The sequence below is a fragment of the Acipenser ruthenus genome, chromosome 3, assembly GCF_902713425.1.
Source record: "Acipenser ruthenus chromosome 3, fAciRut3.2 maternal haplotype, whole genome shotgun sequence".
Lineage (NCBI taxonomy): Eukaryota > Metazoa > Chordata > Actinopteri > Acipenseriformes > Acipenseridae > Acipenser > Acipenser ruthenus.
Window position 1 is genome coordinate 79,217,631 of NC_081191.1, and position 102,628 is coordinate 79,320,258.

General features: G+C 37.0%; 2 protein-coding genes across 5 annotated transcripts; one reads left to right on the forward strand and one right to left on the reverse strand.

Annotated features, from left to right (window-relative positions):
• Positions 1–25,332: 25,332 nt before the first annotated feature.
• On the reverse strand, positions 25,333–36,806 carry LOC117435752 (ganglioside-induced differentiation-associated protein 1-like). 3 transcript variants are annotated; one of them, XM_059017258.1, is made up of 6 exons: positions 36,567–36,806; positions 31,386–31,578; positions 29,499–29,672; positions 28,946–29,040; positions 28,740–28,854; positions 25,333–26,321 (listed from the first exon to the last, which is right to left on the reverse strand). In XM_059017258.1, the coding sequence occupies exons 1-6, from the start codon at positions 36,804–36,806 to the stop codon at positions 25,969–25,971; spliced, it is 1,170 nt and encodes a 389-aa protein (XP_058873241.1). In that variant the 3' UTR covers positions 25,333–25,968. The 3 variants fall into 3 exon arrangements, with proteins under 3 accessions (XP_058873241.1, XP_033915056.1, XP_033915057.1); XM_034059165.3 differs by lacking the exon at positions 36,567–36,806 and adding an exon at positions 32,276–32,573; XM_034059166.3 differs by lacking the exon at positions 36,567–36,806 and adding an exon at positions 30,390–30,430 and having other exon boundaries at positions 31,386–31,522.
• Positions 36,807–36,832: 26 nt separating this feature from the next.
• LOC117435723 (junctophilin-1-like) lies at positions 36,833–82,454 on the forward strand. Of its 2 annotated transcripts, XM_034059097.3 has the most exons (6): positions 36,833–37,315; positions 40,398–41,157; positions 65,312–65,430; positions 78,140–78,807; positions 81,942–82,038; positions 82,252–82,454. In XM_034059097.3, exons 1-5 carry the CDS (start codon positions 36,937–36,939, stop codon positions 82,020–82,022), a joined length of 2,007 nt encoding a protein of 668 aa, XP_033914988.3. In that variant the 5' UTR covers positions 36,833–36,936; the 3' UTR covers positions 82,023–82,038; positions 82,252–82,454. The 2 variants fall into 2 exon arrangements, with proteins under 2 accessions (XP_033914988.3, XP_058873240.1); XM_059017257.1 differs by lacking the exons at positions 78,140–78,807; positions 81,942–82,038; positions 82,252–82,454 and adding an exon at positions 64,586–64,669 and having other exon boundaries at positions 65,312–65,404.
• Positions 82,455–102,628: the final 20,174 nt, after the last annotated feature.

Below are 102,628 nucleotides of genomic sequence, written 5' to 3' on the forward strand. Positions count from 1 at the left end.
CAGGAAGAATCGGCAAGTGCGTGCCAGAGTGGAGATGTGCTGGGAATAAGAGAGGGAAAGAAAAGTAGGTCAGATTTAGAGAGGTTGAGTTTGAGGTGATGCAAGTGCATCCAGGAGGAAATAGCAGATAGACAGGTAGAGATACGGGAGGAGATGGTGGAGTCAGAGGTGGGGAAGGAGAGGAAAATCTGAGCATCATCAGCATAGAATTGGTATGAGAAACCATAGGATGCAATGAGGGGACCCAGGGAGCAGGTGTAGAGAGAGCAGGAGAGGACCCAAGACTGACCCTTGGGGGACTCCTGTTAAGAGAGGGCGAGGTGTGGAGGTTGCTCCACTCCAGGTTACCTGGTAAGTGCGGTTGGAGAGGTAGGAGGAGAACCAGGCCAGAGCAGTGCCTGTTTGAACAACTGCATCAACACCTTCTCATGGGACAGCCATCACACCTCAATATACCGCCTTTCACACTGGCATCCTTTACACGTGTCATGCATTTGCAAGGTGCAAGTATGCAATGCTCCGGAAGCAGCAATGTTCACATGACGACTCTTTCAACTGTTTTTAACACTGGACTGGATTGGCATCCTGTGAAATCCAACCTCTCGCAAATTGTTTGGAAGACATGCTTGTTACGGACGCTTCCTTCCAAGCTTCTCTGGATTGAATTGTCGGCCCAAATGTTGATTAGAGCAAATGTTTCTTAATCGCTTCAGAACCCCCAACCCGGGTAGGAGCGCCAGTGTGAAAGGGGTTTACGGTACAGTGTTGATGTTTCCTCACACAGCATTGAAAAAAGGCATGCATTGGTTCAGCCAGCCTGTAAATTAACAACATTTACAGCCTCATTGAGCACCTTCAGCAGTCCAGGAGGACAGCTAAAGTTCATGATGTATTGAACAATGATTACAATAGCATTGTGTTAGTACCATTAATTCAAACCACAAGGCAATTGTCTTTTTCTTTTATAGCTCTGGCATCATCAGTTCACATTGCAATACAACGCTCCCAATCCCAACGCTCAAACAACCTACACACAACAAGGCTGCCAAAATAAGTATGTTATACTTACTTAAAATAAGTAAGTATAACATGATTGAGTAGGCATGTATCACCTAGGTTCCTCGGAGGGTTCCTCTCTTTTTTTTGATCTGCTGGGCTTGTTTCTGACAACTGAGTGTTCATTATTTTAATTCACAGTGTAAATGCACTAAATAAAATATCAGAAGTGTATCAATAAATAGCTTATTGATCATCCATCATTTAAATTTATTTTTGTAATAATTTCTTCCACCACCACTACATTGGTGATTAAAAGTGGGATGATATGATGGAAAGCCGTGGAAGATTAAGCAATAGGAAACACATGGAGTGACCGGCAGGAGCAGCGATCAACTGTGGCTCTGAGAATACCCAATCTCTGCAGAGGGCTTGTGCAAGCAGCTCCTGGCAGCAGCAGAGAGAGAGCGACAAAGAGGAAGCCCTGGTGAAGGACGAGGATTCCAGGGGGAAGCCAGGTCCCCAGGGGGGAAGCCAGGTCCCAGAGGGAAACCAGGTCCCCAGGGGGAAGCCATACCGGTGAAAGCAGTGAAACCTCCGCAGTTTCAATGGCTCCAGCAGTTGCAAAGCCTTTCAAGTACAGCCCCGCCTTGGAGTTAGAGCAGGAAACCTGCAGGACCTACGCGGGATCCTCCCCCAGGAGCAAGATGAACAAGCAACGTTGCAGTTCATGGAGGCTCGGGGAGCAGCGCAAGTACCTGCAGCTACAGACCTCAGACCCTGCTGGCTGCCTTGTGGTTACTCATGTCTACAGTAATGTCATTAACTATTAAATATAGCATTAAAAAAACATATTTGATTGAATCACTTTACATTAACAGTACTGTACATCAAAGTCACATTTGGAATAAAACATTTTCTTCCTAAAGTCATTTTACCTAAATAGGGAACAATATAACTAAGTAAGCAAAACAAAAAAATGGTGACAGTAAATATTATCATCATATTTTAAAATAACTAGGTACAATGTTATGTTATTCTATCTTATTTTTAAAGGTTTGGCCTTCAAAACCATAAATCTCATTACTGGCTAAAAAGATTCTAATGATGGTGTTCTGAAATGTACCCTGTTTCTACTGCCAGATACATTACTGGCCAAATACTGTGTTTATAGTATTGCCAACAAATCTCTGGCTTTTGTTTTAATTGGCCTGAATTACAAATTTCTGTATTTGTATTTGAGGAGAATTAGACTCTATGTTAGTAACTATGAATGATCCCTCAATATGTACAAGATTTGTAATGCATTCATAAGATATAACATTATAACAAATAATTACAAAACATATTACAAACATGCGATACATTTTGATAGTGCTTTCTCACAAATTGCTCCCCGATGTACCATTTTAACTGAATTACAGTTACAGTATAATTAATTTATTTATATCTTTTTTCTTACCAAAACAAAACCTAACTATCAAAATGATGCATTATCAGAAAAAATGTGTCAGAAAAATATGAATAATGAAAATTACAAACTAAACTTGATCAACTGTTGGAGCCCTAGGTTTCATTGGCTATGATAACAACTGTGCAACCTTTTACTTTTCAACCACCTGATCTACTTTTGCTTAGCAAAAGTTGTGGTTTCTATCATATTGCGGATTACAATACTGTGTAGAATTAATACAGTGCTATCCTGTTATAACGTGGATGTCGGTGTCCATAATTGGAGACATTATTTGTATTTTGCCTTATAACGACTATTAGCATTTTTTGGCCCGTAATGATTTACAATGGCCAAATTAAGATTGTAGCGTACCATGGAAAATGAAGGAAGGAGACACACACTGTTTGCAGGTACTCGAATCCATGGTTTATTGGGACAATTATTCCCGGACCCTGTCAGCCTGGGCCACACCAAAAACAACAAACAGTCTTGCACATTCACACAGGATCGTGTCTGACTCAGCTGTCAGCTATGTCCGCATTGATGTGGGCTTTCATGTCCCCGCCTACCCAGACGTCAATCAATCCCAGCTGAGGCAAGCTTACTGCTTCCCTGCTTCTCTCTCTCTCACACACACACACACACACACACAGGGTCCGTAGACCAGTCGTGTAACAATATAAATCCTGGGCCGTTACAATATATACAGTATAATAGAAACTGCTATTCAACCAGTTTAAAGTTTACACCACTCTTATTTAAATTGTATATTTTTTATAATAAATGTTGTAAACTGTAAATAAATAACAGTGAGTGTAACTGCAGAGACACGTGTGTTTCTAGCCACTGGCGAAAAACAACATTGAAATAGGTACGTGAATTACAGTTAATTTAATAGTTTAAATTGTTGATTGCTAAGGTAAACCAGACTGCACTTAAAATAGTAATTTAGATTTCCTTTCTGTGCTGGGCTGTATTGAATTCGGAGGCTGATTAGAAATGTATGTTAAGTATACGGCTCCAGGCCGACAGGATAGTGTAAATTGGCAATCAGTGTCTTAGAACGCCTGCCGAAATCCCTCCCAATGGCTACGAGAGGGCTCATTCCTACTCTGGCACCTAATGTCTGGATCCCCTGGACAAAGCCGGCTCACTCGTTCTCCACTCCCAGAATGAACACTGGTAAGTACCTGCTCCACATACCCTTACTAACTCCTCTCCCCTTACGCTGCTTGCTACAAACTTGAAAATCTCCTTTTTCAATTGTCGCTCACTGACTAACAAATCTCAGTGAACTTATGACCGATACCAATCTTGATCTTCTCTGTCTAGCTGAAACCTGGCACTCTGTAAACGACATGCACTCACTGCATCTAGCCACCCCAAAGGGCTATTCCCTCTTTGACAAACCTCACCTCATTGGCTGAGGCGGGGGCACTGCTGTTATTGCAAATTCTGTGCTCACTTTCTTTGCCTTACTTTGCCTGCCTTTTCTTCAACTGAGCATCTTGCCATCAAGCTCCCCTCTCCCATGTCCCTCACCCTTGCTGTTATCTACCGTCCACCTAAGAGCAAGTTTTCAGAATTTCTCTCCCTCATCTGCACTTCTACTCACAAAATCCTACTCCTAGGTGACTTCAACATTCATGTTGACTTGCCTTCCTCCCCCTTAGTGACCGACTTCAACATGCTTCTGGACTGTCTTGGACTCTCTCAATCTGTCAACGTCCCCACTCACACTCGAGGACATACCCTGGATCTACTCATCACCAGGGGCCTTGATATCTCCAATCTCTCCGTCTCAGATATCTCTCTCTCTGACCATTTCTTAATCACTGCTAATATTAATCTTCCTGCTCCTTCCTCCGCTACTGATACTGTTATCTCCTTCCGTCCCAAGAATCTGCTGAATCCTCTGAAACTCAGAATGTGTCTCTGCATCCCCTCTAACTGGTACTCTCCTGTTCTCAGTTGATGATGCAGTGACCCTCTACAACTCCACCCCTACTCATATCATCGACACTGTTGCCCCATGTACAACCAGAACCGTCAAGAAAGATCAAAACTGCCCATGGTACACCCTCGAACTTCGATTGCTTAAGTCTGCCTGCTGCAAGATTGAGTGCAAGTGGAGGTCGTCTGGACTAACGGTTCACAGAGAGACCTGGACCGACCATCTTGCAAGCTACAGGCATGCACTCACTGCGGCCAGGGTGAAGTACTACTCTGAAATCATAACTATGGGACACGGTAAACCCAATGTTCTCTTTAAGACCATTGACCAAATCCTACATCCAGCCACCGACAAATCCATCTCCCGTTCATCCTCCTCTCTTACCTGTTTGATTTCTCCTCTTTCTTTTGGAACAAAATTGTGCTTGTCCTCCTTGACCTAACAGCCGATTTTGACATGGCATTCTTCGTGACTTGACTGCCTTCAGAAGTATGCTGGAATCTCTGGAACCTTTCTCTCCTGGATGTCCTCTTACCTATCCGACCGCAATCTGTTTTCTATGCTGGACGCAGTGGCGTTGCAAACCCAGTCATTTGTGGTGTCCCACAAGGATCTGTTCTTGGGCCCCTTCTCTTCAATATCTACATGCTTCCCTTGAGTCACCTCATCCGCCAACACAGCCTCATATTTCACTCCTATGCTGACAACACCCAGCTCTACTTAAAACTCGACCATGGAAGTCCCTCTGCCATGGTTCGGCTCTCGGCTTGCATTCAAGACATCGAGGCCTGGATGTCTGCCAATTTTCTTCAGCTGAACACTAGCAAACACTGAACTCCTTCTAGTATGATCTAAAACTCAACTTAGAATCTAAATATAGCTGCCCTAAACCTCGGAAATTGTCTGCTGCTGCCTTCCCCCACAGTACGTACGTACAGAATTAAGGTGTACTTCTTGACAGCAACCTCCTCCGTGGTCAAATCTTCCATCTACCATCTTCGAAACATCTCCAAAGTCCGTCCCTACCTTTCCCTCCCGGATGTGGAGATACTTTGTCGTGCATTTGTCTCCTCTCGACTCGACTACTGCAACTCTCTATATGGTAGTCTCCAGGCACGCACCATAAACCGACTGCAGCTAGTTCAGAATGTCGCTGCCAGGATCCTTACCAGATGTAAAAAAAATATGATCACATCACCCCCCATCTTGCCCAGCTGCACTGGCTACCTGTAAAGTTCAGGATTATTTTCAAAACTCTCCTGCTCACCTACAATGCCCTTCATCACACAGGTCCCGAGTACCTCCTCAACCTGCTGACCCACTATGTCCCTGCCCGCAAGCTGAGGTCCTCCAAGTTTGGCCTGCTTGTTATCCCCAAGCAAATGTGCACCACACTTGGAGAACGCTTGTTTAGCTTCATGGATCCGACTCTTTGGAACTCTCTCCCAGCTTTGGTGCATGATGCTCCCACCGTCGCTCGCTTTAAATCAACCCTCAAGACCCAACTGTTCAGTCTTGCTTTCCATGATCTTTAAGCCTGATATCTGCTATAAGTGGCCGTGCTGCTGCTACTATTTCATGTATTATGCACTTTCCACTGTATTTAATGTATTATGCTTTTTATTTTTTACTGTATAGCATGTATTATGCATTTCTCTGTGTTTAAAGTATTATGGATTTTCTTATTGTTACTGCATCTTGTAAAGCGCTTTGTGATGGTGATCCACTATAAAAGGCACTATATAAAATAAAGATTGATTGATTGAACACAGAATCCAAGGACATTTATACACACTTGTATTGTTTCGTACTCGCACAGTGCAAGCATGGGAGCTTTATAAGTACTATATGTCCCAGTTTCAACTTAAATGGGTTTAAATATGGTAATGTAAAACAACAATAAAACCCAACGTTTGTGAGTCAAATTGCATTATGTGGGAAATGGGAGCCACGACCTTACTGTGTTATAACTGATTGAGCACTATAACCAGTCGAGTTATAACAGGGTAGCACTGTAGTATCTGCTAACTGAGAAACTAGTTCTCACGACTACCCCAATAGGGAAAACCAAAGTACTTAGGCTATTTAAGAGCAGCATGAATGGCAGCAGTGTGGAGTAGTGGTTAGGGCTCTGGACTCTTGACCGGAGGGTTGTGGGTTCAATCCCAGGTTGGGGACACTGCTGCTGTACCCTTGAGCAAGCAGTTTTTACATACAATTACCCAACTGTATAAATGGGTAATTGTATGTAAAAATAATGTGTAAAAAATAATGTAATTGTATGTAAATATAATGTGATATCTTGTAACAATTGTAAGTCGCCCTGGATAAGGGCGTCTGCTAAGAAATAAATAATAATAATAATAATAATGAATGCAGTTGACCAGAGATGCTTATAAAAAATTGAGGTCGGGTTCAGACAGGAGATGTGGCAAGTGTCTAGTGCAAGTGCTTCCACAACTGGATTGCATTTAGACTTTTTCCAACAATAGGTTGTTGTTGCTGTAGTAGGAGATCACACAAGTACAGCCTCCAAAAAGAAATACAGCCGTGCCTGGGATACACATTTTGTATTGCATCAGGTATCATTACTCCTGTTCACCCATTATCTAAAACATCTCTGGGTCTCAACTAGTACTTGCTGCTCTCACCACAGAATGGCGGCTAAGTGAAATTTAAGATTTATTAAAAAAAAAACAAAAAAAACTTTTCAGACAGAATAGGAGTAGGCCAGAAGAAGAATGCAATGTCTCTTCCTAAGGTGGTGTCAGATTTTCATCTTAACAGGATTTGATGATGCCAATTTCTTTTTTCTCCCTCGTAAGTCATAGAGAAATGTTACACAATATCATTTGGATATACAATAGCATTGTGTCATTATTTCTGTAGGACAAGGCTAATAGAATGTCATCCAAATAGTTTATTATTTATGCAAAAAGCAATATGGTATGACTGTGTCCTGTTTGAAAGCAGACAATCTCTTCAATAGATGTTGACATCTTGGAACATTAATACTATTTCCCAGGAGATCCAACAATACCTGCTGCAGATTCAGAACTAATTTTGCTTTCGTCAAAATACACCACAATTCAAATTATATGTGCCAGAGAAAGTGCAGTTTTAAAAACTTTGAATACGGGGTGTGGGGGGTTGTCGTGGGGATGTTACTGTTATAGCAAAACAAAGTCTATGTCTAATTGTGAGTAAAGTTTAATACCAGTTATTATTTTTATTAACCCTTTTGCTGCTAGGGCTTTTGGAATCCTCAGTGCTAGAGGTTTTTTTCCTGAATTTGGGACTGAATCATTTCAAAGTCAAATTTCTCACAAGTCTCTAAAAGAAAAAGGAAAACTATATATTGCTTTTTTTTCAGCACAATCTGAACTTTTCAGTGATGTTACAACATGCGTGGGCATATCTAGTCAACTGATTGAAATACTGCAGGTTAAATATAAAATAAAATGAAACCTCCAGAAGGCTTTTCTGCCTTCTGGAGGTACTACCACTCTGGAGCCCCAGAGGAGCATTCCATCTTGACAACTGGATGTTCAGCTAACCTTGCAAAACATATCCCTTTATCTTTGACGACAGGGATCTCTGTTTATCCCATTTTTATTCTGAGCAGCATTTACAGGCGCTGTTTCAAGGAAATTCAAGAGCAGTGTTATTTCTTGGGGAATAGGTCTATTTACTGGTGTATCTGATAGAGGAAGATGGCTGAGAGCATCAGCAATTGCTATAGTGGCACCTGGCTGGTAGACAAATGTGTACTCATAGGCAGACAACGTCAATGCCTAGCGCTGGATCCTTGCTGAAGCCACTGGAGGTATTGGCTTGTCTTCACTAAACAAGCCTGTTAGTGGTTTGTGATCATATACAATTGTGAAATGACGGCCATAGAGATATTGTTGAAACTTTTTGACACCAAATACTATAGCAAGGCCTTCTTTTTTGAGCTGAGAATATCCTTTTTCAGCTTTGGAAAGCGTCCCGTACACATAGCCAATAAGTCTATCAGAGCCATCTTCCGTCTGGTGGGAGAAGACAGCTGTCAATGGCAGTGGTTGTGTTTTTGTAATAACAGGTGAAGTGGTGCTAAAACTGTAGATAAATTGGGCAAGAAACGGCTATAATAGTTTATTATGCCAATAGTTTAAGTAGCTTGCTTAATGGCTTTTACTTTGTTTTCTACTGGGTGGAGTCCAGTAGCATCCATTTTGTGACCCAGGTACGTAACTTCATGTGCTTGAAAAACACATTTGTTCAGCTTGAGGTGAACTGCTGCTTCTGAGAACCTTTTCAACACCTCCTCAAGGTTCTATAGTGGTCTGATTCAGTCTTCCCAGCGGTCAGGACATCATCTAGGTATACCACCACATTTGGTATTCCTTGTAATAAATTTTCCATTGTATGCTGGAATATGGCACATGCAGAAGAGATGTCAAAAGGTAAGCGTGTGTACTCATAAAGCCCTTTATGTGTATTTATGGTTACATACTTCCATGAAGCTTCATCCAGTTCTAACTGTTGGTAGGCGTGACTCATGTCCAACTTTGTGTATGATTTCCTTCCAGCCAGTTTTGCATACAGGTCATTTAGTTTAGGAATGGGGTAGGTGTCCAATTTGGCTACTTTGTTAACAGTTAGTTTATAATCACCACAAACTCTTATCGTTTGGTCAGGCTTAATAACTGGAACTACAGGTGCAGCCCATTCGGAAAGTTGTAAAGGCTGAATTATTCCCTGTTCAGTTAGTCTACTTAATTCCACTTCCAATTTTTCCTTTAGCGAGTAGGGTACAGGTCTGGCCCTAAAGAATCTTGGTGTTGCATGGGGATCAGTGTGAATTTTTGCTTGCATTCCTTGTGATAGACAGGAGGGCAGAACTAGAATGAGTGATATACAGAATTAATTTTATGTAGAGTAGTAAATATATTTGACAGAGCTACCAAAGCTAAGAAATTAACTGTGACAGTGTTGGCAAATATAGAAGAAATAATATTATGGCACAAGTATTTCACACCAAAAATAAAATTAAAAAAAGATAAATGTATTAGAATTCTGAAAATAACTCAACACTCAAAAAAAGCTGTAAAAAATACAGAAATGTATTCAGATCTATTTGTTGAATAATCAATTATTTTTTCAAAAAGTAATTTGATTCCTTCAGTGTTATAGCAATCTCAATCCGCTCAACTCACACCACGACACAGAGTGATGAAAGATTAGCTACAGTTTCCAGACAGTAATTGAATTCCAGACAAAACAAAAAGGAGAAATCTTATAGGCCAGTTTTTATTGATGGAATGTTTGGTACACCATTCACATATGTCCAAAGACACTAAAACCTCCCACACACGTCCTAACATTTTGGAGGCTTGGTCACTCGCAGCTTGCAGTGTAATGCCATTGAAATACATTGTGTTCTGTCCAATATAGGGCACCCTGCAACAATCAATAGCAATTGATTAGTTCTAAAACAAACTTGAAAATAAGATAAGGTTTGCCAAAAATAGCTCTTCGGGTCTGCTAAATGTTATAGCCATCACAATTTTCTCAGATCAAAGCACAATCCTATAGAAATACAGACTTTAGTTGCTGACCTGACTTCCTGGATTTCAGACTGAACAACACAGAGAAATCCTATAGGCCAAAATTGGGCATCATGATGCATGATTTGATAGACATGACTGGTTCACCATTCACACATTTTGAGAGACTAAACCCTCCCACACATGTCCTACAATTGTGGAAGCCATTGGTCACTCACAGCCTGCAGGGCACTGACACATACTAGATCGCGTACGGTACAAAATAGGGCAGCCTGCAGCAATCAGTAGCAATTGTTTAGTTCTGAAAATAATTTGTTGAAAATAAGTTCAGGTTTGCCAAAATAGCTCCTTGGATACCTTAAATGTTGTAGCCATCACAAGTTGCTCAGATCAAAGCACAATACACAATATAATACAGACTTTAGTTTGTTGACTTGACTTCCTGGATTCCAGACTGAACAACACGGATAACTCCTATAGGCTGATTTAGACGTCAATCATCCACTGTTTAAATGACGTGACCAATACACCATTCACATATTTCTAGTGAGTAAACCCTCCCACACACTCCGTGAAATTTTTGAAGCAATCGGTTACTCACAGCCTGCGGGACAGTGCTATATATGGGAGGATGTACCACTGTACGTCCCCTAGCACTTTAGGAGTATATTTTTAGGACGTACGTTGTACGTCCCCTAGCACTGAAGGGGTTAATATTTACAGCTAATACAACTGGTTTAAGTCACATACAGCAATCAGCTTATAAAGACAATCAAGATATCTTTTTTTTTATATATATATAAAAGTTGTCCACTTATGGACAAACAAAACTTATATACAGTAAAAGGGAAGGCCTCAATATTACTCACTCGCATATGCCAAGTATGCCAGTTACAAGTTCAAGACTGACTAAAGTCCTTCTCCAAGCTCTCCCCTAAACCAACCACCCTCCAATGAACTGAGGAACAAACTCCTGCTTTCAAGGAACCTGACACGCCTATGATGGCCTATTGCAGGCATCACTCTCTGGGGATTGTCCTTCACCAAGATGTCAGACTTGTAGTCCAGGGCCTAAGACCAGATTTCAACTTTTTTTGTCCCCATGAGGAATAACATTTATCTCATGTTACTTTGATAGAAGAACCCCTGGGGATCAAAAGTACGTATTGGATCAGTGTTTTGTTTGAGCACGATATGGCCAATATATTCAGGGGTAAGACAATATAAACCACAACTCTGTGAATACCACTTGTCAGATTTTCAGGCGCTTATTTTGTTTCAACAAAAAAATGTTAAATATTAGTTAGGTCCCATCTTTTTGGTGAGATCCACCAGGGGGTTAACTATAATGGAGTACTCTGGGATAAAGCGGCAGTAATAGCCCGCTAACCCCAGTAGCGATCTCACCTGAGACTTGGTTTTCAGGATCACCGTCTCCACCAGAGCCTGGACTTTAGAGTCGGCCAATCGCCTCTCCCACTGCCCTAATGGTCTTATCGGAGACTGGCCGTACCGTTTTGGTTATGGCTATTTCAAAATGGGGCCAGTCTCGACTTAAAATAGCACACAGCAACCTTTTTGCGACAGCCACGATTACGCGGCTTGTCTGACGCCCAAACGTCACATCTAATTTAATAGTGGGATATGTCTTGGTTTCCCCATGGATACAAGAAATGACCACTGAGCCCATTGGCCGCCAAGACAGCCCCACCCAGACAGCTTCCTCAATTAAGGTTTGCCTTATTTTGGATATGTTCATTCATGCATTCACATGCTTCTGTGCTAGCTAAGCTTAAAGTCGTGTTTTGCACCTTCTAGCAGCAAGAGGTTAGAATTTACGCTGACAGAGAATCTTTACTCTGTATTGGGGTATTGGATGCATTACTTGTTAGAGCATCCACATTATAGATGACTGTATAGTTCTATTACTTTTCAAATACTTCATAAGAACATTTATGAATGAAAGGAGGGCATTTGGATCATCTAAGCTCATTTGGTTCGTAGTAGCTGATTGATCTCAGAAATTTGTCAAGTTGGGTCTTAAAGGATCCAAGTGTTTCTGCTTCAACAACACGACTAGGTATCCCATTCCAAACACTTGCAACTCTGTGTAAAGAAGTCTCTCCTTCCCTCTATCCTACTGTATGTCTATCGTCACTTAATTTAAAATGGTGTTCTCTGGTCCTGCTTTCTGTAAAGAGCTTAAAATAATGGTTTGAATAAGTATGCCAATTACTTTTAAGATTTTTCAGCCTTTCTTCATAGTCCTTTAAGTCTTGGGATTAGTTGGGTTGCTCTTCTTTGGACTCTGTCCAGGACCGTAATGTCCCTTTGGGGTTGTGATGATCAGAAATGGACACAGTATTCCAAGCGTGGTCTCACCAATACATTATACAACCTCATCATAACCTCATTGGATTGCCTTTTTGATTGCTTTCCCACATAGTGTGATTGCTGACAGCGATGAATCTATTACAATACCAAGGTCTTTCTCTTGGTGTGCCTGTTCAAGTTCTATCACCCCTACCCCGCCCTCATTTGGCATTTGGATCCAACATTTTTGTGACCAGCTTGTAACACTTGATTTCATTTGCTACATTTCTGCCCAGTTCCAAAATCTTTTTGGATTTCCTGGGTGGCTGTAAGTATGTCTGCCACTCCCCCTAACTTTGTGTCATCTGCAAAAACTCTAAAGGTTGTTAATTATCCCACGATCTAAGTCATTGATGTAGATAAGAAACATGAGTGATCCAATGACGTAGCCCTGTTTCACCCTACTGAGTGATCCAATGACGTAGCCCTGTTTCACCCTACTGAGTGATCCAATGACGTAGCCCTGTTTCACCCTACTGAGTGATCCAATGACGTAGCCCTGTTTCACCCTACTGAGTGATCCAATGACGTAGCCCTGTTTCACCCTACTGAGTGATCCAATGACGTAGCCCTGTTTCACCCTACTGAGTGATCCAATGACGTAGCCCTGTTTCACCCTACTGAGTGATCCAATGACGTAGCCCTGTTTCACCCTACTGAGTGATCCAATGACGTAGCCCTGTTTCACCCTACTGAGTGATCCAATGACGTAGCCCTGTTTCACCCTACTGAGTGATCCAATGACGTAGCCCTGTTTCACCCTACTGAGTGATCCAATGACGTAGCCCTGTTTCACCCTACTGAGTGATTCAATGACGTAGCCCTGTTTCACCCTACTGAGTGATCCAATGACGTAGCCCTGTTTCACCCTACTGAGTGATCCAATGACGTAGCCCTGTTTCACCCTACTGAGTGATCCAATGACGTAGCCCTGTTTCACCCTACTGAGTGATCCAATGACGTAGCCCTGTTTCACCCTACTGAGTGATCCAATGACGTAGCCCTGTTTCACCCTACTGAGTGATCCAATGACGTAGCCCTGTTTCACCCTACTGAGTGATCCAATGACGTAGCCCTGTTTCACCCTACTGAGTGATCCAATGACGTAGCCCTGTTTCACCCTACTGAGTGATCCAATGACGTAGCCCTGTTTCACCCTACTGAGTGATCCAATGACGTAGCCCTGTTTCACCCTACTGAGTGATCCAATGACGTAGCCCTGTTTCACCCTACTGAGTGATCCAATGACGTAGCCCTGTTTCACCCTACTGAGTGATCCAATGACGTAGCCCTGTTTCACCCTACTGAGTGATCCAATGACGTAGCCCTGTTTCACCCTACTGAGTGATCCAATGACGTAACCCTGTTTCACCCTACTGAGTACATTGCCCCAGTTAGAGGTTTCTTCTCTTACAAGTACTCTCTGCTTCCTGTGTTTTAACCAGTTTTGTATCTACTTGCATGTACTACCATGTTTTCTCATGGATTGCAGGATTAGCCTTTTGTGTGGCACTTTGACAAAGGCTTTTTGGAAGTCCAGGAATATGATGTCATAGGCGAGTTCATTCGTTTAGTTCAAACAATACACACAATACACTTGAATGCAAGTTGTGAGCAAGCATGACCTGAATAATTCACAGAGAGATGCACCGGATGGCTTTTCACCACGTATTGTTAACTATTCTTTAAAAAAAAACTTGATTGTTTTGGAAATGTCGTGTATTATCTGTTGTTTAAATTATAATAAACACGTACAAAGTGAGTAGAACCACAGCTTTTGAATCAAGACCAATATTAACTGAGCTCTGTGAAATGGGCCTATTAAATCCATTTTATTATTTTTAATACAACAACTTTTTGGAAATATTCCATTGTATTTGACACCCATACTCTTCGAACCAGGGTTCAACTAAAGCAGCTTTTTTGGTGTTAATACAGCAGCAGAGATATTTCATGGACTATAAACTAACAACTAATATTCACAAAAAGTGAATCCCAACTATTTGAATGTTTACATTACATGTTAGCTGGGTAGGGTTTTTCTATAACATAACATACAATGTCCGTAAACAGGGAAGTTCTCAAATGCATTTTTCTCTTCAGCTGACGTTTTTCCAGCAGATGTTAGTGATGGTCCATCAAAATACAAGAACAATGTGTTGAGCAGATCTGAAAAAGAAGGATCTTATAGAGCATTATCTGTGAAAGAAAATTCTACTTGCCACTAAAGTTAGGTTATTTTTTATTTTTCTATTTTACAGCCTTTTAATTTCCACAGTCTTTTTTCTAAACTGAAGTGATTTCATTATTTTAACCATCAATCTTGCTGTTTATTCCTGGTACAGCCATTCATTCTGTCCACCTTCAATACTTGCTAAACTAAGATCAATACTCATATATTGTTATGCATCATTGGAAATGTCTGTCTTTATATTTTCACCATTTCTAACATCAGTTGATGTCCCATCTCTTAAAAGGAACTTTTGTTTGTTTGTCTGTTGATTTGGTCATAAAGCAATTATTAACTGCACCCCCATATCAGTGCCCATTATACCAAGCTGCTATCCCATTTGTATGGTCCAATATGTACCTGCAAAACTTACTGTTTGTTACAACAGATAAAAAGGGCTCTGATTACAACTGGCCTTATTGTAACCGTATTAAAACATTATTTAAAACAAAATAAAATTGTGCCTCTTTTTCACTGATAAGCTCAACCAAAAGTTAAGAATAGTGAAGTAAAATAGAGATAAAAGAGACGGGATGTGGTGTGTTAAAAAAAAACAAAAAAAACTCACATGTAAATATGTGTTTATTTTGGTGATTTATTTTATGTAAGTAGCTTATTTATTTTGGGCCGTTACTTTTTTTTTCACCATATTCTACAATATAAATGCGCGTAATTATTCCACCAACTACATGAATAACAGTATTATCTTTATTTATTTAGCCTTTCATAACCATTAATTCCCATGTAAGAATGTGGATGAAATTGTGGGCCTTGACTGATGGGCCAATGAATGAATGAATTATTCAGTTTGGTTTCAATGATGCAGGTGTGTTTATAAAAGACTGCACCTAGCCCATGTGTTCAGTCCTGTAGAGACTGGGGCTTTGGAAGGAGAGCCAGTGGGTTGCTGACAATAGTTATAACTCACGATTATTTGTTTTGTTTTATTTTTATAAAATAAGAGAGCTTAATAGCATTGCTAACCATTTCTGTTACTAAAAGTATTAACATTGGCTTACCTACTCTACACTACTGATCATCCATATGAATCATTGACAACTACCTTTAGTAGGTACTCCTTGATAATACCCCATGGTCTGATGTCAATCATATAGGCCGAACAAATAGCCAAAAACATGTTTTGCTTCAGTTCTATCATGCAGTTAATCAATTAAATTACACCCACCCTGTCCAGACTGTAATTTCTACAATAATGCACAGAAAAGGAATTTCAGCAATAAACATATTTGAACTTGCTAAACATACTGCTTTAGTAAGAAAAAAAAAACAGTTGATTATGTACAGACGTGCTCAAATTTGTTGGTACCCCTCCACAAAAAACGAAGAATGCACAATTTTCTCTGAAATAACTTGAAACTGACAAAAGTAATTGGCATCCACCATTGTTTATTCCATATTTAATAGAAATCAAACTTTGCTTTTGATTTTTTATTCAACATAATATTGTATATAAGAAAACAAATGAAAATGGCATGGACAAAAATGATGGGACCGCTAACCTAATATTTTGTTGCACAACCTTTAGAGGCAATCACTGCAATCAAACGTTTTCTGTAGCTCTCAATGAGACTTCTGCACCTGTTAACAGGTAGTTTGGCCCACTCTTCCTGAGCAAACTGCTCCAGCTGTCTCAGGTTTGATGGGTGCCTTCTCCAGACTGCAAGTTTCAGCTCTTTCCATAGATGTTCGATAGGATTCAGATCAGGACTCATAGAAGGCCACTTCAGAATAGTCCAATGTTTTGTTCTTATCCATTCTTGGGTGCTTTTAGCTGTGTGTTTTGGGTCATTATCCTGTTGGAGGACCCATGACCTGCGTCTGAGACAGAGCTTTCTGACACTGGGCAGTACGTTTCGCTCCAGAATGCCTTGATAGTCTTGAGATTTCATTGTGCCCTGCACAGATTCAAGGCACCCTGTGCCAGGCGCAGCAAAGCAGCCCCAAAACATAACCGAGCCTCCTCCATGTTTCACTGTAGGTATGGTGTTCTTTTCTTTGAAAGCTTCATTTTTTCGTCTGTGAACATAGAGCTGATGTGACTTGCCAAAAAGCTCCAGTTTTGACTCATCTGTCCAAAGGACATTCTCCCAGAAGGATTGTGGCTTGTCAATATGCATTTTAGCAAATTCCAGTCTGGCTTTTTTATGTTTTCAAAAGTGGAGTCCTCCTGGGTCTTCTTCCATGGAGCCCACTTTCGCTCAAAAGGTGACGGATGGTGCGATCAGAAACTGACGTACCTTCACCTTGGAGTTCAGCTTGTATCTCTTTGGCAGTTATCCTTGGTTCTTTTTCTACCATTCGCACAATCCTTCTGTTCAATCTGGGGTCGATTTTCCTCTTGCGGCCGCGCCCAGGGAGGTTGGCTACAGTTCCATGGACCTTAAACTTCTTAATAATATTTGCAACTGTTGTCACAGGAACATCAAGCTGCTTGGAGATGGTCTTGTAGCCTTTACCTTTACCATGCTTGTCTATATTTTCTTTCTGATCTCCTCAGACAACTCTCTCCTTTGCTTTCTCTGGTCCATGTTCAGTGTGGTGCACACAATGATACCAAACAGCACAGTGACTACTTTTCTCCATTTAAATAGGCTGAATGACTGATTACAAGATTGGAGACATGTGTGATACTACTTAAAGAAACTAATTAGTTTGAAATATCACTATAATCCAATTATTTATTATCTTTTCTAAGGGGTACCAACAAATGTGTCCAGGCCATTTTAGAATATCTTTGTAGAATAAGCAATAATTCATCTCTTTTCACAGCTTCTTTGCTTTATTCTATGACATACCAAAGGCATGCAAGTATACATGATAAAATAGCTTTTAATGTCATCACTTTTCAGGAGGAATGAAGCATTATTTCAATGAGCTGTAAGGGTACCAACAAATATGAGCACGTCTGTATGTATCATTTACATCATTGAGTTGTCTTTTAACAATTTGCTTCATTGTTCATTTTTTTAAAGTTTCCTCTTCATACATTATTGACTTTGGTTCACCTCAGAGTTGTGGTTTTGTCAGTGTGTTTTGACAGACCTACCCTTTCTCCTTAATTCTGTTCCGTCCTGCTTTAGAATGTACTTTTTGGAAGAAGTATTGTACTGGATGGAAATATGCAGAAATAAATTGCAAACATACCTACTAAAAACGATCAGATTTCCATGCTGGAAAATTTTTACACTAACTGATCTCTGCTGTTATTGATTATGCACCTGCTGAATAAAAATAAATAAATAAATAAATAAATAAATAAATAAATAACAGTACTTTAGTTGGTTACAATCACATAAAGCTAGGCATAATTTCTCATGGAATAACAGGTTTTAGGGGCATGATCCAGTGACAAGAACATTCACTAGTAATGTTGACCCCCTTTAAATGCCTTGTTTAAAACCAACAAATACAAGAAAAATGGTTTAAAAAAATCTGGACTTTCTTTTTCTTCCCTGATGGCTGTCATTAGTAAATATTCACTTGACTACCCTTACCCAATGTCAACATAATACTCTTTTTTTCAAGCTTGTTAAGTTGTCACGAGAGAACACAAAACAATTAAGTACACTGTTGAAATAAAACTATTTTTCTAGCATACTGTATTAGTATTTCTAACTTGACAATTTGTCCAAGTTTAAATAACTGTCAGTATGCTAACTCTTATTAACTCTGCTTATAGGAATTATATACTTGAATTAATAATGGTCATTTTATAGTCAGGATATTAAGGCAAATGGAATTTGCAGTATCTTTGCTTAAAACAAGTCCTTCAATCTGTTCCTTTGTTTTTATTGCCGATGTCATCCCAGTTTAAACATTTGAGCAGCACATGTAGAAATGAACAATGGTAAAGGATTTCATCATAAAGGCCTCATTGCAAACTTGCTGGGGGGGGTTGTTATGGTAGTGTCAACCAAAGTGCCTAGGAGGAAAGTAGGCAAACACTACAACCAAATTCTTTCAACAATTAACAAATCCTGGAACTGCAGTTTGTCCTTTTTTGCTACAGGGAGAGCTTCAAGCACCAATATTATCTTAAACTTGCCTATAGTGACTTAACTGCCTCCACCCCCTCTTTTAAACCAAATCCCTATCACATTATTATTTTAAAATGATCCAACAGGCAAGTACTGTACAAGTTCTCTCATGTTATCAAACTCGTGTGGTTTAATATGAATATGCTGAAATACCTTATGATTTCACTTGCCATCAAATCTGAAAAGCCCCTCATGACTTTTCGGACATTGTGTTATATGATATTTTATGCCCACTCTATGTTATGTTTATTTCAGTCCTAGTGACTGTTTTGTATAAAAGAGTATCATTAAAATGTACATGATCCATGCCTAGTAGTTTGCAAGGAACAAGAACACATTCACCAGGTTACAGTTATGACTGCCATTTCCTTACATTTGAGCCACATTACTTCCATATTTATTCCCACAGGGTCTCTTTACATATCATACTGTATCCGTTCATCAATATGTCCACTCTTTGAACCTCTTTTTGTTTCCAATGCATAATTTGTTTTTTCTTCTTCAGGAGTAAAAGCAGGAAGTATGCCTGAAATATGTTTCCAAGACTGTGCTTGAACACAAAAGATGAAATTGTTGCACTTAAAAAAACCTCTACTGCCAGCATTACTTATGATGATAGCAATATCATATGTCATGCAGTATCCAGTGTGAACTTCTGGGAAAGAACAAACCCTGAAAGTAACATCAGCCTTGGATAGCATAGAAAGGTTTTCAGTCCACGGATGACTTGCTAAATAATACATGTCAACACTCTACACCAAGTAAGCACAATTTAATGGAAAAAAAAAATAATTGGACACGGTTTTGTCTGGGAAAATGCTTTTTTTATTATTTATTATGAATATACAGATGTGATATATAGCTTTCCAATTTGTATCTAGCATTTAACTAATGAACTTGTGCTAATTAAATATACAGCGCACACACAGATGTTTAAAGGTGTCATATAAATTCTGACGTTTTCTTTGCCCCATGTGGATTGGAGGTGGTAGCTCAGTAGCATTGTATACTATGAATCAGTTAGTTTTTACAACTAACAGTGACAATCTCATTTCAGTAATAATAAAGGCATTAATATCTGTGGAACTCAATAGCTACCACTGGTCTCTATATTATGTATTGGTTTTTTTTACCAAATAGTTTCAGTTTCACTCCAGAGAGCCAGTTGGACTTTGTAGCTCTGATTATCTTTGCACAGTTACAAAAATATACCCTTAAATCAGAGGTTCCCAAACTCTTAGTGCATTGCTACAACCCAATCCAAATGTAAAACTGATGTAGTGCTCAGCCAAAGAAAACAACCCATTCTAACTGATTATTAGATTGGCATTGGTTGACATGTTTACATGCAAATGAGATCATGAATGGCTTACTGTGAAATGCCTAATCAATCTATAACTATTGCTCGACCTTTAAATAAAACTGTGTTACACAAAGGTCAGGACAGCGCCTCCTAACAATGACCAACTAGCTGCCAGTTGCCCATTCATTTTTTTAATAGGAAGCAGACAGTTGGCCATTTGAATTTTCAATAGGATGGTAATTTGAAAAACCTGACTGGCAGTTTCCTATTGGAATTCTGAAATTACATTTAACATCCGTGATTGTAACATTAAGTCTTGCTCTTAACATTTACTTCTCAGGAAGGAAATGAGACATTGGCCCTATTCCCAAATGTTATTGTAGACTTATATAATAACAACTTAGAACAGTTTCATGAATGTAAAAACGTATTGTATTCATATAAACATACTTTGAAATGTGAGGTTCGCTCTAAAGTAATGTCTGCTGATTTGCTATACACACTGTCGGTGGCTCCTCCTCATTTTACAAAGTGGAACAGTAAGTGACATAGTACAGGGCGAGAGTGTATCTGAGCTGTGTGAGATTATTTTAAAATGATCTATTTATATATTTTATAAATAGTACTATTGTAAAGAAATCTTTGTTTTAGCTGATGTTTTCTGAACTACCTTGGTGATTTAAACCTGCAAAATTCTCCACAACCCCTTCAACGTCTTCATTTCTGCCATTATCAACCAGCTTCTTCCCCTACTGACTAACCTGTTTTGCTGCCAGTAACATGCTTTGACCTCCTAAGACACTGCTGAGACTGACCTGTGCACAAGGCAAGTAAACTGAGAACAAGTCCTTGTGTAGTACTAAATAACTGGGTCTTTACAGTCGCTCTAGACCGCGGGGGAGAATCCAAACACCGACAATGTTAAGAGCATTCAAATAAGGACTCTAACATCAAACATCAAACATCAAACCGTAAGGATGTGGAAGCAATTATTTTAATTTTACTTTGAATTAATCTGTGTTATTAATGATACTTGACAACAGTGAGTAAAGTCAATTAAGCTTACATTATTCAATGATTAGCATTCAAACATTATTAGTAATACAGAAATACAGTTTTTGCAATTATCCCTCTAGGTGCTGTATAATGGTCATGATGTTTAAAAACAGTTACAGAATAGGTGCCCAATATCATCCTGAACTGGAGGCCATTTTTTCAGGAACAGGAGTGAAGGATGTCATCTTGAATCTCCCGAATAGCCCAATAAATGTATCTAGGTTCAGAGTATTTATATGCTACAGTTCCAACTCTATCCCCACATGTACTTTCAGCCTTTGTTTTGTTCACGCTGCCATGTACACAACCGTGATAAGACCGGTTTTAGCCAGACCAGTGGCTTGTTATTGTGAACCTTCATACCGTTATTTCAAACATACAATGAACCCTTTGAAACAGTGCATGAGACTCTGTAGAGTATTTCTGTCTGTACAAATATGTAAAACCACAGGGAAGGCCCTAATTAATATTTTGAACAACATCACTACAGTCAACCTTTTTTTTTTTTTTAATCCGACCTCCCGTCACCCCTGATGGATAAATGAGTGACGGTTTTATGAAAGATCCACTAGATTACAGTGCTGAACCAAATAAATAAAAAATAAAAAATCAATGTCGGCTACTATTTACTTTTACTTTATCAAATGCAATATCAGCAATGATACAGTACTGTAACTTTTAACCTTGTTTAGTTACACATCTTTCAAATGGCTTTTCAACCAGTAAAACCTACATAATGAATTAAGAAACCAAAATATCAGTAGGCTACTTAAACCGCCCAGTAGTTACTGGCGTGCACATTCCCACCGCTTTGTTTGTTTTTGGGATGGATAAATGACAGTTAATAACAAGAATTAACTAAAGTCGAATGAAACCTGCTGAATAATATTAACATATTGAATTACATATATGCTTAACGAAAAACTGACAAATTAAAAAATGTGATATTTCGACATTTGACATGAAATACTGTACTACTATTATGGCTTCGGTAGACTTTTGCGATATCATTTTGTAGTTTATTTGATTACACAATGTTAAAAAAAAGATCAAAATTATATATATATATATATATATATATATATATATATATATATATATATATATATGTATATATTATGTCTCAATCCAAAATTCTAGGTGACGCTAGACTTTTGGCCATAGCTGTAGTATTTTATATTACTAGAATCAATCTATTACAACAGTGACCGACAGATTAACAAATGGATAAACGGGTGCTGACTATTCATATAAAGATCATATGAATAGACCCTGTAGCAGGGCAGAAGAACCCTGCATGTAAATATTGAGTAGGGCAGAGCCATGCTAGAAATGTGTATTGTATTGTTTTAGTTTAATGTGGTTTGGCAGGGGGCGATTTTTAGAGCTTGTCTCTGCCAGACTACTCCCCAAGAGAATGCATGGTCGGCAGCTAATGATACTGACACCGTGCATATTTAAGTGTCGTGTAGAATGTGGATTAATGTATTGCTGATTTGGAGATGGTGGCACATATAGAAACCTGTAGCTTTGGCTGAATGGGGTGGGTGTACGTACACACACACACGTACGTACGCACGCACACACACAAAACATTGAAAGGACCAGCACGATACTTGTGTGGTGTCGGGGTTTGTGTTAGAGACTTGTTTTGTGCAAACTTATTTTTGGCTTTGTGAGCTGTGTTTTTGTATATCCTTTTGATTTATTTTTGTATAATACATACGTGCAGCAACGCTTCAACCCCCAGTGCTTGTGTGAGTATCAACTTCCTGGTCTGGGGACGTCACCACCAAACCACCCTGTCACATGTTTTAAAATCAAATGTATTTCTTGCAAGACTGCACGTTTGAGAACTGGAAGACAGAATAGATGTATGAAATCATTGTGTTTGCTACAGCCTCTTTAATAAGAGGCATTGCCATTCACAAGGGGGTTGTAGGGACACATATATACAATTGGTCCCACAGGGCTTAATTCTTTCCCCAGCTGTTTTCTTTGGATATATTGCCTATGGGCAATATTACGCGTAGCTATGGGGTTAATTTTCATTGTTATGCTGATGATATACAGCTATATTTATCCCTGAAACAGGTAACTCAGATAAAACAGAAGTGATGATTCTGGGATCTCAGAAGCAACAAAGTAAAGTCTGATTTACTCCTTGGTGGCTTCTCTTATGAACTTGAAATGAGAAATTTGGGTGTGATCTTCGACCCAAATCTTTCTTTTGAGACACACATGTATTTTTATCATCTAAGAAATTTTGCCAAATTGAGAAGTATTCTTTCCCACTCAGATACTGAGCGATTGATGCATGCTTTTGTATCTTCTAGAATTGATTACTGTAATGCTCTGTTCTCTGGTGCTCACAGCCATGTTATATCTCAACTGCAACTTATACAAAATGCTGCAGCTAGACTTTTATCGAGATCATATTACTCCTGTGCTAGCATCTCTGCACTGGCTTCCGGAATGCCAGATTGCTTACTGTCCCAGAAAGTACAAAAAAAAAAAAACACAGGTGGTAAGAGCATTCAGTTATAGGGCCCCAAAACTCTGGAATTATCTGCCTAGCTCTGTAAGGGAAGCACCAAGTGTCACTGCTTTTAAAATAGTATTAAAAACATTTATAATGTAGCGTTTTTATGCTAAAATAATGTTCCTTTTATTCTTTGCCTTGTTTTACTGTTCTACAGGTTTCTATACGTGCCACCATCTCTTTATTGCTTTCTTTGCATTTTTTAAATTAATATTTGTCAATGTTTTATTCATGTGCTTTACGGTAATTTCTATAGTGAAAGGCTCTATATTAAAAATAAAGATTATTATTATTATTATTATTATTATTATTATTATTATTATTATTATTATTATTATTATTATTATTATTTGTAACAGTGATTGATACAATGTTGTCTTAAAAACTCTTTGGAAAACTCTGGTAGTCTGTCCCAATGCCACTGAAACACAGTTAGAAGATCACATGGCTTCAGTCTTCTTCTTTTCAATGTTATTTTCACTTTATCTTGCAAGATTGGTTTTCTCTTATAGAATTTAGTGATCAAGTGATACTGCTGTAAAGTATTATTTTGAAGCATTATATTAATCTAATCCCTTAGTCTTAAAGGGAGAGTGTATTATTAATAGTATTATAACCCACACCTAAACCCACAACCATGTTTAGTAAAGTTCACAAACTAAAAATGTAAATCAGGAAAAGAGAGTATTATATTGAAATTCAAATGAAAATTGTAGTTGTTTGCTGATAAAGGTGAGTAAACTTACTCAAAATGTACTTATCAGTTTCTTGGCTGGTTTAATTTACTCCACCCACCTAAATGAGCCTATACACGAATAACAATGAAAAACCTAATACAAATAAAACTAAGGCAAAATGTCACGTTTAATCACTGTAACAAGTGTGATAATCTGCAGTTACAAATTTGACAGCCAGATAATCTGTGACACTCATATTTTGTTTTTCAATCCAATTGTTTAAAATGTTTCCAGAAATTTTTAAAAAAAGATTTAGGGTAAAATGAAATTTTGGTGCTCAGTGTAAATTCTGTCATCCAGGAAGGAGAACTAGCCTAATGCTGACACCTAGCTGTAAAAACTGCAGATGTTCATCTAATGAGGCTTTATTTACTCATGATTTAACAGGGTCTGTTTGTTTGGAACAGTGAGTGTATTTCTTAATTAGAAGTTACAGGAGTTTGATCATGAGATTCAGATCTCTTAACTGACACGTTCTTTAAAGGTAGTGATATACGCTGTTATATATACAGTACATTTCAGAGCATTTCTAAAGATTAGAACAAGGTATCCTGATCTCTTCCAAACCATCACAATAAACTAAGCTGGAAATGGTTCACACATCTCTATTCAAAGTAACTCAACTATTGGTTATTTTCCCTTTCATGTACTGACTGTGTGTGTGTGTGTGTGTGTGTGTGTGTGTGTGTGTGTGTGTGTGTGTGTGTGTGTGTGTGTGTGTGTTTTATTTTATTTTTTTATCCAATATTTTTTAATAATATTATTTTTACTGTTTTTTTTTTTAATACACGAATTTACTGAATTTAGTATTTTTTCTGTTTCAAACTTTTAACTACAGATTAATTTAGCTGAACTTCTGATTTAACATTCTGTGTTTGTCTTTGTGGGGATATCTGACCCAGTATGCTTTGGTCTTCTCCATCCAATATAAAAAAACCTGCTTCCAACCTGCTTCCATTTTTTATTTATGCAAAATTCCCAGTGTGGCCTAGTATGGCATTCTATTAAGTATTTTCTAGTAGGTGATAGTGGGTAACATATTCGTACTGAGACCCAACAGCAAACAAAAATGTATATATTAAAGTCTGATGTTTTACTTTTATTAGGTTCAGTATCTGTAACTACGTTTTGTACGAATTTCCATATATTGACCACACAGAATCGTTTTTTCAACACAATATATATATATATATATATATAAACAGCTAAAGCAGTTCTTTTTGATTACATAATGTCTTTCAGTTCAGGCATGGTGGATACAAGAGGTACACATTCATTGCTTTACTAGAACATAGTATAACAAAGAAAATAAAAGTAAAGGGGTCTGACTTTCAATCTTTTATCTGTACTGCCACCTACCAGCAGATTCACTTCCTGTGCAGCAGATATTAGAAGGACCTCACCTAAAACTGCAATTTGCAACAGGTATGACTTTAGCTGAGGTTCTAACACCTGCTTCTCAAGGAGTGGCAGTGTGGTGGAAAATAAAGTGAAAATGTAAATGTCAGCAAAGACAGCATTAACATAAATTACACAAAAAGTAGACACCACTTATTAATTTGTGTAGCCTCTGAGTTACGTGCATTATGTATGTATGCTATACTAAACAGAATAAAAATAATGTGATTTTCTTTGTGCACTACCAGAAAACTGAGTGAGATTTGCACTGAACTGCAAAATTTTCACGAGATTTTTTTTTTTTTTTTTATGTATCTCAACTAGCAGTAATTAGCCTTTTTTTGAGGTACAAGAAAGCAAAGTAACTCATTCCTCCTAAAATACCCACCACTAAGGTGGTTCCCAGAAAAGAGGGGGCTCTCTTCTTAGCCACGCGGAAAGCTGTTGGTAAAACCGCAGATATGAGGATATTGTTTACATTCCCCAATACCCTCCTGAAGGTCTTTCTTTTTAGGACCCGTTCATAGTATGTTTCCACATTTTGTCGGTCTCCGTTTCCCCAGTATCTTCTTGACAGACCCAGGAACTTCATTCGGTGCAGCGTAACCGCTAGCGACACGTCGGCGACGCTGAAGAACTGACCACAGAGCCACGGCTGGTTCCCCTCCTCTTCACAGGAAAGAAAGACAATAAGATATGACATGAATAATCAAATAAAAAAAGCCATAATTGTTCATATCTGGGTCACACTTTACTTTTGGAGGCACAATTATTTTATTTATTTTTTTGGTTTACTGTTAACTAGTTTACTGACACATTTTGTGTTTATAGGTAATATATGTAGGGCTTCTAGTTTTTGTTTTTTATTTTCCATCTCTCTCCATCCCTTTAAACCTTAATTAATAGTTGTTAAGCCTTAACTGAATATCAGATTGTTTAAATTAGCGACACGCTACTCTAAATTACTTAATTGGACCAATAATTGGTCCAATTAAGTAATTTAGGGCAAAGCTGGAACAAAAGCCAGGAGGGACACCGGCCCTCCAGGACCGGAATTGCCCACCCCTGTTTTAGACAGACTGAATACATCCATTTAGAACTGGCATTAGCTTTAAATTGCACAACATTACCTTATAAATGAATTCAGGAATCTAATTCTGTTTAAGTGTGTAATACGGTTGATATTTTACATTTTTAAACAGGTTATGAATTGTACTCACACTCGCTTCTGCCCTCATTCCCTGCCCCTCCATCAGGGGTGATATAACAGTATTTCCTCACTGGGAAACACTTTCCGTGAAAATGAGGTAGCTGCCATTAACTTGAAAGTCTGTAGAATTTGTTTACCCAGATGAAGGTAATTGAAAAAGCTTCACCATAAAAAGTAGTACATAATTTAAAACATCTGAAATGAATCCAATCCTATATTACTTTTACTAAGATAAGTCTTGAGACCCGGGTTGGACATAACATTTGAAATACCTATAATATGGAATCTTCCGAAAATTAGATGTCCTTCACAAGAATGCAAAACCTACATCTCTGTAATTTAAGTCAGTTATAGTCAAGATAGGCATGACAGCTGATCTGACTGACTCTGGCGTCAGTAATTACTGAGGAATGATCACGCATCCCTCCTGAACAACTTAAACACCTTGAAAACTCATTGCCAACTGATACCCTACACTGACCATGTTACACCAAATAACATTTATAAATAAATAAATAAATAAATAAAATAAAATAAAATAAAATAAAATAATAATTAAAGTACTGTTCCCATCAGGGACTCTTGTGCCAGTAAAATGTCAGTGTGTGTACACTGCAGAAGCGCAGGGTATGGAATGATGAGGATATGATTTTAAGTGTATAGCATGTCAGCACAATAAACAAGCATGTTGCTGCTGACTTGCCACTGTACCTAACAGAGTTTTCAACCTACAAGTGCCCATTGATCCCAGATCATAAAATGCAGATCATGTCACCCTATATACACCCTACATTATGTGCTTGGCTTCTGTTATGGCATTTGACAACAAGACACCAATATTTAAATATACCACAATTAGAAATACACATGCTGATGTCCTGGGCTGTAATCTACTGATAGTGTCAACAGTTTATTCATTACTATCTTTAGGAGAAATAGCTAAATGCTGACACCTAGCTGTAAAACTGTAGATGTTCATCTAATGAGGCTTTATTTACTCAAAGGGATCAGTGACAATACTGCTAGTGCTAATATGTGAAAATTGATTTTTAAACTTTATAAGCAGGGGTTACGCAGTTTTGATGAACCATAAAGAAAAAAAATATATAATTGTTTTAAAAATGAACTCTATATACATAACATGTACAATAAAAAAAATACTTTCCTATTCCATGAATTGAATGAAAAAAGTGTATCGATGCCCCCTTGTAAATGAGGCCTTGTCTCAATGGGTAAATCTCCTGGTTAAATAAATATATATTTGGATCTACGAGTAGAAAAGTTACACATTTTTTTTGGTGAGGACATTACGTGTATAAGATCCAGTACCAAGCCAGTTTCCTCTTTTACACCCAGGAACTAGAGAAAGGATGTCAGCGAGCTACCAGCCTGAGGAGGACACAGGATAGCTCTGCAGGTGTCCGCATAAGCTCACTAGGTGTCTGGCCAGAAGGGTCCACTGTAGCAGGATGAGGAGAAACAATCCCTGTAGGTTTTGCGTCCCTAACCCGCAGGAGCGCCATAGCCAATATGACGCTCCCTCCCGAATCCCCAGTGAAGACCATCGACTTTGCACAGCGAGGATGTGAACCTGCGCTCTCCTGAGATCTGGTTCCTCTTTGTTTGTAAATAATTAACCACTGCTTATAAAAATTATTTATAAATGCTTACTGTGTAGTTTATCACCTTAAGAAAGTGTAGAAAAGTGGGATACAGCATTGTGAAGCAGAGTTTGATGATGATAACCAAACTCTATATTCACTCCTTTTATTGCATGATCATATCATTCTACATGTTATATGTATGTATTTAACCATAAAAAGTATTTACATTTTTTTTCTATGCATACTGTACAGTTTTTGTTTCCACTTCCCTACCTGGTGTTTCTTCATTCCTTCTCTGAAGCTCCGTCTCTACCTGGTCAAGAACTTTTTCCAGCTCATCAAGAATTTTCTTCAAGTACTTCATATTGTCATGGTCCAGCAATTTTGACTAAAGATAAAACAGATACAGTACATTTAAATAGCCAATACAGACAGCTCAAACATTCCTTAATGAAAAGATAGCTATGATATTGCCTCACTTTTAGGCGTCTCTGTTTTGCCACATATGCTTCCTGCAGCTCTGGGTGTTTCTGGGCAAGCTTCTTGAGTTCAGATTCAGTATTTCCTATCTGACCTAGTAATGGTAAGAAAGAGAAGACAATCGGTCAAAAATAACACTTGAAGTTCTCTCTCCTAGAGAATGCAACAGTATTATCAAATTTCAACAACTCACTCCATTACAAACAATTCATCTTTCTAGATATTTTTTTGATCAAGTTTTATGTTTTTTTTTTCATTCTACCTTTTTTTAAAAAAAATTTAAACAATATAACTCAACATGAATACAATACAAGAGGATAAAATACAAGGAACTACAGCAATCTCTGAGAAAGCAATCAGTCGTATTTGGTAAATGTGCTTTTTCCCTGTTCTGATGTTTTAGTTGATTAATATGCACAAAATCAATCCCCTACTCCATGCTACCCACATACAGCAAACCTGCAAGTTCAGTATTTAATGCCAGCTTGATTTTTCTAAATGATTATGTTACTTGTTGATACTTGACAATATTATTCAGTACTAGTTACTTACTGCGAATTCTTGTTGTTGCATATGCAGGTATCTGAGAATCAACTGTTATCTCTGGGTGTAAAATACAACCATGGGTATAGGCATCCATTGGCAGAGAGTCCAACAGCTCTCGATAATGCTGGACTCTAGGATAATACATACTTCCTTCCTCTGGTATCAGCTTGGGTGTATTTTCTGGTGACAAAAAAATAAAATAATAATAATAATTGAACCTATTTTTTTAAAAAAAATTGGGATTTTCTTTTTTTTCTTAGAAAATGTAACAAGTCTTTATTCTCTAAAGTCTCTGATTGACAAAAGCAGAAATTCTGATGAAGCAACAGAACTACTGTGAAGGGAGTTGAAGACAGGTTTATTACAGTAATGCCTTGGCAGTTCCAAACCTTTGCTTACTGATATAAAACTAATGTATAGGTGTCTGTCGTTGTGCTGGTGGTTTACCAGGGGAGTTTTAAGTGCAATATGTATTGCAAAATGATGTGGTGATGAAGGACCATGAGGGTGGTGGTTTATAGGGGAGCACTGTAAAATCTCCCTTAAAGAAGTGCAAAGGAACAGTTTATTCCTCTTCTAAAATGTGCCTTTCCGTTTTCTTCAAAACAGGACTGACCCCAGGGGTTATGACTGCAGTGCTGAGGGTTTGGTAGGTTGGCACCGGGTGCAGGTTGCTTTTCTTTCCCTAATTTAAGGGACTCAGCTAGATAATAAGGACGGCTGGCTGGACATAAAAGTGGATAAGCTTAGCTGAAAGCCATCGCAATGCAGTCTTTCCAATAAATAATGTTATTGGTTGATTTATAAGCCAGCCTCCTCATGGAGTTATTACAAGATCCGATTGGCTACATTACTGTAAGTTAAGACTTTCTATTTTAATCACTTTTCATTTCTTACCTTCTATACTGTCTCCATTTCTGGACATGCTGAACGTAAAACTTAAGACAATGTAAAAAGAAAAAAAAAAGAAAATTATAAATGAAAAAGGAAACATTGCACAAATATCTTCCATAACAAAATGAAATGACAAAACCTACAGCATTATGGAATAAATTCAATGAGTATGTAAACAGATTTAATTCAATTGTATTTTTCTTTTAACTAAACAGCACACTGAAAAATATTAAAGTACAAAAAGTTTTTAATTTTAAATATTTTTAACCAGTAATTACATTTTTCCACTCCCCACACTGTTACACTACAAACTAAGTATTTATGTGGGACTAAATAAGATTGTTAATACTTGTGAAAGAGAAACAGAAACAAAAATAGTTTTTACCGAAAATAAAACTTTACAGCCAACCAAAGAAAAATGTAGATGTAAAATGTAAATATGGACTATTAGAAAACATTGAGTGCGAACAGCCAATCAGCTTCCAGATCTAGCGGGCTTCCATTTTGCATAGAACGGAAGTGCTTAAATTTTAAATCAATGCGCATAAATAACGGCATTTTCCCTTAACATTCTAATCTACAACTAATCTGATAACATAAAAAGCTACTTAAACATACTTTCTGACGCTGGTCTAGAGACAAGCAAAATCATGTCTGTGACAGGACACCGTAATGAAGGCTCAATTCGCAGCTACTGGACAGCAAATCAACAGGAAAGACATGATTGGTCCACAATTCTGTCATCAGCTGGATCCAAACAACACCCTCCCTCAAAACCAGCCAGTCAACCTTGACTTTCGTTAGCGCTCGGGACGCATAACTGCAGTCGAGGTCATCTACCACACGGTAGAGCCCGCATCGACGGGCTCTATCGCTTAAATATAAGGCTGAACAATAAAACAGAATGTGTGTGTGCAAGCTACAATTCACTAATATTAGCTTGCATATAAGTAACTGCAATTATCTGGACATGCTGTGTTGTTCTGTTAAGAAGTTTACCATCTACAAATGACAGTTCCAAGTGGTCAATGATCTGAGTGGCATCACAGATTACAGTATCTCCATGGATTAGCACAGGCACTTCTCCAGCGGGGTTTAATCGCATGAACCAGGGCTCATTGTGTTCACTGAGAGGCAGGCTTACATCATACTCCTCACACTTCAGACCTTTTTCTGCAATGGCCAGGCGGACCTATAATGATAATATGAATACATTACTTTCATATTAATAATAATACAAAATAATACAGAAAATGTATGCAACATGCATTACACAAAAATGTGACATGCGTAAGGATTTACCAGGGCCTAGCAGGGATCATAATTAATGAGTGTGAAGGGCAGGGTTAACATATAACATTATTTGGAACACATAAACCATCACATTGCATACACTAATATTTAATGGCATGTAAAAGATGCTATCTGTGTCAATTAGAATTTCCCTATCACAACAATTATAATTACGCTAGTGACATACAGTTACATAACATAAAACACCAGTTCGGATACCAGACCCTTGTTTAATTGCTTCTATACCAGAGACGCCCAAAACGACACATTTGCGCGAAGAACCATTTTGTAGGCAGATGTTAAACTTTTCCAAACAGTTCCTTTTGCCAATACTACAGGATTCGAAAACATAGAAGTACCTGCTCTACCGTCTTCAAAAAACAACAAAAACAACATTTAGGATAATGAAACGATTAACACAATAGGTACGTATACAGGCTGTATCCATATTACGCATTCGCTTTTTGTTGTTGTTGTTTGTTTCTTGTAACGGAAAATATGTCCAAGGACACGATTATGAATCAATTTCATTGAACGATTCTTGAGAGCTGTCCACTGTCGTCCAGGTACTGAAAATTCTAACTGAGGAACCTCACCTTCTGAGAACTGAAGGACTGGGTCCAGTGATAAAGAATTAGTTTGTCGTCCTTTTTTGGTGTAACTTCGATCAATGGACATTCTTCGTCTTGCTTTTCTGAAATGGGTTCCATATCTGTTGTTTTATCTTCATCCTGCGACACCTTGCTGCTTAAGGACGCCATTTTCCTTGTCAGCTTTCTATGAGAGGGGCCAAGTGCATCTGTGTATTTGTAGTTTCTCTGTTCATTTTAAAGGCGTAGCGTCCAGTGTTTGTGTAAAAGAAACTGCACTACCCACAGTTACCTGCAACCCCGTAGTTTAGTAACAAGAAAATACCGGCAGTGGTTTGGGGTTACTATATGATTCCATGTTCACTGGGACAGTTTGGACCAGTTCAGGCTTTTCAATTCGTATCGCAATGCATCCTGGTACCTCTTACCTGTCTCTTTTCTTGAGAGAAGCAGGACTACATTTACCGAATGCATTTGGGCTTCAGTTAAAAAGCCTGAGCTGGCCCAAACTGTCCCAGAGAACAAGGAGTCATATGGAAACCATATGTATGATTCAAAGGATGTATAGTAATGGTTATTTTGCTGACTGATGAAAGACAGTGGCTATTGGGTTCATTATTTAGCTTATCAGTAATACAACGCATTTATTAGCAGGTTACTTTAAAACCACTGCATACATGTGGTTTGTTTCCAGCATAACACTTGAAACGCTTGAGTACTTGAGATATCGAAAATGGATGTATTATTATATTCATAACATAATTTGTATTGAACAGTTTAAAAATGTGTAAATAAACAGCAAAATAAATAAATACATAAATAAATACGTTTTTTAACTGTAAATTGGAAACCATGGAATCCATGCAGCTTTGTGCTAATATCCAGATGGAGATCTAGTCCAGTGGTTTATGCACTATGTACATGCCCCACGAAATAGCAAAGTTGCGCCCTTTTCTATGCTTTTCTTACTATTGCCTTTTTAAGATGTTGATTACCCCTCATGAGAAAGCTAATAATAAGCAAGTCTTGTTTGTACATGTTGGTACACATTTTAGCCAGCAGATGTCACTCTTCCATCGCTTGTTCTGTCTATTATAAACCCAACACCAATGTCTGTTTACTGCACTGCAGACTTGTGTTCGTTGGGATTTAACAGTACCTGGTTTGCAAATGGATGCATCACAAATTGATAATGAGGCGCGCCCCCAGAAATCTTGAACGTGGTACGCACAACTGAACCACAGAAATGGAACCAGCAATGCCATATTACCTTGAAGTCACGAGTAATCCTGATTAGGATAACTTGTTAATTATCTAAGAAAATGTCCTGGAAATACTCATTGTGTTGAAGAAAGGCTGGTATATATTAGCAACTAAAAGGTAAAATAGAAAAAAAAAAAACAAGAAACATTTTTGAAAAAGAAAATTAAAGGATGTAACAAAAATGCAAACATAAATTAGTCTACAGTATAATGAATTATCAAAATTGGAGTTGTTGGTTCAAAACAATCAAACTTTGATCAAATAACAGTTAATAGAGGCTATTTAACTTTATAAACACAATAATTTACAACCATAATAAACAATAATAGGCATATATTAAAGTTGAACATTCGTGGTGACAGACGTTTTAATTGGCTTGAGTCTGGTTTAATTAAGTAACTAGTTAGATCATTAAACTTGACTGCTGTTACTCTATTTAACACCAGTGTAGAATATCTTATTTAATAGACACGGGGTTATAGTGCATGTGTTTTTATAGTGTCGTGACAAGATTATTGGACTGAACTAGGCTAGGAAACGCCGGGAAAAGGGAATACATTAAATGTTTAAAGCTGTGGTTATTCCAAGAGCGCTGGACCAAAATGACTACCTAACGCAATAGATTGGGGCTTTATGGTTCCACTGCACGAAACATATTGGAGAAATACTTGTTTCTTCAAAGCCTTAAGGCTAAAGTCATAAAATAGCACGTATTCTAAAGACTACACTGACAATAGCTGGTGTATCATATTGCATTTATTAGGCAGAGATCTGTGAACAGTACTAGTACACTGTTTCTTAATATGGTATAGGTTACTTGGGTTTAAAGTTTTGATTTGACGTTACAACTTATCGATTACGTAAGTGTTTCTTCTATATTAAACTTCGAATGTGTTCCCTGTGTGTATGATTTGTATCTCACGGGAGTACTCCGCTCCACAGATCCATGACCATATTTATTCCTGTTTCTATTCTCGGAACTGTGTGACGCTCTTACTAGTCTCCTCTTGCGCAGCATAGTTCGTTTGTCTTTCAGCACGTACACAACTGACTGCAGTCTCTAAACCGTTTTAGAAGGCATGCTGCAAATTACCAACAAACCACTTAGTTATTTTGCAGCGTTTACGAACCACGTCTTACTGCATTAGTTGTAGCGTCAAACAACAATATAGAGGCGAATAGGGAGTAATAACTTTTTTAGATGCAAAATGCAAGTGAGGGTTCGCTGTAGCAAATTCGAATAACCTGCCATTTCTTATTTCTTATTCTTTTAATCCTATAATAACTAAACAGTAGTAGGAAAATGTAATTACTGGTAAAAAAAATAAATAAATAATACAAATAATAAAACCCTGATGATGCACACACGTTATTCTAATTATCACTCAAAACGTTTAATTTGATATCATCTGCTGAATTCTGAATTTGAAAGTTTAAAACATAACACCTATATGTAATACTTTTTTGGGGGGGAATAGGGCTTAGGTAGGTGGTGGACTCATAGTTGAATAGAGACAGAAACCTGTCACTTAAGTTGGTAACTTGCTATAGCATTTTATTTCTACCCAGTTTTTGCAGTACAGTATTTCTTTCAGTAGCTCAGTTGAAAATCAAAGAACTAGTGCATTTGGAGTGCAGGATGTTGTCACTAGAGAGTGATTCAAATCCTGTTTGCAATTAAATGTCATTTTTACTGGTGGCTTGCATGGAGCTCTACATTGGCCTTTGCACTCGTTAGACAGAAAACCCTATGGGGATATTCAAAACATTCACACCAGATATACCAGCTGCCTCTACTATCTCTACTCACAACTACACTTTTAACATGAATTACCTTGCTAGCTCTAAAGGTATTTCCATCATTATAGTGGGCCAAATGCATAATGCAACGAATGATCTTTGGTATCTTTTCCCTTTACAGAGAAGCAGTGTGAAAATGTAGGACTATGTGATAAATAGTTGTATACAATGTATAATGGAAGTAAATTTGTACAGTCAGTGAGATGTCTGTTTCTTTCTGGCCGTGTATTTATGTTGTATATATACACTATGCTTAACATACATATAGTTTTCTAATAATAATAATAATAATAATAATAATAATAATAATAATAATAATAAAGCACCCAGTAAATACAGAATGGTTTTCCATCAAACCTCCTGGGCTGAAGGATGGCTGCACGGCGGTCATGTTTACACTGCAACCAGAAAGCCTCTCAGGTATTGTAAGGTGCAGCTTGACTGGCTGAGATGGAAGAGGTAGTGGGTTGCGAAATAATTTTAACAGTGGAATTCGAGGAAGACATCTGACTAGTTACAGCAGGAAAGTGACGTGTGTTTGGTATAGTCTTCTCGACCTACAGGGTTAAGCTTTGTTATGTGATTTATTACAGTACAAAAGAAATATTATCCACTTGTGTAGCATGTATGTAGGTAATACAAACTATGTACAGTATCAGTTATGTTTCAGGTCTGAATTTGATGCTGAGATCCCAGTAAGAGTGATTATACAGTAGATGTGTGTAACAATGCCATCAGTACTTACCAGATTACATGTGGATCAGAATGCAATCTAATAAAAAACTATGTAATATTCAACAACGTAAAATAAAAACATTTCCGTTGTAGTATACTGTGTAGACAATTACTGAATTACTCTGTATGTAACCCTTTAGGCCACTAAAAACACGTGTAAATGTAGCAGTCAATTGCACTATTGTCTTTCTATTTTTTAAATTGCTGCGAGTATGTACTTTTTAAAAATGTTGGCTCTTAGTCTATGGATGGCTGGTTTGGTGGGTCAGTAAATTGACATGTCATGGGAACACGCATTCATTAGTGAAGCATGTCTGGGTAAACACTGCCGCCAACTTCCAACTCTGATCACAAAGTACTCAGCCCAGCACCGCAGCTTTCAGCACCCGTCCGAAGTTGTCAAAGCGAGAGCCCTTGACCCACCGCAGCTGTGGAAACTCGCTGTAGTTCATAATAATTTTAAAATTATTTTTGAAACGTGACCAGGTCAATCCCATACCTTTTTTTCTCGTGAAGTATTAGGGCTGGGCGGTGCTTTTGGTCTGACGTCAGGAATTGGACGAGTCTCTGCTGGTCTCCTCTCCCTCCCTCTCTGTGTGTGCAGTGAGTGAGAGAGGAAGTCACTAAACAAACAGTAGCAACAGCAGAGGCAGCGTGCCTGCTCCAATAAATGTCCATACCCTCTGTTCCCATTCACACACACACACCTACATAGACATTCACACATAACGCTACACATTCAGATCTCCAATTCTCTGGCTTCACGATTCTTCAGTTCATCATATCCTTGGTCCTGAACACAGTGGCAGTAGGCAAAAATACAACATCGCGCATCTGCTGGTTTTTATATTATTTCTCCCCTCTTCTGAATGACGGGCGGACGGTTTGACTTCGACGATGGCGGAACATACTGCGGCGGCTGGGAAGATGGGAAAGCCCATGGGCACGGCATCTGCACCGGCCCCAAGGGCCAGGGCGAGTACGCCGGGTCATGGTCGCACGGCTTTGAGATAGTAGGCGTGTACACCTGGCCCAGCGGGAATATGTACGAAGGATACTGGGCGCAGGGCAAAAGGCATGGGTTAGGCGTAGAGACGAAAGGAAGGTGGCTGTACCGGGGCGAGTGGAGTCACGGGTTTAAGGGTCGCTATGGGGTCCGGCAAAGCGTCAACACGCCGGCCAGGTACGAGGGGACTTGGAGTAATGGGCTACAGGACGGGTATGGCATTGAGACCTATGGAGATGGCGGTATGTAGACTGTTTAAATGTTTCTCGTTACAGCTGTAGTATATTCTTTACAACGCTCAGTTTGCACGTTTTGCAAATATTGGCTTGGTCAACGATGCTGAGCTACACATGTCTGATTTCTGAATGTATAGCATTGTCAGATTTAAAGAAAAAAAGTATTTTGGTTTGTGGACTTTATTTTGACACATCTAGGAGACCGCATATGTCCACTGTACTCAAAACACTGTGCCAATAAGTATGTTAAATCCAGTAAGCTACTGAGGCTACATAAGTTTCTGTTAATATTTACTAGCTGCTTAACACATCTCTGTCGAGTCATATAGCCTGGTCAAAACTTATCAAGCACTGCCCGTGTCTGTTTTGTTATAAGCAGGGACTGAAATTGTACATTATCGATTAATATGTATATGACTTCACATATGGGACCAGCACAGTTATTTTAATGAGCCTTTACCCTGGCACTGTACGTTATTGATATATGGCTTGGAATTGAACAGAGCTCTTCCATAGAGGTCATGGCTAATAATAGTCACATCTGCAACACTTTAGAACCAGCCATTTTTTTTTAACAAGTAGAAACCTTAAGTAAATAGTGATATGCACTTGTTTGTTTCACATGAGAACTCGAAAGCTTTTGGTAATTGTATTTTGGTACACTAGGCTACAGGAATAAGCACCCTAATCCAACTAAGTAAGGTTTTAGTAGTTTCAAATGTGTCATCGTAGGAAAGAAGTTCCAAGCCCCATAAGCAAGTTCATAACCCCTCAGCTCCAAGCTAGTGCCATTGAAAGCCCACATTGTTACTTTTTCCTCTAGATCAATCTTCAGAGAATGCAAAGTTGAAGAAATAGCCAGTTTGGATAGAACTATGTGGCACTTTAGCCTCACCAAAGTGGTCATAAGCAGTGCTTGAATGCATGAGAAATGCAACTTCAAAAATCCAAAATCACTATCACCTATCCAAGCATATCTTTGGGTGATTTTCTTGGGCCCTCCCATGCAAGTTATTACAGCCTAAACTTGGTTCAAATAGCAACAATTCAAATTTCAAGGGGGTTTAATGATCAGTGATGGGACTTGAAACCAAATGTTTTTCACAGAATTTGGAAGACTGGTACCTAAGGGTCTTACAGCAATACTTACATTTTAGGACCCACATCCCCTACAGGGTAAAGGTTTAGGCTGAAGTTTGAATAAAACTCGTCAGTTACCTCTCGTCTGGCAATTTGCCCTATTCAGTATGAGTAGAACAAGGTGCTACACATGATGGTAGCATCTAAATTGCACCCAGGGTGATTTTTCTGGTCAAGGTCCATTTCTCAATTTAGGTTGACCTTTGCAAGGTCATAGGACAAAGGGGACATTTAAAAAAAAAAATAATGGAAATCATTTCTGAACTCAGCGTGTCAGAAAACCCCCAGGTGAATTTTTCTAGGGAAATCTGAGACGGATGGGCAACAAAACGCCCCTTTTCTGATTGAGTTGGTGTGGAATGACCCATATGAATCCAGAAACACAACTTATCAATTGTGTGTTGCTAGTTTTATGAAATGTGCATACTGGTGTTCATCCAATACATTAATACAACTTTTATCTTTTTATATCGAAAATGCTTTTTTTTTTGTGGGTGGAATCATAAATGTATCTCTAGATCTGCCAGTCATGAGAATAACTGTTTACTGTATGCCTCCTGTGTTTTGGAAACCAGGTACAGTATATTGACGTCAGTTGTTTAAATAAAAGTAAATCCACAGTTTTCTCACAAGATGTTGTAACAGTAATTCACAAAATGCTGAAGGTAAAAAAAAAAAAAAGTCAATCGATAAAAGGAATTCTAAAGAAAACAATTAAATTCTGGTGTGTATTTAAACCATTAAACTTAAGTCTTATGCAAAATGATATAAACACATTAAAGTATTTAATTAAAGTATAGTTTAAAACAATGAAAATAAGTATAAAACATGTGTTTATAATCAGTTCTATAAGATTTATGTTTATTTAATTCATACACTATACAATTGGTTTTACAGTTTAGACACTGGTGCAAAATGTAATATGACCAAATGTGATTTGTTAAAGTTCAGTTGCAGTTTATATATATATATATATATATATATATATATATATATATATATATATATATATATATATATATATATATTTTTAACAATTACACTAATGAATAATAATGATGATGATGATGATGATGATACAATTCTATAGAAAAACACCATACTGGTATACATTACCCTGATGTGCATCAGATAGTGAGATTTAGGACTGTACAGAAATGCCAATTTGTAGCAAACATTTTATTTTTTTAACTATACACCATTTTAATGATATCAGCAAAAGAATGTCACATATGAGTATTTAGTATATGGGAATGCATATTTTTTTATAACTTTGAGGCACAAATCTGCTCAAATTGTTGCATATTTTCCCAGTAACATATGCTTAATTTGCATGTAATTTAAATTAAAAAAAGGATTTTGATTGAACGTGGAATGTTGTGTCTTTATTAGATCACATATATTGGTTATTATTCACACTCATCACTGTCATCTTACATGAACAAAGCCCTCTGTAGTCTTATCTTTTTAATTGTGCAGAGTGTTCAGTAGGTGATATTTGCATCATTATCTTTGCCAACACGGATACTAAATTAGCAGATGTATGTGAACACTGTGTGCCTCTACTTTTCCCATGTGACAGGTGTAACCAAAGTTGCTTGGAGAGACGTGGCAAGTTTATCATCAAGTATAGCCTGAATATTGAGTTACAGTTATGACTTTTGCTCATTGGTGTTTCTTTGCTAGGTCAAATTTTCCCCTCTGTATAGGATGAAATGAAGGTCTGAAACCAGACTGTGATTGGATGGATCCCAACTCACCTACTGCAGCAATGCTGGGATTACAACCATATCTGTTGCACAATTCACATAATACTGTTATCACCAGCAATATTTTACAAGACAACTCCACTGTAACATAATTGGACTTTGTAGGATATGTGCATGCTCAATATGGTGAATTGTAATTAAGTATCAATGAGTCTGATTTTCCTTTGTTGTTCTGAAAGGTACTTACCAGGGGCAGTGGACTGGAGGAATGAGACATGGGTATGGTGTTCGACAGAGTGTGCCTTATGGAATGGCTACGGTTATTCGTTCACCCCTTCGAACCTCCCTAACTTCACTTCGCAGCGAGCAGAGCAATGGCACAGTACTCCATGACATCACAGCAGACAGCCCCGCAGGAACTAGAGGTGGCTTTGTGCTCAACTTTCAGAGTGACAGCGAAGGAATGACCAGTAAGAAAAAGGGCCTGTTTAGAAGAGGGTCCTTTCTAGGCAATTTGAAGCTTCGAAAATCTGAATCTAGAACATCTATATCAAGCAAACGCAGCTCGGTACGGAGCGATGCAACAATGAGTCGCATTAGTTCCAGTGATGCCAACTCTACAATTAGCTTTGGGGATGGGGACTTACCTGATGATTATTTCCCGATGGAAGACCACGTTGATGCTACAACAACTGAAACATATAATGGAGAATGGAAGAATGACAAGCGGAGTGGGTTTGGCATTAGTGAGCGCTCAAATGGAATGAAGTATGAGGGAGAGTGGTTGAACAACAAGAGGCATGGATATGGGTGCACAATGTTTCCAGATGGTACAAAGGAAGAAGGAAAGTACAAAAACAATGTTTTAGTGCGTGGAATTAGGAAGCAACTTATACCCCTTAAAAATACGAAAACTAAAGAAAAAGCTGTTAGAGCTGTGGAAGGAGCACAACGGGCAGCGGCTATTGCTAGAACAAAAGTTGAAATAGCTGCTTCAAGGTAAGTAAAGTGTTAGCGCTGCATAGTTTCATTTATTGTGTCAATGTTAAATAATATACAGCCTGTATACTTTCCCACAAATTAGAAGAAAAAAATAAATTTGCCTGAAGGAAATACATTCAAGCTTTTGTAAGAAATAGACCATCTCAATGTAATACTAAATTACCATTTATTATGTTTAACAGAAGAATAATTTCTGACATATAGAAAAGGAACTCAAACTGATGACTATGCCTCACTGATGATCACTTCAAAGTCAGGTTATTTGCTGTACTAAAACCAAACTAAGTATCTATATCACTAATTAATGACGCCTGTGATTTACCTCGAACCTTATAATTTGTGCAGCATGCCAAAGTAAGTGCTGCAGAGATAATGTCACACTTCTGTTGTAGATGCATTTAGATAGATATTAGCATGTTCAGTAGCTCTCCTTATTCAATTCTGAGTGATATTTGCATTCTATAGAAATAAATCTAGAATAGTATTATGTTTGACACCATGCAAACAAATGATGAACATTATAAAGATGGATCATGTACCTTTTAGACTGATAAATTCAGGATATCTCGAATAAATGTATTATCTCCCTAAAAGTCCATTCAAAACTATTCAAGGTTGTTCTTTGACATGCATTAAGATCTTATAAAACACTGGAGACTAAACTAGACTAATTTACTAATCTACCTTTAGCATCTTTTATCGGTATTAGAAACTGACTTTGATTCACCTCGTGCTGAATGGTAATTGGGGAATGGGGAAGATTCTGCTGAAAATATGTGTGTATTACACTCAACCTTTATACTTTTTTTTTTGTATATTTGTAGGATTACATGCTTTATTAATTCCAGCTGCCACATCTCACTCTGGAAAGCCATCATATTTGAAAAAGTTTAATATAATAATAGCTTCACAGCCTGATTTGATAATGGTGATAGTTTTTGTTATCTATTAGCAGAGTTCATAACCATAGCCGTTAATGGATTTTCAATACACTTACTATAATAGGTTGGAAGCAACTAGTGGAAGTGATTTGCAGGATTTTTATACAAGATGGGAGTGGACTTGTTTATTATTAAAACTGTAAATATTTTGATACCTCTCCATAACAAAATGATTTGTCAGCTAAGCAAAACTTTAAGAAGAAAAGCCAGTCACGCTCAATGATTATATTCAAGAACTTGGTAGCAGTGATATTTTTGTGTTTTCTTCTTTTGGTTTTACAGTAGGTCGTCTCCCAATATTACAGATTCATAGAAAGCCTGCTGTCACCCTTGTTTTTTATCTATACATTATTGAAGCATCAGGCACTGCAAATCTATCCTAGAAAAAAATGATGTGCACAACTGTTGTTTTAGGAATCAGTATGGTGGAGGTCACCCACCTCCGCCATACTGATTCCTAAAACAACAGTTCAAATCCCACCGGTTCAAATCCCACCTCAGCCACTGACTCATTGTGTGACCCTGAGCAAGTCACTTAACCTCCCTGTGCTCTGTCTCTGGTGAGACGTAGTTGTAAGTGACTTGGCAGCTGATGCATAGTTCACACACCCTAGTCTCTGTAAGTCGCCTTGGATAAAGGCGCCTGCTAAATAAACAAATAATAATAATAAATAATAAAAATAAAAGAGGAATAAATCACTAACTCTATAAAACTAGCAGGGAACTACTAATAGAACTATTGTTTAACTGATCATTGTTGAAATTGGTTTTATATTTAAGGGAGACTAAAGGTGTGATTGTGGTCCCCTTTAAAGTCACAATTGTTGCTTTTTTCTGTGTTGTAAAACCAAGCTAAGGGTGCTGTATCTTTCCAATTTTTGGGAAGATTTCCTTAAGGACATGCACATATACACTCGCTTTTACATTTGCCAGGATTTCTTTATTTTCAAAATAATAATTATTAGTTTTTTGGTTTAAAAAAAAAAAAAAAAAAAAGTATTACAATTAAATATTACGCAATATAAAAGTCTTTTGACATTGTTACATAATTCAATTAAAACAAAGCCGGTTGCACCTAACAGTGTAGACTGGGAAATTGCATGTTCATTTAAAGTTTAATTTAGAGCATTAATACAAATAAATAAATTTAAAAAAAGACATTTTGAGCATTTGCCTACATTGTTTGGTTTTGCTTTAACAACCTATAGACACATTAATTTTAAGACTGATGCCTGACAGCTTTATTGAACTACACTGGAAATGACTAGTAGCAATATATACAGTACTCTGATGATAATGCTTCATCTAAGCATTATTGTATGGCAGAGCCATTGCATGCCTTGGACCGAAAGCCTCCATTGTGAACATCTGATCAATGCAACATGTTTCACATTTTAGTCAGCATGGCACACCGTTTTCAGTAGATCTGTAACAATGACTATTTTCATGGAGAGAAGCTAATGAGAGTAAGGGTCCTGTCTGTGTGGCCTAAATCACAGCATAGTATAGTTAACATTTTTATGAAAGCATTTGAGTGTACACTCTGAAGTAGTGTAAATACATGTTTAAAAGCTAGTCTTTTTTTATAATGTAATCAGCCCAATATAAGAGATTTTTATTTAGTTTTAGAAACATCATTTGAAATGATTAAATCAGTAACAAGAAGCTTGTTTAATACACATTGACTGTTCTTAAAAGGAGGGTCATCATTCTGGAGCCCATTCTATTCTAATAATATATTTAGCTAGTGTAGCCTCAATTAGGTAGAAGAACACTCATTGTAGGGGTAAGATGACACAGTATGCCAGCATTCTAATGGATCTGGTTCAGGTACAGTACGTACACTGTCTGTCGTTGATGATTAATGAAATGCACCAGTGACTTACGAGCACATCTCTGCTGGTGCTTGTTCTTGTCTGTATTTATCTGGAACTACATGACTGTAATTCATTTACACTGTATAAAACTTGCTCAACAGGCAAGTGTGTCACTGTAGTCCAACTTTTTGCATGCTTAGGAAGCAGAATACCGACAGGTGTTGTAACATCACCATGCTTAGCTAAAGAAACTACAACTGGGTTCAATGTTGATTACCACAGTTTTGTGCCAAACTGATATTATTTGAAAATACAATTCATATACTGTAGCAGATTATATTAAAAGTGCAACTGCTAGCATACTTATTGCAGTATGTGCTTTTGAAAGAACCATATCTATAGGCATTTATGGTCTGCCTTTTTATTTATGGGTGTTACATCAGCAGTGCCATATAGCTAACCTAAGCTAAGGTAACGTAGGTTTTCTGAAGCCTTTTGGGGCAGGATTTTCAAAAGGTCGTAAATGATAACTCCAATGTTAATCAAGAAATCGGTATGTAGCATTGATTTTGTCATTTGTAAGAGGTCGTTGTGCGTATTTCGTTATTAGATAATTGTTTGATTGAGTTCCGAAATTATGTAGATTTATGAAACAATGTTACTATCTTAACGAGCAGTGCTTCTTGCGACTGTTTCTTTTGTTTGCTTGGGAATGTTTAGTTTTTAGTTTTAATTAACGAAAGACTGCAACTCACCTTGAAACAGAAATTTAACAGACCACGGCTGTGACGCCAACGATACAGAGACTTCATAGATAATTCAATATTTGTAGTTATGGAAATATTTTAGACTTTTATATACTTTTAGATTTGTTCACTTGTTTAAAAATTTCTAACCTTAAGCCCGGAACACACTGCCCAATGAATGATTTTCAAAAGTTATCATTTCCTCACACCATCATCACATGCCCAATCTGATCATGTAACTAAAGTAATGCAATCCGGTACTTGACTTCATGGTGTGGTATCAATATTTGCCAACAGCTCATGGCGAGTAATTCCTATATTAAAGTGTATTGTAGTTTGTAATAATACATTGTTAAGAATCTGAGAGCTTGTTCTGAGGCCAACACCCTCAGGATTAACAGTAGATCTTCATCTGACTGGGTGGCAGGGTCCAGGTAGCTTCAGCCCTTAGGGTTTCACCTGCTGAAAAATGTTAACCTAACAGTATTTGAGCAGTGTCTGGTTAGTGGTGTAGCATGCACTTTTAAAATCGTAACAAGCAAAATAAATTCCTAGTTGCGCTACGTAAGTGCACAGGAAATCGAAGGCAGGATTGACACCGCAAATGCTAGATATGTTATTGACTCTGAAAGTTGAGAGAACAACTCTTGTTGAATGTGCACTGCTTAAATTTAGCAAGTGTATGCAAGAGCTAAATCTGCTTTTTATTCAAACATGCAAAAACATTGACTGCATTGTGTATTGATGATTAAAATGATTTTCTGAATTTTTACAAATATATAAATACATTTGAGTAATTGTTCACCTAACAGTAGCATGCAAAAATAAACACAAATGGTGTAAATCATATTTATAATTATTTGCATTATTTATAGTAGTTTTTTGGGCTGTTAAACATCAAAAATGACTTTGATTTCTGTGTTTAGTATTTGTCATACTAAATTGTACAGTATACAGTATGAACATGTTTTTGAAAATCTGATGAGAACCACATGGTATAATGTGCCTGTTATCCAATGGCTGTATTTTAGGTCTCATGTTAATTCTCAGCACAATAAATTAAGTATACATTTATTGTGCTGCAGAGACAGTTTTTGCTTGTGTGAAGTAAGACTGAATATTATCTATATGGTGGTGTGTGCTGAGGAGAGACAGTAATCTCAGTTAGTGGTATGTCATTTGTGTGTAGTGGGGGTTTCAGTGATTTGAGGAGAACTGTTATTTAAGAAATAAAAAAAGTTTTTTTTTGAAAGGTATCTTTAATTACCACAATGTTATGTATAAAAATGATATAACTATATTTATTTATTAATTTAAAATGTTATATTTTTTAATAGTTCTACTGTTTTATGGTGCAAACATTATGCATTTTGTTATATTTTTATTTTCAAGCAAAAGTTTTGTTTGACAGATTATAGTATGAATTTTAATCAACTTTACAGGGGTTGTTACTGTGATTTATAAATTACTCCAGTAAGAAGGCACGCGAGATAAGGTGGGTTTATTTGAGTTATCTTTATAAATTAGTAAGGCACAGGAAAGGAAAAGAAGCTGCTCTCACACGTGCAGCTGGGCTCTGGTGTGTCAGCAGAGAACTCTGACTAAATAAGGCAAAGCAGAGTTTGGCTTATCAGCATTTGACAGGAATATAGTTCACTAACAGCTGATACAGTAGCCCATCTTTGCTGTGCTGTCGTCTGCTCTTACATTCTACCCAAATGTATGTTTATCACCTGCTATGCTGCTGACTTCACTCGGAATTTAATTCTGCACGTTCAAAACTTAACCCCTTACAGGTGATGAGTGGACTAGCGTGTCTCTAAGAAAGGCAGGGTTTCTAAGTGTTGGAACTATGGTCAAAGTTTACTTTAAAACAAGTTGTTTGTACTACTGTGAATTAATAGCCTTCATTAATTAGTTATATTTTTTTAAGTTGCCTTGTTATCTTGCTTGCATGCAACAGTTCCCTTTACCGATTGTGACTAACAGTGTGTAAAGGATAAAGTGAAAATCTTGTTAAATATAGTTGTTTGTATTCTACTGCATGCAAATACTATATACTATACACTGTAATGAATTGGCATCTCAGCTTACTGAATTGAATGGAAAGGCAAGGCAAGGGCTGGACATGAACAACAAACCATGCGTGGCAAAGACAAACGTCTTCCCATTCATCTAAAGAGCAAGCTCTATAATCGAAAGGTAAGTACGCGTCGTATGCTGATGTCAGTATTATTTACTCATCAGCTGCTAGGAAGATATTTATTCAAGTTGCACTGATGGCCAGGAATACTGCATAACCTTTCATTTTAAGCCCATTCATATGCTGAACAAAAAAATGGTATTACCTGAATATGAAAAGTAATTGAAAGACACATAATTAGTAGATAAACACTATAGAATCTGGTTTACTTGTGGTCTCCTGCTCTATTGCCTCTAGTGCCAATTACAGAACAGTTCCAGTTCAAATCTTCTCCCGGGATACCACTGTACCTCCTTCTGAGAACAAAAGGAAGGAGAGATGAATATCTCTGTATATAGCAAGTTTTAGTTAAAAATAAATCAATAAAAAGCAAAACGTTCAAGGCACCTGATTGTGTGTAAATGTTTTCAGTTTTAGCTGTAGTGTGTGTTGTCCTTTAAATGGAAAGATGAGCTTTGTAGACAGAGAGAACACTCTTGCTTTGACGGAATATCATCCAAATATAACTTGCATTCTGAGCACCTATATTAAGTTGTGAGGAACCCTGCCTGCCGTTCCTTGGAGACCAGGCCTAAATTCAGAGAAACTGTGTCTCAAAAGCCACATAGTATATACAGTAAGATAATGATCCTCAAATACGTGGAATAACCCATCGTGTATCATATGCCAGGTATCGGGTGAAAAGACTGATAACTTTGTTGTACTCTGTGCAAATGTGTGTGTAAAAACAAGTGAATCCCAATGGAAGCCAAAGATTTCAATTCCCTGTATTGCAGACGTACAAATCCTTATACAATACTATGCATAACAAAAAAATAAAAAAAAACATTCTCATAACCTGCCTTTCAACTACGGTCCTTTCAGCAATGTCCATAAAAATGCCCACTGCGATTTTATAGTGGGGTAATCCATTCATTTTTTATTGTCACTGCACATTGTGGCCTGTGCAAGTCTACAGTGGTAGTGCTAAACATTGTTATACAACTGTGTGTGTGCACAAGGCTGAACATATTTTAAGCCTTACATTAATATGATTTTGCTGCTGCAGAGGTGTTCAGATAAAATGTGGTCTGTTTTAATGTGATTTGGTAGCTGTGCTACTCTTTACCTGTCAGTAGATGTTTGCATCACCCTTTGTATTAACTCACTTTGCTTCATTAAGTCAAATGAAACCTGCTAAATAATGTTACATTAACATGTTGAATTACATGCTGCTTTGTAGTTTTCCATGTACTTAATGGAAAACTGACAAAAATTTAAATATCTGACATTTGAAATAAAACATGGGATACTGTACTATTATTATTATTATTATTATTATTATTATTATTATTATTATTATTATTTATTTTTTAGCAGATGCTCTTATCCAGGGCGACTTAAAATTGTTACAAGATATCACATTATTTTTACATACAATTACATTTTTTTTTTTTACACATTATTTTTACATACAATTACCCATTTATACAGTTGGGTTTTTACTGGAGCAATCTAGGTAAAGTACTATTTTTGCTTACGGTAGACTTTTGCGATATAATTGTGTCGTTTCTTTCATTAAATGGTGTTAAATAAAAGATCCAAATTATGTTCATGTTTTTTTTTTTATTATTATGTCTCAATCCAAAAATTCTAGGTGATGCAAAACTTTTGGCCATAGCTGTAGTTGTGATTGACATATAATTTGTGTTTTAATGATCTTTTAATTAAGTGCCTCGTCCGTGTAGAGATGTGCTGCATTGACCACGTATGACTTAAATGACGTATACGCAAGCTCATATAATTTGTTCCAAAAGTATTTCCATTGCATTTGTGCACATCATTTATCGTACAGGATATATTTTTACCCCTATCAAACTTATTTTTTTTGTTCGCTCGCATGAATTAACCAATTTTTGCCTATTTCCATCACAGTTGTCAAGCTTTTTTTTGTAGCTGTGGTAAAGTGGTTAAGTGGATACAGGTGCAGGGGTGATGCAGTGCGTGATTAAATAGACAACATTCCACTTGGAAAAGGGGTTTTATTTTTATCCAGGTTTGGTGACCAAATAATAGGACCCCGGCAATACACAACAATGTATATTGCACAGAGTAAACAACAACGGGTTACAGGCCCAAAAAATAAACAATATGTCCGCCCCACAATAATAGTAACACGGTCACCAGTCCTGGGTGTGTGCAGTAGTGTTCGTGGTGGGTGATACAGTTTATTTAGTGACAGTAGTGAAGTGCTGTTCTGGCTTTGTGCTGGCCCTCGACGACAGCTCCGGAATCGTGTTAGCCGTCTAGTAATTCACAAGACAAGACAATAACAGACAAACAAACAAAACACTCACGGTACGTATACGTCACAGGGTCTCTCACGGTCCTTTCAGGTTTCAAATTACAAACCAAAGCGAAGGAACAGATTGCGTCTGTCTGTCCCCTTTTATGCCGTCACACATGACCCCTTGGTAAACGAGTGCAGCCAACCCTCCAATCTGCGACTGCCACGTCTTTTCCCTTCCGGGTCAATGCGTTAATGCAACGGAGTTCTGCCCCCTTTCTAGCTGGCCGACTTCCCTTGAACCCTGGGAAAGAACTGTCAGACCAGCCTGTCCAGGGAACTCTATTCTCGCTGCTTAGCGCCCTCACAGGTCGGGAGGGAGATTTACAACCAAGAATCATTGTATTTCTGTCACAGTAGCGCATAAAAAAAAGTTTGATGGAAACATAGCTACTGTAGTTGCTGTTCTGTCTTTATGGCCGTGCGCTGTGTTTATTCATTTTTAGAAAGAGAAACAGTGATGCAGTTTGATTGCAGTTTTCTAATGTGACAGTAGGTGCTGTGAAACTCAGGAAAGAACAAACACTTTGCAGCATGGTGATGCAGAGTCGTTATCGGCATGAGATGGGATGTCGGTGTGGTTCAGTTTGGCATACCACGTGAAACATTTCTGGGGGTGCTCCTGAATGCAGTGAATGTTCAAATTGCAGTGTCTTGCCAACATAAATAAAGGTGATTATAATAATACATTCAGATGGTGGTGGTGCTTTTACACAGAACATAACCCTTTACCTCGAGGGCTTCCTCTAGTTGGAATGTGTTACCTGATAGTATCAGAACATACCATACCAAACAGAACATACCATGTTCACCACCTCAGATTGTCATCCAGTTGTTAATGATAGTCATGATGTAATATTAGTCAGCTATACAGTATATGTATTGTATTATATGTAACAACTAGAGCCCCTTTCACACTGGCACTTCTACCCAGGTCCGGACCACGTACCTGGGTCGTACCCGGGTTAACCCAGGTTACAATGACCCACCTCAGGATGTGTGTTGACCTGCTTTGACCCGGGTTGAGCAAGACAAAATATATAATGACCGTTCGTAAGCCAACGAAATAACAAATGGCCACCCTGCGTGAAGGTTTCACTTCCGCAAGGAACGTTTCTGTTTATTCTGTTTAGCCACATTTTTGTTGCTTGAGACAAACCATGAGCTAGATTGCAGTAGGGACGAAGAAACATTTGCTGTAATCAACATTTGGGCTGACGGTTCAATGCAGAGAAGCTTGGATGGAAGCGTCAGTAACATGCTGCTTCCAGGGCATTGATACGTGTATTGTATTGTCACCCAGGCCAACCCTGCTTTATCAAAAGCAGTGTGAAATCGCGTAGCCGACCCGCATGACACTGGGTCCTGACCCGGGTAGGCTCCGACCTGGGCAGAGCATGCCAGTGTAAAAGGAGTTTAGTTGTAATGTCATGGATACCTCCCAGGACCCTGTTTGTTTGGAAATGTCAGGCTAGCTGTATAGTTCAACTGTCTTCCCAGTACAGTTTGAAGTCATTGCCGTGGGTATCTTTTTTCTCATAGAAGAATTCCATCGCTGATAAGATGGCATCCTTTAAATCAGTTAGGAACCCTTTTTTCCCACTATAGCACTTAAAGTGAATTCATTGGTCTCTTTTTCAAATATCTAAACAGCGTTTTTTGGTATTTATTAACCAACTCCATTAATAACATCATTAAAGATACTGAAAATACAGTGGAAAGAGGTACACATAACAGTAGGCTTTATAAATTTTAGGGCAGTATATTGTTAAAATATACTCACGTGAATATTAGAAATACCTTCTTTTTGAGAAGTTGCTTTTAACAAACATGAACAACACATGTATATTTTCTCTGAACTGTGTTTACTGCTGCATTAGGGGTAGGGGCTGCCCAAAAGCATTAAAGTGACTGCTGTTTTGCAAGTATCAAATCTGTTGTGAGGAGATTAGTTTATTTTTTTGCAGGTTTGAATCAGATGCTACTATACGAAAGGAAACTTTGTGGGCTTTTTTTCAATAGTATAGTGCTGTCCATATACTGTTAATGTAATGCATACTGTACTTTGGCAGCGATCCTTTTATGCTTCATTGTGGAAGCTGACTTAATTTGTTACACAGCCCAGATGATGTGTTCAACTGCCTGCCCTTCCCCCAGTATAGTTATTACTAGACAGTTGCCATGGTGATACTCAGGGTTTCCATATCAGCTAAGTAGCTGCAAGCAAGTCACAATGTTTACTCTAAACTGCTTGTGTTCTCTTTAAATTTAAGACCAGCCCATATAGGAAAATGGTGGAAACCTTAAGCAATGCTGTTAAAATGTGTTTATAAATGAGCAATTAAGACCTAAATTAGTCACTTACAATTGGTATATCCTTGCATTTCAAAGAATGGATGAGTTAATGTGGATCTGCATCGCTGTTGATCAAAAGAAAAAATGCAAAAGCTGTGTTTATTTAGTCATGTTGGTACATAGGCTTAGAGTAGAGGGGTGTGTGTGCAGGGGTTGCATGGTGGGTGTGTGTGTGCAGGGGTTGCATGTTGTGTATGTGGGCGGGGGAAGCGAGGGCATATAAGGGGGTGCAGGGAAAAGATTGGGAGGATTGGAGGAAATGAAAGGTGTGTGTGAAGACATAGAGGGGGAATGGTAGAGTAAAACAGACGACTACAATCATTTGCTTTCTCATTAAATACAATTTAAAAAAATCAAATACGCCTAAAACAGCTAGGTCACATTCACCAAGGTTAAAACTAAAACAGATACACAGATCTTATCTTATTAATATTGTTTGTTTTGATAATATTACTGTAGCTAAACCACAGAAGGAATACTGCTTCTGTGGTTTAGCTACAGTAACAGTAGCTGTTACAAATAATATGTTTTTACCCAACATGTGTGAGGTACAGCACCTCATAGTCCCAGTTTTGCTCAAAAACATGTCACGGACCTTGTTATTTACAAACCAGAGTGTTATTGAAGGTTATCATGAATACAATGAAAAGGACTTTGACTAGAATGTATTTATATGTTTATAGCATACAGTTGATAAAACTTATCTTTACAATGTTTGTCTGAATGTATTGCCTTATAGAACTACTGTATATATTATAAGATAATATATTATAACATGGTAAAAGCTTTGCAAAGAGTAGTAAAGTTAACCATAGTCAAGGACAGTAAATGAATAGAATGACCATGGGGAATTTCAGAATCACTGCATACATACCATTTGTATTAAAATTAGTCATTTGTTATCCCCAATGCAAAGTATTCTACCTCAGAAGAGCATGTGCAATTCTGTTTTACTTGCTAAGAGTGACCATTCAGTTTACAGCAGATTACAATGTATACTATGCCTACACTTTCATTTGCTCTTAGCACCTACGTGTACAGTTTTGCTGTTGGGTGTAAGATTTACATTAGTTCTGTTATTTACTTTTTTGTTTAAACATATGGTGGAAACATTTTAAAAAGATCTTGCAATAAATAAACGACTTAATGAATTGTTTCTGAAACATTGAATATGATTACCTGTCATGGAGTTTGTTGGGAAACTTGCAGAGGTAATATTAATTATCATGGTTCTGTTCCAGTTTACATAGTGGGAAAAGTCAGACAACATATTTAGTTCAGATTTATAAAGGAGCAACATGTATGCTTAGGCCAAATATGTAAAGCAAGGTTTCAGGATTTAAAGTTGTGTTATGAATAAGGCCCAACGCTATTGGCAATGTACAGGATACTGCACATAAAGAGATTACTGATTTATAAAGTGCTTATATTAGGTCTCATATGGCATTCTATGTATGCATAGTAATTCATGTTGCATACAAAAAAAATGACATTACTTTATGCCCTCTTTTTTTATTTATTTATTTTTTATATTGTTTATAATCCCATGTTCTTGATTATAATGTAATTGCTGTCAGCGCTTATAGATATTTGTCACTTAAATACAGTCACCAGAAAATTTTCATTTTGGGTCCAATTTTAATTTCTGAAATGAGGCCGGTCTTCCAAGGTTACACATGTAAACCCACCTGGAACCTGAGCCAAAGACAAAGAAAGAACAGACCTCTATGAAATTACAATCCTCATCCACAGTGTTTTTATGGCAATTCTGTGGTTTGCAAATGTTTCTGATAGGATTTCTTCAGGGTAATATATGGGTGTTTTATTAGTTAATAAAGTCTTTATTTTATTTATTTTTACGCCAGGGTTTCAAACTCCCCAGCTGGTGGAACAACTACAGTTTCTACCCAAACCATTGTTAAGACTGTGGGGCAGGAATACATCTAAACGTTGTGCACCCCTTTAGCTTTAAGGCTTCTGCAACCTGGCATTAAAGCACGTTAATTCAAGCTTTATATGACCCACATTGTCTGGGTTTTTTTTTAAAGACACAATAACACAACATAGCTATATAACAAAATAAACTATTGGTGGCTACAAATTCTGAAATAAAAGTATATTAGGAATGTTCCATTGTTTAGTAGCTGTGCTGTTTGTATTCTTTTTATTAAAATATACTGATGCACAAAAGAAACGCAACACTCAGGTTTAATTATATTATTATTATATTATTTATATTATTTATTTCTTAGCAGATGCCCTTATCCAAGGCGACTTACAAGATATCACATTATTTTTACATACAATTACCCATTTATACAGTTGTGTTTTTTTTTTTACTGGAGCAATCTAGGTAAAGTACCTTGCTCAAGGATACAGCAGCAGTGTCCCCCACCTGGGATCGAACCCACGACCCTCCGGTCAAGAGTCCAGAGCCCTAACCACTACTCCACACTGCTGCCCTGGATCGGATTTAATCAAATATTTTAATGGATTTAATCAAATATTTTAAACAGAGATATCAAAATCACAGAAAATGTGAACAAAAATACAGATCAGAGTCATGATAAGTTTTCAGTATGAAACATGACACACTGTCAAAACATTACAAAGTTAGTATCAGGTATAATCCTGGCAGCATTGACGCATAGACCTGATCAGCCTCTGGACTGCGGTATGATGTTCTGCCACTCTTCCTGTGCAGCCTGTCTCTCCACTCGACATACACGCCGGGAAGATCCACCAGCTCAGCTTTTCTATAAAGACTGGTCCATCGACAAGCTTTTGAAAGTTCTTTTTAAAAAAGGAATCCCAATTCCAGCAGGGAGCGACCGGATTTCTTTATTTTCTTATCCATCTCAGCCGAGCTTTCAGCTTCAGTTCTGCGAGATAGGCTTGTGAGTAACATATTTTGCTGTTTTGTATTATTTTTATTAAAATATTTCATGTAAATATATTTAGCTGAGATATAGATTGTGAGTGTTTTATAGATATATTTTTTTATATATTTGTATTTTGTTTGAGTTATATATATTTTTTTCATTCCATCTATGCCAGCTTAGGGCCAGCTTTCGATTTCTACTGTCTGGCCCCGCCACGTCAGATTTCTCCGACTTGCGTCTACAAATATTCAGTGACATTAAACATTTAATTCAACCTCTCAGTGCTTCTGTTTCCACAGTCTCTGACCACCTGGAAGCACTCGATAGTAGGATTACACATATGTAATCAGCAGCTCGCCCCTCGCATGCGTCAGGCACTGCAGTGTCTGCTATGTCAGCAGCGTACACCCCCGCTGTTCAGCTGCCAACCTTCACACTTGCAACTGCCTCTACAGCTGGCTCCTCCTCTGCTTCAGTGGTCCACCGACACACTCGTTCCTCAAATTAGACCAAATGTTATTGATGGTGAAGATGTTAACCTGGTCTCAATGCTCATTTCTACCATGGATTTTTTGGATCATAAGATAGCTGACTGCAGAGATGTATCTGATACCCTTAAATCCCAGGATCCCAGCTTGCCAAAAAACTATTTTTGAATACCACAAAGCGTTTTCTGCCAAAACAGCATCCCTGCTCGCTTTAGATAAAACCCTGATAGACAAACACTTGTGGTGTATGCGCGTCCACTGCCCACTGCACCCCTCTCTGTCCCAAAGCAGCCTCCTCATCGGCTTCATCTCACCCCGCCCCTGCTCTCAACTTAGACCTCTCCATTCTTCAGCCCCACCTAATTCCTCAGCTCTCAGAGATTAACACGGCAGATGCATCAAATACCCCTGTGGCAGACAGTTATGCAATAATTTTAACTCTTCATTTTGCTCATCCAATCAATGGCGTTTTCTCCATATGTGCAGTCTCTGTGGCAACACCCATTCCCATTACATCTGCCCACTTCATCGTTAATGACAATCAACCCTCCTCATTGCGTCGACCCCCATCAACATCCCTGTTTTATCCGAGGCAATCCAAAACCATCCTGACTGCATTTTTGTCTCCTATCTTATTTCCAGTGGATTCCCCTGGTTTAAAAAATATCCTCTCTATGTTGTAAAAGCATTCAGTCCACACTAAAGGAACCTGAAGTCATCGACTCTGTCATTGCTTCCGAGTCATCGAAAGGATTCATGGAAGGCCCCTTTCCCCCCTTAATTCTGAATCAGCCCCATCGAGGCTGCCACTAGAAAAATCTCAGGCAAGAAGCGCCTCATCATTGACCTCTCTTGCCCCCCGCAGTTCTTCCAGCAGCAACATCAATTCACCTTGGAGGCCGATCGGTTCTGTCTCACCTCCGAGAGGGCGGCTTCTCCCTGAGCCAAGGGGCAACCCTGCACTATTCTCAAATCTCTGTTTTCTGGCACTTATTGTGCCTTGGCTCCAGGATACATGCTGTCCAGCTTTGGAGCCCAATCGGTTCGGTCTCACCTCTGAGAGGGGACTCTCCTTGAGCCAGGGAGAAACCCTGTATTCTTTACTAACATTTGCCTTCATCTATGCCAGTGTTTCTCAACGGGGAGGTGTGGTCAAGCCGCTGTTGAGTGGCGTGTGTGGTGACGTCACGGTCCAGGAAGTACCAGAAACAAAACAATGGATGGGCGGGTGAAGCTGAACGCTACTGCGCTCAGCGTATTTATTAAATAATAAAACAAAACAAAAGATTTAAACAAACAAAACACAAAACAAAAAGGCGCGTTGTCCAAACAAATAGAAACAAATAAGCGTGCTGGTTTTAGCACCAGCAGGATACTTAGCAGTTGTTTTTTTAAATGTAGTTTCTCTCTCCTCGCTCTCTCCGCTCCCCGTACTCTCCTCTGTACACTCTCCTCCCAGCACGGACAGCTGCAGGTTCTTATATTCTGGCCGAGGGGTTAACTAGCTGTTAATTATCTTATTACCCCTCGGCCACAGTCTGCACGAGTTTAGTAAGGATGCATACATTGCAAAAACTTGCAATACATAACAGATGTTTTGCAAAGGAAAAATATTTGACACTGTACATATAACATATGATCCATAAACGATGAATCTTTTCCGATGTTCCGACAATATTGTGCAATCTATGAAATCATCCTGTATAATTAGAGTTAACAAAAAATAATCAATAATCTCCAATTTGCACGACAACAGTCTTATTACAACAGTGAAAGCCATTGTGTGCTTGTATATGAATCATGTTAATTGCAAATTTCACAAAGCTTACAATTTTAAAAAAATCTTTAACCACATGGTATGTGCAAACAGGTTAGTGTATGTTAGGATCCCAAGCCGAAATACGACCCCATCGGCTTGGGGTTAAATTAATTTTTTAGATAGCTGAAATTGTGTCATGTTCAGCTTGGGCTTGTCTTGCAAATGATCCCATCGAAGTGCAGAAGATTCACTTTACCCAAAGCATTTTCATCACTTGTAAAAACATGTAAAAGTGAGACTGAATTATTCTCCAGCGTGAACGTGTCAATTATAGTTATCAAATGTATTTTTGACAGAAATTAATGTTTTAATAATCAGTTTTAATAAAAACATAATAATACTGACTGGAACCGGATCCCTGATATTTGTATCCAGTTCATCGGTTCCAAAGCAGGAACTGGGTACCCGATTTCAAAGGAACCGGTTTGCATTTCTCTATTGCTATCCACAGCATGGCGCAAGCAAGGAAGATATGTCAGCAATATTATTATTATTATTATTATTATTATTTGTTTATTTAGCAGACGCCTTTATCCATGGCGACTTACAGAGACTAGGGTGTGTGAACTATGCATCAACTGCAGAGTCACTTACAATTACGTCTCACCCGAAAGACGGAGCACAAGGAGGTTAAGTGACTTGCTCAGGGTCACACAATGAGTCAGTGGCTGAGGTGGGATTTGAACCAGGGACCTCCTGGTTACAAGCCCTTTTCTTTAACCACTGGACCACACAGCCAGCCTGGGTATATATTCCATAATAGTATTCATTTTATGTATGTATCTACATGTTGATTATTTTTGTTTTATGAGTTAAATTTAGTTTTTCTCTTTAATTCTCGTAACTAGTTGAATTAAATTTAATAAAATAATTGATGTTAATTAAACAGCATTGTTAATTTGCAATAATTCTTAATTTTTTTATTTTCTGTGGCAAGGGGTCGATGACTAAGCTCAGCTGATCTAGGGGGCGTTGTTACGAAAAAGGTTGAGAAACACTAATCTATGCCAGTGTTCCTCTTTAGCCCCTTTGCATGTTCATTTCCTCCTCTATATTTCAGAATTCCTGTCGCCCCTCGTGGCTCTGTCTCGGAGGTCCGGTCGTGCCGATCGCCCGAAGCATAGGCATTCCTTGTTAGAAGGGGTGATTTCTAGTCTTCTCAAATGTATCCTCTACCCTTCTCTTCATTTTCCCCTTGGGGAAAGTAACGCTTGCTTCCCAGCCTTGGAGGCCGATCACTTTGGTGTCAACTCCACGAGGACAGCCCTCCGCGAGCCAAGTGGAAAGCATGGTCATCTTCCAAAGCATGGCCTCTTCCTAAAGTCACAAGCACATAATTCCTTTTTCAGGTCCTAGGGCTTACTCATCGCAGCCCTTGCTCCTGTTCTGTGAATCTACAATGTAAAAGCAGTCTATCCTATATCCATAACATCAATAAATGGGCTGCTGGAGTTGTAGCAAGGTGCTTCAATTAATAAATCGGAAAATTGTATGTTCTCTTCCCTTCTTATGTTTCCATGTTCCTAACACAAGTGGTTGTGTGCGGTTCCCGACCCTTTTTTTATTTCAGTGAAAGCGGGTCTTTCATGGAAATTGTAACTTAAGACCCACCACCACGTAAGTAAAACATCCCTTCATTACATCGCTTCTCTCATTCTGGGGCGCCTTCGTTTTTAGGAATTGTTTGATATGATTCATATGAAAGCAGCACAATTCAAAGCAAACATACCCCTATGTGTTATTTTATATGGAATCTTCAGCACTGTTTTAGAGAGTTAAAACTAACATACTGATGCAGATTTAGTAGTGTGAAAATGTTGGTTCAAACGGTTTTATTTTAAGTGAAATTTATAGGTTTTTGCGAGGATTGTATCATGTTTAAGAGAGTCTATTTAATTGAATGCTGGTGGATTTACATACTGTATGTGTACTGTATGTATGTCATTAATATAACCATTTTACATATCTTTACAAGACTGAAATACACAAGAGCTACAAGCAGGCTGTGTGAGAAGTAAATTAAATATATAAAAAAAAAAAAAAAAAAAATTCTGATACCAGAATACCATTTAAATAACATATCAAATTATCTATTACTGTTTTTTATGGGGTGTAGTATACAGTATCGTCATTGATAAATCATATTTTTTACAACTAACAAAATGTTTTGGTTGAGACCATACAGTATACTGCCCACATTGTTCTTCATTATATCATTGTGTCTTATTTTGTAACGAAACAGTTCAACTTCCTTTGATCTTTCTGCCATCACTAATTCATCAATATCTAAAGGAACATTTTTTGATGGTGGGACTTTCATGCAAATTCCAATAGGAGACAGGAGTACTAGCTTGGTCTGTGGCACTCACATCACTACAGCAAGTGCTTATGAATTCTTGAAGGGTTCAGCGAACAGCAGTTTAGTGGGCCAAGTGTTTTATTGGTTGCAAGCCCAGTTATTCATCTGGCTCCTGCAAATCTTCAAGTGGCGTATGACAAGAGATAAGCCGCAGAGTAAGTTCAGAGGAAGAGGAATGGTCTGAAAAGATTTTATATGTATGCTAATATAAATTGAAGATTTGTTATTCAATATAATTCAAATATTACCTATGCTTCGTTATCTAAGAAATTAGGTATATTCAATCTTTGTTATATTTGTTAAACATCATTTTATTAGATTTCAAATTGTATCCCAGTGTCAGGTATGCAGGCAGTACCTGTTTGTATTTATGTCTCACTTACATTTTTACTAATATCTAGAGAACTGGTTATTCAAATATTCTACAGCTTGCGAATGGCATGCTTATTTAGCAACACACGATGTTTAGTCTCAGAATCTAGTGACGAAGGAACCTGTATGCTCGTATGTCACACTGACATTTTTACATACTGTACAGTGGGTGTAGGTCACTGTGATCTACTTTTGCATGACAATGCTCTGTTATGTCATATTTGGGGTAGAGAGATGTCCTTTCAAACACAAACACTAGATGGACGTACAGTAGTTATTTTAAAGAAAGTGACAAGTTGAATGTGCTTGTAGTTTTTTTTTTTGTTTTTTTTTTTAATACTGCCAGACCTATTTGTTTCTATTTGTAATCTCTCACCCTCCTCTAGATTTATATTGTGATCAATTTATCTGAAGCACCATGCGTAATGGTGTAACTATGGGAACATTAACAGATGGGGACCATGAAATAATCAAGACATTTTGTTCAGTCTGAGAGAAGAACATCTTCTTTGACGTAGAACCATACTTCTATTCATTCTTTTCATATTCAAGTTGTTTATCCATGTTTTATGTAAAGCGTGTTATGCATGATATTGTGAAATGGTTTGGGGAAAATATATCAAATACTTTTATCCTATTTAGTTTTTTTTTTATATATATATATATAGATAAATGTATGCAAAATACACTATTACACAGGTTAATGTTAACATTCTAAAGTAACATTATTATTATTATTATTATTATTATTATTTATTTCTTAGCAGACGCCCTTATCAAGGGCGACTTACAATTGTTACAAGATATCACATTATTTTAATATACAATTACCCATTTATACAGTTGGGTTTTTACTGGAGCAATTTAGGTAAAGTACCTTGCTCAAGGGTACAGCAGCAGTGTCCCCTACCAGGGATTGAACCCACAACCCTCCGGTCAAGAGTCCAGAGCCCTAACCACTACTCAACACTGCTGCCCTGTTTATTCTTGACATAGAATGTCCCTGACCCCCCCCCCCCCCCACCGAAGAATATTTAAAGGGACCACTTGTGGTGATGAAATTTAAGAACTTAGAACTAAAATTAGAATCTAGATGGATCCTGGAGTCATTTGAAACGCTTTAAACGCTGGAAGTAAGACGTTCAAAATTGCAGTTTGTTTTAGGATGGAGAAACCAATCATTAATTGCACTGTTCAATGTATATCACAGACAGGTTATTCATGAGAATAAGGGAATGTTACAATCATTAATTGCACTGTTCAATGTATATCACAGACAGGTTATTCATGAGAATAAGAGAATGTTACAATCATTAATTGCACTGTTCAATGTATATCACAGACAGGTTATTCATGAGAATAAGGGAATGTTACAAATGACTTAATGGCATGTGACGTAGACTTCTAGTGGAAAGCTGTATCAGAGCATCAGCATCAAGTAGATTATCTTGAGAGGCTAATTTGTCACTTAATAAAATAAAACAGGATGTCTCAAAGTACAAGCCCTTGTTGAAGGTCACAGCTGAATTATAAAGTACTTCATCAATAAGTGAAGATATTTAAAAAATTAAAAAATATTTTGTGGAAAGAGATTTCTGAACTAGACATTATCCAGTAGCTATTACTAGCTGGGTATACAATATATGTATATTCAATGATCAGCTTATACACAATGCACCAGAATTTCACATGTTTGCTGTCACAGGAATGTGTTAGACTGAGTTTGAGCGAATAGCAGCACGGAAATAACATAGTTCAGTTCTGCAGACTGTTCCCCAGATTAAACAAAGAAGCTTGCTGTACTCCCTTCCATATGGAAACCTTGCAAGGTTATATCACTTCCTTCTCTTACTTACTTACTATCCTTGTATACACCTGCAGGTGTCCCTCATTCTATTAGAGCCAGGTGTTTCCCATCCTGGCTCTAATTACAAACCCCAAGGCATTCTGGGAAATGCAGTCCTGCATCACACACTGTGTCTACATTTTTCCTCTCTCATCCCCTTACTCTGCCACATTATTTATTTTGGTCTTCTGAGACCAAAATTGAACTTTTTGGTCTTAGCGCAAAACGCTATGTGTGGTGCAAAGCCAACACTGCTCATCACCCTGAGAACACCATCCCCACGGTGAAGCATGGTGGTGGCAGCATCATGTTATGGGGATCTTTTTCATCGGCTGGGACTGGGAAACTGGTCAGGATTGAGGGCAAGATGGATGGAGCCAAATACAGGGAAATTCTAGAGGAAAACCTGTTTCAGTCTGCAAGAGACCTGGGACTGGGGCAGAGGTTCACCTTCCAGCAGGACAATGACCCTAAACACACAGCCAAAGCTACACTGGAGTGGTTTAAAAACAAGAACCTGAATGTCTTAGAGTGGCCCCGTCAAAGCCCAGACCTCAATCCGATTGAGAATCTGTGGCAAGACTTGAAAATTGCTGTTCACCAACGGTCCCCATCCAACTTGACAGAGCTTAAGCAATTTTGCCAAGAAGAATGGTCAAAAATTGCAGGATCCAGATGTGCAAAGCTGGTAGAGACTTACCCAAAAAGACTCACAGCTGTAATTGCTGCCAAAGGTGCTTCTACCAGGTATTGACTCAGGGGGGGTGAATACATATGCAACCAACAAATGTATTTTTTTTTTGTTTAATTAACTTTTGTGTCACAATAAAAAATATTTTGTGCCTTCAAAGTGTTAAGTATGTTGTGTAAATCAAATGGTGAAAATCCCAATTAAATCCATTTTAATTCCAGGTTGTAACACTGCAAAATGTGGAAAAGTCCAAGGGGGGTGAATACTTATGCAAGGCACTGTGTGTGTGTGTATATATATATATATATATATATATATATATATATATATATATATATATATATAATATATATATATATATATATATATATATAGTGTATTTAACACTTGCTGGGATACTCAAGTACATAAGAACTATACTGCAATGTGTCTCGGATATTTATTACGCAACTGAAGAACATCCTCAGCTTTATCTATGGGTAGTTTTGTCAGGCTCATAACTAAAACTAATTTTTGTATCGAATTGATCAAAATGAAAGACGCCAAGCAGTGAGAAACTGTTGGTAACAGCTAGGGTGCTACTAGAATATTCATATGAATGCAAAGTAACTGGGGAAAAAAAATTGTGTATTTAGGATGGCCATATTGAAAGGCAGTTTCTCATTTCATTTCTCAATGTATTTATTTTTCACAGGTTTTTATTCAATGTACATTAAGGCATTGAAAAGTGACTAACCCATAATTTCTATGTAATTTTTATGGTTTTCTAGATGGATGAGAAATATCTATTTTGATTACTGACTTTTTGGAGGGAATTAATCAGGTCAAACCCATAGTTCACTGGTAAAATCTGTGTTTCTCCAATTTAATTCACTATAATGTTATAATCATGATGATTGTTCTGAAGCTCATTAGACTATTTAGTATTCAGTATAGGTTCCAGTTTAAAAGCAGGTTGAATTTTGCAGTCTTGCATTGCTTAATATGTTTCACTTGGTTAAAAAAAAAAAAAAACTCTGTTAGTGAAAAGATTTTAAAAAGTGGACCCACCTCCTGTCTGTAAGATAACTGGATAAAAATGTAGTGCAATCTTATTTTGGGGTGTAATCTTTTTTTTTTTTTTGTGACAGCACTCTCGATGGGACAAGTCTACAAAGTGTTCTGAAGGAATGCATGATAATTTCTCAATGACAGCTTCTTCTAATTCTGTCAAGGAAGTTGGGGAGCAAAGTCTGTTTTCCACTGTTATTCCTGGTGAAACATCATCAATTTGTGCAATGTAGGATACAGTACACCAACAAAGTACCTGACCATATACTCTATCAAAGTCAGATGTGGTGTATTGTCTATCACCAAAAGATGCAGCATTTAAATGTTACAAAATACATCTCGGGCACAATGTGCAAATGAGCATGAAGGACAGTCTATTTAAACTGAAATGTAGGTGACAAGGTGTTTCTAACACCAGAACTATAATAACATGGGAAAAAAATGGTTTAGCTTTAGATCTTTATAGGGAATTATAAAACACCAGTATTGCAAACAGCATTGATTTAGAAATTATTTATGCTGGATAACAGTGATGACAAACTGGCAGATTTCTGCCCAATTATAGCTGATTAGATACATTTTGTTCTTTAATGTGGTGTTACACTAAGGTACTTGCACTGGAGATGCCATTGCGTGGTACATGACCCTCTGACAAGGACATCTATGAATGAAGTATGTATCCCTTAAACATTTTTGAAAGTTGGAGAAAATGCTTCAAAAGGTGATATTTTGTAGCAGCACATTAAAGCTGTGCATTAGTTTGCAGTGCAAGCTCAGTTCAGTAATACTTTGCCTGACAGTATAAAAAAAGTTTTTTAGTTAACGGTAACCCAGATAAAGTACTCCTAAACCCAGATTATACAAGCCAGTGAGTGACCCTTCTGAGGAAGTGTTTTTTTTTTTTTTTTTTAGTATTTAGTACACTCTCTATCCTCAGTTGTATTTTCTTCCCTATGGAAACGCGTGTTTTTAACAGTTTCTTGCTGCGTTAAGGGGAATTGGAGTCACAGCAGGTACACCCTGTCAATGCCTTCACAGCTACACAAGCTTAACTGGTGTGGGGTGTCATCTCAAGTTCTATTGCTCTGGCAGTATTTGGACTAGAGTATGTGCTGTAGGATCAAGGCAGGCACAGTGCTGCAGTGTCCCCAAAGATATTAAGAGTAGTTTGAACGTGACTGTGGAGCAACATTTATTTTTACAGTACTGCGATTCTAAAAAGTAACCTAGTAATAAAATCAAACAAAACATTTCCGAGAGAAGTCTTTTCATGTTCTAAAAATTGTCTAAAACTAAAAGTTTTCTTTGTCCAGTTTCATTGTTAGGTTGAATTAAGTGCAACTGTATATTGTATAATTGAGTGTTCAATATTTATTTTTAATCGATTTATCATTTTCTAGCAGTATAATGAAGATAACGTGAGTCAAAAGAGTTACATAATTTAATGTACTAATATGTCTATTTTTTTAAAAAAATGTATTTACCTAACCCTGATTAGCACTGATCTTTGACTACCTAATGTTCCTTTAGATTTCTGCTGGATTTCTCAGCCAAGTCCGTGCATGCAGGGAACTCAGCGGTGTAGCATAATCATGATGCTTAGCAATGAAAAAGGTGCAACACTCGTTATTAAAAGATAAAATATACTTTATTGTTTCACATGTTAAAAACATGTGTGTACAGTTGTCATCAAAAGTTTACATACCCCAATGTGAGGAAATGTCCATACACTGGGGAATGAAAGCTTTTGATGAGAACTGTATTTGTATATGTATATGTATATGTACACCTACACTGCACACACACACACAAAGACTGTACACACATATTAAATGCCCCGACAGTACAGTATGAAGTCACACTTCAGTTCCTGGTAAAGATGTTTTACAAGCTCAGCTTCCTCAAGATTTTTTATTTTTCACTTTTGATCACTTTTTCTTCAGCTGTTTAAAAAAAAAAAAAAATCACCATTTAAAAAAACATTTTGTTTCTTGTTATAAGTATTTATAAGTATTACTTATCTCTTATCTCATTTTTGATAGAAAACTTAATATATGCTCTTTAAAATCCAAGTGGAATAATAGTGAATATTTTATTCTTTTACAAAAAGGCATCTTCCTGGTTACCGAGCAATGTACAATACAATGAACATTGTAATAAACATGCACAGGAGTATCAGCCTAAGACTGATGTTTTTAAGCATAGAAAACGGCTCACCACCTATATTCTAATAAACCGTGTTTGTGCTTTGTTTAGAACCGCACATGCAAGGGCTAAGGGAGACGCTGCAGACCAGGCAGCCCAGGCTGCCTGCCAGGAATCCGATCTTGCAAGAGCCGTTGCCAGGGAACTTTCTCCAAGCTTCCACCAGCCAGGTAACCAAACATCTCCCAAATTAGCAGGCCTGTTGTGCAGAATAATGTGATTTTCCATTATACTAGGTAATTTATCTGTAAACAGATGAGGCCACGCTCAGGATACTTAGAGACAGGAAAAATACTATATCAAAACTTGCATAGTCTGAGATATTGTTGATTGATATAAAATGTTTTTGCTCTCATTTTTTTGTTACTTTTTAATGGTAGTCTGTGTTATTAAACATGTATTCATTTTTATGTTCCATATAACTACATAGTTTGTTTAGACAGTTGTAATACATTTGTGTGTGTGTGTAATATATATATATATATATATATATATATATATATATATATAGGTTTTGTTGCATTGTATTATTTCACAGCTGGTGATTAATATTGACTATTTAGAGGACACTACCTTGAAAAAACCACCAAGTTTGGCATGTTAAAGCTACCTTTCAGTTATGACTGGAATGTCACAGATGAGCAGAGTTACCATCAAAAAGGCAGCTAACTTTAAAAGGATTTTAGGTGCAAACGAGCCATTCATTTCTACATACTTATTACATCTAGTAAAAATAGCCATTTTGCAGAGAAATGTATTTAATCTCAGGTCATACAGTAGTAATGATAAAAACTACTGACTTTTTAAAATAGTGTGGTAAATTTTTAGATCTAAATGGTGGCAGATGTTAATGCCATTTTTTTCTACGATTTGGTTTGGTCTTTTATGATGTTAATAAAATCTGTTAATAATAAACCACCCCTACTTGGAGACATCGCCAGCAGGAATTCTATAAATATGGCAGTCTTAAGCCATGCTGCTGTTTAGACAAATTGTGGTCTGTAATTCTCTCATCCACATTTGTTTTAGACTCCTGCATCTAGCCATATTTTATAAACCATTAATGATTCAAACATTTCATATATTCTTTTTCCACTTTACAATCAATACACCACCCTTCATTTTTCCATATTCTGTCAGAGGCACCTTCCCCTTACACAAAATGTATTTTTATTTCTACCAAATTACACTTTATGAAAGCGTATATTTTATCGAGGGCAGCTGCAGAAACTTGGAAGTTATTTATCAGCTGTCACCAGTTTACCACAGGGGGTCCGTTCTTACCATTTTTAAGTAAGTGTCCCCTTGAAGCAAAATGTATTAAAATACTAGCCCTGCTTAAAATGTATTATTATTATTATTATTATTATTATTATTATTATTATTATTATTATTATTATTAATAATCCCGGGCGACTTACAGTTGTTACAAAATATCACATTACACAATATCACACTATGAAATATCACATTACAGATAAGAGCAGTTATAAAGTACAGTAAAATCAGTAGAAAGTAAGACCACATTCAAATAAGAGCAAAATAAATGATACAGTAATTAATTACATTTAAGCACAAATTCGACTAAGAGCAGTAAACTTGTTTGCTTATAAGAGTAAATTCCATTATGAGCACGTAATAAGTACTATAAATTGATAAGAACGATTTCAAATAAGAGCAATTACAAAAAATGTGAATGCAGATACCTTTAAGAGTAAAATCAAGTACAAGAAAAATACAGAACATAGTTATAATTAATCAGTAGTAGAATCAGTAGTATTCTGAGACCAAAAATAGGTCAAAGGTCAAATTTCAGGGTCATGCATTTTAACAAGACCAATATCTATTTACATGTTTGTTCTTAACCAGTTTTTTCTTTGTCTGAAAAAGATGACTGTACATTGAATTTTGTTTTGTGAACTTTAGCAAAGACATACCTGATTGTTTTTTGCATAAAAAAATCTTAGAAAAAAACTTTTTAAATATATAAATTTGTCTGCTTTCTTTAGCCTTCTATGACATACAGAAAAAAAAGTAATATGGTGACCTTTCAATTTCATAGCTTTAAAATATTAATTTACAACTAGTCTTTGAAACAAAAACCAAAACAAATGCATGTCTTCTGGCAAAATATTAAGATATAATGAATTATATGCATTAAAAAGCACTTGTGAGTAAGGGTCAGTCAGCACACAGATTTCACTACAAGAAATCCGTTTTTAGGAATACAGAAATGTTCTCTATATCTGTGTGCTTCATAGATGCTCGGTGTTTTAGAAGCAGTGTTAGCCCATTCAGTCATTTTTGCCCACTTTTTACACTTACAGGCAGCACATTTCGTGTTGACATTTTTTTTTTTCAGTGTGTCTTTTTTGCACATACGGGATATGATCTCTCGTTGTGATCAATTCAACTTCCTCTGCTGGCACATCTGTGATTGAGGACGTTATTCTAAACGGAATGAGTTTTAAAAAACACTTGGAAGCAAACTTTCCTTTCACTGAACGCTGGCATCTTCTCCACACGCGCTGTCAGAACTGCTGTAAATGATACAAAACATGCTGCAAAACTTATGCAAATTAGCAAAATGGTAATGATTGGTCAAGCACACATGACCTTTCCTTAGCCCTACTTTAAATTAACATAATATTCAGCATTCATTTACTCGCCAGCATCTGTGTTTTCATCGTGTTTAACAAACTCCCCTTTTAAAATGGCCCTGAGCACTGTTTAATGTGTTTTGGTTTCTGAATTTAAACAGAGATACTTTTAATTGTGAAATTAATTCGTAAAGGAGAGGCGAAACGTCAGAAGAAAACACGAAAGCCAAAAGCCCTAGTGTGTGTGTGTGTGTGTGTGTACAACTCATCTCGACACGTGAGAGGGATGTCTCAGAGAAAATTAGACGTAGTCTGTTTTTATTTGTTTATTTAAAAAAAAACTTAACTGAATATATGTTTTTTTTTTTTTTTTAAATGCAACACAGATCTAAAGATCTGTCTATTTTCTTGAAAAACACTGTACAACTTGTTTTGTTTTTTAGATTTGTTTTTTGTATATCCCCCCCCCAATTTGCACCTATCTGCGGACATCTGTGTGTGTGTGTGTGTGTGTGTGTCTCTATATATATATATATATATATATATATATATATATATATATATATATATATATATATATATATCCTATTTGAAATGGCAGACAGTACATTTTGTTAGATTAATTTAAAATGAACTTCAATAAAAAGTATTAGTAACCTATTGGCATAACATCAGCACACCACATTAACAAATCTATTTTGTGCTATGAGGGAATCTTAAGGGAAACATTAAACAAATATATAATTTTTTATCTACATGGCATACAGCTCAGGGGAATTCATCGTTTTGTTTGCATAGTTAGGTAACGACTCCCTTTGCACAGTTGCATCATGATTTAATTTCGTTCTAATCTAAAAGTACAAAGGTGTTTGACAGAAAACTAGATTATAGCTGTAACTGTAACTGTAACATGGCTTTCTTGCTAGGAAGCAGCAATACATGTTAGGTGTCTGGTTTCAATAGTTCCAAATCATATTTTGCAAAACTAAACATGGTTATGTTGACTGATGACTGATCATAATTTTTAACTTGTCATCATCCTGTTACACTTCCCTATACAGAATAAAAGATGTATACAAAATATAAAATACTGGATCCACTAAAGCAAAATCATCAACTAATAACATTTAATTATGTGTAACAACGTGACCAATAATGGCAAAAATAAAAACATGATGGCTGATTATGCATATCAATTTCTGGGATTATATGTCTGTTCATCAGTCCAACTGTATGTCATGCTTATTTTTTCATATATCTGCATATCTCTTATCTAATTGTCATGCAGCTTGGTACTAACCTCCTTTCTGATTTCATCTTTCAGATACTTGAAATGTTTTATGGTTGCGCGTTGTCAGCCTCAGGGAAATTATTTGTTCAGATGGGGTGGATATGAAAGACAGACTGGACCCGGATTCACCAGACACTATTTTTTTTAAGTAAACATTATAAACATTTAATTAACCTTTAGCTTATAGAAAGGGGAAGGGGTAATTACCGGTAACGGGATGAAGTGGAGGCGGTCAGACATATGTTTGTACGTACTGTACTGTGGTAAAGTGGTTAAGTGGATACAGGTGCAGGAGTGATGCAGTGTGTTAATAAAGCAGACAGATGTTTTGTAATCCAGTTTGAAAAAGGTTTTATTGTTGTTGTTTGTTTTGTTTGTTTTTTATTAATTTAGTAGTTGCCAATTATTTTCTATTATTTTCTCCCCAATTTAGAATGGCCAATTATTTTTAGGCTCAGCTCACCGCTACCACCCCTGCGCTGACTCGGGAGGGTGAAGACAAACACACGCTGTCCTCCGAAGCGTGTGACATGGCCATCATCTTTTTTGTCATACTGATAGCTAATTTGAATTAACAGTGACAACAGATGTGCAGTGTATTCTACTGACAGATGTGCTAGTGAGCTTCTAAGTTTGTTTAGCCTTGTAAGTTTGTTTAGCTTGTAAGATTGTTTAGCCTTGTTTATTTAGAGTTGGTCTTTCTGGGGACTAACTGATCCTTTTTATATATCATTTTGGAAAATGCAGGTGTGCTAGCTTGTGCTTCTGCCCTGTAAGCAGTATTCCATACTGTAAATCAGTTTATCTTTAAAACACATGTATAATGACCATAATTTGTCCTCATTATTAGGGACTTTTTTATAATGAGCAAGTAGTTACTGTATTATTTACTTGGTTATTTTTTATATTACTTTAAATAGAGTTGATATACAGACATTTTGAAGTATAGGACTGACTTGCAAGTGAGTCAATTTGTGCAAATTCTGGTGTCAATTTCTCAAGGCCCAGGTCATAAACCCTTCTATGGACACTTCATACTGTTGGTGTAATGGAAACTCCTTTCCATTACATGCCTCCCAAAAAATATAAAAAATTGTATAATAAATAATATTTGTAAAATATACAAATGTAAAAATTTTCTAAACAATGTAGAAGAAATATATCGGAGCTGCACAGTTTTACAGGGATTTCAAATCAGAAATCAGAATTGAAATTGCTTGTAGAGCTATTTGCAGATCTATACAGGGTTTTGTAAAGCGTGTATTTTACAAAAAAAGAGCTGAAATGGCGAATGCAGGTCAACTGTGAAATTAAACTGGAAACGTAATATTATCTTGTTTGTGATAAAAGAAAATAATTTATGTGTATAGAGGTAGTATAATATATATATATATATATATATATATATATATATATAGATATCACACAAGATGTTGAGTGTTTTTTATTATTATTATTCAAAAAGAAAAAACTTGCGAATAGAGTATGCTACTGTATTGGTAAAAAAAAAAAAGACAAACAAAACAAATGACAAAAAAACATACTACCAATAAAAAAATAGCTAAATGATAATAAAAGTAATAACTACATCTAAATAATTATCCATCGTTTAACACACACGGAAACGAAGAAAACATAGGGAACGTACACTAATAATAATTAAAATATTGAAGTTATTTAGGCATCAGATGCGTGCAACTCATTTACATTAGTTCCGCCTCCGTCCGAAGAAACATTTCAAAACAGGACATAAAATAAAATAAAAACAAATATAATTAAAATAGCAGAAAAATAAATAAATAAAAGGGGGATCTCAGGTGTCTGTACAGTAACTTAGTTTTTTGTCTCAATCGCCATCTCCTGCCCTGCACGCAATCAAACACACACACACACACACACACACACAGCATTCCGCAAGTATTTTTTTAAAAAGCGTATATAAAGTGTTTTTTTTTTTTTTTTTTAATAAAACCTAAAAAAATAAAGTGATTGATTATGATTCTTATGATTATGATTCTTAACTTTCGGATGAGTTATTGATCAGCACTTTTTAGGGCGTGTAGAAGGCGAGATACAGACGTTTCAAATGTGTGAGTACCCACCCCAGCCCTAAACCAATTACATGGAGGCATTCACCGTAGTCATGGCTATGACTCAATGAAAAAAATAAAACAAGATTGCTGGTTGGACGGCTGAGATATGATGCGTTTTGTAATCAACATCATAGTATCGAAATTGGAGCACGTCAGCAGCAAAGGGTTAATGTAATTACCCAGACTTTCTAAGGATGATGATGATTTCTTGAGCATCATCGATGCCAAGGATAATAAAGCCTTTGAAGGGTTCCCCTTCCATGAGGCAGTCTGGAGGCCTATTGAGGCTTTATGGCAGAAACTTGCTAATACTGCACAACATCTCCCAAGGGCAGGTACATTTTACAGAGTTCCTTCGAACCATAAAGACTAAAGTTTCTGTTCTGGGCAGACAAAAAGATTGATCTTTTTAAAGAAGGACTATTCTGCCTCTACTTGCAGCATGTGCATTAACCCTTTGCGGTCCATTTATTCAGCGCCTGTCAGGCGTGTCAGGTCCAATTTATTTTCACACAAGCTGTTTATTTTACATGCACTGTTTAAAAGTAATTTTATTCCAAGTAAAACAGGTTTAAAAGGCACTGCATATCAACAGGACACTCAGCACTGCATCTCCAGTCCTGCCCCATACATTGTTCTCTGTATTTATCACATATCTCTTCATAGTAGTGCATACTGATAAATCATCTCCTGATCACTCGTTTTTATCACCAAACTCCTCAATAATGCGATCCAAGTCATTATTTTAGTACTATAACATCTCAAAAAGCTTGGCAAATGTCCGCCAATGACTGGACTGGACAAGAAACGTATTCCAGGATCTATAAGAGCCCATTCAGTAAGAGGAGTGGCAACTACATGTGCAAATTTTAAATTGGTTCCCATTCAGGACTTTTGCCAGGCTGCTACATGGTCATCTGTCAACACTTTTGCAAATCATATAACTTGGATGTGTCTTTTTCTCAACCGACCTTTGCTCATTGTCTGTTTTTTGTGGCTTCTTGCACTAACATCTGACCTTCCACCCTTGTTTTCTGTTCCTTTGGTAAGGTTAACTCGGTGTGTGGAGTTCATCTGAATAGGTAAGAAAACGAAGGATTACCTTTAATATGGTTTCTTCGTAGTCGATGAACTCCACACACCTATATCCCTCCTTCCTTTCCCCCCTTTCTATGTCTTTGTTTTCAAAAATTGGCCAATGTTACTAAATGGGGGCAGGTTTTTATGGAGGAGGGGCAATATTCTGGCGACAAAAAGGATTATTTAAGGAAAGAGATCAGTTTGTTCTCCTGACCCAAGCAACATGGAGACTGCGAGTTAACTTGGCGTGTGGAGTTCATTGGCTGCGAAGAAACCATATTACAGGTAATCTTCGACATATATAGAGTGAACTGCTTGTCCATTTGTGGTTGAAAAGGACTTTATTTAGCCCAAATTAGTGAGAGTATCAGAATCTGGGGGCATAGGGATGTGCCTGGTCTGTCTTTCCGTCTGTGTGTGTTACATTAAAGATATTGCTTACTCAGTTGTTATGAAATTTGGTTTGGCCATTCTTTAGCTTTGATTTATTATAAACTTTTCTTGATCTGAATGTGAAGCACTTATAGATAGCCAAGGCTGAAGTAGACGCTATATAAATTGAAGGTTGTTATTGTGATTAAGAATCTGGGGGTATATGGAGGCATCTGAATCTCTAAGTTAGTGTAAACAATTAGTTATGCAAGTACTTTATGCTTTATTGTAGAAAGTATGCATACAGTTGTAATCATGTTAGCTCACATTTATTTTAGTGACTTGACTTTTTAGAAATGTGACATTGAATCATAATTACACATGTTAAGACGTTGTTTGAAGACAGTGTTGTAATTATGCAATCGTAACATTATTTGGCAGTCACAGCTGTTCAGAGTCCATGCATTTATAATACTGTTTTTCTTCTGCAAATAACATATTCCTTGCTTTTAAAATGTCTAAGTGGTGGGTGTTTGTCACGTGGACAGCATTGTTCTTTCTTTCTTACGTTCACTAAATCTGTGTACACAATGACTTGTCATATCAGGTTTACAATCGTGGCCTGCTTGGGGGATCAGCATCAATTCATTATTAAGCTCTTTTTAACCTATTTTATAATTAACTACAAATAATTAAAACAAAACATTTTAAAGGTTACATTTTTAAACAACTTTCGCCATGTGAGTAGTTCAAACCTTAAAATCTACAAATTCTTGATCTGATCTACTAGGTGAAAATTCCTTAAAAATGTCACCAACAGAAAGTTACATATTAAAGGAACCTCTGCAGTCTTGAATCTATACAGTATAGGTAGGGCTTGAAGTTTTCTGGTTTTATTTTTTATCACATGACATCTCTGTAAACTAATTTTGAGCCGAATCAGTTTCTTAATTAAACTCAGAAGCAGCTGTTAATTATAAAACAATGTCACGTGTTTTTACCTTCATATCTTGACTGAGGATGATTCTGTTACGCCTTTTTATTTCAAACAGAGCTGACAAATTACGTTAATTGCTCATTGCTGATCCTAATTGCATTTCAGTCTTGCACTCGCCTAGTTTATCATTTTGCTTTTGTTGTTTTCTCCACTTGTTTAACAGAGTTGTCCTGATAGATTTTTTTTTTTTCAGCATGAAATACCCAGTACAGAGTGTACACTGATAGCAAGTCATTTAAAATCTCCTTGATTTGTAACAAAGAAGAAAACAAATCTTAAACCTAGTTTGTAATGAGTAGCTTTCTCTTTATTAGGATGCAGAGACAGCTTAACAACTACTAATTAACATTTGAGGGAGGTAAAGATTTGGAAAATAAAAAATGAAATGTTGAAGCCCTAAGTATAGATCACATTATACTGTAGGTCCAAGAACAACCGCAGGACCAATACAGCACACATCATTCATCCCATCTTTAAAGCTCTAACATGTCTTGTTCTGTAATCTAAGAAGATAGTCCATGCCAAGACAGCAGCTGAATAAAGCTCATCAAAGCAGTGCCACACAGATATTTAATGTATAAATAAGAAGGCTGTGTAATATAATCCTGGTTACCACGGTCCACTGGTGAATCTGTAATGCTTTTAGTTTCTGCCTTCATCTAGGGTATGACAGAACAGTTCATGCTTTAGATGCATTTAAAGTGCTTTACACACCTATGAAGAACAATGCAGCTATGAGTATTATTTTTTTAAGCTTTTTGTTTGCTACAATAGACTGGTCCCAACACTGACATACGAATTTAATTTGTAAAGATTTAATTAACTGGGTAATTGAAACTGTCTGACAGCTGAATGCTGAATTGGAATTGCGTCTGATGATGATCATTGCTTAGAATAGAAATTCCAGTTATTAATACTGGTATTGTTTTTTTTCATAACTAATTAATATGTAATTCTTAGAAGATGTGAAATTTATGCCATTTAATTCAGTTGAAATAAAATTAACATTGCACTGGTCTGTTGCTTGGGTCAATTCCTAAGCCTGTGCCTGGAAGAAAATGTACTTGTCAGCTGTAGAAAGCCTTTGGCTGAAATCAGTGTCAGAAAGAATCTTGAAAATGCATGCAACTTAAAAGAAACTAAATCTGCACTTACTGTGTACAGACAGACAAGTGTCTACTGAAAAGTATCCTTAACCTTCTTTAATACTTATCAAGTCATATTCACATCATAGTTAAGGCTCCTGAAAACCTGTTCTGCCTTATAATTTCACATTACTATACATGTATGAATGTTTAGTCAATGAAATTACTGTCTATACAGAGTGTATTATTGTAACATCTCCAGAAAAGGAAATCGTTTTTCCAGCATGCTTATAATTTTTCCCACTGATTTTAATTCTCTCGTGTAATGGAAATCAAAGTATTATTATTATTATTATTATTATTATTATTATTATTATTATTAGTCTGGTGGCTTTCAAGAGAAATGCCAAGGACCAAACCTTGTAGAGCCAAAACGGAAAACAAGTTTTAAACATGACTTAAAATTGTTAGTTTAATGATGGTTATAATGCCAAAGAAAACAAAGATCTGAGCTAGTTCTTGAAAGGGCAATTATAAGGAAAAATGCCAAAACAGCACTGACTTACAATTTTCTCATCCCTTTTGTCTGCAACATGCCAAAACAAAGCAGTAGTTCTCTCTTTTAAAGCTTACAAGAATGTTTGTTGAAATGTTGAAGTTGTGTGCCATTTCTTTACCTCTCATCAACTTTATTAAAATTGTTACTGGTGATAATCTTTTAGTTATTCACTTTTTTTATATTAACTGCTTATCCTACTACTGTCTTTGCTGTAAGCCCCTTGGTTTGTTTCAAGCTAGACCATCTGAGTAAAGTACTGTACAACACATGATGTTATTAGGTACCAGGAAGCAGTTTTTCATCTATAGTATGGTCTTTTGACATATGATACATTATATGGTTCACCGGTATACCAAAAACAAGTCTGCCATTTTTCTTAATACATTTCTTTAAATGTTTTTAATTTTTTTAGTGGCAAGCACGCTGTGGATTTTTTATTTAAAAAAAAAAAAAAAAAAAAGAAAATCCTTAACAAACTTTGGCTGTAATAGGCATACTTTTAATTCTTATTGAACATCTGGTTGTAAGGTGTGTATTTATTTCACTGTCTCCCAACATTGTTTAAAATTAGAGCTAGGACAAACACAGGATTTTCATGTTTGGATATTCACTCATAATTTAAATATATCTTTCGGATATTCGTTCATTTTCAAAAAGTAGTAAAAGCCATTATATTTCTCAGAACGCAGGCAGAGACAGCATGGCATGTGTGTGTGGCCCCTGTGTGTGTAACACGTTAAAGCAGAAAAATATCCCAGGAGTAAAGAATAAGTTGTGTAGGCCTTACTTTATCCCAGTGAATTAACAACAAAATAAAGGATCCCAAATAGCAGTTAAACGTTTTGTTTATTCCCGAAATAAATAGTACATAAAGTTGACACCTCATTTTATTTATTTTTTACTTTGTTTTCATTCCTTGCCATTGCCGTTTCTTCACAGTAAACAGTGGCCATCGACACGTTTTCACAAAGTAATAACATGAGGTTTACTTGTGCCTTTTTGTAGCTGAACAAGCAAGCAAAAACTGAAATTTAACTTTAATCAAATAAAACAAACGTGGAAATTGCGTTGTAAAATGAAGGGGAAAAAACTCACCGTTTTTGGTTCTCGTTTACTACATTCCACATAACAAAGTCGCAACAAAAAAATATATAATAAATAAAATCTATACAAAAATCACTACAGTACATTTCCAGCAAGCTGGGCACTGTTTAAGCGAGGCTCTAAAGCAGCAGAACGTGTTTTTGATCCAGATGGCCTTCCATAGAGATCACTGGTTTGTTTACTTTTGGCTGTCTAAAACTTTTAAATAGAGGCTAAAGATTTGCTGTGTTGATCCTGTGGTTTTTTTAAGTTTTTTTTTTTTTTTTTAATACATAAATCTGATTTTTGTATCTGAATACACGTCAAAAAATACTCATTCGGATATTTGTCCCAGCACTATTTAAAATTAGTATTTAATCCATAGACACTGAAAGATTGATTGGTTAGTTTTGTTTTTATCAATCACGTTATTTTACAAGGAATACAGAAAACATTGCAGAATGCACAAGACAAATAACCACAGAACTATCTCTCCATCTTTACTTTCTCTTTCTGGCCTGTATTGGGTCCGATACTTCACTGTCAGCAAGACAAACTTCTAATAGATTTGCCCTTTGTGGATAATCATCAAGCCTCCAACAATTGTTAAAGTTTCACTATAAAGTACTCCCGGTAATAGTATTCCTACAAGTCTTTTCTTTGAAAAAAAAGAAAAGATTTTGGTTTCTGTTTTTCTTTCATTGTACTACACAATTGAACTACACAGTAACTAAATAGAAACGGCATTCATTTTAACGAGGTGCCCTAGGGTACAACGATGCCCTGGTGAACTTTGTAATGCATCATATCATCATAAAATACAAGCGAAAACCCTAACTACTTTCAACGGTAGAAAATGGGGTCTAGTGATAATGTTGTTAGTATCAATAAGAAGTAAGAAAATAGATTTCCCCCAGCCAATTTCATTCTGTCCATTTAAGCACTCTCTTTGCCTTCAATGTTGGCCAGAAGGCTAGTAAATTTCTAGGCTCCTCTAAAGTCTTATGTTTAGTGGCACAAGCATGCATCCACATCATGAAACTGCCACACAATTCAGCACAATGGGTGGTCTCTGCTTGGGAGAGGCACAGGATAGACTGGCTGGCAGTGGATGTTTCAAATCAGGATTGAGAGGGGCTCATATAGTTAGAAGTAGAATCTCACCTGCATGAACACTACATTCATAACAAAAAAGAAAATGTTGTTATTGCTTTTATTTAGTTCTTCCATTGTCTTGCCACTGGTTCTAGTGGGTTAAAACCCAGTCACTATAGATGCAGCCATGCAGTATATGCTTGAATGTGATGTTCAGTTCTTTTGTCAGTTTTAATTTTTGCAGGGGTGTTTTGGTTTGGAGGAATTCATGGAGGTGTTTATAGAACAGTTAACTGCAGCATTTCACAGATACTGTAGCTGAAAGGACAAAAGATTCCATAAACGTAATAGCAATGCTAACTCTTCTCTGCAAAGCCTGGCATTCAAAAACATAAACCGGGAACAGCCTTAACCTTATAACTAGTTTACCTGTAATGTGATATTCACTCCTGTTTTGATGAAAGGTGTAGCAGAGATGCCCTATCTCTTGTATCAGTAGCATTAATGGTTGTCTTAATGGCAATGAATCTGTTACCTGCCTTGTAATGGAGATATAATCTGTATATAGTGATTGGATAGGATTACACTGGTAAATGATTTATTTTTCCTCTCACTTGTCTCCAGGCCCTGATTACCTCAAGCAGAGGTTTAATGAAACTGTTGAGATCAAGGAGGCCCCAGAAGAGAAAATTAAGGAAAACCCTCCCCCATCCCCATCAGACAGTCCTCATTTTTACAGGAAAGGAACGACCCCCCCTCGATCTCCTCAGGAGAGCCCTGGACCTACCCCGCCTCCATCTCCCCAAAGCAGCACGAAGAAGAAGCAGAACAGCAGCAGCTCTGGGGGAAAGCTGAGCAAGGAAGACAAGGTCCAGACCACTGAAAACTTAGCAGCCAGCTCCAGTAAGTCAGGGTCAAGAACATCAGTGAGGCAGGAAGCACCCCCTAAACCTGTCAAGAAAGTGGAAGCAGCTCACAATCCCACCACCTCTGGAAACGGACAGTTACACTCTCAGTACCATGGCTATTTAGTGAAGACAGACGTGAAGCTGCCACCTGAAGAGCCTGAAGATGTCAACTACAATATATCCCATGCAGCTCTAGGCAGACAGCCGCCCCCTCCGAAGCAGAGCAGAGCACCCCCCGCCAAGTCCCTAAAGGCAAAGCAAGTCGCCAAAGAAAGCAAACCCGAGCCAAAACTCAAGAAAACGGAATCCTCAAAACCAAAGAGCATATCAGAAACCAAGAAAGCCAGCATCGAGGTCACAAGTGAAATTATAGAGGTTGAATCAGTAAGTATCCATTTAAGAAGAGGTTGAATCAGTAAGGTCCATTTAAGAAGCTAGTTGGTGTGTGTGTGTCTATATATATATACAGTGCCTTGCAAAAGTATTCAGACCCCTGACCAATTCTCTCATATTACTGAATTACAAATGGTACATTGAAATTTCGTTCTGTTTGATATTTTATTTTAAAACACTGAAACTCAAAATCAATTATTGTAAGGTGACATTGGTTTTATGTTGGGAAATATTTTTAAAAAAAATAAAAAACTGAAATATCTTGCTTGCATAAGTATTCAACCCCTGTGCTGTGGAAGCTCCCAGTTTACACCGATGAAAGAAATTGCCCTAACGAGGACACAATTACCTTACCATTGGCCTCCACCTGTGAACCATTAAAGTTGCTGTCACATTTTCTGGATAAAAACCCCACTGTTGAAGGATCATTGGTCAGGCTGTGCATCTGAAGGAAAATGAAGACCAAAGAGCATTCTACAGAAGTTAGAGATAAAGTAATACAAATGCATAGATTAGGGAAAGGGTACAAAATAATATCCAAGTGTTTGGATATCCCAGTGAGCACAGTTGGATCAATAATCAGGAAGTGGAAGCTGCATCACACCACCCAGGCACTGCCAAGAAAAGGCCGTCCCTCAAAACTCAGCGCTCAAACAAGAAGGAGACTTGTGAGAGAAGCCACAGAGAGGCCAACAATCACTTTGAAGGAGCTACAGAGTTCAGTAGCTGGGAGTGGAGTAATGGTGCACCAGTCAACCATATCAAGAGCTCTGCATAACACTGGCCTGTATGGGAGGGAGGGTGGCAAGAAAGAAGCCATTACTCAAAAAGTACCATCTGAAAGCACGTCTGGAGTTTGCCAGAAAGCATGAGAGTGACCCAGCTGCAATGTGGGAAAAGGTTTTGTGGTCAGATGAGACCAAGATAGAGCTTTTTGGCCAAAACTCAAAGTGCTATGTGTGGCACAAACCTAACACTGCCCATGCCTCAAGGCACACCATCCCTACAGTGAAGTATGGTGGTGGCAGCATCATGTTGTGGGAATGCTTCTCATCAGCAGGGACTGGGCATCTTGTTAAAATTGAAGGAAGAATGGATGGAGCAAAATACAGGGAAATACTGCAAGAGAACCTGCTTCAGTCCGCTAAAAAACTGAAGCTTGGGAGGAAATTCACCTTTCAGCAAGACAATGATCCCAAGCACAAGGCCAAAGTAACATTGGAGTGGCTCAAGAACAAAAAGGTGAATGTCCTACAGTGGCCCAGTCAAAGTCCTGATCTCAATCCCATTGAGAATCTGTGGCACTATTTGAAAATTGCGGTCCACAAGCGTCGTCCAACCAACCTGAACAACCTGGAGCAAATCTGCCAAGAAGAATGGGCCAAAATCACTCCGACACTGTGTGCAAAGCTGGTACATACTTACCCCAAAAGACTTAAAGCTGTTATTGCAGCGAAAGGTGGCTCTACCAAATATTAATGTGTGGGGGTTGAATACTTATGCAAGCAAGATATTTCAGTTTTTTATTTTTCTTAAAAATATTTCCCAACATAAAACCAATGTCACCTTACAATAATTGATTTTGAGTTTCAGTGTTTTAAAATAAAATGTCAAACAGAACGAAATTTCAATGTACCATTTGTAATTCAGTAATATGAGATAATTGGTCAGGGGTCTGAATACTTTTGCAAGGCACTATGTATGTATGTATGTATGTATATATATATATATATATATATATATATATATATATATATATATTAACTTTGAAAAGGAAAATGATTTAATTTCTTTTTTGGTTTCTTGAGGGATTTTTTTTTTTTTTTTTAATCTGTATAGTCTTTTGTCTGTATTGGAACCATTTTGTCTGTTTGAGCTTTACACCCCTGCTAGACAAAGAAGCTACTGTTGTACTGTGCTTCTTTTTTTCTTGTGCCAGTGTCTTCAAATTCAGTTATCATTTCCTTGTTTTCGTTAAAATAAAATAATCTATTTGCCAATATTAGAAATATGTCTCATACACACCAACTGTCTACTTTAATCACCACCCCAATCACAATAGACAACTGAAATCCCTAATAACCAATAAATACATGGGTTCTCGGAAAACCCCCAATACACACACACTTGTATTATTTACAAAACAAACAGAACACAAACAAACAAATGGTTTAAACAAAACCAATCAAAAACACTGATAAACAAAACAGCACCCAAGCACAGCTATCACGGTGCATTCTTTCTTTCTTTCTTTCTTTCTTTCTTTCTTTCACACTGTTCAGGCTTGGCAGCTCCTTCACTGAACTCACTGAACAAACATTTCCTTTGTCTCCTTTAATACCAAGGTCTGACTGACAATTAATCATTCAATCGTTACTTGCCCACATTCCACACTTTAAATTCATAAAATAATAATTTAACAATGAACCATTTAAAATAAGTGGCTGTGCAAAGGTGGCCATCTCGACCCCAGGCTGTTCCTCCGCACCAGAACCAAGATGTCTGACAGCCACAAAACACACAAATGCAGAGACTCTCTCTCTCTATATTGTACTTCAGTACTTCCTCTTGATGGTGACAGTATAAGTGTAAGAAAATGTATGGGTTCCTATGACACTCCCTGAAAATAGAGCTGCACTAAGATGTTACAATAGAAAAACAGAAGCAACAAACCAGCTTTCATCTATCAAAGTATTTTATATGTAGCAGGTTATTAAGTGCTAGCGCCAAAGCTTATCGTGTCTGCTAGAGCAAGAATAGAAGCATATTCACTATGCGAGTGTGCACATCCATTGTAAGCAGATCACAGATCTGCTTTAAATAACCTATTGTCACACAAGAGGCAGGCTAGTCCAGTGGTTAGTGCTGAGGACTGAGCAGCAGAATGTTCTGGATTATTCCAGCATTTACATTAGTTTCTATTTAGCCACTGTGTTTTGCCTCAATTGGTAAATCCAGAACAAATAATATTGATTATAAAATGTTCAATGCTGTGGATTGTGAACAGTAATATAATCACATATAGTCAAATATAGAATTTAGTTTGATGAATATGTCCAGGATATTATACATGTTGTTGCAATTGTTAAGAAGTGTTTTAACAACTTTTATCTTGTAATTTGCAGGGTCCTAACTCAATTTTGGTTGCCCTTGTTATGCTGTTGAATATTGGTTTAGCAATTCTTTTCATCCATTTCCTGACTTGATGGAACAATAGCTCAGGTAAGGATAATCATCCTATTCAATGTGAGGTTTTCTTCAACTTAAAATTACTTTATGATCATCCTCTTCGTGTTCATGTTCTGTCCTTTTGTAATATTGTATATACTGTATAATAATAGTTAAAAAAAGTTATATTCCCTAATTATTATTTAAGCTGTGCCTGAGTGTGATTCAACATAATTACTTAATGATCTAACTGTTTTGACCCTTCAGTGAAGTCATGAAAACTAGAGGCGTTAGCCCCTAAATATCGGCACCAGTCATACTCTCAGACACAGGCAAAGGAGGATTGGAATTAGTGAAGCACAGGAGATGAGACATGGAACTTTCAGTCAGCGGCTGATGAGTTCCGTGGCGATGATATGTGGCTCTTTTGGGTTCTCTGAAAGCTGAAGCAAGCAGCCATGTTTGGGGATTTGGGGTGTGGGGTGTGGGGTGGGGGTGGGGTGGGGGTGATCTGCTGATCCAGCCTAACCACTGAAGTGCATGGCTACTCCATCTGTTCTGACAGAGTGTGACTTAACTGGAAATGAAATGTACGGAGATGCACTTTTAGTTGATGGAAGTGAACAGCTGCCTTACTATTTTACCATCTGACGTTTTAGTGGGGAGATGGGAAAATGGCTGCCAGAGGAATGTGCTCAGAGGACTTTGCTGCAATGGGAGCAATTTCCAGTGTTCACTCTTATCTCACTAGAAGAAATATACCTGTTTAGCAGCATCACTCACCAGTCTTATTCCATTACCTCTGCTGCTGCTTCTAACGTCTCCAATGTTGTTGTACGAGATTCTGTTTTACATGCAAGTGCACAGTTCATTATTATTTTTTTGTTTTTGTTTTTCTCTATCATAAAAACCTTTTGTTTGATGTATAATCAATTGATACCACTCAACCAAGAGTTCCTTTTTCATTTGCTGTTGGTAACAAAATAATAATAAAAAACAACTTTACACTGTAATACAAAAGGTGCATTAACAGGTTTACAGACATCGTTACACAACATTACGGAAATTTGACAAACAAAGGGTTTATTGTTTCTTCATAATTTTGACTATTAGAAATTGTGTTTGTGGCATTTGTTCATCACATTACATAGAAAGCAGAAAGCATAATCTAACTAAAGTGAAATCCGAGGAACATAAAGGGTTGACTTGTTTGGTTTGCTTGTTTGACTGTAAATATTTGTTGTAGCTAGTTGGAACACATGAATTTAATAACTTAATACAGTTATAAGTGTTAATTTATGTATTAATTTTTTTTTTTTTTTTTTTTTTACTTATGACATGATATTATAAAATAATCGACTATGTGCATGGGATATTGTTAACTACTGACAATCATGTCTACTTCCACTACTACTGCACCTTTGATCTACGAAACGCTGGTAGGCAGGTAGAGGAATTACTGTACCCCTGTCACTGATATACCAGCAGTTTAATAACTGCATGTTTGCATGTTTGTGTGATTGGAAAATTCAACAAGCTGTATTAAATTAACATCATGGAACCTTGTGTTGAATACATTCAGGTAGAGCATTTAAATCTTTTAGAATGAATGTTAGGATTGATGCCTTTAGTCTTTAACAGTTTTACTGTTTACCTCAGCAAAAAAAAAAAAAAAAAACTGAAAAGGGTTGGAATGTTTGTCTTAATGCTGTAGTTTTTAAAAGTCTGTACAAGTTTTAAATGTGCCATTTCATTGTAACTGTTGTATTCTCTGTTGCTGGTACAGCATGTTGATTTTATTTCTTTTGAAACAAAATGTATCTGGTGTGATTATTGATGTAGAGAGTAGTGTGTGTGTGTGTGTGTGTGTATATATATATATATATATATATATATATATATATATATATATATATATATATATATATATAAACAATTAGTTTAAAGTATTATTTGAAAAGCAAAGGGCTTGAAAAAGATATTGTTTGATATTTATTGCAATTAAATATTACTACCTGGTAGTGCAACCGGTTTGTAAAGATGTGCTTAGTATGCATGGTATATATTAAAACAAAGTTTTTCATAAGTGCACTAAAGTTTTGCAAAAACAAACAGGCCTGAATCGTCTGTATAAGTCAGGCGTGTGTTATCTGAAATGAAGGGATTTCAGAGCAGTAACACCGCAGTGTTTTTTGCAGAAGTATGTTGAGAATCCTATGTGTGACCTGTGTGGAATGAAGAAGAGAGCAGAAACAGCAAATGAAAAAAAAGGGGCAACTTACATGTTTTAACATTAACTGTGCTTCAAATGAAGAAATCAGCCAAACTCTTAAACTTTAATAAGTACAAATGTAACAAGAGTTTGCTATTTGTAAGGGAGATGTCAAATTGTTTAAACCTTTTCCCCCAACAGAGCTTTATGTATGCTGTTTGTTTTCTTTAAAAAAATAGCTTTTATAGGCTGTAGTGGTTAAGGGTTAAAAATAAAAAAGACAACTATTTGGAATGTTTTTAAACTAAAATAAGCATGTCAGTATCATTTCTATATAGTTTATATACTATTTGTAAGCATTTTTACAGAGCACAATCCAGAATCTGTTGGTATTTTTCTAAAATGTGCACAGCTGTATTTTAAAATTTTAAAATAAACTGTTTGTAATTGGTTTATGTAATATATACTACATTTTGGACAGCACACTGCTGCCGATAAACTTCTTAAAGTGTTGCTTGTTTGAATAATAATATTAACAATAATTTTAAAAAGTGTACTGCTGTGAGTGAGCTCAGCTGTATGAGTTCTGACATTTCTAGCCCCTCAAACTCAAACTTATTTTTTTCTGTACAGTTTTCAGAGCTGTATTTCCAGAAATAAAAAGAGTTCATACTGTGTGCTCTCCTGTTATTTATTTTCACTTTATCACTTTCAAACATCATGGATCAGCTAATGCAAGGCATGCAAATCTACAATGCTACTCAGCCCTGTCCCTGATAGAAATCCTATATTTAAAGTGGGCTGATTGTTTGTTTTGAATTTGAGGACTTGCTTTAGCTGAGGTGATCAGGCCTTTCTAACTTTAGACCCTGAGCAAGATTTCAACGAGCCACTACTTTCTGCTTTCTTCAATACTTATACCCAGATTACCTTCATGTAGTTGAGATCCCTAGTTAGTATCGTTTTGTTTTGGCAGGAAGTTAATTTCCCAAAACCAGAACTAAAGAAAGTGAGACAAACAAGATGATTGAACTACTTCACAAATCAAACTGTGCATAAAAGCCTGTTGTCATCCATATGGTAGGAGGACAAAAACAGTAGCACCGCTAAAATTGTGGCAGGGTTGGAGCTCAGTGATTTCAGAAAATTGGGACTTTTTGGCTTTTTTTTTTCTTTTTTTTTTTTTCAATGCAGTGTCTAGTGTTTGACAGCAGGGTTTAATTTTTAATAGCAAATTGCAAATGTGTGTGCACTTCTTACATGCTGTGCTGCTCACCCACCACACAGATATCCTGCAGTCATGAGGGCAGACAAATAGATCTGACTATGCTCTTTTGCTAACTGTTAATCGGCTGAAATTTTAATTTGTAGTACCGGTATTCAAAATCTATGGTGCCTGTAACTTCAGCAAAATTTAAATGTCCCTTTTTGCTATGTTGTGTTAATATAAAATCCTTTACTATTTTTTATCTGCAACTTAGAGTGACTCTATTATTATTATTATTATTATTATTATTATTATTATTATTATTGTTGTTGTTGTTGTTGTGGTTTATCATGAGTATCAAGCAAACAAATATTAACCTCTGACATCAATACTACATTTTATAGGATGACAGAACAATAGAATATGATAAAAATGTATTATTTCTTCAATGATTGATTATTTTATTTTTTTCATTGTGATTAGTTTTATGCAATCACAGCAGGAGATGTGGGTTTAAGAAATAAAAGGCAGAAAGAAATGCTTTTATTTGTGCTATAAAAAGCACTGAGCATTTCCTCAATGATAATATTTTGGAGCATATGTATCCAAACACTTTTAATTTGTGTAAAACATTATTTAATTCCCATTTAAAAGGAAATAGAAATTGGAAAGCATGCTTACACACACACACACACACTTGCATGCATACAGAGAGAAAGTCATGAAACTTTAAACGCCTTTTGGAGGAGAGCAAGAAATCCACACTACCTACCAAAACTGTACTGTAGCGTGTTTCTAAAATTGGATTAGGGCTTGCAAGCAGTGAAAGGATATCGTTTGCAATGTGTTTTCAAAAACTGTTGCTGGGATGCCTGTTCTGGCTCCACATCTCATACTGAACATAGTTTCATAGGCAATATAATATTTACAGCAACTTTAAATAGCCTCATTAAATCTGACCGTATTGTAAACCTTTGTAAGACTTTGAAGGGTTTTGTACATTTTGCAAGATTTGGTTAATATTCTTACCAGCCACCATATATATGTGTCTAAGACTAAAGCTCCATGTGTTATTAATTTTGGTTCTAATATATATTAGAACCAACATTTTTTAATTATACATATATAGTGAAAAAATGCTTGTTTGGCAGCAGTGTGGAGTGGGGCAGCAGTGTGGAGTAGTGGTTAGGGCTCTGGACTCTTGACCGGAGGGTCGTGGGTTCAATCCCAGGTGGGGGACACTGCTGCTGTACCCTTGAGCAAGGTACTTTACCTAGATAGCTCCAGTAAAAACCCAACTGTATAAATGGGTAATTGTATGTAAAAATAATGTGGTATCTTGTAACAATTGTAAATCGCCCTGGATAAGGGCGTCTGCTAAATAATAATTTCGAACTGTAATTAACCAGACTGTATGCAGTTTCACTGTTAGCCACCAGGTGTGTTTAACATTTACAGGGGAGTCGTGTTCAAATTCCGTCACACACACACACATAATCCCTCCACCAGATGTTTTACCTGTGTTAATCTCACTGGTTGCTAAAAGTCCTCTTTATAGTGACCACTAGAGGTGAATGGTGGAACAGTGGGGTCCTCCTGAAGGTCCAGGTGAGGCTTTTCCCGAGAGCCACAAGGTGGCAGTAAAGGCTCCCAGTAACAACCAAAGGTAAGTACTTTGCTTCCTTTTGTTGTCCAGTTGCCCCTTGTGGTTTCACTGGTAATTGTCTTCTTGTTTCCTTTCATAGATACCACCCCTCGGTTCCAGTGAGAATAAAACATTAACATTGACTTGTCCTTGTGTTTTGTCTCTTTGCCCAAAACTTCAACATGTTCACTATCTTCCTATGATAGCTAATTTTACTCTCTGCCCCTAAAACACTTTAAACCAGTTTAGACTGGTACTCACATTGTTGTTCCTGGTAACAAGCCGGACTAGTGCTTCCTCTTCTAGGCAGCAGCATATTGCAATTTCTCCGTGTGGCTCCTTGGTTCCAGTACAGTCCAGCTTGATACATTCGCTGGAGTCCTTGTTTGTTTCCCTGTAGTCCACCACTTTGGTTCTCTTCTTTTAGTTATTTTTAGTTAACGCAACGGACTCGCTAACTGCAAACACAAAATATAAACAACTCAACAAACTTGTTGTTTTACTAATAATCTAAGGCTAAAGAAACATTCAAAAACTTTCCAAAAATAACAAACCGATTCACTAACTCCTTTTAGTTTTGTTTGGTCTCTCATACCTCTTTTCCACTGTACAACCGGGCCGTGCCGAGCCCTCACGGTGCGGTTATGGAGAGCCTGGGTTGTTTTTCCACTGCAGAGCCCAGCCGTGCTACTGACGTCACACACAACGAAAGAGTTGTTAGAAAGTTTTCCAAAAGATGCACAAACAAATGGTGTTCAAAAATGAATAGACCAACAGTACATCTGCATCTTGTATCGCTATATTTTGTAAATATACTGTATTTAGGAATTTCTTTATAATCCACAAATTTTACTGATTATTTCGACTTAATAAAGTTCAATTAGTTCTGTTGAAGGGGAAAAAAGAAGGTTTTAAAAATATGATTTGCCAAAGATATCCCTTTTTTAATGAAATTTGTCTTTTTTTCTAGAGGGTTTTTTTTTTTTGTTTGGGTGCTTAAAAAAAAGAAGCTGTGCGAGCGCACCGAGAGCCGTAGTTGTATGTATGTACAGCTGTATTTTGTTTTACTATATTTTTGTAAATCAGGTTATAAATTTTGGATTTTCTGCATTTTTTTCTTCTTTATATTAATATAATAAAGTTCAAGGATGAGAAATTTGGTAGAATTTTGTGTTTTTGAGTGTGTGAGTTAAGTGTACCGTACCCATGGTTTATGCCTATTTGCTTCAAATCATAAGAACTTTGGGCATAATTTTTCTAATTTCTGACACATGACTGCAGATCTTCCTGAACACTTCTATCTGCCCACAGAGAAACCCGAGCCTGTACTTCCTCAGCATCCCAACTACTTTCCCCCTTCCTGAGTCATGACAGCTTCCTTTTCATCCTCCAGGTCAAAATTCCTGTTCCCCAAACCAATCATAAGAGGCTGTCTCAGAAGCTTCTGGAACCCACTCAATGCTTTCCAAGACTAACAGCCACTAGTGGTGGGTAGACCAAGTTAACAACAAAAACTTTTAAATCACAACAATGCCCACAGTAATATACCCTCCTATAATTTATGTAGCACCCTTCTACAACTTTGCCACCATATATATATATATATATATATATATATATATATATATATATATATATATATATATATAGTACTGTATATGAATCGGTGATTGGCTAAAACCTCATCATAGGAGGAAAAATAGTTTGAACTATTGCTCTAAAATCCTTACACCACCAGTCAATAGTCTCCGTCTGTCATATGATTGGTTCACATTACTGTCAGTCCCGCCCCTTTTCAAAGGAATGCCTTTCTCCCCTGCACTCTTCACAAGAGAAAATGGCTGCACATCGATTCTGTGAGTTGACAGAAAATGAATTACAAAACATACTACAAAAGAAAGATGCTCCAAACACTAAAATGGTGATTAAAATTCCACTGTTTTCTAATTTTATGAAATTCAAACAAATTCAACTCACTGAAAATAAATATGACGGGCAGGATATAAACTGGATTATGCATCAGTCAGCAAAGCAGATGGAGAAGGAGTTAACTTTGCTAACTATACGGTATGAACTTCAAAAATATTTTCTGTTATTTATTTATTTACTTATGCTGTATCAGTTATATTTAAACATAATATGTAAGTCAATATTTATTTACGTATGCTGTATGAGCATGTAAACAGGCTGGTTACTTCAGGCTAGGAAATGCAGAACACAGGGTGGTGAGTGAATTGTGCTGTTGTGCCAGGTTATTGTAAATAAAAGGTTTAAACAAAACAAAACACAAACAAACAGGCACATTGGCCAAAACAGACAAAACCACACACTAAACAAACACTAAATACAACAAGTATCACGCTGGAACTAAGCCAGCACTAGTAGCAATTATTATTATTTTCGTTTCTCCCCCTCTCTCCCATTCCCCACTCGCGCTTTGTGTATGTATGTATATATATATATATATATATATATATATATATATATATATATATATATATATATATATATATATACACACACACACACACACACACACACACAGTTGTAGTCTAAAGTTTTGCTTTTGTGGATGAGGAAAAAAAGTTACAAGAAACAGATGTCTACATTTATTTATTTCAGCATTATTTTATGTTTTATTTGAGGACTACAGATTTTAGGGCAGAAGTAAAAGCCTAGGTGTTATATTTGATACAGACCTCTCTTTCAAAGCACACATTAAAAATGTTACAAAAATGCCCTTTTTCATTTAAAAAATATTGCAAGACTGAGAGGCATTCTCTTCAGGCAAGATGCAGAAAGATTAATACATGCTTTTATATCCTCTAGGATTGATTATTGCATTGTCGTTTCATTGGGACTAGCCACAACATTATTTATTCCCTTCCAACTTGTACAAAATGATGCTGCTAGAATTTTTACTCGGGTCCAGAGGCGAGAGCATATCACCACCATGCTGGTATTCTTGCATTGGCTCTCTGTTAGTTTTAGAATATATTTTAAGGTGTTGCTGTTAATTTATAAGGCTTTAAGTGGTCTTGCTCCTCCATACCTTAAAGATCTTTTGGAACCTTATGTCCCTAATGGCCCACTCCGATCACTGGATGCTGGTACTGACCTGTACCTATTATTCAGAAAAAAACCTCAGTTGGTAGATATTTTAGTTATATGGCACCTAAATTATGGAACAACTTGCCTATCACAATCAGAGAAGCCCCTTCAGCTGATGCCTTCAAATCTAGACTAAAAACCCATTTTTATAGCCTGGCATTCTCATCTGGATGAGCTGCTATTCTCTCCATATTGTTCCCACTGTTGCTCTTTTTAAAACTACATTAAAAACACATTTTTATAATATACCTTATATATCCTAATTTTGTACCCTTTTTTACATATTTTACTGTTTTGTTTTTATTCTTTTCTTCTTTACTGCTTATTGTTGTTTTTGTAATATCTATCCTTTTAAAGCGCTTTGTGGCGACCTGTCGTTAAAGGCGCTATATAAAAATAAAATTGATTGATTGATTGATTCATTGAAATTAATACACATGTGCTGAAAGAGATTCCACAAAAGAAGGGTGACAAAAAGTGTCTTTACTCCTGACCTAATGGTTTATTAACTACTCTCAAAAAGAGACAAAAGGATATGACACCTTTTTAAAATTAGATTAAAAACTGCACTTTTCAGGGTGCACTGTTTTGAAAGTTTAGCACCACAGAGCCTACTGGTGCTAAATTATCAAACTCCTAATCAATCCACCTTCACAGCTTCCCACACGACACAAACCTTCTCTCCTGTGTATGTGCAGGAGTGTGGGTGGGTCATGTGAGTAGTCCAGACCTAATGAGAATGTCATCGTCCATGGTTGCTAAGGAATACAAAAAAATAATAAAAAACGATTAACATGTCTACTGGTGCTAGAATTTAATGTCATTGACACTATATGAGGTATCCTGGCGCTGGAATCTAGAGCCATGGCGCCAAATTTGCACCCCTGACCTTTTCTCCTGCTGTAAACAATAAACATTTTCTCATTAAAATCCAAAAATGTAGACATCTGTGTATCCAGTATTGACATAAAATCTTTGGGGCATTAACATGCTGCTATGTTTTTTTTAAACGGATCGCTTTGATAGTCCCTTTCACCCTTGTTAACCGTAAGGCCAAATTTCTCGAAATGAGCAGGCAAGGGTTAGTGTGACTTTCCAGAAATAATGAACTAGTCAATAACGTTACCATTGTATGGACTGAAGACCACAGTTTAATTGCAGTGTGACGAGTCACTGTCCACTGTAATATGTAAACACCCATCCATCACTACCACCACACATGCGTTCACACTAATAATTTTGTTCCTTAAGGAAAAACCAGCCTCAGTCCATTCAGTGACTGCTATCCTCAGTGTTTAATTAAGTTGCCCCTTTTAGCTTTTCTGACTGTCTGTTACACAGCAACATACATGCTTGTCTTCTCTCTAGCTGTCACAGTGGGAGGTCAACCATGAATGATTTCTGATTCAGTATCAAGTAGGCCAGCAAGCACTGGCCTGCCTGGAGATAATCTGTGCTGTTTAAGTCAAAAGGGTATTATTTCCTTTTTACTGTTTCATTGCACTTAGCTTTTACCAACAATATCTTACAGGAAGCAAATTACTAAAGGAACTGAAGAAGTAAAAAGTTATATAATTAGGGTAAATGTTGTTATTTTATGAATGAGTAAGTGCATATCCATTCGTAAACTGCCTTCATTGAAGCCTGATTCCTGCAGTGATTTAAATGTGTCCCTGGAGAAATAAAAGCTAACCCAGGATATAATAGGTATTGTGTTTACCTTATTATTATTATTAGCAGTAGTAGTAGTCGTAGTAGTAGTATTATAGTATTAGCATTATTATTACAGTATTACAGTACATTATTATTATTATTATTATTATTATTATTATTATTATTATTATTATTATTTGCTTGTTTATTCCCAATTCAATTTATATGTTCAGCTATGGCCAGAAGTTTTGCATCACCTTATATTTTAGGATTGAGACATCATTTAAAAAAAAAAAAAACCTATATGAACATAATTTAGGTATTTTATTTAACATCATGGAACCAAAGAATCTACAAAATGATCGCAAAAGTCTACCGGAAGCCAGAATAGTAGTCCATGTCAGATTTCAAAATGTCATATTTTAACATTTTTGTCAGTTTTTTGTTAAGTACGTGTATATGGAAAACTACAAAGCGGTATGTAATTCAATATGTTAGCAACATTATTCAGCAGGTTTCATTTGACTTTATGAAGCAAAATGAGTTCATTTTATAGAGTGATGCACAACTTTTGGCCATAGCAGTACATCATATTTCCCTTAAAAACACAGAACGATAAATGAAGGCTCTTGACATACAGGGGTCTAGTTTCATCATCTAAATAGTGGATTACTGCAAAGCATTTCCAATCCTGATTTTTCACAGACCTCATTTCTCTTCTTTTTTGTGCTGTATGTAGTAATAGGATCAATAAATCAGCCTTGAGGAAAAACACCAGAATGATTAATATAGTGTTGCGGTATTAAGATGGCTTGTAAACAGGGATTTCTTTAACCAAGTGTAGTACCCGGTATCATGGTTTCAAATTATAATACATGTTTGCTATTTCCTGTGTTTCTTTCATAAGTGCACATTTGAGACCAATATAAATGACATTTTATGGATTTTTTAGCTACAGATTAAATAATTTGGTTTCCAAATAAAATGGTAAAGCATCCAATCACCATATTAAAAAACAAAGCAGTTTGTTATTGCTGTTCTGATTTGTTGGTAGTTAACTTGAAGAGAAAAATAAAAAAAACAACACTGGCCTCATAAAACAATGATTAAGGTAAATACCTTTGTGACAACTTCCATTATAATTGAATAATACAGGTTACCCATACCCTCCCATCTATTAAGTATGGGTCAATTAGCACCCTCTTAAAGACCCAGAGCTCTTGGAATTGGTATACAGCAGAGGATTTTTATTTATTTATTTGTATTTAGTTTTTTTTTTTTTAATGGAGTGGACTGAGACTTTTTGAATGCACTATTCCAGACGTAACTACAGCTGTCACTTTGGAATGAGCTTTGGCCTCTCATCCGAGTCAAAAGGGGGGTCCCGGATGGTAATAGCCTCTCTATTCATCTTTTTTAAACAGTTTCTTCCTGTCTCTTCACCCCTCCCTCCCTTTCTGGTTTATATATCTCTTGCTGTCTTACACTCATACTGACATACAGAATCACAGCTCCTTTTTAAAAAACATTTACGTCCATCCCTCCCTTTTCATGTTTTTGATGGGTAAGGTTTTTTATTTCCATGATGGCGATCGTCTAGAGATGACTTAATTTAAAACTGTGTGAAAAGAGGCTCTTGTCTGAAGCCTTGCTCTGGTTATCCTTTGCCTAAAATAGTGTGCAACAGCTGCTACCAGAGTGTCATGTTCAAAACAGCACCAGCTTGTGGTTTCACTTTGTCATCAGCATAGTATAAGTAGGGTTTGGAAGGTCATGCTGTATTGTTTGTTTGTTTGTTTCCCTACATACAGTATTGTGCTCACCCAACCTGTATTACAGATGACTACCACCTGACTGGCATTAATTGAGGCAGTAGTGTAAAAGGGCCCAGACTAGAAGTGAGATATTGTGTAAACATGGCAGGCAGCTGTTAACAGGAGCATGTTGATAAGCCACATTGATAAAACTGCTAAACCTACCATTAGGGAATACCATGATACCATCCAGCCAAAGCTGGAAGATATGCATTATTAAAACATACAGTACTGTTTCATTGCCTTTTCAGTAGCGTACAAAAGGGGTTGGATGAAACAGTATGAAAATCATTTCCTAACCTGCCTCCCTGTAGCCACTTGCAGGGCACTCTACACATTAAAACAGTTGCATCTAAGCATCTTAGGCAATTAAACTGTATTTGTATTTGCTGCATTACATAAAAAGTGTCATGGTGACCTAGCATTAAAATAGATATGTTTTATAAAAACCATATCCAGATTATTTTTTTAAAAACCCTAAACTAATTGAAACCTCCACAGTAGTGCTTTACAGGTACAGCTACTTTCTATGGAAAGCAGTACTTACAGCACTGATGAACTCTAGTATTCATTGTCAGCTGCTCACCATCCATATGACAAAGGCTCCACACCCAGTCACAGGACTAGACAAGCAGTGTTTAAACTTTATACATGTCTTGTTTTTCTTATGATGTCAGTTATTTGTGTTTCTAATCCAAGACGGTATAAGACACTCAATGTAAAAAAGCTTCCTTTGTGTTACAAGTATTTCTTAAGATGATTCGAATGTTGTTGAATGTAGAAATTATTTTTAATTCTGTTTAATGCTATTACAATCCTTTTCGTGTTTTAGTTATAATTATAATTATCCCCAAATCACTTATTTTCCATAACAAAAGATTATTCAGACTGCATTATGAAGAAGCAACCATTCCATTCATTCACACAATAGTAATTACTGTACCATACCGTATTGTAATATTCCAACATCAGTGCCACACACGAAGACCAAAGTATGAGAAGGACGAGTAACTATTCATTGGCATTTGTAGATTAAGAGCCCAGCTGGTGTTACAGCCATGCACTCATTCATAACCACAGGATCTTGATTCCCCCCAGGCACTTTGTAAGAAATCACAGTCACTTGGCACAACATAAGCTGAAGGCACGGGCACTTTAAAAATGAAAGGTCTTGGCTGTATGCAGTTCTTATGAAGAACCCTGTACTCCATGCAGCAATAATGTAGAAGGTAGATGCTTGTCATTTCTGAATGACAGAGTAGAGTGATGGATACAATAGGTTATGTTTTAAATCATTACATTCCCAAAAATACAAAGGGAATTAAGGGTACAAAACCTTTCGTTTTACTTGTGAAACATTAATTATGGTAATACTGTAAATAGGAATATCAATGGCATAGTCAGGCAACATTATTTGTGTGGGCCAACCGTAACTTTTTGGTAGGACATGAGGTTTGGGCGGCTTAAAACGTTTGCTGGTTGTTGGTCCCTGGTTCTAAAAAAATACTGTATCAAATCAGGCAATGAATAATATATATATATATATATATATATATATATATATATATATATATATATATATATAATTGTAACAACCCTGGGTCTGCTGTAACTGCGTTCTGAGGGTCAACAGTTCAATGGCAGCAGGTGTTCAGAGACGTCAGAGACGGGAGAATCGCCACCAACCAGTAGCTTGGCCTGCTGCGTGAGCGGGACAATTTGCAACATTGTTGGCACAAACCAAGGGACGAGATGTTGCAACCTTCAGGGGATCTAGAGCGGGAAGCCGTGTCTGTTTCAGATTGTTGGCTGGTGCACCAGGGGCGTGCCCTGGACCTGGGGATGCAGGAGGGAGACAAACAGGTTGCTGCTGGAGAGAGACCAAAGAGAAGCAGGACTGAAAAGGACCAGGGCTGTAGCACACGGCCAGAACACTGTGCTTTGGAGTTGTTTTTATTTTACGATTTTGTCATAGTCTGAGTAGCACTATGCTGCTCAGCTGTAGTCCCAGCTTAAAAAATCAGGTAAAGATTCAAAAAGGTTTTCAAAAAACGTCCTTTCTCAGGGTAAAGCACAAAACCCAAGTGAGAATCATGAATAATGTTCATGGTGCATCTACTACCTACGAAAGGAAACATCTACATTTATTTCCATAAAACAAAACATGCAGTCATAAGTGCATTACACACTTATCATATAATTAATATATTGAAGTTTGGATTCTAAAGCTGCAGTCAGCATGCATTTCAACCTTATTGCACAGTTCGGATTATAAGTAAATTCAAACTATGTGTGAGAGCCTATTGTATTAATCTCAAAATGCTTGAATCACATTGACCTTTGAAGTACCTCATAAAGGTGTATTTACTTATTCTATTTTTAAATGAACACTTGGAGCCATTGTCTTCACCTGTCAGTTATCAGCCCCTTCCAGTTAGTTGTGTTCTGGGAAGATTGCCATTTCATTATGACCTGTAACACTAGGGCCTTCAATTTCCCAGGTGCAGTTGCAGTCAAGAATACAGGTCTTCAATTTGTCAGACACCCAATATCATGTGCCTTTCAAAATCCAATAAACCAGCGGTTTTCAACATTTTGATCTCAAGTACCAGTGTTTCCAGCAGGGACCACCAGGTGTACCAGTAACTATGTGCAATCTTAACAGGCTGTTGTAAAACCGAGACCTACCCCCCTTACACCGCTTTTCTTTTTTTTTTTTGTCTGCAAATATCTCTGAAGATGTGACAGCTTCCTCGAAATATTTGACAAGAGTTCACCACAAACAACTTTGGTTTGCTTTGCTTTGCTTTGGTTCCCCATCAGTCATTTTAAAGTTCACAGCAAATACCTCTCATCATAATTTCAAATTTCTCTGTGATTCAGTGGTACAAATAGATTGATACATTGGCGCCATTAAGGCAGTATTATAGTTGGGAAAATCGCATCGTCATATAGACAGCTGCACCAGTACTGGTGCGCGGATCACAAGTCAAAAAACACTGCTATAAACCATTGGTTACCCTATGTCCATTTTACAGGCAATGAACGTCTCTGCTGACAATTATAACATACATTCTGGGTGTGTTCCCTAGAAAGTAAATACATCTTTGTCCTTAGGGCTTACCTGCAGATTCATTTAGAATTCAGAGGTCATGAAGAACAGTACTATTTCCTACAAAATAAGTTACAGGGCATCATTTAAATCTTTCAGTACTTTACAAATGCAGTAACTGTGATATTATTTGCCAAATAGTTATTAACACAGCGGTAAATGTACTGCCCCACAAAAGAAAGCAAATCTGAGAGCGTTTTAAAGAGGGCTGATAGCAGATGCTTTTTTGTCAGATGTCTGTATCCCAGTCTTATATGTCATATGAAACCAGTGCTGTAAAACTTGTACAACTTGTTGGAGACCTTGATAAAAAATGTCAGTTATTTTGTTTAGTATGAATGACCAAGGTCAAACTGCATCAGTCACAGACAATCTATGGCATGCAACTGGGAGGGAGTGGCAAACCACAAACATCTCAAACTGCGTATACTACCTCATGTTTCATAGGTCATAATGTCTTGGGGGTCATCTTAGATATAAATTGTCCCTGCATATAGGGCTTAGCAAAATTTCTTATTGCCAAGTTTCTAACTGTGAGTTGTACTTCTCAGCATTTCAAAGAATATAGTGACTTGAATAGAAATTAAAACTAAAAAGTATGTGGTCTATTATCCATCTAAATGACAAAACCCTGCTTGCTATTCTAAAATTTAAGGGAATGCAAGACTGCATCTGAGTAGTGTATTCTTTTTATTTCAAGACTCACATAGTTGCAAACTATCAAAGAAAAAGAGTAGTGAATACTGTTAAATAAATAGCAACCATTTACATGTACTAAAATAGCTTAATAATAGAGCCGAACTCAGAGCTGTGAATAAAAACCTGTCTGTACTGATGTAGCTCTTTTTAAATGTAATGCAGTTTAAACATGAAAAACTTGGCTTATCCAAAATAGCCCTTGATAACATTTGTACACTCTCTCATGTCACTTCACTTCAAAGCTAAAATGGCAGCTGCTTTCTCATGAACCATGTCAGCAGATTTTCTCCCCCACCTTTTCACCTGCAGCACATTCTCCGTCCTTTAGAAGTTCCTTAATTAACCCTGCCCTATCTTATAGCCATTAGAGGTAGATTAATAGACGCTTGGCATCGTCTCTCTCTCTCTGAGGTCAGGCAGTGGGGCTGCACCTGCTCCTGTCTATCAGCAGCAAAACCCGAATGGCACAAGTGTACTTAGCAGCCGCAGTGCGAGTCGTCTGAAGATATTTTCTTATGTAAAGCAAGCTTGCATGTTTAATTTTACAGTCTTGCTTTGAACAACTTATAACAAGGAGTACATTTAGGCATATTCGAATACATTAGCAAATGTAATACAAAACAGAGTGAGAGTGAAGGGTATCCTGGAACTCAAATGTTCCATAATATTCCTCAAGCACATACTGTACTGTATTTGTTTCCCTTCTCTCCTCACATAACATGGCCTGCCACAAAATGTAACACATTTGCTGGTTTGCCTTGCTGTGGGCATGGGAATTTGTGGAATGTTTTACCCCATTTAAACCCTTTGCTTACTTAATAAAAGATAATCGTCCACTCTTCAAACATAAAAAGTTACCTCTATGCAAAATGATTCTTCGACAACAGACGTTTTGTCTAATGCTTTGTATGTGTTATAAAACAGAGGAATGCATTTGCCGAAAAGGGCTATCTACTTGACTTAAGCAGTCTCTTGTAGTTTTACCACAGAAGGTATTTCATTTTAAAATTATGGATTAAGATCATTCAACATGTATTCAGCTAAAGGGGAGTTGCATTCCATAAGTTGTGTGCTCAGTAAGGTGTAGCCTGGCTGTACTGAACAGCTGGGAATGCGGTGTCCTCATGAGTCATGGCCAGGTACAAAGAACTGAAACAACAATGCAGAATTTCTTTGCCCCTGCCCTATACAATCCTGTTACCCCATCAATCACAGACACCTTGCAGAATTCACATTTGCTGGTTCCCGTCATGTTGTGGTATGTTTAGGTTTGTGTCTTCAAAGGTTATGGCCTCTGTAGCCATTCTAACTTGGTATTATGATCTTGCCTTAGAAACTAAGCATCTGAGTTTGTTACAACGGAAACCCAAGAAATACCACATTCTTACATTCTTCCCTCCCCTCTGGGCCACACCCCTACCAATGCCCCAAAATGGTGTTAGGGGACACTGTGCTGTTCTAGCTGCTGTACTTCTTATGGTCCAGTCTAATTTCTGGAAATCCCTTGGCATGGATCCAAAGTAGGAGTAGTAGGTGTAAATATCTTTACAAGAAGTACATTATGGCACCAGTGACTCACCTAGTAAGGTCCTGCAATGTGGTGAGTGGAGTGAGTCATGTGAACGTGAGCTTATTGGTTCAAATTCTGTACACTGAGTTGCCTTTCTAGGGTAGAGAGGAAAGTCATCTGGGTTCCCAGCAAGTGTTCCCAGGTGCAGACAACTTAGACTGAACTCTAGGGATCAGTAGCATGGAAACAGCTGCTGCTTAGGTACACTGGGTAAAAAGAGCCAATTGACTTTACAGTTGGAATGGATATCGGTAGTTGATCAACGCCTTCTTGCACCAAATTTGTTGATTTGTGCGGCAATTACTTTTACTTACACAATCTGTAATAATGATGACATTGAGATTCATGAGAATCAGTTAGTCATCAAAAAGTGTCAGCCTGTCAGACAATGCGTTTTGTAAACGTTTTGGACCTTGTTGGACCTATACACTACAAATGCATTGCCAAAAATAGTCAAACCATCGGCATAGGGATAGTACGCTAAAACCTTAGTATTGATACAACACTCATGTTTGTCTGATGTAGAGCTACATTGTGGGGTCATATAGATGAACTGTTGTACAGAACTGCTGACAATGTTTGGCTGTCATGGCCAGGTAAAGCAATGCAAAAACCAGCTCACAGACAAATAGGAGGATCCACATCAAACATGGAAGCCAAACTCAAGGAATAAGACAAAGTCAGTAATAAATAAGGTTGGATATTGTACACATGTGAGGGAGCACACATGTTTGGTAAATGGGCTGTCCCTCACTTGACAGATTCATTTGCAAATGGCATCCCTAACTTATATCATGTTATATATAAAAGCTGCATCTGTATGCTGAAAGTCAGGTTCAATGACGACAGGCAGATATTCACTCCTAACTTCCCTTAAGGAATTAAGAGATTATAATATGATGACAAATTTAGACACCTTACCAATTCATCATTTTGCCCATGCTGACCCTACAATCTATTGAACTATGACCTTTTATTTTTTTCCCCTTCTTTCTTCAGGTAATATTTCCCTTGTGTGTGCTTGTGGCAAAGTGCCCGCCTCTGTGTATAAATGTGTGTGCACTTATTATTATTATTATTATTATTATTATTATTATTATTATTATTATTATTATTATTATTAGTATTAGTATTATTGTTGTTGTTGTTGTTGTTGTTGCGATGCATGAGTATTATGAATTATTTTATATTTCATCATTGCGGCATGGACGAAAGCCGTCGTCATTATGTATTATTGTTTTGCGTTTATGAACCTTGTGAAGATGTGTGAGCTACTGAGTAGTTAATTAGCTGACAGTCATGCATCATTACTAAACTCGTGCAGCCGGCTCTTTTGTACAGCGGTATTGGTGCTATGCTTTAGTACAAGACATCGCGGGTTCGTCCCCGCCTCTTAGTCTGTGTGTGGATTGCCTCACCCTGTGTGATGCGCCTGCGTGTGTTAACCGAAATTGCTACAATATATATATACAGTGTGTGTGTGTATGTTAACAATTACCATTTTGAAGGCGAATTGCGGTATCAGTATCTACAGTTCCATTCATAATTTTTAAATAGCAGCTTGATCGCGGTTGTGGGTGTCGCCATCTTTCTGTTGAGCAGCTCACCAGCTCTGAGACTCGGTGAGTTTGCAGTCAGCGTTGAGCCAACGCTGCACGTCACTAGCTCTCAACGGTGAGTTTAGTAATGGTTTTGAGGGTTGTTGCTTCTCAGCGTTGAATTTAGAAACGCTGTCCTGTCACAGTGCTGCATATTCATTGAGATTCATCACTGTCCATACATCAGTACAGTACATCTTAACTAGTGTCAAACTACCTTGTGACTCATTAATATAAAGAATCCCCACTTTGTTTTCTGAAACAGCTCACACTAATTGGGAACAATATAAAGTCAATACAAAGACATTCCTTTTGAAATAATAATAATAATAATAATAATAATAATAATAATAATAATAATAATAATAATAATAATAATAATAATAGAAAGATTTATATTCACTTCCCAAAACATGAAGGAGTGAAAGTGATGCACATCATTTGCATGTATCTTTTTATTGTGTTTTCCTTTTACAATTTTGTACCTAATCCCTTGAGTCTGTCTTTCCCATCTGATTTCAGCATCAATAGAGTATTGCACTATTCCCTAATGATGCAGTCACTGAAGGTGACACTTTTCTTGCAAACCCAATGTCGATTGATTCCAGAAGAAATGATTCATTGGGTTAAGATTTGGTGAAACAGTCATTTACCTCCACGTTTCCTATATCTTGACAAATGAGTACATTCATGACTTGGAATCAATTTGTTTTTGTATGAAGGGTAGTCCATTTAAATTAAAGCATATGCTAGTTAATAAGTTGTTAAGTTTAATTAATGACAAGAAAGCAATGACACAAAAGCATTGCCAATGCAAATTGCAAATGTTATGATTAGCATTGGCTGTCATCAATTTACCACATGGAAGAAAGTCATAATGATGATGGTGTCTAATAAAGCTTGGTGTTGACGATGTCACACAGGCCGCATGCCTAAAGTCTTCTTTTACTTTACTGCCAAGATCAGCAGGTTTGAATATCCACTGCACACTATTAAGGGATTCAAAGGGGTTTGCCAAACCCCCCCTTTGTTGCTGTAAATAGTTCAGAATGCTGTTTGTATCATTTTAATTGCCTGGCTGCCATTTCCTGTGGAAAATCCACAACAGGAAAATCATTGTCAATCCCTGTGTTTCACTTATAGTCCGACTGAGAACTTCAAGTGTTATCTCACATATCTTGCATCATCATCTGTGCAACAGTTATGTTGTACTCACAACCAAAGGACTTCTTGCCACAGCAGTATCTGTGTCTGTTAGAATCTTTAATATCATACGATAATTATAATATATCGTTTTTGGTGAAGACCCTAAAAGCTAAATCATTTTTTTAATGAATTTGAAATAAACGTGAAAGTCTAACTCAATTTGTTAATAAGCAGGCAGTGCTTACACATTTAACCTTGGATTTTTATTACAATCAAAGTTAAGCATGTGAGCCAATGGATTTACAATAATTGCAACTGCCTGTGTAAAACGTGTATGTAAATCATGCTCCTCAATTACCCTTTTATAATAATGTGTTGTTATTGTGCCAGATGTAATTGACAAATGCTAGAAAGAGTCTTATTGTTTTGTTTTATCCTGAGAAGTAACCACGACTACCACCAGACATGGCCTTCCTGTCTGGGTTAAGGGAGCAAAGTTTAATTTAAATATGGAATGTCATTACAGTGTACCATTGTACTTGTACGCCAGTCTTTTTTTTATTATTTTTTTTTTTTTTTTTAAAGCTGTCCTTAAATTTTTGTGCATATGGCCCCATTGTATTTAGGTGCTGATAATCAATTGGCTGGTTCTATATCTGCTGAATCAAGGGCTGACTGAATGCTAACCTAAGGTGCATTATTGTTAATTTAGAGTTATGTTGGGGGCATGACCGACTATATATAATAATAATGCAAGTCATAAAGTGTTTCGCCTGTATTAGCTGGCTTTGTTTAAAAATACAAAAATAAAAATGTTCATATTAAATATCTACACTCTCTGAGGTGGTGTCTCATTGTACATACTTCAGTGCTTTCA

What these genes read in the sequence shown, in the direction of transcription:
- LOC117435752 (XM_059017258.1), bottom strand. Translation starts at nt 36,806, where the DNA reads ATGTGTAGCGTTATGTGTGAATGTCTATGTAGGTGTGTGTGTGTGAAT. An exon ending in TGCAACAACAAGAATTCGCA is followed by an intron (nt 29,041 to 29,498) that starts GTAAGTAACTAG and finishes TACCATTACTAG; the next exon opens with GTCAGATAGGAAATACTGAA. An exon ending in CAAAACAGAGACGCCTAAAA is followed by an intron (nt 28,855 to 28,945) that starts GTGAGGCAATAT and finishes TTTTATCTTTAG; the next exon opens with TCAAAATTGCTGGACCATGA.
- LOC117435723 (XM_034059097.3), top strand. Translation starts at nt 36,937, where the DNA reads ATGACGGGCGGACGGTTTGACTTCGACGATGGCGGAACATACTGCGGC. An exon ending in TGAGACCTATGGAGATGGCG is followed by an intron (nt 37,316 to 40,397) that starts GTATGTAGACTG and finishes TTGTTCTGAAAG; the next exon opens with GTACTTACCAGGGGCAGTGG. An exon ending in GTTGAAATAGCTGCTTCAAG is followed by an intron (nt 41,158 to 65,311) that starts GTAAGTAAAGTG and finishes TGCTTTGTTTAG; the next exon opens with AACCGCACATGCAAGGGCTA.